At 48.3% G+C, this 144,179-nt stretch overlaps 2 protein-coding genes across 6 annotated transcripts in view; one reads left to right on the forward strand and one right to left on the reverse strand.

Annotated features, from left to right (window-relative positions):
* Positions 1–58,001: 58,001 nt before the first annotated feature.
* Positions 58,002–107,610, forward strand: gch1 (GTP cyclohydrolase 1). Its single transcript, XM_072489705.1, has 6 exons — positions 58,002–58,563; positions 91,028–91,137; positions 94,752–94,807; positions 97,175–97,206; positions 99,795–99,879; positions 104,070–107,610. Exons 1-6 carry the CDS (start codon positions 58,236–58,238, stop codon positions 104,194–104,196), a joined length of 738 nt encoding a protein of 245 aa, XP_072345806.1. The 5' UTR covers positions 58,002–58,235; the 3' UTR covers positions 104,197–107,610.
* A 14,128-nt stretch (positions 107,611–121,738) lies between these two features.
* samd4a (sterile alpha motif domain containing 4A) overlaps positions 121,739–144,179 on the reverse strand; it is a 273,565-nt gene continuing 251,124 nt past the window's right edge. For all 5 annotated transcript variants that reach the window (XM_072489709.1, XM_072489710.1, XM_072489706.1 and 2 more), the window contains one exon: positions 121,739–124,771. In XM_072489709.1, the coding sequence (XP_072345810.1) occupies positions 124,743–124,771 (29 nt within the window). In that variant the 3' untranslated portion in view covers positions 121,739–124,742. The remainder of the gene's footprint in view (positions 124,772–144,179) is intronic.

Below are 144,179 nucleotides of genomic sequence, written 5' to 3' on the forward strand. Positions count from 1 at the left end.
CAACATCTGACCCACCAGACAGCAAGCTAACGTCTTCCCCATTTGTTTCCCTGCAGGATAAGCTTGCTCACAACCGCTGAAAACAAAGATAGGCGGTGTGGTGCTGGAGTTGAAGATCACAATTCCATGTGAGGAGGGGGCCCTGGAGCTTGCGGAGCAGGAGCGGGAGCTTGCGGAGCAGGAGCGGGCCTGTACTGAGAGCAATGTGGGCCTGCATGAGAAACGTGAGGAGCCTCTGCACGTTCATCCCGATGACCAAACTCGAGTGAGATCCCAGATCTTTGCCCTTTCCATTCACTAATGCATGTCCCTTCCTTTGCAGGAACATCAACCAGTCAATTTGGCCCATCGACCAGCAGTGCCCATTTGACACGACCTCGGAAGGAGATGTCAGCGGAGGACACAGAAGAAGCGTCTGAGCTATCACCCGCACCAGCACAGAAACACACATCTCGGTGGGCGAACCTAGCAGGCAAACATCTTGGTCACTCTTTGGTGAGCAACACGCTGCTTCTGATGCACATCGGTTGAAGGCAGGAACGTCCCAGGGATCCTGACTGGTAGGTGTTGGGGATCCAGGAGAGAAGTAACCCCCTTGCCACTTGTTCCTGTGCCATGAAGCTGCGAGCCCTGACACCTGCGGCTGATTCCCAGCCTTGCTTCCCATAGTGATTTGTTTAATACTATGGAATTACACTTCAGTCACATTATGTTAAAGCTGCTCCTCACATCTGAGGCACTTTTGTCATTTATATTATTGTCTGTTTTGTATCGTAGGGCTGAAATTGTCACACTAAACATTTACAGCTTGAGTGGACTGGGTTTGTCTGACTGTTAGTGCTGTGTGGGGGTAAACACAAGTTCTGATGAAAGTTCACAGACCTGAAACGTTAACTCTGTTTCTCTCTCCAGAGATGCTGCCAGACCTCCTGGGTTTTCCCAGCATTTTCTGGGTAAATTATAGTTTATGGTAAAAATGCGATCCACTCTGTTCACAATAATCATTTTATTCTCATGTCCACTTTGTAGGTTACATTACCACGATCGTCCAAAGGCCGAGCTGGTTTCCCTGAGTGCTAACAGCAGTGGTAATGCAACATTATTTTACATATACAGTATATTCTGAACATGCGTTCTGTGGTATAAAGAGGATTTATGTCAAAGTTATATTGACTCCATTCTTCAGTACATGAGATGGGGATGAGTCTAAACTTAAGCTAAAGAAAGATCTTTGGAGTTATCACCTTGTTGTCTGATCCATTCTTGGGGTGTGGAGGTCACTGGCAAAGAAATGAAATGAAAATCGCTTATTGTCACAAGTAGGCTTCAATGAAGTTACTGTGAAAAGCCCCTAGTCGCCACATTCTAGCGCCTTTTCGGGGAGGCTGTTACGGGAATTGAACCGTGCTGCTGGCTTGCCTTGGCCTGCTTTCAAAGCCAGCGATTTAGCCCTGTGCTAAACAGCCCGCCTGCATTCATTGCCCATCCTGAGTTTCCCCCTTCAGAAGGAGAGGTTTGTTGACTTCTTGGAAGGCTGTGGTTTGTGAAAGTACTCTTGCCTACCTGATAGGAACGGAATTCCAGGATTTTAATCCGGTCAGGAATGAATGGCCCAGGATTGCTGGTACCCCTACACTTGGTTTCATTGGAATTCTCTTGAATTACTTGAATGAATAAAAATAAAATACAAGTCACTGCCATCCCTAATTGCCCCTGAAGAGCTGCGGCCGAGCTGCCTCTTTGAATGGCTGCCGTTTGTGTGGGGAAAGTACACCGATCATGCTGTTAAGCAGGGCATTTCAGGATTTCTATCCAGCGACGATGAAAGAACGATGATGTATTTCCAAGTCAGTATGGTGTGTGACTTGCAGGTGGTGGTGTTCCGTGAGCCTGCTGTCCGTGTTCTTCCAGGTGGTGCAGGTTGTGGGTTTGGAAGATGCCATTGAATGGGGCCTTGCCAAAGTGCATGCTGTAGCTGGTGTAAACTGCATCCACCTGTGGTGAAAGAAGTGAGTGTAGAAGGTGATGGATGAGGTGCCGATCACATGGGCTGCTTTGTCCTACAGAGAGTTGTCCTCACTGCATTCATCCAGGCAAGTGGAGAGTATCCATCACAATCCTGATGTGTGCCTTGGAAATCGTGGACAGGCTTTAGCAGTCGGGAAGTGAGTCACCCGCTGCATAATACACAGCCTCTGATCTGCGTTTCTAGCCACAGTGTTTATTTCGACCCCTCCAGATGAGGCAAATTCTGGATAACAAGTCTTCAGCACAACAGCTGGATTGTTGTCAGGGCCCAATGCCGTTTCTGCATCCACTGTGTCTTGGTAACGTAGAGTGAATGGAATTGGCTGAAAACTGGCTTCTGCGATGATGGAGATCTTGGGAGGAGGTAGAGATGAATCATCCACTCGGCTCTTCTGGCTGAAGATGGTTACAAATACCTTTTTTGCGCTCACTGGACTCTGCCATTGTTGAGGATGGGGTTGTTCATGGTGCCTTCTTCCCACTTTAGCTGTCTGTGCGGAGTCTGCACATTCTCCCCGTGTCTGCGTGGGTTTCCTCTGCGTGCTCCGGTTTCCTCCCACAAGTCCCGAAAGACGTGCTTGTTAGGTGAATTGGACATTCTGAAGTCTCCCTCTTACGTGCCCAAACAGGTGCCGGAATGTGGAGACTAAGGACTTTTTCACAGTAACTTCATTGCAGTGTTAATTTAAACCTACTTGTGGCAATAATAAAGATTATTATTATATTAGTTGTTGTCGTGTTGGGTGCTCTGCTACACAGACGAACCAACATGGTTGCAGATGGTACAACTCTGTTTTATTACTATCAATAATCATGACAGTTGTTTAATTGTCCATCAAGTGTTTCATTGTTGCTGTAATATTATCTTTGGGGCATGTGCATTTCCTGTTGTCACACTTCCTGCTGGTATAATTTTTGGCCTGCCAGTAACTCTTAGTAATGTAATATCCCTGCGATCAAAGCTAAACATCTTCTTAAATATCCAGGCTTTTACTCTAACTGTCCCAACATGAGGTGGCACTGACCTTGCTTTCACTGCAAGTACTGACTCCACCTGCTAACTCCAAGACCTTGCAAGTTAAAGGTATTCTTGACATTTAAGCTGAATTTTTGAAACTCGAGATTTTCTTCCATGCTGATTCTGATATGAAGTGAATAATAGGTGATTTGTTATTTCCCCATTGACTTTGATGTTGCAAATGGTTATTTTGGGCCCAGTGTGAAAGCTGACCCCAAACCACTCAGCAAAACAAAAAATACCCAATGGATTCCAACACCCCACCCCCTTCCCCCCCGCCCACTTTTGACACTGCGGTGGTATGTATTAGGGGTAGTACGGTACCTGTGAAGCCGAGAGGCTATTGGCTGACAGGTCCCGGGTCCTGGTTGGATCTGCCGCCTGCTGGCTCCGCCCTGAAGGCGGAGTATAAGAGCCCGAGTTCTCCCAGCAGCCGCATTCTGTAACTGAGCTGCTGGGGAACAAGTCTTGCTTAATAAAGCCTCGATTGACTTCATCACTTCTCGACTTGAGTGAGTAATTGTTGCGCTACAATCACAATGTAAAATAAATTAATAAATGCATTGCAGTCATTTCCTGCCATTGCTGGCAACATTTAAATACAGAAATCCACGCTGGCCCTTTTCACGGAAACGTCCTCAGTGTTCTCAATGCTTCCTTGTAGTCTCTGTGGCACCAGTACAGCTCATCGCTGTTGAAAAGGCATTTCTTACCTGCCATGTTTTAAAAAATGCAACGCTGATGGCTTGCCTGCTAAACATTTGCAGTTCCATCGTAAACGGCGCTACACATCCTCTTTGAGGAAGATCAGCAGCCAGTAAGGTTCAAAGTCTGTGCAAACCACAGGCAGCTCCAGATTGTCCCAGGATGCACTCTGTTTCTCCAGTAGATGGGAGCCTGGGATTAAATCATAGCATGGTGTGTTTCACTGGGCATCATCATGCTGCAAATGCTACAACAAGAAAATGAAGAACAAGACGGCCTCTCAGTGACCTGAACTGAACATGGTAAATGGTCATATTTATTTCACATTCAACTAACTTTAAAAAAAAAAAATTTTATTCAAATTTTCACAAAATATGAACAACAAAATACAGAAAGAAAAGATCAACCCCCCCCCCCCCCCCCATATACATAATTAATAAATTAACAGCCTTCATCAACACAAAGGCCAAAATACACACCCAATCAAGAAAAACGAAAAATGAACCAACCACCCCCCCCCGGGTTGCTGCTGACCATCTTCTAACGTTCTGCCAGGAAGTCTAGGAACGGTTGCCACCACCTGAAGAACCCTTGTACCGATCCCCTTAAGCCGAATTTCACCCTCTCCAATTTAATGAACCCCGCCATATCGTTGATCCAGGATTCCACGCTTGGGGGCCTTCCACTGAAGAAGAATCCTTCGCCGGGCTACCAGGGACGCAAAGGCCAGAATACCGGCCTCTTTCACCTCCTGCACTCCCGGCTCCCCTGCAAACCCAAAATATTGCGAGCCCCCAGCCCGGTTTGACCCTGGAACCTACCACCCTCGACACCGTCCTCGCTACGCCCTTCCAAAATTCCTTCAGCGCTGGGCAAGCCCAGAACATATGGGTGTGATTTGCTGAGCTCCCTGAGAACCTAACGCACCTGTCCTCGCACCCAAAGAACCGGCTTATCCTTGCCCCAGTCATGTGAGCCCTATGCAGCACCTTAAATTGTATGAGGCTGAGCCTCGCGCAAGAGGAGGAAGAGTTCACCCTCCCCAGGGCATCCGCCCACATCCCCTCGTCAATCTCCTCACCCAACCCCTCCTCCCACTTACCCTTTAGCTCCTCCACCGAGGCCTCCTCCTCCTCCTGCATCACCTGATACGTTGCTGAGATCCTTCCCTCTCCAACCCACACCCCCGACAGCACCCTGTCCTGGACCCCGCGCCGCAGCAGCCGTGGGAACTCCACCACCTGCCACCGAACAAACGCCCTTACCTGCATATATCTGAAGGTGTTCGCCGGGGGGAGCCCAAACTTCTCCTCCAGCTCACCCAGGCTCGCGAACTTCGCATCCACAAACAGGTCCCCCATCCTTCTAATACCTACCCTGTGCCAGCTCAGAAACCCTCCGTCCATCCTCCCCGGGACAAACCGGTGGTTCCCCTGAATCGGGGACCACACCAAGGCCCCCACCTCCCCCCTGTGACGTCTCCATTGCCCCCAAATTTTGAGGGTAGCCGCCACCACCGGGCTCGTGGTGTACCCTATTGGAGGAAGCGGCAGCGGCGCTGTCACCAGCGCCTCCAGGCTCATGCCCACACAGGACGCCATCTCCTGCTTCTTCCATGCTGCCTCATCCCCCTCCATCACCCACTTACGCACCATTGCCACGCTGGCGGCCCAATAATACCCACAGAGGTTAGGCAGCGCCAACCCCCCCCATCCCTGCACCGCTCCAGGAACACCCTTCTCACCCTATGGGTCTTCTGCGCCCACACAAACCCCATAACGCTCCTGTTAACCGGCCTGAAGAAGGCCCTAGGGATCAGGATGGGAGGCATTGGTACAGGAACAAAAACCTCGGGAGCACCATCATTTTAACTGACTGCACTCTACCCGCCAGGGAGAGTGTCAGCACGTCCCACCTCTTAAACCCCCCCTCCATCTGCTCCACCAGCCTCGTGAAGTTAAGCTTATGTAGGGCCCCCCAGCTCCTAGCCACCTGGACCCCCAGGTACCTGAAACTCCTCTCCACCCTTTTTAGCAGGAGCTCACCAATCCCCCTCTCCTGGTCCCCCGGGTGCACTACGAACAACTCGCTCTTCCCCATATTAAGCTTGTACCCGGACAAATCTCCAAACTCCCTAAGGATTCTCATCACCTCCGGCATTCCCCCCATTGGGTCCACCACATATAGCAGCAAATCATCCGCATAGAGCGACACCCGATGCTCCTCCCCACCCTGCACCAGCCCCCTCCAGTTCCTCGATTCCCTCAATGCCATGGCCAGGGGTTCAATCGCCAGCGCAAAGAGCAAGGGGGACAGGGGACACCCCTGCCTCGTCCCCCGGTGTAGCTGGAAATACTCTGACCTCCTTCTGTTCGTGGCCACACTCGCCACCTGGGCCTCATACAGCAGCCTCACCCACCTGACGAACCCCTCCCCGAACCTGAACCTTTTCAACACTTCCCACAGGTACCCCCACTCCACCCTATCAAAGGCCTTTTCCGCATCCATCACCGCCACTATCTCCGCCTCCCCTTCCATCGCCGGCATCATTATAACATTCAAGAGCCTCCGTACATTAGTATTCAACTGCCTCCCTTTCACAAACCCCGTCTGATCCTCGTGTATGACCTGCGGCACACAGTCCTCTATCTCATGGCCAAAATCTTTGCCAGCAACTTTGCATCTACATTTAAGAGTGAGATCGGCCTATATGACCAACACTGTCCCGCTTCAGGATCAGGGAAATCAGCGCTCTAGACATCGTCGGGGGCAGGGCACCCCCTTCCCTTGCCTCGTTGAAGGTCCTTACCAACAGCGGGCCCAGCAGGTCCGCATACGTCTTGTAAAATTCAACCGGGAATCCATCCGGCCCCGGTGCCTACCCGCCTGCATGTTCCCTATCCCTTTGCCCAACTCCTCCAACCCAACCGGCGCCCAACCCTGCCACCTGCCCCTCCTCCACCCTCGGAAACCCCAGCCGGTCCAGGAAGCGACCCATCCCTCCCTCTTCCAGTGGGGGCTCAGACCGGTACAGTTCCTCGTAGAAGTCCCTGAAGACCCCGTTGATACCCACCGCACTTCGGACCGTGCTCCCTCCTCCATCCCTAACTCCCCCGATCTCCCTAGCTGCCTCTCGCTTCCGAAGCTGGTGCGCCAGCATCCGGCTCACCTTTTCTCCGTATTCATATACCGCCCCCTGCGCCTTCCTCCACTGTGCCTCCGCCTTCTTGGTGGTCAACAAATCGAACTCAGCCTGGAGGCTACGCCGCTCCCTAAGCAATCCCTCCTCCAGGGCCTCCGCGTACCTCCTATCCACCCTCACTATCTCCCCCACCAACTTCTCTCCCTCTCTCCTCTCCCCCTCTCCTTGTGTGCCCTAATGGAGATCAGCTCTCCTCTGACCACCGCCTTCAGCGCCTCCCAGACCACCCCTACTTGCACCTCCCCATTGTCATTAGCCTCCAGATACCTCTCTATACACTTCCGGACCCGCCCGCTCACCTCCTCGTCCGCCAGCAACCCCACCTCTAGGCGCCACAGCGGGCGCTGGTCCCTCTCCTCCCCCAACTCGAGGTCCACCCAGTGCGGAGCATGATCAGAAATGGCTATCGCCGAGTACTCCGTATCCTCCACCCTCGGAATCAGCGCCCTGCTCATGACAAAAAAGTCAGTCCAGGAATCGGCCTTGTGGACATGGGCGAAGAATGAAAATTCCCTGGCCCCCGGCCTCGCAAACCTCCATGGATCCACCCCTCCCATCTGGTCCATGAATCCCCTCAGCACCTTGGCCGCCGCCGGCCTCCTGCCCGTCCTAGACCTAGAGCGATCCAATGCCGGGTCCAGCACCGTGTTGAAATCCCCCCCCCATTATCAGGCCCCCTGTCTCCAGGTCCAGAATCCAGCCCAGCATACGCCGTATGAACCCCGCATTGCCCAATTCGTGCCATATACATTGACCAACACAACCCGCTCCCCCTGCAGCTTGCCACTTACCATCATATGCCTACCGCCATTGTCTGCCACAATGCTCGACGCCTCGAACGACAGTCTCTTCCCCACCAAGATCGCCAACCCCCCGATTTTTTGCATCCAAACCCGAATGAAACACCTGCCCTACCCACCCCTTTCTCAACCTTACCTGATCCGCCACCCTCAGGTGCGTCTCCTGAAGCATGGCCACATCCGCCTTCAGCCCCTTCAGGTGTGCGAACACCCGGGCCCGCTTGACCGGCCCATTCAGCCCCCTTACATTCCAGGTTATCAGCTGGATCAGGGGGCTACTCACCCCCCTCCCCCGCCGACTAGCCATAGCCCTTCCTAGGCCAGCCACGTGCCCCCCCACACAACCGGTTCCCCACAGCGGCAGACCCCCGCCCCGACCTCCTCTACCAACTCCAGCTCCCCCTTGGCCATTCCAGCAGCAACCCGGTCCCCTCCCCCCCCCCCCCCCCCCCCCCACCCCAGCTAGGTCCCCCCCAGCTGCATTGCTCCCCCCATTGCACACCCGTAAGTCAGCTGACTCCTGCTGACCCCGGCCACTCCCGCCACTCCATCGACGCCCCCCCCCCCCCCCCCCCTAGTGTGGAACTTCCCCTCCCCCCCCCCCCCTGTCCACCAGCGGGATCTCATCCATTCCACTTCCAGCGCGGGAGAAAAAGCCCGCGCTTCCCAGCTCTGGCCCCAGCCCTAAACGCGGAGAAAAAAGCCCGCACTTTCCACTCGCCCGTCCCCGCCTCCCCAGGCGCAGCACCCTTTCCAGGCCCGGTCCCACTACCCCCAACTCTCCCCTACCGACCATCAACCCCCCAAACAGTTTACCTACCCCCCACCCCCCCCCCCCCCCCCCCCACGAGCCCGTCTGGCGGACCTAATTAAAACAATGCACAATCAACCCCCAAAACACAAAACATCGAGCCCCCCCTCGAAACACAACCCAACAATCCCCTACCATCCCTCCACCGCGACCCCTCAACCCCGACCCTTAGTCTGAGTCCAGTTTTTCGGCGTGAACAAAGGCCCACGCCTCCTCCGAGGACTCGAAATAATGGTGTCGGTCCTTATAGGTGACCCACAGACGCGCCGGCTGCAGCATACCGAACTTCACCCCCTTCCTGTGCAGCACTGCCTTCGCCCCGTTGTAACCGGCCCTCTTCTTCGCCACCTCCGCACTCCAATCCTGGTAGATCCGGACCTCCGCGTTTTTCCACCTGCTGCTCCTTCTTGGCCCACCTTAACACACATTCTCGATCAGCAAACCGGTGGAACTGCATCAGCACCGCCCGCGGCGGCTCGCTGGGCTTGGGCCTCCTCGCCAGCACTCGGTAGGCCCCCAGCAGCTCCACGGGCCCCTGAAAGGCCCCCGCTCCCATCAGCGAATTTAGGATGGTGACCACGTAGGCCCCCACGTCCGATCCCTTCAGCTCCTCTGCTAGACTCAGGATCCGCAGGTTTTTCCACCTCGACCGGTTCTCCATCTCCTCGAACCTCGCCTGCCATTTCTTGTGGAGCGCCTCGTGCGCCTCCATCTTCCACCGCCAGGCCGAGGATCTCGTCCTCGTTCTCCGAGACCTTCTGCCGGACCTCCCGGATCGCCGCCCCTTGGGCCGTCTGGGTCTCCAGCAGCTTATCAATTGAAGCCTTCATCGGCTCCAACAGCTCTGCTTTCAGTTCCTTAAAACAGCGCTGGAGAAGCTCCTGCTGCTCTTGCGCCCACGGCCTCCATGCTGCCTGGTCTCCCCCCGCCGCCATCTTGGTCCTCCTCCCTCGCACTTTTCTATGCTCCAATGCCACTTTTTTAATCGCCCCGCTCCTGGTCCACTCCATACACTATCGGGGGAATGTTGCTGTCCCCTTCCCACACCGGGAAACGTTGAACAAGTGCCGTTACGGGCCCTATAAAGAGCCCAAAAGTCCGTTTTTAGCGGGAGCTGCCGAACGTGCGACTTAGCTCCGTATAACCGCAACCGGAAGTCCCTCATTCAACTAACTTGACTGTTATTCACATCTGTTGGTAGGCTTTGGTGGTGCCTGTTTATGTTAAATCCATGAGGACTCTCGCCTCGTCCAATTTGGTCTATTGCATTCACTGCTCCCAATGTGGTCTCCTCTATATCGGAGAGACCAAACGCAGACTGGGTGATCGCTTTACTGACCTTCCCGTTGCTTGCCATTTTAACACAAGACCCTGCTCCCATGCCCACATGTCTGTCCTTGGTCTGCTACAATGTTCCAGTGAAGCTCAACGCAAACTGGAGAAACAACATCTCATCTTCCGGTTAGGCACGCTACGGCCTTCCGGTCTCAACATCAAATTCAACAACTTCAGATGATTAGCTCTACCCCACCTCGACCCATTTGTCTTCATCCCGTTTCATTTTAACTGTTCTTTACCATTTCGTTCTCTCTTGTCTTTCTTTATATATATATATTCAACCCCCCCCCCCATTTTATCCACCTTTCCTTACCCTTTCTCCTCTTTGCTTCCCCCTTCCCCTCCCCCACATCTACAGTTCACCCTCTGATGTTAAGTTTCTCTGCTGTTTGGCCTTTCACATCTTTTGTTCTCTGTGGGGACTGCCATTAGCATCTTTCCCCTTAGTTTCTGTGGCCATCAGCACCCGGTTTCCCTGGGTTTCTGTGGCTATGACTCATCTTTCATTCTCACTCCACAGTATAAATATTTCCCACTTTCTCTGTCTTTTAGCTTTGACAAAGAGCCATTGGACTCGAGACATTAGCTCTTTTCTCTCCCTACAGAAGCTGCCAGACCTGCTGAGATTTTCCAGCATTCGCAGTAATTTGCTTATATCCAATGTAAATAATGGGAAATGACGTCACCATTTTTGCAAAGTTCGTTGTGGAACTGAACATTGAACCATTCAGAAGTAATGATGACATTTGCTGCCACTCACTAATTAATAGCATAATGATGTCAGTGTCTTATATTTTTTCTTCAAAATTTCTTCGGGTATAGCTACTAAGCCACAGGAACATTACTGAGGAAGTATGAGAAAATTCATGGTATCTAGACTGAAGCTATGCCCTTGAAATGATGAAACAATTTCGGAATAAAAATGGGTCTTGGTGTATGGAATCCGATTCCAAGTTTTTGAAGAGGTCACTAAAATAGTTAACGGGGTATGTCTGTGGATGTCTGTGGATGATATTTATATAGATTGCCAGAAGCATTTGATTATATCTCTCATAAAAGGCTTTGCTGAAAATTAAGCTCATGGAACTGAACTATTCACTGTATTCATTGATGACTTGGATGATTGGAATGAAGCCACATATCTAAATCTGTGATACAACATTAAGATAAGCAACATTGTGACCAGTGATGGGAGCATTTTTTTTACACCAGTTAATTACACTCTCTGGGTTCAAATCTTGCACTTTACAAGTGTATGTACCCAAGTTATTTAAATTAACTGAGAAAAGTAGTAGCAAATTCTATCTGCACTGTTTTTCACAGAATCATAGAATTTACAGTGCAGGAGGAGGCCATTCGGCCCATCAAGTCTGCACCAGCCCTTGGAAAGAGCACCCTACCTAAGGCAACACCTCTACCCTATCCCATAACCCAGTAACACCACCTAACCTTTTTTTTTGGACACTAATGCAAATGGTACTTGATAATGGTAATGCATGGAAATTCCTGTAATGCACAGGATGGTTACTTCATACGTAGCCTTCTGAATTCACTTTAGAAAATTGGGTAATAATTTCTCCCTTGAATAAAGAGAAGGATTATTGTCAGTTGTGTGACTTTAGAGTTCCTCTTGTTGATGTAATATGTCCACCAGTCTGAAAAGAGGAAGCTAGAAAATTATGGCTGGATGAAATTTCGACATTGCGGCCTTGAGAGGAGTACTTTAAACCATGTGGTTTTTCAGAACGTTGGCTGCGACCTGTGGGTGAGTCATGTGTGGGTGTCAGGAGGGTAGCAGAGTGTTATATGCCAACTGGTTACGTGTGGAAAAACCCCACCGGAGATGGATAACTAAGGGTGGGTCCCTGGTGTCCTGCTGAGCACCATCACCAAGTCCATTGGGTGTTGTGATGCCCTCCCAAGACCTCATTGGCCGACGGCCAGAGAAGATCCTCAAAAGGTACAAAGAAAGGGGAATGAAGGTAGACTCAAAACAAATTGATGCGTATGGTTGGAGCCAATTATTTCCTGATGGATGATTGACAAGGCAGGCCCAACATGGCCTGGCAGTTTGTCTGTGCTTAAGTGTATTTGAGTTTTTGGACAAGTTCCAATTCCCATCAGCCTGCCTGGAGTTAACGGCAATTAATTTAAAATGTCCAAAATTGAGTGTCCAAATTTATCGTGCCTAAAATCCAGGTTATTCCAGATTACCATAGTCCCTCCTTTTGATCCAGTGAGTGTCAGCAAACCTGATCTCACAACCCTAACCAAGCCGAATCTTGGGCTAACAATCTTACCCCCGAACCAAACACACTTTTATTCCACAAAAGTCAAATACAAAATTCAGAAAAACAAAATAAATACATCAAACAAATACACCTAAAGTAAATACATCAGTGTCCTTGACACATTCCTTCTTAGACGATTCCTATATTTTCTGTCTCAAAGACTTCCACCCAACTTTGTCATTTAAGATTACGGGCAACCCGAACACCATCCCTAGTGCTGTCCCCGGGGTTCCTCTGCAACTATCGTTAGACCAAACCCTGGTCGGTTGTCGCAGTTGACAGTTAGGGCCAGTGGGGTGTCTTTTTCCCCAGTAAAGGTGCTTGATCGGCTCATCGCTGATCCAGGACGGAACCTTCCCCCTGCCGACCTGGTCGAGGTTCTCTCTCAACTGCTCGACCATCCATTTCCCATAGATGTTGCACCGGGTTCGGTTCTGTTGCCTGGGCATCATCTTCCACCCTCCCCCTGATGATCTGATTAATAGCTTGGCCGTGCCCTTCTAGCACAGCAACTACAAGGCTGCTGGCCCCAGCCAAATCTCCTTCGGTGTGCCGCCGAGTGTTGTCATTTAAACTGTCCGAGGTCTATTTCACTTATTGGGTTAGAACTCTGAGCTTGTTGTCCAAATCAAGTGTGTTAATGGTGGATACCCCTGCCCCATATGCAGTTGCCAAAATAGTTTAGGATTTCCCTCTTCTGGCCCATTTCCCGTACTAGCCTCCCCGAACAGGCGCCGGAATGTGGCGACTAGGGGCTTTTCACAGTAACTTCATTTGAAGCCTACTTGTGACAATAAGCAATTTTCATTTCATTTTCAGCCTGGGCGTATGTTCACCCTGGTTTGTCCCTGTCTTGCTGCCCTTTGGGTCAAGTGGAGTTATAATTTCCTGAGTGGAGAGGGGAACCAGTCTGGCAATTGTGTCCCGGCTCGATCCATCACTACTGGTACCAGTTTGTAGTGTGTATTGTCGAATACTACCTTCCCCGTATGTTTTAATACCAACCTGTTTTGGGGACCTGGGGTGGCTTCAGGGCAAGTGGGGAGGGCAAGCTAGCAGCTGGCCTTAACCCATTTCTAATTTCGTAATAAATGTATTCGTGGTCTGTGATCTTACTGGGGCATCTCTGCCTTAATTCTAGCCCTTTCTCCGGGCCATGGGCTAGACATGCTAGCTCCATGCACCCATGGTTACTGTATCTCCATCACTCACTGGTGAGGGTCATCCTTGGGGAGCAGTAATCAGAGCTCCCATTATTCTTCCTTTACACCATCCACTGGTTGTTGCACCCGTATGTCTCACACTTATTGGGGTGTACCCATAGGATACCATCTTCCACTCGCCTGCATCTGATGGGGTAAACCAGATGTACCCAGGATACACCATGCAATGTTCTTGTCGGGTGGCCTGATTTATATTACAAGAACACTTATAGCTAAAGCTATACATGATTTATTAACATTAACTGTGGGTTAACTATATACAAAACAACATATGAATAACAGTATAATCTATGATCATGCACAACCAACCTCTCTCCCAGCTCTCCAGTCAGTCTAAGGTCACCTGACTCTAACATTCACTTATATATTAACAAGACTCCTGGTGGTCAGTCGGTGGATTACAACACAACCATGATATCACTACACACCAGACCAATCCTTTCGTCTTCCATCGAGAATCCTTCTGTAGCTCGGGGCTCTTGCAACCATTCCGGGTTGAGGAGTCCCACATAGCATACGTTGAGTATGCAGTTCATTCCATAAAAGAAATCAAGGTACAACCTGTTATTATTCATCAATACCTGATTCCTTTATCCTTCCCACTAGATAGTAGCTCAAGTGCTTATTGATCCCCCCCCCCCCCCCCCCCCCCCAGGATCTGAGGTGGTCAGGTCCGTTTTTAATTTGTACCCTCTGGGGATATTGAGGGTTTTTGTGGCTAATACCACAAAAAAGATTGTTTATTAATCAGTGTTTCGTGGGTTGCTTTCCTGTAGTCGTTGAGTTGAGTGGTGGGAGTCACACAGCTAGAAGTGAGTTCACACAGGGCGAGTTCATGGGATCAATCACAACCAGAGGCTGTGTGGAGGATGAGGTGAATTCCAGGGCCTGTACTGCGCTGTATCGTTCTATGTTCTATGTTCTATAGGTATGTTGGTGGAGGACGAGATGAGTCACACAGCCAGGAGCCATAGGTGGGACGAGATGAATCACACAGCTGGGAGTTGCGAATATTATGGGATATATAGGTATGTTGGTGGAGGACGAGGTGAGTCACACAGCCAGGGTCCGTGTGGAGATCGAGATGAGTTTTCTATGATCGAGATGGATGCTAGTGATTGGGTGTCAGACAATGGTGTGAGTATGCAGAGTCACACAGCTGGAGGCTGTGTACATATGGGGATATCGTATACGTATGATGAAGATGGCATTGGTGTGAGAACTGGTGGTCTCAGGAACTTGACATTGGATCCCTCAAACATGCCTTGGGAATAGTGGAGGCCTTCTTCCATGAAATATCATCCAAATCTTTCTTTGTATTGATGCTTTGGTAACTAAAAGTGGCCAACTAAAACCTCATACAACAAGCTCTTCATTCCAGGGATCATTCTTGTGAACCTCCTCTGGACCCTTTCCAAGACCAGCGCATCCTTCCGGGGCCCAAAACTGCTCACAGTACTCCAAATGGGGTCAGGCCAGAGCTTTATATATCCTCAGAAGTACATCCCTGGTCTTGTATTCTAGCCCTCTCGATATGAATGCTAACATTGCATTTGCCTTCCTAATCGCCGATTGTACCTGCACGTTAGCCTTAAAAGAATCGTGAACAAGGACTCCCAAGTCCCTTTGTGCTTCTGATTTCCTAAGCATCTTCCCATTTAGAAAATAGTCTATGCCTCCATTTCTCCTTCCAAAGTGCATAACCTCACACTTTTCCACATTGTATTCCATCTGCCACTTCTTTGCCCACTCTCCTAGCCTGTCCAAGTCCTTCTGAAGCCTGCCTGCTCCCTCAATACTCCCTGGCCCTCTACAGATCTTTGTATCATTTGCAAACTTAGCAACAGTGCCTTCAGTTCCTTCTTCCAGAACATTAATGTATATTGTGAAAAGTTGCGGTCCCAGCCCCGACCCCTGAGGCACACCACTAATCACCGGCTGCCACCCTGAAAAAGACCCCGTTACCCCCATTCTCTGCCTTCTGCCAGTCAGCCAATCCTCTATCCATGCCAGGATCTTACCCTTAACACCATGAGCTCTTAATTTATTTAACAGTCTCCGATGCGGCACCTTGTCAAAGGCCTTCTGGAAATCTAAATAAATCACGCTCACCAGTTCTCCTTTGTCTAACTTCCTTGTTAATTCCTCAAAGAACTCTTTACAGTTTTGTCAGACATGACCTCCCTTTACAAAGCTGTGCTGACTCAGTCCTATTTTATCATGCACTTCCAAGTACTCCGCAATTTCATCTTTAATAATGGACTCTAAAATCTTACCAATGACAGAAGTCAGGCTTGATGTGGAGATGCCGGCATTGGACTGGGGTGAACACCAGGTTAAAGTCCAACAGGTTTGTTTCAAATCACTAGCTTTCGGAGCACTGCTCCTTCCTCAGGTGAATCTTCCTCAGTGCTTTCGGAGCACTGCTCCTTCCTCAGGTGAATCTTCCTCAGGTGAAAATCAGGCTAACCAGCCTATAATTTCCCGTCTTCTGCCTCCCTCCCTTCTTAAACACGGGTGTTACATTAGCCACTTTCCAGTCCTCCGGGACTCTTCCTGCATCCAGTGATTCCCGAAAGATCACCACTACTGCCTCCACAATCTCCTCAGCTATCTCTTTTAGAATCCTGGGGTAGTCCATCCGGTCCAGGTGATTTATGCACCTTCAGATCTTTCAGTTTCCCCAGAACCTTCTCTTTAGCGATGGTCACAGCACTCACCTCTGCCCCCTGATTCTTCTGGAGCTCTGGCATTCCACTGGTGTCTTCCACTGTGAAGACTGATGCAAAGAAACTATTCAATTCCTCTGCCACTTCTTTATTTCCTATCATTACTTCTCCAGCACATTTTCCAATGTCTATTTTTGACTTTTATATTTTGAAAAAAAACTCTTCCTATCTTTTTTTATATTGCTAGCTCATATTTCATCTTCTCTCCCCTTATTGCTTTTTTTAGTTGTCCTCTGCTCACTTTTAAAGACTCCCCAATCCTCTAGCTTCCCACTAATGCTCGCCACTTTGTATGCTTTTTCTTTTTTCCTGTCCTTGTCTTCCCTCGTCAGCCATGGATTCCTTGTCCTCCCCTTAGCATGTTCCCTCTGTTGCTAATGTTTGGTTGGCTCTTAATTTGTCTCTGTTTAATCACGTTTGCTCAAGAGTCGCCAGGTATCTTTCGACACCGCCACAAGGTTCAGAACCGAATACTGATCAATGACTCGATACACCAGTTAGTAAGTCAAAAGCAATGCTCACTTATTTACACACAGTCAAATCTACTCATGCATAAACTTTACAAATAAACTACCACTATTACTAAAGCCTATACTTAGCTTCGGGTGCCCACTCAGTCAGAGGAACAATGGCCATTGCTCGGTTCTGAGGCAGCTGGGTTGAGCTGTTTACAGGGTAGCAAGTAGGAGCGTCTATCTCGTAGTGTGCGTTGACTTGGGACTTACTTGGTCTGCTGCAGCTGCTAGGCAGGTCTCTCTCTTCGGTGAGAGCCAAAGCCAAAGGAGGAAGATTCTCCCTTGGGGAATATCTTTTATACTGAAAAGGGCTTTGCGCGCTTTTGGGCAGGCCTTGAACTTGGCCTCAACTAATTGGGTCTTTCTCAATCAGTCGTATCGACTTTCCTCCAATAGAGGGGTGGTTCCCTGATCGCTGGGCGTGTCCTGGTGACTGTTAGTCTGCTTTGTCTTAGCTTCTTCTGGCGCCGGGGAGTCTGCCTTAACATTGTGTATCTAAATGTTTCCCTTTTGTCCCCGGAGATGGCTCATTAGTATGTAGATTGCTTGGTAGTTTCTGTCCTGTCTGAGAGCTTAAGGTTCTAATCAATAGACAGAGCTTGCACCTGCTTGTTTCTTAGCATTGTCCAATTTTCCCTGCATTCTTTGCATTTTGTAACCGGGACGTGGCCATCCCAGATGGCTACACTTCCTCCTTGGGATGAATTTCTGTTGTGCCTCCCGAATAACCCCAAAAAACTCCTGCCATTACTGTTCCACTGTCTTCCGTGCTAGGGCCCTTTTCCAATCACCTCTTGCCAGCTCCTCCCTCATGTCTTTGTAGTTACCCTTATTTAATTATAATACCGTTATATCTGATTCCAGCTTTTCTCCCTCAAACTGCAGGGTAAATTCTATCATATTATGGCCATTGCTCCCTCAGGGATCTTTCACTTAAGTTCCTTGATCAAGTCTGCCTCACAGTTGAACGCGAATGTGCGGAGGCTTTTGAACGTTATCATGATGCCAGCGAGGGAGGGGGAGGCGGAGATAGTGGTGGCGATGGACGCTGAGAAAGCCTTCGATAGGGTAGAGTGGGGGTACCTGTGGGAGGTGCTGAAGAGGTTCGGGTTTGGGGAGGGGTTTGTCAGGTGGGTTAGGCTGTTGTATGAGGTCCCGATGGCGAGTGTGGCCACAAATAGGAGGAGGTCCGAGTACTTTCGGTTGCACCAAGGGACGAGACAGGGTTGTCCCCTGTCCCCCCTGCTCTTCGCACTGGCGATTGAACCCCTGGCTATGGCACTGAGGGAGTCGAGGAACTGGAGGGGGTTGGTGCGGGGTGGGGAGGAGCATAGGGTGTCGCTTTATGCGGACGACCTGCTGCTGTATGTGGCGGACCCGGTGGGAGGAATGCCAGAGGTAATGAGGATCCTTAGGGAATTCGGGGACTTTTCGGGGTACAAGCTCAATATGGGGAAGAGCGAGCTGTTCGTAGTTCAGCTAGGGGACCAGAAAAGGGGGATTGGCGAGCTCCCACTAAAAAGGGTGGAGAGGAGCTTCAGATATTTGGGGGTCCAGGTGGCCAGGAGCTGGGGGGCCCTGCATAGGCTTAACTTTACAAGACTGGTGGAGCAAATTGAGGAGGAGTTCAAGAGGTGGGACGCGTTGCCGCTGTCCTTGGCGGGTAGGGTGCAGTCAATCAAAATGACGGTGCTCTCAAGGTTTTTGTTCCTGTTCCAGTGCCTCCCCGTGTTTATCCCGAAGGCTTTTTTCAGGCTGGTTAACAGGAGTATAATGGGGTTTGTGTGGGCGCGAGGGACTCCGAGGGTGAGAAGGGTGTTCCTGGAGCGGAGTAGAGATAGGGGGGGGGGCTGGTGCTGCCCAACCTCTGTGGGTACTACTGGGCCGCCAATGCGACGATGGTGCGCAAGTGGGTGATGGAGGGGGAGGGCGCTGCATGGAAGAGGGTGGAGACGGCGTCCTGTGAGGGTCCTGGTGGCCGCCCTCAAAATTTGGGGGCAGTGGAGGCGGCATTGGGCGGGAAGTTGAGGCCTCGGCGTGGACCCCATTACGCGGGAACCACCGGTTCGCCCCAGGAAGAACAGGTGGAGGGTTTTCGGGGTGGCACAGGGCAGGGATACGAAAGTTGAGGGACCTGTTTGTTGACGGGAAGTTCACGAGCTTGGGTGAGCTGGAGGAGAAGTACGGGCTCCCCCCGGGGAACACCTTCAGGTACTTACAGGTAAGGGCGTTTGCCAGACGGCAGGTGGTGGAATTCCCGCGGCTACTGCCACACACAGTACAGGACAGGGTGTTCTCGGGGGGTGGGGGGGGGGGGGGGGGGGGGGGTGGGAGTGGGGAAGATCGCGGAAACTTACCAGGTGATGCAGGAAGAGGAGGCGGCCTCGGTGGTGAAGTTGAAAGGTAAGTGGGAGGAGGAGTTGGGAGAGGAGATCGAAGAGGGGACGTGGGCAGATGTCCTAGTGAGGGTGAATTCTTCCTCTTCGTGCATGAGGCTCAGCCTCATACAGTTTAAGGTGCTGCACAGGGCACACATGACCGGGACAAGGAGAGCCGGTTCTTTGGGGGTGAGGACAGGTGTGTTAGGTGCTCAGGGAGCTCAGCAAATCACACCCATATGTTCTGGGCATGCCCAGCGCTGAAGGAAGTTTGGAAGGGCGTAGCGAGGACGGTGTCGAGGGTGGTAGGATCCAGGGTCAGACCGGGCTGGGGGCTCGCAATATTTTGGGTGGCAGAGGAGCCAGGAGTGCAGCAGGCGAAAGAGGCCGGAATTCTGGCCTTTGTGTCCCTGGTAGCCCGGCGAAGGATTCTTCTTCAGTGGAAAGATGCGAGGCCCCCAAGCGTGGAATCCTGGATCAGCGATATGGCAGGGTTCATTAAATTGGAGAGGGTGAAATTCGCCTTGAGAGGGTCGGTACAAGGGTTCTTTAGGCGGTGGCAACCGTTCTTAGACTTTCTGGCAGAACGATAGACATTGGTCAATGGCAGCAGCAGCGAGGGGGGGGAGGGGGGGGGGGGTCACTTTATTTTTGTTTATGTTATTTACACTGGAGGGTCTGAGGGGGTGTATACACCTGTTGTGTTAAGTCGGGGTGTTCATGTTAATTTATTATTAATGTACAGGGGGGAGGGGTTTGGGGGGTTGCTTTTTTCGATTGTGTTTTGTACTTAAACCTGTTGGGTTCTTTTTTCCTTCTCATTTTGTTATTGATATTTTATGAAAACCTTTAATAAAAATTATTTAAAAAAAAAAAATCAAGTCTGCCTCATTACACATCACCAAATCCAGAATTGCCTGTTCCCTCGTAGGCTCTGTCAAAAGCTGCTCCAAAAAACATCTCTTAGACATTCTACAAATTCCTTTTCTTGGGATCCACTACCAACCTGATTTTCCCAGTCCACCTGCATATTGAAGTCCCCCATGATTATTGTAATATTGCGTATTTTACGAGCCTTTTCTATCTCCTGATTTATTTTCTGCCCCACATCCTGACTACTGCTAGGGGGCCGGTACATAACTCCCATCAGGGGTCTTTTTACCTTGGCGATTCCTCAACTCTACCCACAGAGATTCTATACCTTCTGATCATATATCACTCCTTGCTATCGATTTAACTTCATTCCTTCTTTTTTTAACAAACACTTTTATTGAAGTATTTTTGGCATAAAGAAAAAGTGACATTGTACAAGACAAAAAAAAGAAGTCAAGACACAAATTAAACAGTGCAGACCACGGCTCTGTTCACGCAAGGACCTGCCTCAATATCCCCCTGCAAAGAAGTCAATAATGGCTGCCACCTTTGGGAGAAACCTAATAGCGAACCTCTCAAGGCAAACTTTACTTTCTCTAGGCGAAGAAAGCCATACCTCAGCCCTCAGGGGCTTTGAGTCCCTCCATGCTAACAGTATTCGTCGCCGGGCTACCAGGGAAGCAAAGGCCAGAACGTCGGCCTCTCTCTCTTCCTGGACTCCCGGGTCCTCCGAAACCCCAAAGATTGCCACCTCAGGACTCATTACCACCCCAGTTTTCAATACCCGGGACATGACATCTGCGAATCCCTGCCAATACCCCCCGAGTTCAGGACACGACCAGAACATGTGTACATGGTTAGCCGGCCCTCTGGCGCATCTAGCACACTTGTCCTGCAGCCCGAAGAATCTGCTCATCCGGGCCACCGTCATGTGGGCCCGGTGCACGACCTTAAACTGGACCAGCCTGAGCCTAGCGCATGTTGCGGTCGTGTTAACTCTGCTCAGGGCTTCTGGCCAGATACCGTCCTCCATCTCCCCCCGCGCTCCTCTTCCCAATTAAGCTTCAGGTCCTTGGTCTGCGTATCCTCAGCTCCCATTAGCTCCTTGTAGACGTCTGAAACTCTACCCTCTTCAACCACTCCCCTAGAGCCTACCCTGTCCTGCCTCCCCTTCGGCGGGAAACGTGGGAAAGACGGCACCAGCCTGCGTACAAAATCCCGCATCTGCAAGTATCTAAATTCGTTCCCCCTCGCCAGCCCAATCTTCTCCTCCAGCGCCCTCATGCTCGGAAAGCTCCCTTCCAGGAACAGATACCCCATCCTCACAATCCCCGCCCTCCTCCACAGTCAATACCCACCGTCCATGTTCCCCAGGGTAAATCGGTGGTTGTCGCAGATTGGGGTCCACACCGATGCCTCCTCCACTGGCCCCAGATCCGAAGATCCGCCACCACTATCGGGCTGGTGGAATACCGTGCCGGCGGAAGCGGCAGAAGCACCGTGACCAGGGCTGCTAAGCTAGTGCCCCTGCACGAAGCAGCCTCCATCCGCTCCCAAACCGACCCCGCACCCACCATCCATTTCCTGATCATCGCTATGTTGGCCGCCCAGTAATAGTTGCTGAAGTTCAGCAACGCCAGTCCCCATTCTCCTCTGTTCCTTTCAAGCATCACCCTCTTGACCCGCGGGGACTTCCCTGCCCATACAAATCCCAGAACAATTTTATTCAGCCTCTTAAAGAAGGACCGCGGGATAAAGATGGGGAGACACTGAAAAACAAACAAGAACCGCGGGAGAATTGTCATCTTAACAGTCTGCACCCTCCCCGCCAATGACAGCGGGAGCGCATCCCACCTTCGGACCTCCTCCCTCACTCGTTCCACCAGTCGGGACAGGTTGAGCTTGTGCAACTTGCCCCAGTCCCGTGCCACCTGAATCCCCAAATATCGGAAACTCTCCCCCACCAGCCTGAACAGCAACCCCTTCAGCCTACTCTCCTGCTCCCTCACCCCCCCCCCCCCCCCCCCGGACCAGCTCATTCCAGCCCCTAGAAGCTCTCAGTGCAATTGCCAGCGGTTCTATGGCCAGCGCAAACAGCAGTGGGGAGAGAGGGCAGCCCTGTCTTGTCTCTCGGTGCAGTCTAAAGTAGTCCGATGCTGTCCTGTTCATCCTAACACTCGCCTCCGGGGCCTGATACAATAGCCTAACCCAGTCGATGAACCCTGCCCCGAGCCCGAACCGTCCTAGTACCTCCCATAGATAATCCCACTCGACCCGTTCAAAAGCCTTTTCAGCATCCATGGCTACCACTATCCCTACCTCCCCACATCCGTATACAAAACTCCCGAGATTATGCTAAATACCTCCCGCCAATATCGTTCCAGCTTCGAGCAGGCCCAAAACATGGGATTGTGGTTTGTGGAGCCCCTCCACATCGCTCACAGACATCCTCCACCCCCTCAAACAGTCGAATTATCTTTGATTTTGTGAGGTGTGCCCTCTGCACAACCTTCAACTGTATCAGCCCAGCCTCGCACATGAGGTAGAGGCATTTACCCTCCACAGCACCTCATACCATAGTCCCTCTTCCATCGCCACCCCCCCAGCTCTTCCTCCCACTTCACCTTAGTCCCCTCCAAAGACATCCAGTCCTCTTCCAAGATCCTCCCATAAATGGCCGATACAACTCCCCCACTGAAAGTACTGCCTCCATAACAAGAAGGTCAGGAAAACCTTCCTTGCAAAATCTCGCATCTGCAGTTATCAGGGCAGCACGGTAGCATTGTGGATAGCACAATTGCTTCACAGCTCCAGGGTCCCAGGTTCGATTCCGGCTTGGGTCACTGTCTGTGCGGAGTCTGCATATCCTCCCCGTGTGTGCGTGGGTTTCCTCCGGGGGCTCCGGTTTCCTCCCACAGTCCAAAGATGTGCAGGTTAGGTGGATTGGCCATGATAAATTGCCCTTAGTGTCCAAAATTGCTCTTAGTGTTGGGTGGGGTTGCTGGGTTGTGGGGATGGGGTGGAGGTGTTGACCTTGGGTAGGGTGCTCTTTCCAAGAGCCGGTGCAGACTCGATGGGCTGAATGGCCTCCTTCTGCACTGTAAATTCTATGAAATTCGATGATAATTTGAACTCTTCCCCCTGCGCCAACCCGTACTTCTTTCCCAGCAAAAGAATGATGATAAATTATTTGCCGCCCCAAAATATCAATTTTGTTTGGAATCAATGGAAATAAATTGTACTAATTAATCATTCTTAATTATTTGGAAATGTAAAACATTTTCTTTTAAAATTTTTTTTTTAAATTCTCCTTTTTCACATTTTCTCCCAAATTTACACCCACCAACAATAAACAATAATCCGTAACAAATATGTCAATCCCCATGTAAACATTAGCCCGCATGTTTACATAAACAAATTACAAAAAGGAATCTGGAATCACCCATAGTCACAGTCCCCCTCCCCCAACCCTCCCAACCACCCCCACAACTAATGTTCGATGTTATCCAGTTCTTGAAAATGCATAATGAATAATGCCCATGAATTGTAGAACCCCTCCATCCTTCCCCTCAGTTCAAACTTAACCTTCTCAAGAGTCAAAAATTCCAACAGGTCCCCCCGCCACGCCAGGGCACTGGGTGGAGAGGCTGCTCTCCATCCCAGCAGGATCCGCCTTCGGGCGATAAATAAGGCGAAGGCTACAACATCTGCCTCCGTGTCGTGTTGGGTGTTCTGATGCACAAATTATCCAACACGGCTGTAGATGGTACAACTCTGTTTTATTATCGAAACAATAGTAACAACTAACTGCTGGCTTGGGTACGTGCTTCACCAGCTAACCTGTGGACCCAGCCCTATCACTATCTTAGTGAGGCACTCAGCACATGGTCTATGTCTGAGTGGCACGCTGTGAGCTCTGTGCTCTGAGCTATCTCCTGGTAGAATGAGCGGGAACTGTGGTGTTCCCTGTTTTATAGTGCGTGTGCTCTCACTAGTAATTGGCTGCGATGTTATGTGTGTGCTGTTTGGTCCAACTGCCTGTCCATCAGTGTGTGTGTGATTGCACCATGATATGCTAATGTAGATATCATGACATCCCCCCCTTTCACAAAGGATATGTGCCTACATGCTAATAAATAGAAATGTGTACTGAGTGCATCTGAGTATGTGTGTGCAATATTTACAACATGTACACGAGGCTAAACTATATACAGAGGAAGGTGTCAGGTGCAACAGAACAACGAGGTTGTACCAATAACAGAACAAATGCAATCAACAATCGATGAGAGAAAACTTCTGGAACAATGAATGACAAGAAAAGAAACTCGTTAACAGTACTGTAAAACAATTCAGTGAGTCCAATGTGCTAACAGGCTCATAAGTCAAGTCTCTCAGTTGGGCGACAAATTCGGGTTGACCGTTAGGGTGGCACACCACTCATCGCCCGGATCAATGCTGTGCACTGGCAGCGGCTGGTGGTTCCGACTTGGGGACATCCGGTTCTTGTGGATTACCGCAACGCAGAAGGGCTCCCTGTCTTCGGTATCGCTGGTCTGCATACTATCTGGATATGACTCAGTGTAAGGGGGCTGAATCGCCCATACGTCCCTGCGAGGCTGGCGGAATTGTTGGGAGTTGGCAGGTTGAGCTGCTCGACAGCAGGCTGCATTGTGGCCCATCCTGCCACAGCGGAGGCATTGTCGCTCTTTGGCCGGACACTGCCGCTTTAAGTGGGCGAAGCCACAGGTGCCGCACGTCGTGATGTCATGGCGTTCGTTGTGTTCATTGCGCCACCGCGCATGCGCGGTGCGGTCCTGCGTAGAGCGCACCTGCGCATCACGTCCCTCTGCGTCAACGTCCCCTCTTTTGGCGCGTACCAGCGCGGGAGGCCTCGGAAAGCGCGCGAAATGGCCGCCCTCGTCCGGGCCGCGGGCCGGGAGGAACTCGATCGACTGGACTCGCTCTGCCTCGTAGGACCCGTGCCGGGCCATTTCGGCCGCCTGGATTTGGAAGTACCGGCTGGTCGCGTTCTCATGGAGGACGCAGGTCTCGATGGCAGTCGCTAGGGTGAGGCGCTTTATTTTAAGGAGCTGCTGGCGTAGGGTGTCCGAGATGACCCCAAAAACTATCTGATCCCTCATCATGGAATCGGAGGTGGCCTCATAGCCGCAGGACTGCGCGAGGATACGGAGGTGTGTTAAGTAAGATTGGAAAGGCTCATCCTTACCCTGCAGGCGCTGCTGGAAGAGGTACCTCTCGAAGCTCTCATTGACCTTCATGCTGAAGTGTCCCTCGAACTTTAGAAGCACCGTCTTATATTTTGTTTTGTCCTCGCCTTCCGCGAATGCCAGGGAGTTGTAGATGTGAATGGCGTGTTGCCCCACCGTGGAGAGGAGGAGGGCGATCTTCCTGGTGTCCGATGCAGTCTCCCTGTCTGTGGCTTCTAGGATGAGCTGGAAGCGCTGTTTAAACAGCTTCCAGTTTACGCCAAGATTTCCAGCGATTCAGAGTGGCTGCGGCGGGCTGATGTTTTCCATGGAGCAGGATGGCGGATTTCTGAAAGGGTGCAGGTAGGTCTCACAGTCGCTGGTTAGCGTCCACTACTGGTATCATGTCGTGTTGGGTGTTCTGATGCACAAGTGATCCAAACGGCTGTAGATGGCACAACTCTGTTTTATTGTCTAAACAATAGTAACAACTAACTGCTGGCTTGGGTACGTGCTTCACCAGCTAACCTGTGGACCCAGCCCTATTACTATCCTAGTGTGGCACTCAGCACATGGTGTATGTCTGAGTGGCACGCTGTGAGCTCTGTGCTCTGAGCTATCTCCTGGTAGAATGAGCGGGTACTGTGGTGTTCCCTGTTTTATAGTGCGTGTGCTCTCACTGGTGATTGGCTGCGATGTTATGTCTGTGCCCGTTGGTCCAACTGCCTGTCCATCAGTGTGTGTGTGATTGCACCATGATAAGCTGATGTGGATATCATGACACCTCCGCACCCTTTTCCAACCCCGGCTGGTCCAACACCCCAAATATGGGGCGGGATTCTCCACTCCATTCCACTACGGCTGCGCCGTCGTGAACGCTGTCGAGGTTCACGATGGCGCGAAACGGCCCCGATCCCGACCGATTCAGGCCCTGACAATGGGCTAGGATCGGGGCTGCGTCATCTACACGTGCCAGGCCTTGTCGCCGCCTAAAGGCGGCGCCGCATAGATGACGCGGCTGGCGCCACATTACTGGCGTCATCCGGCAATGCGCGGGCTGGCCGGCGCCAACCCGCGCATGCGTGGTTGCCATCCTCTCTAAGTCCGCCCCACAAGAAGATGGCAGACGGATCTTGCGGGTCTGCGGAAGAAAGGAGGTCCTCCTTCAGAGAGGACGGCCCGACGATCGGTGGACACCGATCGCGGGCCAACCCTCCCAGCGTTCACGCACCGTTCACGACGGTAGCGACCAGGTGTGGACGGCGCCGGGGGGAACCCGCCGTTTTGGCCTGGCCGCTCGGCCCATCCGTGCCTGAGAATAGCGGGGGTGCCGGTGAATCGCCATTTTGGGTGTCTCCGGCGATTCTCCGGCCTGCGGCCCGCGGAACTCAACTGGGGCGTTCCCGCCGCTTGGGAGAATCGCGGGAGGGCGTCGGACCGGCGTCCCGGGAAATTTTGGCTGCCCAGGCGATTCTGCCAACCGGCGCGGGAGTGGAGAATCGTGTCCATGGCCTCCCGTGGGCCTGGGTCCAATTTCACGTGCACCACTTTAGAGATTGACCTAAAAACCTCCTTCCAGTAATCCTCCAGCTTTGGACAGGACCAAAACATATGAACGTGATTTGCGGCACCCCGGCAACACTCACACACATCTACCCCTTCAAAGAATCGGCCCATCCTCGCCCTTGTGAGGTGCGCTCTGTATACCACCTTCAGCTGTATCTGCCCCAACCTCGCACTCGAGGTGGAGGCTTTCACTCTCCGGAGCACCTCACACCAGAACCCCTCCTCCATAACCTTGCCCAACTCTTCCTCCCACTTTGCTTTGATCCCTTCCAGTGGTGCCTTCTCCTCTTCCAAAATAGCTCCGTAAACCGCCGACACTACCCCCTACTCTAGTCCCCCTGTCGTCAGGACCTCCTTCAGCAAAGGGGAGGCCGGCTCCACTGGGAAGCTCTGTAACTCCTTTCTGGCAAAATCTCGAACCTGCATGTACCTAAACATTTCCCCCTGCTCCAGCCCATACTTCTCCACCTCGTGTTACAGACAGGGCTTATGGCCCAATTTACTGGTTAGGAGACCTGTACTCTCGTTCACTCACCGAAGACTTTCCGTCACGTGGGGCATTTGCCCTCTTAATTCGGGCTCAGGTGGAGTGTTGCAGAATACAAGGTTGGTGGTTTGACCTTGGAGCAACTAGGTTGCTTCTTATAGGGGTGCCAATGTTGTGTGTAAAACGTCAGACACTTCAACCAGTTTATTAACCTAAAGTTTTACCCAGATGTCTTTATTCGCGAGGCGAACAATGGACAACTGAAGTATCAAATTCAACCAAGTTTATTTAACACAGTAATAATAACCCTTTAATGATCCCAAAAATATTCACTAAAAGGTTCCAAGATTCATGATACTACCTGTGCCGATGGAGTCAGTTGTGCTGCGGGTGAAGTTCTCGGAGTCTCCCGTTCCTTAGGGGCTTCGTTGTTATGGTGGGTCTCGTTGGCTGCTTCCTTTCGTCGCTGGTCAGCCTTCCAAATCTTCGTGGTCACCTCCATGCCGAGTCTTTGTTAGGGTGTATTCACGGGGACTACCGATATTCCCCTCCCCTCGTGCCTTTCCAGGAACTTCTCTGGCCCTCAACTATTGAGGTCTCGGGTCACAATGCCCAATGGACCTGGTGATGACCACTTGACGGAACACCAGGGACATGCTGCTAGGCTCTGGCGCTGTGTTTGCACATATAAGGTAACGGTGGGAACTCTGGGTGCCTGGAAGTCTGGCTCGATCTGGCCAACCTAAAACAGAGTGATGCAAATGATTGGAACTGCTCATTCCCCAAAAGTTGATTGACAAGGCAGATCCAGGCATGTCCTGGCTATTTGTCTGTGCATTGTGTATTTTGAGTTTTTGGTTGAGTTTGAATTTCCATCAGCCTGCCTGGAGTTGACTGCAGTTTGATTTAAAATGTCCAATTCTTCAATTTATCGGGCCTAAAATCCAGTTCCAGATTAACACACCCTGGTAACCTTTCACCCTCTTGCATATCAATAATTTATCTGGTTCTCGTTAAAAATATTCAAAGACACTATTTTCACTTCCCTTTGAGGAAGAGCATGCCAAGTCTCATGACCCTCTGGGAGAAAATATTCCTCGTCAGCATTGCCTTAAATGCCCAAGACCGTGGGAAACGACAGGGAGTTGTGAACACAGCCCAGCCCATCACGATAACCTGCCTCCCATCCATGGTCTCTGTCAACACCTCCCGCTGCCTTGGGAAAGCGGGCAGCATAATCAAAGGCCCCTCCCACCCAGGTTATTCTCTCTTCCAACATCTTCCATCGGACAGGAGATACAAAAGTCTGAGAACACGCACTAACAGATTCAAAAACAGCTTCTTCCCCACGGTTACCAGACTCTTGAATGACCCTCTTATGGGCTGAACTGACCTCTTCACACATCTCTACTGAGTAGCACTGCACTCTGTATGCTTCACCCGATGCCTGTGCCTCTGTATTTACATTGTGTATTTATGTATGTCCTATATTGTTCCATGTATGAAATGATCTGTCTGGACTGTATGCAGAGCAATACTTTTCACTGTACCACGGTATACGTGACAAATACAAATACAAATAGGCGATGCTTTATTTTTTAACAGTGACCCCTCATTCTAGATTCCCCAACAAGAGGAGATATCCTCTCCACATTGTGTTTGTCCCCTTTATGAACGGTCTGCTGAGAATGTCACGTGACTTGGGTAACTGTTATAATCCGACCCAATGTCACGGGGTCTGCACCATCAGGTGCCCCATAGCCTCACCTAAGTATGATCTCCCCAGATGATGGGGAACCTTGGGACATTAATACCCTGGCCTGAGTGTGGGCCAGGCACAGGAGACCCTTTGGGGAATAGGAGGGTATTTGAATAGGTAAATAAATAGTGTGTTTTTCTAAATAGTTATTGCTTCCGAGTGGTCGCTCGTCTGGGATGTTACACTGGCGACGAGGATGAAGTGGAGATGCCATTTCCTCCTGACCAGCCCCACCTCAACCAGGCCTCGGCAGGCTCCTCACCTGGCTGAAGGTATGCCACTAATTGGAAGCATTTTACACCGAGACGGGCAATGGACCCAAGATATTAAGCGTATGCGGCATTTTCTTCTGCTTAACACCATTGGTGGTGACGACAGACAAACAGTGACCCTACTCAATGTCGGATATATAACATAATCAAATGTTTAACCTACCCAAATGCACCTGACACCCGCCGATTTGCAGAGTTGGTCTTGTTGGTGAGCAACCACTCTGATCCAAGCCGTCACTTGTTGACCGCTGCTTTCGGTTCTACACGGCCACTTAACACCCAGGGGAGTCAGTGGCCTCAGTCTCGGTAGTAAGCCAGCGCACATTGGACAACGCTTGCACAGGAATTCGCCATATGGCATTACGGGACACAGGTGCCAGACTGGCGACATACATGAGGGAACCCTTGGAGATCGCAGCACCTCGGAGGTCTTCGCGGAATACAAGGAACAGTCAGCAAACCTACCATTGGTGGTACTGCCAGGATTGGGCCCCAGCTTGCTTTGGTGGGATTGGCTGAAGCACCTCTGGCTGGACGGGCAGAAAGTGTGCTGCATGTACTCTGATGACCCAGACGTGGTGCTGCCGTGATTCCCAGTGTTTTTCGAGACGGGTTCGGGCCCATCTGGGGAGCATCCGCCAAGATCTTTGTGGGCCCGAGACCCAACCACAATATTTTTGAGCCCACCTCATTCCCTACGCTGTAAAGCCGAAGCTCGATGTGGCGTTGGACCATTTGGAATGGAGCGGTTGAGCATAATCACCTGGTGCAGTTTGCAGATTGGGCAGCACCGATAGTGCCTGTGATGAAGCCAGATGGCTCCGTCCCACTGTGAGAGACGACAAAGTTATTGTAAATTGTGCATCCCATTTGGACCATTACCCGGTGCCCAGAATTGAAGACCAATGCACCTGGCTCAGAGGCAGACATGCTTTCACCAAGCTCGATATGAGCCTGCTTATTTGCAGTTGGTCCTGGATCTGCCCTCGTCACTGTCAATACACACCGTGGTCTTTACGGATATACCATGTTGCCTTTCGGGGTGTCCTCCACCTGTGCCATATTCCAGAGGGTGATGGAAAACATACTTCCGGGGTTTCCACATATCGCGGTTTATCTTAATGACGTGTTGATCACTGGATCGTCCAATCGATAACATATAAAGAACCTAAAGAATGTGCTATGCAGCTTCGAAGCAGTAGGGGTGTAAGTTTTTCGGGCAACACCAACACCTATAAGGACTGTAAAATACACATTGGCTATTTTAAATGGTAGAAGTGGCCACGTTTGGCTGCAAAAACTGGCTGTTTCTCCAAGCAGGCTCAGCCCCCAGTCGAATTCACAAACGGTCAGAGCCCAGACGGGCTGCTGATTAGATTAACTGAAACACAAAGGGAGCAGATGACATCACCACACCAGACCCGCATCGAGATTGGAAGATCGATACCAACCACAATGGACCTGGAAAAGATACAATAGACACGATAATGGGGCTATCCAGCAGTAAGGAGAAACCCATCTCCATGATGGGAAAGCAATCTGTAAGCCCCGGTAAAGTGATTAGGAACATCGATGGGGCCCATTCATACTGGGCAGGGCAGTCTCAGCCGTTTGTAATTTCAATAGACTGTGCTATCACTGAGGCTGATAGCAATCCAGGACAATTGCCGGTGGGGGCGGAGCTCACGGGACTTTTTGAAATCTGAACTTTAGTAAGTGTGGCTTGGCAGCCATTTTGCTCTCTTTCTCTTCGGACCCGCATGGCAACTCTCTTTCTCTTCGGAACCGCATGGCAACTCTCTTTCTCTCCCGACCCGCATGGCAACTCTCTTTCTCTTCGGACCCGCATGGCAACTCCCTTTCTCTTCGGACCCGCATGGCGACTCTCTTTCTCTCCGGACCCGCATGGCAACTCTCTTTCTCTTCGGACCCGCATGGCAACTCCCTTTCTCTTCGGACCCGCGTGGCAACTCTCTTTCTCTTCGGACCCGCATGGCAACTCTCTTTCTCTTCGGACCCGCGTGGCAACTCTCTTTCTCTTCGGACCCGCATGGCAACTCTCTTTCTCTTCGGACCCGCGTGGCAGCTCTCTTTCTCTTCGGACCCGCATGGCAACTCTCTTTTCTCTTCGGACCCGCATGGCAACTCTCTTTCTCTCCGGACCCGCATGGCAACTCTCTTTCTCTTCGGACCCGCATGGCAACTCTCTTTCTCTTCGGACCCGCATGGCAACTCTCTTTCTCTCCGGACCCGCATGGCAACTCTCTTTCTCTTCGGACCCGCATGGCAACTCTCTTTCTCTTTGGACCCGAGCGGCAACTCTCTTTTCTCTTCGGACCCGCATGGCAACTCTCTTTCTCTTCGGACCCGCATGGCAACTCTCTTTCTCTTCGGACCCGCATGACAACTCCCTTTCTCTTCGGACCCGCGTGGCAACTCTCTTTCTCTTCGGACCCGCATGGCAACTCTCTTTCTCTTCGGACCCGCATGACAACTCCCTTTCTCTTCGGACCCGCGTGGCAACTCTCTTTTCTCTTCGGACCCGCATGGCAACTCTCTTTTCTCTTCGGACCGGCATGGCAACTCTCTTTCTCTCCGGACCCGCATGGCAACTCTCTTTCTCTTCGGACCCGCGTGGCAACTCTCTTTTCTCTTCGGACCCGCATGGCAACTCTCTTTCTCTTCGGACCCGCATGGCAACTCTCTTTTCTCTCCGGACCCGCGTGGCAACTCTCTTTCTCTCCGGACCCGCATGGCAACTCTCTTTCTCTTCGGACCCGCATGGCAACTCCCTTTCTCTTCGGACCCGCATGGCAACTCTCTTTTCTCTTCGGACCCGCATGGCAACTCTCTTTTCTCTTCGGACCCGCATGGCAACTCTCTTTCTCTCCGGACCCGCATGGCAACTCTCTTTCTCTTCGGACCCGCATGGCAACTCTCTTTTCTCTTCGGACCCGCATGGCAACTCTCTTTCTCTTCGGACCCGCGTGGCAACTCTCTTTCTCTTCGGACCCGCATGGCAACTCTCTTTCTCTTCGGACCCGCGTGGCAACTCTCTTTCTCTTCGGACCCGCATGGCAACTCACTTTCTCTTCGGACCTGCATGGCAACTCTCTTTCTCTTCGGACCAGCATGGCAACTCTCTTTCTCTCCGGTCCCGCATGGCAACTCTCTTTCTCTTCGAACCCGCATGGCAACTCTCTTTCTATTCGGACCCGCTTGGCAACTCTCTTTCTCTCCGGACCCGCATGGCAACTCTCTTTCTCTTCGGACCCGCGTGGCAACTCTCTTTCTCTCCGGACCCGCATGGCAACTCTCTTTCTCTTCGGACCCGCATGGCAACTCTCTTTCTCTTCGGACCCGCATGGCAACTCCCTTTCTCTCCGGACCCGCTTGGCAACTCTCTTTCTCTTCGGACCCGCATGGCAACTCCCTTTCTCTCCGGACCCGCATGGCAACTCTCTTTCTCTTCGGACCCGCATGGCAACTCTCTTTCTCTTCGGACCCGCGTGGCAACTCTCTTTCTCTTCGGACCCGCGTGGCAACTCTCTTTCTCTTCGGACCCGCATGGCAACTCTCTTTTCTCTTCGGACCCGCATGGCAACTCTCTTTTCTCTTCGGACCCGCGTGGCAACTCTCTTTTCTCTCCGGACCCGCATGGCAACTCTCTTTCTCTTCGGACCCGCATGGCAAATCTCTTTCTCTCCGGACCCGCATGGCAACTCTCTTTCTCTCCGGACCCGCATGGCAACTCTCTTTCTCTCCGGACCCGCATGGCAACTCTCTTTCTCTTCGGACCCGCATGGCAACTCTCTTTCTCTCCGGACCCGCATGGCAACTCTCTTTCTCTCCGGACCCGCATGGCAACTCTCTTTTCTCTTCGGACCTGCATGGCAACTCTCTTTCTCTTTGGACCCGCGTGGCAACTCTCTTTCTCTTCGGACCCGCGTGGCAACTCTCTTTCTCTTCGGACCCGCGTGGCAACTCTCTTTCTCTCTGGACCCGCATGGCAACTCTCTTTCTCTCCGGACCCGCATGGCAACTCTCTTTCTCTCTGGACCCGCATGGCAACTCTCTTTCTCTCCGGACCCGCATGGCAACTCTCTTTTCTCTCCAGACCCGCGTGGCAACTCTCTTTCTCTCCGGACCCGCATGGCAACTCTCTTTCTCTTCGAACCCGCATGGCAACTCTCTTTCTCTACGGACCCGCTTGGCAACTCTCTTTCTCTTCGGACCCGCGTGGCAACTCTCTCTCTCTCCGGACCCGCGTGGCAACTCCCTTTCTCTTCGGACCCGCGTGGCAACTCTCTTTCTCTTCGGACCCGCGTGGCAACTCTCTTTCTCTTCGGACCCGCATGGCAACTCTCTTTCTCTCCGGACCCGCATGGCAACTCTCTCTCTCTCCGGACCCGCGTGGCAACTCTCTTTCTCTTCGGACCCGCATGGCAACTCTCTTTCTCTTCGGACCCGCATGGCAACTCTCTTTCTCTTCGGACCCGCGTGGCAACTCTCTTTCTCTTCGGACCCGCATGGCAACTCTCTTTCTCTTCGGACCCGCATGGCAACTCTCTTTCTCTTCCGACCCGCATGGCAACTCTCTTTCTCTTCGGACCCGCATGGCAACTCCCTTTCTCTTCGGACCCGCGTGGCAACTCTCTTTCTCTTCGGACCCGCGTGGCAACTCTCTCTCTCTCCGGACCCGCGTGGCAACTCCCTTTCTCTTCGGACCCGCGTGGCAACTCTCTTTCTCTGCGGACCCGCATGGCAACTCTCTTTCTCTCCGGTCCCGCATGGCAACTCTCTTTCTCTTCGAACCCGCATGGCAACTCTCTTTTCTCTTCGGACCCGCGTGGCAACTCTCTTTTCTCTTCGGACCCGCGTGGCAACTCTCTTTTCTCTCCGGACCCGCATGGCAACTCTCTTTCTCTTCGGACCCGCATGGCAAATCTCTTTCTCTCCGGACCCGCATGGCAACTCTCTTTCTCTCCGGACCCGCATGGCAACTCTCTTTCTCTCCGGACCCGCATGGCAACTCTCTTTCTCTTCGGACCCGCATGGCAACTCTCTTTCTCTCCGGACCCGCATGGCAACTCTCTTTCTCTCCGGACCCGCATGGCAACTCTCTTTTCTCTTCGGACCTGCATGGCAACTCTCTTTCTCTTTGGACCCGCGTGGCAACTCTCTTTCTCTTCGGACCCGCGTGGCAACTCTCTTTCTCTTCGGACCCGCGTGGCAACTCTCTTTCTCTCTGGACCCGCATGGCAACTCTCTTTCTCTCCGGACCCGCATGGCAACTCTCTTTCTCTCTGGACCCGCATGGCAACTCTCTTTCTCTCCGGACCCGCATGGCAACTCTCTTTTCTCTCCGGACCCGCGTGGCAACTCTCTTTCTCTCCGGACCCGCATGGCAACTCTCTTTCTCTTCGAACCCGCATGGCAACTCTCTTTCTCTTCGGACCCGCTTGGCAACTCTCTTTCTCTTCGAACCCGCATGGCAACTCTCTTTCTCTTCGGACCCGCTTGGCAACTCTCTTTCTCTTCGGACCCGCGTGGCAACTCTCTTTCTCTCCGGACCCGCATGGCAACTCTCTTTCTCTTTGAACCCGCATGGCAACTCTCTTTCTCTACGGACCCGCTTGGCAACTCTCTTTCTCTTCGGACCCGCGTGGCAACTCTCTCTCTCTCCGGACCCGCGTGGCAACTCCCTTTCTCTTCGGACCCGCGTGGCAATTCTCTTTCTCTTCGGACCCGCGTGGCAACTCTCTTTCTCTTCGGACCCGCATGGCAACTCTCTTTCTCTCCGGACCCGCATGGCAACTCTCTCTCTCTCCGGACCCGCGTGGCAACTCTCTCTCTCTCTGGACCCGCGTGGCAACTCCCTTTCTCTTCGGACCCGCGTGGCAACTCTCTTTCTCTTTGGACCCGCGTGGCAACTCCCTTTCTCTTCGGACCCGCGTGGCAACTCCCTTTCTCTTCGGACCCGCGTGGCAACTCTCTTTCTCTTCGGACCCACATGGCAACTCTCTTTCTCTTCGGACCCGCATGGCAACTCTCTTTCTCTTCGGACCCGCGTGGCAACTCTCTTTCTCTTCGGACCCGCATGGCAACTCTCTTTCTCTTCGGACCCGCATGGCAACTCTCTTTCTCTTCCGACCCGCATGGCAACTCTCTTTCTCTTCGGACCCGCATGGCAACTCCCTTTCTCTTCGGACCCGCGTGGCAACTCTCTTTCTCTTCGGACCCGCGTGGCAACTCTCTCTCTCTCCGGACCCACGTGGCAACTCCCTTTCTCTTCGGACCCGCGTGGCAACTCTCTTTCTCTGCGGACCCGCATGGCAACTCTCTTTCTCTTCGGACCCGCATAGCAACTCTCTTTCTCTTCGGACACGCATGGCAACTCTCTTTCTCTCCGGACCCGCATGGCAACTCTCTTTTCTCTTCGGACCCGCATGGCAACTCTCTTTCTCTGCAGACACGCATGGCAAATCTCTTTATCTTCGGACCCGCGTGGCAACTCTCTTTTCTCTTCGGACCCGCGTGGCAAATCTCTTTCTCTCCGGACCCGCGTGGCAACTCTCTTTCTCTTCGGACCCGCATAGCAACTCTCTTTCTCTTCGGACCCGCATGGCAACTCTCTTTCTCTGCGGACCCGCATGGCAACTCTCTTTCTCTTCGGACCCGCATGGCAACTCTCTTTCTCTTCGGACCCGCATGGCAACTCTCTTTCTCTTCGGACCCGCATGGCAACTCCCTTTCTCTTCGGACCAGCATGGCAACTCTCTTATCTTCGGACCCGCATGGCAACTCTCTTTCTCTTCGGACCCGCGTGGCAACTCTCTTTCTCTTCGGACCCGCATGGCAACTCTCTTTCTCTTCGGACCCGCATGGCAACTCTCTTTCTCTTCGGACCCGCATGGCAACTCTCTTTCTCTCCGGACCCGCATGGCAACTCTCTTTCTCTTCGGACCCGCATGGCAACTCTCTTTCTCTTCGGACCTGCGTGGCAACTCTCTTTCTCTTCGGACCCGCGTGGCAACTCTCTTTCTCTTCGGTCCCGCGTGGCAACTCTCTTTCTCTTCGGACCCGCGTGGCAACTCTCTTTCTCTTCGGACCCGCGTGGCAACTCCCTTTCTCTGCGGACCCGCGTGGCAACTCTCTTTCTCTCCGGACCCGCATGGCAACTCTCTTTCTCTCCCGACCCGCGTGGCAACTCTCTTTCTCTTCGGACCCGCATGGCAACTCTCTTTCTCTCCCGACCCGCATGGCAACTCACTTTCTCTTCGGACCCGCATGGCAACTCTCTTTCTCTTCGGACACGCATGGCAACTCTCTTTCTCTCCGGACCCGCATGGCAGCTCTCTTTCTCTCCGGACCCGCGTGGCAACTCTCTTTCTCTCCGGACCCGCATGGCAACTCTCTTTCTCTTCGGACCCGCGTGGCAACTCTCTTTTCTCTTCGGACCCGCGTGGCAACTCTCTTTCTCTTCCGACCCGCATGGCAACTCTCTTTCTCTTCGGACCCGCATGGCAACTCTCTTTCTCTTCGGACCCGCGTGGCAACTCTCTTTCTCTTCGGACCCGCGTGGCAACTCTCTTTTCTCTTCGGACCCGCGTGGCAACTCTCTTTCTCTTCCGACCCGCATGGCAACTCTCTTTCTCTCCGGACCCGCATGGCAACTCTCTTTCTCTTCGGACCCGCGTGGCAACTCTCTTTCTCTTCGGACCCGCATGGCAACTCTCTTTCTCTTCGGACCCGCATGGCAACTCACTTTCTCTTCGGACCCGCATGGCAACTCTCTTTCTCTTCGGACACGCATGGCAACTCTCTTTCTCTCCGGACCCGCGTGGCAACTCTCTTTCTCTTCGGACCCGCGTGGCAACTCTCTTTCTCTTCGGACCCGCATGACAACTCTCTTTCTCTGCGGACCCGCATGGCAACTCTCTCTCTCGCCGGACCCGCATGGCAACTCTCTTTCTCTCCGGACCCGCATGGCAACTCTCTTTCTCTCCGGACCCGCATGGCAACTCTCTTTCTCTCCGGACCCGCATGGCAACTCTCTTTCTCTCCGGACCCGCGTGGCAACTCTCTTTCTCTTCGGACCCGCATGGCAACTCTCTTTCTCTTCGGACCCGCATGGCAACTCTCTTTCTCTTCGGACCCGCATGGCAACTCTCTTTCTCTCCGGACCCGCATGGCAACTCTCTTTCTCTTCGGACCCGCATGGCAACTCTCTTTCTCTTCGGACCTGCGTGGCAACTCTCTTTCTCTTCGGACCCGCGTGGCAACTCTCTTTCTCTTCGGTCCCGCGTGGCAACTCTCTTTCTCTTCGGACCCGCGTGGCAACTCTCTTTCTCTTCGGACCCGCGTGGCAACTCCCTTTCTCTGCGGACCCGCGTGGCAACTCTCTTTCTCTCCGGACCCGCATGGCAACTCTCTTTCTCTCCCGACCCGCGTGGCAACTCTCTTTCTCTTCGGACCCGCATGGCAACTCTCTTTCTCTCCCGACCCGCATGGCAACTCACTTTCTCTTCGGACCCGCATGGCAACTCTCTTTCTCTTCGGACACGAATGGCAACTCTCTTTCTCTCCGGACCCGCATGGCAGCTCTCTTTCTCTTCGGACCCGCATGGCAACTCTCTTTCTCTTCGGACCCGCGTGGCAACTCTCTTTTCTCTTCGGACCCGCGTGGCAACTCTCTTTCTCTTCCGACCCGCATGGCAACTCTCTTTCTCTTCGGACCCGCCTGGCAACTCTCTTTCTCTTCGGACCCGCGTGGCAACTCTCTTTCTCTTCGGACCCGCGTGGCAACTCTCTTTTCTCTTCGGAGCCGCGTGGCAACTCTCTTTCTCTTCCGACCCGCATGGCAACTCTCTTTCTCTCCGGACCCGCATGGCAACTCTCTTTCTCTTCGGACCCGCGTGGCAACTCTCTTTCTCTTCGGACCCGCATGGCAACTCTCTTTCTCTTCGGACCCGCATGGCAACTCACTTTCTCTTCGGACCCGCATGGCAACTCTCTTTCTCTTCGGACACGCATGGCAACTCTCTTTCTCTCCGGACCCGCGTGGCAACTCTCTTTCTCTTCGGACCCGCGTGGCAACTCTCTTTCTCTTCGGACCCGCATGACAACTCTCTTTCTCTGCGGACCCGCATGGCAACTCTCTCTCTCGCCGGACCCGCATGGCAACTCTCTTTCTCTCCGGACCCGCATGGCAACTCTCTTTCTCTCCGGACCCGCATGGCAACTCTCTTTCTCTCCGGACCCGCATGGCAACTCTCTTTCTCTTCGGACCCGCATGGCAACTCTCTTTCTCTCCGGACCCGCGTGGCAACTCTCTTTCTCTCCGGACCCGCGTGGCAACTCTCTTTTCTCTTCGGACCCGCATGGCAACTCTCTTTCTCCCCGGACCCGCATGGCAACTCTCTTTCTCTTCGGACCCGCATGGCAACTTTCTTTCTCTTCGGACCCGCGTGGCAACTCTCTTTCTCTTCGGACCCGCATGGCAACTCTCTTTCTCTTCGAACCCGCGTGGCAACTCTCTTTCTCTTCGGACCCGCGTGGCAACTCTCTTTCTCTTCGGACCCGCGTGGCAACTCTCTTTCTCTTCGGACCCGCGTGGCAACTCTCTTTCTCTTTGGACCCGCATGGCAACTCTCTTTCTCTTCCGACCCGCATGGCAACTCTCTTTCTCTTCCGACCCGGGTGGCAACTCTCTTTCTCTTCGGACCCGCGTGGCAACTCTCTTTCTCTTCGGACCCGCGTGGCAACTCTCTTTCTCTTTGGACCTGCATGGCAACTCTCTTTCTCTTCGGACCCGCGTGGCAACTCCCTTTCTCTCCGGACCTGCATGGCAACTCTCTTTCTCTTCGGACCCGCATGGCAACTCTCTTTCTCTTCGGTCCCGCATGGCAACTCTCTTTCTCTCCGGACCCGCATGGCAACTCTCTTTCTCTTCGGACCCGCATGGCAACTCTCTTTCTCTTCGGACCCGCATGGCAACTCCCTTTCTCTCCGGACCCGCATGGCAACTCTCTTTCTCTTCGGACTCTCCTGGACCGAGTTACAGACAGCAGTTTTTTTACAGCACGCAGCCAGCTCAGAAGGTCAAAGTCGACCCAACTGAGTAATTTATAATCCAGGATTGTGAGTATTTCCTAGTAATTCACGAAGTTCCCGAGGGTAACATAGCAGTTAAGGCTTTGTGGGAATGGTGGGTGCATGAACCTTTCATAGTGGAATACATTGCTAATACTGTTTACAGTTAGAATTTACGTTGTGTCCGTTTAGTTCTTATTCCCATAGTCATAGTTTATAGAGTATAAGATACCTACATGTTGTTTTCTGGTGTTGATGAGGTTTAATCTTGGTGGCTAATAAAAGATATATGATTTGAACTCGATTGGAGTCCATCTTGCTCTTTCATTTTCTCATCAGTTATCCCTGGTCGGGTCACAATTTAAATATCCCTTACCATAATTCCGGAGTGGAGAACCGAGGGCACTCTGGGCGATTCGAACCCGTCCACTCAGGAAAGGCTGCCAGGTAGTGGATAGGCGGATCACCGGATCGTCCAGTCGATAACATACTAAGAACCTAAAGAACGTGCTATGCAGCTTCGAGGCAGTAGGGGTCTGGCTGCACAGGGAGAAGTGTGTTTTCCATGCAAAAGAGGTGGTCTGCCTGGGCTCCAAGGTGGACCTGAATGGTTGACTATAAGGTGCGGGCAGGCCCCTGTGCCAAGGGACCCAATGGAGCTCCATTCTTTTTTGGGCCTGATTAACTATTATGGGAAGGCCATCCCCAATTTGCCACCCATTTTGTCCCTGTTGCACCACCTGCTGAAAAGGGATTAGTGGTGGTGATGGAATCCACTACAGTAGACGCCATTTGACAAGGTAAAACGGAAGCTTTCGTCCTCACAACTGTTAACACATTTCAACCTGTCCAACCCCTACTATTGAAATGAAAAAAATGAAATGAAAATCGCTTATTGTCACAAGTAGCTTCAAATGTGATGCAGCCTGATAGGGTGCTTCCTATGATGCACCTGTAAAAGTAGTTAGGAATCAATGTGGACATGCCGAATTTCCTTAGTTTCCTGAGAAAGTAGAAGCGCTGTTGTGCTTTCTTGGTCCTAGTGTCAACGTGGGTGGACCATGTGATGTGCACACCGAGGAATTTGAAGCTGTCAAGCATCTCCACCTCTGTCCCATTGATGCAGACAGGGGTGTGCACAAATTATACATGTTTTGCTGACATTGAAGGAGAGATTGTTGTCATTACACCACTCCACTAGGTTCTCTATCTCCCTCCTGTATTCTGACTCATCGTTGTTCGAGATCTGACCCACTACAGTTGTGTTGTGTAGGTATAGGGAGTATTGTAGGGGGCTAAGTACGCAGCCTTGCGGGGCCCTGGTATTGAGGACTATCATGGAGGAGGTGTTGTTGTTTATCCTTACTGATTGTGATCTGTGAGTCAGAAAGTCAAGGATCCAGTTGCAGAGTGAGGAGCCAAGTCCTAGGTTTTGAAGCTTTGATATGAACTTGGCTGGGGTAATGGTTTTGGAGGCGGAGCTGTAGTCAATAAATAGGAGCCTGATGTAGGAATCCTTGTTGTCGAGATGCTCCAGGGATGAGTGTAAGGCCGGAGAGAGATGGCGTCTGCTGTGGACCGGTTGTGGCAGTATGCGAAATGCAGTGGATCTAGGCATTCTGGGAGTATGGAGTTGATGTGCCTCATGACCAACCGCGCGTAGCACTTCATTATGATCGATGTCAAGGCCACCGGACAGTAGTCAGTGAGGCACGTTGCCGGGTCCTTCTTTGGCAGAAGCCGGTGGGGACCTCGGAACGGAGTAGAGAGGTTCAAGATGTCCGCGAATACATCTGCCAACTGGTCTGCGCAGGATCTGAGTGCATGACCAGGGACCCCGTCAAGACTCGTCCTTTCTGAGGGTTCAGCTTCAAGGGTGGCACGGTAGCACAGTGGTTAGTACTGTTGCTTCACAGCGCCAGGGTCTGAGGTTCGATTCCCGGCTTGGGTCACTGTCTGTGTGGAGTTTGCATGTTCTCCCTGTCTCTGCATGGGTTTCCTCCGGGTGCTCAGGTTTCCTCCCACAAGTCCCGAAAGATGTGCTGTTTTTTGGAAATTTGGGCATTCTGAATTCTCCCTCTGTGTACCCGAACAGGCGCCGTAGAGTGGCGACTAGGGGCTTTTCACAGTAACTTCATTGCAGTGTTAATGTAAGCCTACTTGTGACAATAAAGATTATTTTTATTATCTGAGTTTGGAAGCTGTGACGGTGGGTATAGGTGTATCCGGGGCAGTTGACAAGGGTTTGATGGTTTCCTGCTCGAACCAAGCATAGAATGCATTGCGTTCATCAGGGAGGGGTGCGCTGTTGCCGGAGATTCTGCTCGAATTCGCTTTTAGCCCGGTATGTTGTTTAGGCCTTGCCACAACTGCCGAGAGTCTGTAACGCTAGTCTGTGACTCTAGCTTGGTCTGATATTCTCTCTTGGCATCTCGGATGGCTTTGCAGAGAACATACCTGGATTTCTTGTATAGGTCTGGTTCGCCTGACTTGAACACCTCAGACCTGTCCTTCAGTAGGGAGTCAGTGTAAGAATCTCGGGCAACCCCTGGTCCCCTTGAACTGCGAAACCGGACTTTAAACTCAAACTGTAAAAAGGACACCTTTCTTGGCCAAATTTTTCCCAGCAAGCTTGGCTTGCAGGGCTGTCTGTGAGTGTGAAAGGAATGTTTGCAGCAAACCCCCCTGGACTTATAACTCATCAGTAGACAGTCAGCACTAATTGGATCAGCAAAGAGCACAATGGAAATGCTAATAGCCCTGAAACTCCCCCAGCCAAGAAACAATGTGTTGGTAAGAACTCCTTACATATGATAATGACCTTGTCTCCATCGGAGTTGAAAAACCCATCAGCATAATCAGGTCATAATGGCAGCAATCTCGAGCGAATGGCAGACTCGAAACTCCCATCTTTTTAACGAGGTGTGGAAGACTGCGATCTCCCAGGACAATGGAGCGGGCAGGAAGCAGTTTACCCTGGAGGGAAACTGCCCGGAGACTGGAGCTGGCTACCTGGACCTATCAGGAGAAGGGGCGGGACCTGCGGGAACTTTGAAATGCTAACTGACATGCTCACACAAAAGAAGCTGGACTGGAGCGAAAAAACTTGGATTTTGGACTATAAAAAGGGTGATCAAACGGCCATTCGCTCTCTTAGGATCTTCTGCTCGTGCTGAACTCTCTGCTCTTACAACATCAGCCTTGGATTGTAAGTATCCCACAGCAGCTTGCGAAGCTCCCGGGACTAGTATAGTGGTTGAGGCTTTGGGGAAAGGGGGTGCATGCTCCTATTTTGTCCTTTTAAAAGATTGCAAAAATTGTGTATGTAAGTTTTACGTTGTGCTGCGATAGTATTCCTTCCATAGTAATAGTCATTAAAGTATAAGATAATTGTGTGTTTTCTGTATTTGGTGGTGGTTGATCTTGGCAATTAATAAAATATATGTGTTTGGATTTTGGAATTGTCTCAATTCCTTCAATCCCTCACCAACGAGCTCTAGCCAAGTCACTCATTAAAATACTCCTTACCATAAATCCGGTGTCGAGAACTGAGGGAAATCCTTGGGCGATTCGAACCCGCTCACTCAGGAAAGGCTGCCAGGTACAGGTGGGCAGAGGTTTTCCTTTCCTCTCTCTCTTGGGGGCACGGCTCAGGTGAAGCAGGCGCAGGTGGTAGTGAATCCACCGGTGAGAGAGAGGATCACCCGGGCAGTGGTGGGGTTTGGACGACGGGGTGCCAAGCCTGGTAGAAGCCCACGGGGGTGGAGGTAAAAGGGGATCCCGCTACAATGGCGACCGCGGCAGGACATCGGTGGTTTGGGGTATGTGACTTGGCAGAGAGGGTGAGGGAACGAAGCAAAATGGAGGAGAGGATCTCCTCATATTTATGGAAAAAGATCAACCTCACCAAATCTTGGGTGTTGGAGCTAGTGAATGCAGAACAACCCGTGATGGCAGCGGCTGCATGGACAGAGGGTAAGGAACACACTAAGAGTGTAGAAAAGGCAGTATGGTTAGCCTGCTTGTCCCAGCAGGTAGCCAACATGGAGAGAAAGATAGCCGAGCTTGAGCAGGAGTTGGGAGAAGTCAGGGCCAGCGCAGGGACAGCTGAACAGCTGTACAGTGAGCTAGCAGAGGTGAGACAGGGCAGCCTACAGGACGGTGAGTCTCACCGGTACGAGAAGGAGCTTCTCCAGTGCCAGGCAGTTGAGGCAAAGGAGAGGGAGAAGGAGGCCCGGGAGCTTTTGGCCCAAGGCGCCCAGCAGTATAGGAAGCTGGAGGGGAAGTTCCGGGACATCCAGGCAGCGTACCGGGTGGCGCGCGAGGAGGTAGGGGCTGTTATCACGGGCTGTGCCAGGCACGGATAACGGAGTTGGAGGAGACCTTGTCCAAGGTCAGGGGACAGGTACACCTGGTAGGTCCAGGGGGGTTCCCTAGGGGCAAGGTGCTCCTCGCAGCGGATGATTCCCCAAAGGCCAAGGGGAATAGACCGCCTCCTGAGGCGCCGGTGATGGGGCCGGGTCAGCAGGTAGGGCTTGGACCGCCCGGTCAGGGGCAGGTCCAAGGGGGGTCAGCAGGGTACCCCCAGATGGCGGCGTGTCCGCCTGGTTCTGTGTATGGGTCCCCTGGGGAGGGGGGCCAGCCGCTGCCGGAGATGCTGGCAATGGGGCCGGATCGGCAGGTAGGGATCGGGACGTCCGGAGAGGGACGGGCCCAAGTGGGGTCAGGATTGTATCCCCAGATAGCGGTGTCTCCTATATGGGTAGTTAGCCCGGGAACAGGGAGGCTACCCAACGGGGCAGGAGAGCCGGACGCCGGGGAGGCGGCGGGGCAGGAGCCCCAGGTAGGGCAGATGTGCCCGGTAAGGCAGAGGAAGAACGGTCCCCCAGTGGGTGGGAACGCCAGGGGGCCAGTAGAGAGTGATATTATTGTTCCAAACGGGGTACAGGCACTTAGGGGAATGGTGTCCCACATCCCCAAGTTGACCCAGAAAGGAGACCCGTCACTTCATTTTATGGAGGTGCAACAGGCAGCCGAGATAAATGACTGCGACGAGGGGGAGCGGGTGAAGCTGCTCCTGATGACCCTAGATTCTTACCTATGTAGGGCAGTGACCTCCAGGGAGGGGGGAAAACCCGCCACATGGGCAGCGGCCCAGGCAGCGGTCCTGGGCGCCATGGGTCTGAATCAGGGTAGTCCCTTCACGAGGGTGGGGGAAACCAGACAGCAGGTCGGTGAGCCCCCAGAAACGTTTGCGGACAGGTTATGGGCCGTATATGAGGACGCGTGTGGGACCCCTCTGAATCGGCAAAATCTGGATGAAAGGACAGCCCACTGGCTAAAGACCTTGGTGGCTAACTGTCTCCCGAGGGTTAGGGCAAAGGCAGAGCACTGGTTCGACCCAATGGACCTGAACCTGAATGAGAGGGAGGTCCTCAGAAAGCTCACCCTAGCCTACCGTAACGGGGAGAGGGGGGAAGAGAAGCCCCCCAAGGGCAAGGTGCACGAAATCGCGCCAGCCCCCCTCCCAAGAAAGGAGTGGAAGCATGAGGGCGCCCGAGCCCCAGAGAGGAGACCAACGTGCTACGGGTGTGGGAAGCCCGGGCACTATAGGAGGGAGTGCAACAACCCAACCAGGGAAGAGAGGGCTCCCCCAGGAAAGAATCAGACCCCGGCGGCAGAAGCGACTGCCCCGGAGACCATTAATGTTAAAGATTTCCTGGCTTACCTGCAGACCAAAACAGCAGGGTCCGGGCAGGTGGCGATGGCAACAGGTCAGGGCCAGCCCGTACCCGTACCCGTACACATACCCACAACCCCCTCATGACTAGCAGCAAAACAGCCCACTTTCCTGTGCCCAGTGGAGTACGGCCCATGCGGCAGACCCTGGGTCAAGATGGAGGTCCAGGAGGTGGTCGGGAGCTACCTGCTGGACACAGGAGCTTCCAGTACCATTGTCCACACGGACAACCCCCGAACCTCCCCTCTATCTAGCGGGGAACCCTACAGTCTTGTTGGCTTCACAGGGAACGAGAAGACTGGCTTTTTCTCTGTTCCCTTGTCCATCAGGTTAGGGGCACTCCAGGCGCAATGGAAGTGTGTCCTGATGAAGTGGGAGCAGGAGGGAAGGGGGATCCTAGGTGCCGACTTTATAGTGGCTCACCAGATCCTTGTGGACCTGAGGAACCACTGCTTGTGGGGCATAGCTGAGGAAGGGGCCGAGAGGGAAGTCATGGTGATAGACAGAGCACAGGAGAAAGGGGCCCTGTGTGTGGTAAAACCAAAAGAAGGGTATGATTTAGAAACCCTGGTAAGGAACAGCCCGGAGGAATTTAGGGGGTATGTCCAGAAAGATTTGGCTGCATTTGCCACACATTTGCACAATTGTGGGAGGGTTACCGGTACTGAGGTCCGTATAGATGGGGACCCCATGTCCCGACCCCAGAAACAGTATAGCTTCCCCAGAGAAGCCGAGGCAGATTTGGAGGTGGCCCTAAATTCACTGGTCAGGCAAGGCGTTTTGAGGCCAATTGCTACCCATGTGAACTCACCGCTCTGGCCGGTGAGGAAGCCGGACAACTCCCGGAGGGCCACCGTGGACTACAGAGTCCTGAATAAGAAGATCCCCGCCTGCGCCCCAACGGTGGCGGCCGTGGCAGACTTGCTAGGGGAAATTCCAGCATCTGCATCTGTATTTACAGTGCTGGACATTTCCAATGGGTTTTGGTCCGTCCCCGTCAGGCAGGAAGACCAGCATAAGTTTGCCTTCACTTTTAAGGGCCAACAATACACTTGGACATGTCTCCCACAAGGGTTCCATAACAGCCCGAGCATTTTTCACCAGTGCATGGCTGATTGTTTAAAAGAATTTAGTGAGCCACACAGGCTAGTGCAGTATGTGGATGATATTTTACTGTTCACAGATAGTAATGAAGAACATGGGCCCCTGGTAGACGAATTATTGGGGCTGCTCTGGACTGGGCTGACTGCCTGCGACTGGGCTGACTGCCTGCCTGCGACTGGGCTGACTGCCTGCGACTGGGCTGACTGCCTGCGACTGGGCTGACTGCCTGCGACTGGGCTGACTGCCTGCCTGCGACTGGGCTGACTGCCTGCGACTGGGCTGACTGCCTGCGACTGGGCTGACTGCCTGCGACTGGGCTGACTGCCTGCGACTGGGCTGACTGCCTGCCTGCGACTGGGCTGACTGCCTGCGACTGGGCTGACTGCCTGCGACTGGGCTGACTGCCTGCGACTGGGCTGACTGCCTGCGACTGGGCTGCCTGCCTGCGACTGGGCTGACTGCCTGCGACTGGGCTGACTGCCTGCGACTGGGCTGCCTGCCTGCGACTGGGCTGACTGCCTGCGACTGGGCTGACTGCCTGCGACTGGGCTGACTGCCTGCCTGCGACTGGGCTGGCTGCCTGCGACTGGGCTGACTGCCTGCGACTGGGCTGACTGCCTGCGACTGGGCTGACTGCCTGCGACTGGGCTGACTGCCTGCCTGCGACTGGGCTGACTGCCTGCGACTGGGCTGACTGCCTGCGACTGGGCTGACTGCCTGCGACTGGGCTGCCTGCCTGCGACTGGGCTGACTGCCTGCGACTGGGCTGACTGCCTGCGACTGGGCTGACTGCCTGCGACTGGGCTGACTGCCTGCGACTGGGCTGACTGCCTGCGACTGGGCTGCCTGCCTGCGACTGGGCTGACTGCCTGCGACTGGGCTGACTGCCTGCGACTGGGCTGACTGCCTGCGACTGGGCTGACTGCCTGCGACTGGGCTGACTGCCTGCGACTGGGCTGCCTGCCTGCGACTGGGCTGACTGCCTGCGACTGGGCTGACTGCCTGCGACTGGGCTGCCTGCCTGCGACTGGGCTGACTGCCTGCGACTGGGCTGACTGCCTGCGACTGGGCTGACTGCCTGCGACTGGGCTGACTGCCTGCGACTGGGCTGACTGCCTGCCTGCGACTGGGCTGACTGCCTGCCTGCGACTGGGCTGACTGCCTGCGACTGGGCTGACTGCCTGCGACTGGGCTGACTGCCTGCGACTGGGCTGACTGCCTGCGACTGGGCTGACTGCCTGCCTGCGACTGGGCTGACTGCCTGCGACTGGGCTGACTGCCTGCGACTGGGCTGCCTGCCTGCGACTGGGCTGACTGCCTGCGACTGGGCTGACTGCCTGCGACTGGGCTGACTGCCTGCGACTGGGCTGACTGCCTGCGACTGGGCTGACTGCCTGCGACTGGGCTGACTGCCTGCCTGCGACTGGGCTGACTGCCTGCGACTGGGCTGACTGCCTGCGACTGGGCTGACTGCCTGCGACTGGGCTGACTGCCTGCGACTGGGCTGACTGCCTGCGACTGGGCTGACTGCCTGCCTGCGACTGGGCTGACTGCCTGCGACTGGGCTGACTGCCTGCGACTGGGCTGACTGCCTGCGACTGGGCTGACTGCCTGCGACTGGGCTGACTGCCTGCGACTGGGCTGACTGCCTGCGACTGGGCTGACTGCCTGCGACTGGGCTGCCTGCCTGCGACTGGGCTGACTGCCTGCCTGCGACTGGGCTGCCTGCCTGCGACTGGGCTGACTGCCTGCGACTGGGCTGACTGCCTGCGACTGGGCTGACTGCCTGCGACTGGGCTGACTGCCTGCGACTGGGCTGCCTGCCTGCGACTGGGCTGACTGCCTGCGACTGGGCTGCCTGCCTGCGACTGGGCTGACTGCCTGCCTGCGACTGGGCTGCCTGCCTGCGACTGGGCTGACTGCCTGCGACTGGGCTGACTGCCTGCGACTGGGCTGACTGCCTGCGACTGGGCTGACTGCCTGCGACTGGGCTGACTGCCTGCGACTGGGCTGACTGCCTGCGACTGGGCTGCCTGCCTGCGACTGGGCTGACTGCCTGCGACTGGGCTGACTGCCTGCGACTGGGCTGCCTGCCTGCGACTGGGCTGACTGCCTGCGACTGGGCTGACTGCCTGCCTGCGACTGGGCTGACTGCCTGCGACTGGGCTGCCTGCCTGCGACTGGGCTGACTGCCTGCGACTGGGCTGACTGCCTGCGACTGGGCTGCCTGCCTGCGACTGGGCTGACTGCCTGCGACTGGGCTGACTGCCTGCGACTGGGCTGACTGCCTGCCTGCGACTGGGCTGACTGCCTGCGACTGGGCTGACTGCCTGCGACTGGGCTGACTGCCTGCGACTGGGCTGACTGCCTGCGACTGGGCTGACTGCCTGCCTGCGACTGGGCTGACTGCCTGCGACTGGGCTGACTGCCTGCGACTGGGCTGACTGCCTGCGACTGGGCTGACTGCCTGCGACTGGGCTGACTGCCTGCGACTGGGCTGACTGCCTGCGACTGGGCTGACTGCCTGCCTGCGACTGGGCTGACTGCCTGCGACTGGGCTGACTGCCTGCCTGCGACTGGGCTGACTGCCTGCGACTGGGCTGACTGCCTGCGACTGGGCTGACTGCCTGCGACTGGGCTGACTGCCTGCGACTGGGCTGACTGCCTGCGACTGGGCTGACTGCCTGCCTGCGACTGGGCTGACTGCCTGCGACTGGGCTGACTGCCTGCGACTGGGCTGACTGCCTGCCTGCGACTGGGCTGACTGCCTGCGACTGGGCTGACTGCCTGCGACTGGGCTGACTGCCTGCGACTGGGCTGACTGCCTGCGACTGGGCTGACTGCCTGCGACTGGGCTGCCTGCCTGCGACTGGGCTGACTGCCTGCGACTGGGCTGACTGCCTGCGACTGGGCTGCCTGCCTGCGACTGGGCTGACTGCCTGCGACTGGGCTGACTGCCTGCGACTGGGCTGACTGCCTGCCTGCGACTGGGCTGACTGCCTGCGACTGGGCTGACTGCCTGCGACTGGGCTGACTGCCTGCGACTGGGCTGACTGCCTGCGACTGGGCTGACTGCCTGCCTGCGACTGGGCTGACTGCCTGCGACTGGGCTGACTGCCTGCGACTGGGCTGACTGCCTGCGACTGGGCTGACTGCCTGCGACTGGGCTGACTGCCTGCGACTGGGCTGACTGCCTGCGACTGGGCTGACTGCCTGCGACTGGGCTGACTGCCTGCGACTGGGCTGACTGCCTGCGACTGGGCTGACTGCCTGCCTGCGACTGGGCTGACTGCCTGCGACTGGGCTGACTGCCTGCGACTGGGCTGACTGCCTGCGACTGGGCTGACTGCCTGCGACTGGGCTGACTGCCTGCGACTGGGCTGACTGCCTGCGACTGGGCTGACTGCCTGCGACTGGGCTGACTGCCTGCCTGCGACTGGGCTGACTGCCTGCGACTGGGCTGACTGCCTGCGACTGGGCTGACTGCCTGCGACTGGGCTGACTGCCTGCGACTGGGCTGACTGCCTGCCTGCGACTGGGCTGACTGCCTGCGACTGGGCTGACTGCCTGCGACTGGGCTGACTGCCTGCGACTGGGCTGACTGCCTGCGACTGGGCTGACTGCCTGCGACTGGGCTGCCTGCCTGCGACTGGGCTGACTGCCTGCGACTGGGCTGACTGCCTGCGACTGGGCTGCCTGCCTGCGACTGGGCTGACTGCCTGCGACTGGGCTGACTGCCTGCGACTGGGCTGCCTGCCTGCGACTGGGCTGACTGCCTGCGACTGGGCTGCCTGCCTGCGACTGGGCTGACTGCCTGCCTGAACTGGGCTGCCTGCCTGCGACTGGGCTGACTGCCTGCGACTGGGCTGACTGCCTGCGACTGGGCTGACTGCCTGCGACTGGGCTGACTGCCTGCGACTGGGCTGCCTGCCTGCGACTGGGCTGACTGCCTGCGACTGGGCTGCCTGCCTGCGACTGGGCTGACTGCCTGCGACTGGGCTGACTGCCTGCGACTGGGCTGACTGCCTGCGACTGGGCTGACTGCCTGCGACTGGGCTGACTGCCTGCGACTGGGCTGACTGCCTGCGACTGGGCTGACTGCCTGCCTGCGACTGGGCTGACTGCCTGCGACTGGGCTGCCTGCCTGCGACTGGGCTGACTGCCTGCGACTGGGCTGACTGCCTGCGACTGGGCTGACTGCCTGCGACTGGGCTGACTGCCTGCCTGCGACTGGGCTGACTGCCTGCGACTGGGCTGACTGCCTGCGACTGGGCTGACTGCCTGCGACTGGGCTGACTGCCTGCCTGCGACTGGGCTGACTGCCTGCGACTGGGCTGACTGCCTGCGACTGGGCTGACTGCCTGCCTGCGACTGGGCTGACTGCCTGCCTGCGACTGGGCTGACTGCCTGCGACTGGGCTGACTGCCTGCGACTGGGCTGACTGCCTGCGACTGGGCTGACTGCCTGCGACTGGGCTGACTGCCTGCGACTGGGCTGACTGCCTGCCTGCGACTGGGCTGACTGCCTGCGACTGGGCTGACTGCCTGCGACTGGGCTGCCTGCCTGCGACTGGGCTGACTGCCTGCCTGCGACTGGGCTGCCTGCCTGCGACTGGGCTGACTGCCTGCGACTGGGCTGACTGCCTGCGACTGGGCTGACTGCCTGCCTGCGACTGGGCTGACTGCCTGCGACTGGGCTGACTGCCTGCGACTGGGCTGACTGCCTGCGACTGGGCTGACTGCCTGCGACTGGGCTGACTGCCTGCGACTGGGCAGACTGCCTGCGACTGGGCTGACTGCCTGCGACTGGGCTGACTGCCTGCCTGCGACTGGGCTGACTGCCTGCCTGCGACTGGGCTGACTGCCTGCGACTGGGCTGACTGCCTGCGACTGGGCTGCCTGCCTGCGACTGGGCTGACTGCCTGCGACTGGGCTGACTGCCTGCGACTGGGCTGACTGCCTGCGACTGGGCTGACTGCCTGCGACTGGGCTGACTGCCTGCGACTGGGCTGACTGCCTGCGACTGGGCTGACTGCCTGCGACTGGGCTGACTGCCTGCGACTGGGCTGACTGCCTGCGACTGGGCTATCTCTGGTGGCTGACTCTGTAAATGGGCTAGATGTGAGTCGTCTAACTGTGACTGGCTGTAGCTGGACTCATTGTGACTGCAAATCGGCAAACTGTGACTGGGTTGACCGTCGTTGGCTGACTGTGTAAATGGGCTAACTGTGACTAGGCTGTCTGTAAATGGGCTAACTGAGTGGGCTGTTTGTGCCTGGGCTGCCTGTGCCTGGGCTGTCTGTCCCTGGGCTGTCTGTGCCTGGGCTGTCTGTGGTCTGGGCTGTCAGTGGTCTGGGCTGTCAGTGGTCTGGGCTGTCTGTGGTATGGGCTGACTGTGTCTGGGCTGTCTGTGCCTGGGCTGTCTGTGCCTGGGCTGTCTGTCCCTGGGCTGTCTGTGCCTGGGCTGTCTGTGGTCTGGGCTGTCAGTGGTCTGGGCTGTCTGTGGTCTGGGCTGTCTGTGGTATGGGCTGTCTGTGTCTGGGCTGTCTGTGTCTGGGCTGTCTGTGTCTGGACTGTAAATGGGCTGTCTGTGTCTGGGCTGTCTGTGCCTGGGCTGTCAGTGGTCTGGGCTGTCTGTGGTCTGGGCTGTCTGTGGTCTGGGCTGTCAGTGGTCTGGGCTGTCTGTGGTCTGGGCTGTCTGTGGTATGGGCTGTCTGTGTCTGGGCTGTCTGTGTCTGGGCTGTCTGTGTCTGGACTGTAAATGGGCTGTCTGTGACTGGCTCTAAATGGGTTGACCGTGACTGACTGTAAATGGGTTGACTGTGACTGACTGTAAATGGGTAGACCGTGACTGACTGTAAATGGGTTGACTGTGACTGACTGTAAATGGGTTGACCGTGACTGACTGTAAATGGGTTGACCGTGACTGACTGTAAATGGGTTGACCATGACTGACTGTAAATGGGTTGATTGTGACTGACTGTAAATGGGTTGACTGTGACTGACTGTAAATGGGTTGACCGTGACTGACTGTAAATGGGTTGACCGTGACTGACTGTAAATGGGTTGACCGTGACTGACTGTAAATGGGTTGACTGTGACTGACTGTAAATGGGTTGACCGTGACTGACTGTAAATGGGTTGACCGTGACTGACTGTAAATGGGTTGACCGTGACTGACTGTAAATGGGTTGACCGTGACTGACTGTAAATGGGTTGACCGTGACTGACTGTAAATGGGTTGACCGTGACTGACTGTAAATGGGTTGACCGTGACTGATTGTAAATGGGTTGACCGTGACTGACTGTAAATGGGTTCACCGTGACTGACTGTAAATGGGTTGACCGTGACTGACTGTAAATGGGTTCACCGTGACTGACTGTAAATGGGTTGACCGTGACTGACTGTAAATGGGTTGACCGTGACTGACTGTAAATGGGTTGATGTGTTGGGTGCTCTAGATCCGTGGAACACATACAGGCCACCAACACTTAAAGACCTGTGCCTGTCCTAACCAGTCTATGCACTCAGCACATGGTGAGGGTCTGTGCTGTAAGCTGTAAGCTCTGTCCTTGTAGGAGGCTGCATCCCAAATGAGCGGGAACTCTGATGCCCCCTGTCTTTATAGTGCGTGTGCTCTAACTGGTGATTGGCTGCGGTGTTGTGTGTGTTGATTGGTCTTGCTGTGTGTCCATCAGTGTGTGTGTCTGCACCATGATATACTGGTGTATATTATGACATCCCCACTTTTATCAAAAAATATATATGTGTGTGGCAATAAATAATGTGTGGTGAGAATGTACCTAACTACGTGTGGGGTGCGAAGACATATTTACAGGACTACGTACATGAGAACTAAGCTATTTACATGGGAAGGTGCCTGGTGCAGAGAAGCAGTAAGCAGAATGCAACAAGAGTAACGAGATCAACACTATATACAAACCAGGGAAACGATCAAACAAAGCAACGAAACAATTCAGAGAGTCCATAAGTCCGCAAAGTTCATAAATTAAGTCTCTGAGGTGGGCAACGAATTCTGGTTGACCGCCTCAAGGGTGGGTCGAGAGCCGCCGGTTTAGGAGTGGGCTGGACTGCGTCAAAGTCAGGGGGAGGCAGAGTGACAGGGAGCTCTGCATAGTCTGTGGCAGGGTCAGCAGGAGGGCGAGGCGACACTGGAGGATCACGTGGTGAGCGTGGAACGAGACAAAGGGCGCGTCGATTGCGGCGCAGAATAGAGCCATCCGGTAGACGAACCAGGAACGAGGGGGGGGCACCTGCCGAAGGACAACAGCGGTTGCAGACCAACCACCATCCGGAAGATGGATGCGGACGTTGTCATCTGGAGCCAGAGCAGGGAGATCAGCTGCACGGGAGTCATGAGCCGCCTTGTGCTGTGCACGAGACAGCTGCATCCGGCGAAGGACCGGAACGTGGTCGAGGTCTGGGACATGGATGGACGGCACCGTCGTCCTCAGGGTACGACCCATGAGTAACTGGGCTGGCGACAGGCCAGTGGACAGTGGGGCTGAGCGATAAGCCAGCAAGGCAAGGTGGAAATCGGACCCAGCATCGGCATCCTTGCATAGGATCCGTTTGACTATATGTACTCCCGTCTCCGCTTTGCCGTTGGATTGGGGGTACAGGGGACTGGATGTCACATGGGCAAAATTGTACCGCCTGGCAAAGTTGGACCATTCCTGGCTGGCGAAGCAGGGGCCATTATCCAACATAACCGTGAGCGGGATGCCGTGTCGAGCAAATGTTTCTTTACATGTACGAATGACGGTAGACGAGGTGATGTCGTGCAACCGTATCACCTCCGGATAATTCGAAAAGTAGTCCACGATCAGGACATAGTCTCTACCCAGCACGTGGAACAGGTCGATGCCCACCTTGGTCCATGGTGACGTGACCAACTCATGGGGCTGCAGGGTCTCACGTGGTTGGGCCGGCTGGAAGCGCTGACAAGTGGGGCAGTTGAGCATTGTGTTGGCTATGTTCTCATTAATGCCGGGCCAGTACACTGCCTCTCGGGCCCGTCGGCGGCACTTTTCCATGCCAAGGTGGCCCTCGTGTAGTTGTTCCAGGACAAGTTGGCGCATGCTATGCGGGATGACAATGCGGTCCAGTTTTAGAAGAACCCCGTCTACTACCGCCAGATCATCTCTGACATTATAGAACTGAGGGCATTGGCCCTTGAGCCACCCGTCTGTTAGGTGGCGCATGACACGCAAGGGGTCAGCTGCCGTCTCGCGGCGAATTTGGACGAGGCGTTCATCCGTGGCAGGTAGATTGGAGGCCGCGAATGCCACATGGGCGTCAACCTGGCAGACAAATCCCGCTGGGTCACACGGAGTGCTGACTGCCCTGGAGAGAGCATCAGCAATAATGAGGTCTTTGCCTGGGGTGTATACCAGCTAGAAGTCATATCGCCGGAGCTTGAGAAGAATACGCTGGAGGCGAGGTGTCATATCGTTCAAGTCTTTCTGTATTATATTGACCAGCGGGCGATGGTCGGTCTCGACGGTGAATTGAGGAAGTCCGTAGACATAATCGTGAAACTTAACCACACCGGTCGGAAGGCCCAGGCACTCCTTTGCTATCTGCGCGTAGCGCTGCTCCGTGGGGGGTCATCACACGTGACGCATATGCAACGGGGGCCCATGATGTGGCCTCATCACGTTGAAGGAGCACTGCCCCAATGCCGTATTGACTGGCATCGGTCGAAATTTTGGTCTCCTTTGCTGGATCAAAGAAAGCTAAGACCGGGGCCGTGGTCAGTTTTGCTTTGAAGTCTCTCCATTCGCGCTCGTGGGCAGGGAGCCATTGGAAGTATGTCGTCTTCCTGACCAGGTTCCTGAGAGCCGTGGTATGATAGGTGAGGTTAGGGATACATTTCCCTAAAAAATTGACCATGCCCAGAAATCGGAGGGCCGCCTTCTTGTCCTCTGGTGTTTTCATTGCTGTGATGGCAGCAACCTTGTCCGATCCGGCTGCACACCCAACTGGGAGATGTGGTCCCCGAGGAACTTGAGTTCCGTCTGACCAAAAGAGCATTTGGCCCTGTTGAGGCGGAGGCCAGGCTCATGTATACGGCTGAATACGCGCTGGAGGCGACTAACATGCTCCTGCGGGGTGGTGGACCAAATGATTATGTCATCGACATAGACGCGAACACCTTCAATGCCTTCCATCATTTGTTCCATAATCCTATGGAACACTTCTGATGCAGATGTGATCCCGAACGGCATCCTGTTGTAACAATATCTGCCAAAGGGGCTGTTAAATGTGCAAAGTTTCCTGCTGGATTTATCGAGCTGGATTTGCCAGAATCCTTTTGAGGTGTCGAGTTTGGTGAAGAGCTTGGTGTGAGCCATCTCGCATGTGATCTCTTCGCGCTTGGGAATTGGATAGTGCTCTCTCATGATATTGTGATTTAGAGCCTTGGGATCAATGCAAATTCTCAATTCGCCGGAAGGCTTTTTTACACATACCATGGAACTGACCCAGTCGGTTGGTTCCGTGACTCTGGAAATCATTCCTTGGTTCTGGAGGTCCTGCAGCTGCTGCTTGAGGCGGTCCTTAAGGGGTGATGGGACCCTGCGAGGTGCGTGCACCACAGGCGTGGCATTCGGTTTTAATAAAATCTTGTAGGTGTACGGAACGTGCCCATGCTCTCGAAGACGTTGTGGTACTGGTTGATAATGGTGTTGAGCTGCGCCCGGAAGTCGGTGTCCTGAAAGGCAGATGCGCAGCAGGAGAGAGTGAACTCTCTAAACTAGGTTCAACAGCTTGCATGCCTGCGCGCCAAGCAGGGAGGCTTTCGAGGAACCCACGATTTCAAAGGGAAGGGTGGCTTTGCGTGACCTGTGCGTCACTTCAAGTTGGCACGAGCCGCTGGCAGCAATGGCATTGCCATTATAATCTAATAGCTGGCAGGCTGATGGGAGGATGGCTGGTTTGACACGAAGGCTTTGGAGGTCACTGGCGGAGGCACCAGTGTCCAGGCGGAATCGTATTTGGGACTGGTTGACCGTAAGGGTGGCACACCACTCATCGTCCGGATCGATGCTGTATACCGTGGATTCTATGCTTCGGGGACACCCTGTTTTTTGTAACGATACCGATTCGAAAAGGTGCCTTCGGGTCCTCGGTGTCAATATCGGGTAGTCGGTCCGCATCGGACTCGGTGACTGTGGGCTGAATGGCCTGGACTTTCCTGCGAGGCTGGCTGGAGCCATATGAGTTGGCAGGCCGAGCTGATCTGCATAAAGCAGCATAGTGGCCAAGTTTGCCACATCTCAAGCATTGTCGGGATTTGGCAGGGCATTGCCGCTTTAAGTGGTTGACTGTAATATGGGTTGACTGTGACTGACTGTAAATGGGTTGACCGTGACTGACTGTAAATGGGTTGACCGTGACTGAATGTAAATGGGTTGACCGTGACTGACTGTAAATGGGTTGACTGTGACTGACTGTAAATGGGTTGACTGTGACTGACTGTAAATGGGTTGACCGTGACTGACTGTAAATGGGTTGACCGTGACTGACTGTAAATGGGTTGACCGTGACTGACTGTAAATGGGTTGACTGTGACTGACTGTAAATGGGTTGACCGTGACTGACTGTAAATGGGTTGACCGTGACTGACTGTAAATGGGTTGACCGTGACTGACTGTAAATGGTTGACTGTGACTGACTGTAAATGGGCTGATTGTGTATGGGCTGACTGTGTCTGGGCTGTGACTGAGCTAATGTGAATGTGCTGACTGTATCTGGGCTGTTTCTGGGCTAATGTGAATGGGCTGGCTGTTTCTGGGCTAATGTGAATGTGCTGTCTGTGTCTGGGCTGTTTCTGGGCTAATGTGAATGGGATGACTGTGTCTGGGCTGTTTCTGGGCTAATGTGAATGGGCTGACTGTGTCTGGGCTGTTTCTGGGCTAATGTGAATGGGCTGACTGTGTCTGGGCTGTTTCTGGGCTAATGTGAATGGGCTGACTGTGTCTGGGCTGACCTTGACTGGCTGTCAATGGGCTGATTGTGTCTGGGCTGTAAATGGGCCGACTGTATCTGGGTTGTAAATGGGCCAACTGTGTTTGAGCTAACTGAATGTGAATCTGCTGTTTGTGTCTGGGCTGTGTCTGAGCTAATGTGAATGTGCTGACTGTGTCTGGGCTGTGTCTGGCCTAATGTGAATGGGCTGACTGTGTCTGGGCTGTGTCTGGCCTAATGTGAATGGGCTGACTGTGTCTGTGCTGTGTCTGGGCTAACTGGATGTGAATTTGCTGTTTGTGTCCGGGCTGTGTCTGAGCTAATGTGAATGTGCTGACTGTGTCTGGGCTGTGTCTGGCCTAATGTGAATGGGCTGACTGTGTCTGTGCTGTGTCTGGGCTAACTGGATGTGAATTTGCTGTTTGTGTCCGGGCTGTGTCTGAGCTAATGTGAATGTGCTGACTGTGTCCGGGCTGTGTCTGAGCTAATGTGAATGTGCTGACTGTGTCTGGGCTGTGTCTGGGCTAACTGGATGTGAATGGGCTGACTGTGTCTGGATCGTGTCTGAGCTAATGTGAATGGGTGAGTGTGTCTGGACCGTGTCTGAGCTAATGTGAATGGGTTTGAGATAACGTGAATGTGCTGATTGTATCTGGATTGTGTTTGAGCTAATGTGAATGGGCAGACTGTGGCTGAGCTAATGTGAATGGGGCTGACTATGTCTGGGGCTAGCTGAATGTTCTGTTTTTGGACACTTGAGGCTGATCTCCAACAATTCTCAATGAATGTGAATGACGCAGCCATTGCGCGGAGATCCCCACAGCCAATGGCATGGAGCCAGTGCCTACACCCCTCTATTAAAGGAGCCGGAAACATGATTGTGTTTGAATGAGCGGCCACCTGTCTTCCAGCATACACACCACACACAGACACTGGTTACAGGGATACACCATACCACACACAGACGCTGGCTACAGAGACACACACCCTGACTACACACACACCCTGACTACAGACACACACACTGAGCACCTCTGTCTCCCGCCCAGTCACTGCAGCCGCGGCTTCTGACCTGCCCTCCCCCCCCCACACACACACACTCATGGATCGCGGGACGCCGCTAGTTAATGGGGGCAAGGCCGAGGGGCTGAGCGGCGGCGGCACGACTTCGGGCAAAGTGCCGGTGGCTGGCGCGGGCGGCTGGCTGAATGGGCACTCGGAGCCGCAGAGAGCGGCCGCCCAGTGGCAGGAGGAGCGGACCCGCAGCCTGGAGGACAACCAGCTGAGTCTGCCGAGCCTGGAATCCGCCTACTCGGCTATCCTGAGGGGGCTGGGGGAGGACCCTGAGCGGCAGGGGCTTCTCAAGACGCCCTGGAGAGCCGCCACTGCCATGCAGTTCTTCACCAAAGGTTACCAGGAGAAGATTTCAGGTAGAGTTGGGCTGACGACAAAGTGAAGGGAGTCGCCCTTCCCGTCTCCTACCTTTAAAAATAACTTCCTTTTCACTCTCTGATTGACAACTTAAAATGTTTCCGAAGTGTCCTGATCGATGTTTCAATGTAAATATTTGAAAGATTAGTAACTTTTTAAAGTTATTTTTATTTTGATGTTGCGATAGTTGTTTTGAGGTGGATTTCTCTGCTTGTTTTGAAACATTCTAACTCGTGGAAAATAGGACATCCCCAATTGTCTTGGTATCTCTCTTATTGAAGCTTATTTCCCACAAAAAAGACTGGTTAGTGGCGATACAGCAAAATGTGTTCTTTTTGACAAGTTGTATAAGCATATTTTGTGTTGACTCTCTCTTCCTCCAAGAGGGCAAGGAACGGTGGCTTTAACCAAAAGTTTTGGTTAAAGGCAGTCTGTGTTATCAGTGTAAACATGTTCAGCTCTGTATTCTACAGTCCCCTACTCGCCATCCTGGTTCATGGCAAATAGACTGAAAAATTACTTCTTCAAAAAACTTGGCGTATGAGAATGTACCAGCCTTTCCATGTTTCTAATAGCACACCGATTATTGCCAAGCCTCTTGACTAAAGCTGTATTAAGATACCCGATCCTCTGTTTAGTTTGTTGTCCGTTGTTTGAGAATCGGAGAATGCGAAATGAGTAACAACAAATCAGCTCATTTTCATGACTCGATACATTCCTTTCTCCTGGAGGGGAGAGAAGAAACGAGGCTTAGTGGAAAATGCGTATGCTTTTGTGATCCTTTGTAGCTGTAAGTGTAAGCAGCTTTGGCACTTCGCTGTCGAGATGCGCTGCTTTTCAGTAATGGCAGACATACACATCTGCCTGCTTCGGTAACATTTGACACCGTTTAGCGGATATAAGTTTTTGAAATACAATGCGATCTAATTTATAATTCAATTAGTTCATGTGTCACCGTTCCATTAAAGACAGGCTTTCTTAACTGGCTTGAACATTAATAAAAGTTGGTTTCTAATTGCAAGCAACCCCTGAATTTCACCTTTACCCAATGTAATTGTGCTTGCATACCTAGGATGACTCATCAGAACTAACCTTTTATGTTGAAATACATTAATAACACCTGTAACTTCAAATCCCCATCGATTTGTTCTTGCTTGCAATTATTTCCCAGTGCTGTAATACTGCTTCAGAAGGGGAAATGACATTTATTTCCGGAATTATACTGGCTTATTGATCACTTTCCAGGACCCACCAGACGTTTACTAACACCTAAACAAGCTGACCTGAATGCGATGTTTTAATCAGAGCTGGTTAGATATTAATGCCATTTCCTCTTGTAATTTGTGAATCAGATTGAGAGCAAATGTTTCACTGTTTTTAAAAAAAAGATGTTCACTTTGTACTTCTAATCTTCAGATGAGCTGATAAGAATGCAGGACTTGTTTATTTGCTTTTAATTTGCCTGGGGTTGCCTGGGGTGTATGTGATGTGCTGAGTAGAAATTAGAACTTGTAACTTTACCAGACCACTATGTTTGGTTCCAGGATAGAACATGTCTCAAGTCTGACTCTCAAAAGTCTTGAGCCACTTAGCAGGGAAAAAAAGCAGCTGAGGTAATTTCTGTTGACACAGATTTTGCCTTCTAGACCTGCTTCTAGGAGTGTGGAGGTGTTGAGTAGGCAGTGGGTTGAACCTCACCAATTTCGAGGCACCCCTGGCATCACGCTGCAGGCTGGGAAGTCCTAAAGAGAACTCTTTTTCACAGCAGTTGATGAGACAAAGCAGGAGTGGCTCGAAATTTGCAGCTGGACACAGTGCTAAAAGAGGTTCAGTGGCCTCCGGCAATGATCATTGAAGTGCTTGACTTTCGCAGCATTCTGCTGCTAAGCTCTTCTCCGACCAACACCCCTCATTCCTCTCTTTGGGCACATCCTCACCTGAATTGCCAACACTGACAATAACCCTCCATCCCACCTCAACCATCCTTTACAGACCCTTCCACAAATGCTGTCAATCGATTTCTCTCACTCACTCAACCCACTGGTTTTTCTCCTTGCAGGAGAAGACAGCTCAGAACACCAGGGAGAGACAAAGAACGTGGTGGGTGGGTTGGGGAGATGGTTTGACTTTCCAGTAGTTGCCACCCTCACTGCCATCACAGTAGAGGCAGGAAATTGCAGAGTTGAGGAGTGTCTGGAGATTAGCAATGGAAAACTGGGATCTCCCAGCTACCTGGTGACAGAATTGGGTATCACGCTGCTATATGGCACAGGACTATCAGGTGTGTTGATTTGCTGTTGCCACTAACTAAATAATGCATAATGATGGCTTTGAACCCTTACCCCTTGTCAAGGGTCATCTTTATTGTTGCTTCTTGCCTATGAAATAACCATCAACCTAGAGGGGAATGGTATGACCAGAGAACAGAAACACATAATAAGAAATAGGAGTAGACCTTTCATCTCCTTGAGCCCTCTCCATCATTCACTACAATCGTGGGTGATCATTGGATTCAGCTTGATTCCCTGAGACACCTGCATCTATCCATCTCGGCCTTAAGTCAATGATACGGCACCCACCAGTCTTTAGGGCAGACCATTCCAGAGATTCACAGCTCCTTGAGTGAAAAGGTTTCTCGTAACCTCTATCCTAAATGATCGACCTCGTTCCTTTTATAATTTTTCCAGTTAAGGGGCAATTTAGTGTGGTCAATCCAACTACCCAGCACATTTTTGGGTTGTGGGGTGAGACCCATGCAGACACGGGGAGAATGTGCAAACTTCACACTGACCCAGGGCCGGGATCGAACCCAAGTCCTCGGCTAACCACTGTACCACCATGTCGCCCCGATCAACCCCTTTCCTGGGACTGTGCCCATATATTCTTGTTTCCCCAGCCAGGGGAAAATAACCTATTGTGTCAAGCCCCTTCAGAATCCATTAGATCTCTCCTCATTCATCTACACGCCAGAGAGCATAAGCCTATTTTATTCCGTCTCTCATCATAGGACAACCCTTTCATTCTAGTGAACGTTGCTATACTGCCTTGAATACAAGTATATCCTTCCTTAAAGGGGGATGGCTTGTTCGTGATGTGCTGCAATGCCAACAGTGCAGATTCAGTTCTCGTATCGGCTGAGGTTATTCATGAAGGCCCCCCTTAGCCATGCCACTTGCCTGAGGGGTGGTGACCCTTGGGTTAAATCACACCCAGTCAGCTCTCAAAAGGCAGGAGAAACCTGTATTCCTCTGGGACTGTGGCAACATTTACAAATAGCTGAAGCCCATTAGTTATAACCTGCCAACTTGAAAATGCCCCAAGTAATCTGTGCTTATTACAAATGTGGTCAACTTTAATACTTTGCCATTGTGTCAAAGGATCCATTTCTTTTGGCATTGTCCGATACGTCACTTCTTCTGTGAGATAGTTGTGCCCAAGTCAGAACAAAGTTCATATTCTTCTGAAGTTGATCCTGTAACTCTAAGCAACTTCTATGAGTCATTCAGTGAATAATAATTGCATCAGATTTCACAATCACTTGGATTCAAGAAGAACAGGAAGTGATTCTTTCATTTATGGGAAATGTTATTGCAATGTAGCAACCTCTGAACTTTTACATTGGAATTATTAGACTGAGAAAACCCCAGTCCATTTGTTCACCTTTATGCATCCAGATAATCTCATGATGCAATGATATTGGAGTTGCCTGAAGATTCCTTTTACATTTTAAATGTTGGTCTAGAAGTTGATCTTGAAGCATCAAGATGTCGGCTTATACACAGTATAAACGTAAACCACTGCATGGGTGTAGGTGATTGCCTTCTTTGTCATTGACCACATAGGGTATGAACTGCGTGGGTCTGGTCTGTGTGGGTATGTACTAAACTCCTGTGCATCCTTGTAACACTACCCGCTTTGATACCTTGTGGATATGAGGTGAGCACAACGTGCATTTGTGTGATGAAACATTAGACTGATTAGTATCAGTGTAACATGCCTTAGCTGAAAAGGTGGATTAATATATACATTGAGTAAAGGGCAGCACGGTGGTGCAATGGTTAGCACTGCTGCCTTACGCCGCCGAGGGCTCTGGTTCAATCCCGGACCCTGGTCACTGTCTGTGTGGAGTTTGCACATTCTCCCCGTGTTTGCATGGGTCTCGCCCCACAATTCAAAGATGTGCAGGGTAAGTGGTTGGCCATGCTAAATTGCCACTTAATTGGGGGAGAAAAAAATTGAGTACTCTATATTTTTTTAAAAATTATTTTTATATAAAACATATACACGGAGTAAATGCAACAACATGAGTTTTTGGGCCAAAAGCAAGGGGTCATGTCGATGCATTGTATCTCCCAAATATACTCATGTAATAGACAACCCCATGATATCTGGCCTCAAAATCATAAACATCACAGTGACATCATGTGTTCCTTTCCATCACTGTGTGGGCGGTGGTACACTCTCTCCCCCATTAACCAGATATGTGCCATACCCTTATGCTACACAATAATCCTCACTGTCACAAGTAGGCTGACATTAACACTGCAATGAAGTTACTGTGAAAAGCCCCTAGTTGCCACATTTCAGCGCCTGTTCGGGTACACGGAGGGAGAATTCAGAATGTCCAAATTACCTAACAGCACGTCTTTCGGGACTTGTGGGAGGAAACCGGAGCACCTGGACATGTATTAAAATTTCCTACATTCATCGTACACCTGAAACAAAGCACTGAGCCACAAACAGAAAATGCTGCAGTCAGCAGGTCAGGCAGATGTGCATCCACTGCTGGGCAGGGACAGAGCGGCAAGGCCCCAGCACCTGACCATTCAGGGTAACGGGAATCTCTCCATTGCGAGGAAATGAGTTGACTAACTTAACAAACCAATTCAAACACTGGCACTGGAGGTTTGGGAAATCTTGTGATGACATGGCAATGAAGTGCTTACCCAGAATGCCCGTGAAGTTGGTCTGTTGGACGTCCTCATTTTGGACCTCCTACCAAATCTATCCAATGTACCTAGTGCTTGCATTGTTATTGCTACATTATCATAGTATTACCCCTTCAAGTACTTGAATTCAAAGGCTCAGATGGCATGAAGGCCTTGTAACTCTTCCATATCCTGTTCACACTCCTGTCGGAGGAGCGGTTCTCGCTGTTAGCTTGGAGATTGAGCTGTCACCTGGATACCTTTTCATTCTTCTGTTCCTTTGTGTATTTCTTTGGTCGGTTTGGTTGTTACATTGATCGGTGATTGCTACTCTAACTCGTTTCTTGTGGAGTGGACAAACAATGTGCTCATCTCCTTGTTGCCAGTCACCATGTGGATCATCTTCCTCTGGCTGAGGAAGTGCATTTGTATGATGCCAATGGGGTTTGGTGATATGCCACCTCCTGAGTTAAGCTGTTTGCAGTGGCTGAGTGCTCTCTGGTTGAAGCACATTTTTAGGCTTTGGCATGCTGGCTGGGAGTTGGAGATTATTCTTCATGGTTACAGTGGTGACTTGCTGTACTGCCATCGGAGCCAGAGGTTGACACTCATTTGACTGGTGATCGGATCCATGGGTTGTTGGCCTGTCTGACCATGGAGGGTTTTGCAGTACCTGTAAAGAGAATTGACCAACCTGCTCTGCAAAAAGTGCTGAAGTCTCAGTCTGGACGCTCATTAGGAACGTGCAGTTCTGTTTGGTTAACAGCAACGGTCGTCTTGACATCATTTGCCATTTTGAGGATATCCAAATGCACACGGGCATCTCAGCTCGAGGGAGAGAAAGACTGTTTACAGGTGGAAGATTTGCCACCATTCCTCATTGATTCCAGGATTGTACCAATGATGGGAAATCAGATTTCTCCAGGCCCATACAGCTCCGTGTCCATTGTTCAAAGCCAGAGGTCTTTTAGTCACGGTTCTTTGTCCAACAGGACTGTTATACTGGCTATTATATGTTAAAAAAAATTTTTTTAGAGTCCCCAATTTTTTTCCAATTAAGGGCCAATTTAGCATGGCCAATCCACCTAACCTGCACATCTTTGGGTTGTGGGGGTGAAATCCATGCAGAAACAGGGAGAATGTGCAAACTCCACACGGACATTGAACCCGGGTCCTCAGTGCCGAAGGCAGCAGTGCTAACTACTTCATCACCATGCCACCCCTGGCTGTTGCATCTAATTTAAAATTTGCTAAATGGCCATTGATAAAAATGTCCGTGTTTTGAAATGAGAAACCAAGATCTTTGACCTCAGGCAAAATGCATGGCTGCATGTCCTCCGGGCTGGCACTTAAACAATAATTTATGGGCATCATAGGGTAGGCCAGCATTTATTGCCCATCAAAAGGTGGTAGCTTGAACCACTGCAGTGCTAGGTGTAGTTACACCCACTACTATTGGGGAGGGAGCTCCAAGATTTTGACCCAGCGCCAAATTCTTTCCAAGCGATATCTTTCCAAGTCAAGATGGTGAGTGACTTAGAGGGGAACCTCCAGGTGGTGGGGTTCCCAGGTATCTGCTGCTCATGTTTTCCAGATGGTGGTGGTCATGGGTTTGGAAGGTGCTGACTAAGCAACCTTGATGCGTTCCTGCAATGCATCTTGTAGATGGTACACATGGCTGCTACTGTGTGTCAGTGGTGGAGGGTTTGAATGCGGAAGGGGTAGCAATCAAGCGGACTGCTTTGTTCTGGATGGGGTCAAACATCTTGTGTTGTTGGAGCTGCACTCATCCAGACAATGGACAGTAATCTATTGCGCTCCTCACTTGTGCCTTGAAGATGGTGGACAGGTTTTGGGGAGTCAGGAGGTGAGTTACTCACCACAGAAATTCCAGACCCTGACCTGTTCTTGTAACAACAGTTATTTATATTGCTAATTCAGTGCAGTTTCTGGTCAATGGTAACCCCAAGGATGTTGAGAAAGGGGGGATTCCGAGATGGTAATGCCATTGAATATTAAGGGGTGATGGTTAGATTTTCTCTTGTTGGAGATGGTCATTGCCTGGCACTTGTGTGGCACGATTGTTACTTATTAGTCCAAGCCTGGATTGTCCAGGGCTTGTTGCATTTGGACATGGACTGCTTCATTACCTGAAGAGTCGCGAATGGTGCCGAACATTGTGCAATCATAGAATCTACAGTGCAGAAGGAAGCCATTCGGCCCATCAAGTCTGCACCGTCCTTTGGAAAGAGCACCCTACTTAAGCCCACACCTCATCCTATCCCCATAACCCAGTAACCCCATCTAACCTGCAGATCTTTCGACTGGGAGGAAACTGGAGTACCCGGAGGAAACCCACGCAGACACGGGAGAAAGCGCAAACTCCACACAGTCACCTGAGGCTGGAGTTAAACCAGGACCCTGGAGCTGTGAGGCAGCAGTGCTAACCACTGTGCCACCGTACCGGCAACGACGACGATCCCTGCTTTTGACCTTGTGATGGAAGGAAAGCCATTGAAGACGCAGCTGGAGATGGTTTGGCTCTGAGGAACTCGTGCAGCGATGTCCTGGAGCCGAGATGATTGACCACCACAACCATCTTCCTTTATGCCAGGTATGACTCCAACCAGTGGAGGATTTTCCCCTTGATTCCCAATGACTCCAGTTTTGCTAAGGCTATTGTACCACACTGACAAATGCTTCCTTGATGTCAAGGGCAGTCACTCTCACCTTACCTCGGGAGATCAGCTCTTTTGTCCATGTTTGAACCAAGGCTGTAATGAGATCAGGAGCTGAGTGACTCTGGCGAAACCCAAACTGAACGTCCGTGAGAGGGTTATTGCTGAGTAAGTACTGCTTGATAGTGCTGTTGATGACTCCTATCATTTTACTGATGATGGAGAGTAGACTGTTGGGGGGTGGGGGGGTAATTGTCTGAGTTGGATTTGTCCTGTTTCTTGTGTACAGGACACACCTGGGCAATTTTCCACATTGCTGGGTAGATGTCAGTATTGTAGCTGTACTGGAACAGCTTGGTTAGGGGTGCGGCAAGTTCTGGAGCACAAGCCTTCAGTACTATTGCTGGAATGTTATCAGGGCCCATAGCCTTGGCAGCATCCAGTGCCTTCAGCCGTTTCTTGATATCACGAGAAGTGAATTGAATTGGCTGATGACTGACATCTGTGACACTGGAGACCTGTGCAGGAGGCCAAGGTGGATCGTCCACTCGGCACTTCTGACTGAAGGTTTCTGTGACAGCTTCAGCTTGATCTTTTGCACTGATGTGCTGGTCTCATCCACGTTGAGGATGGGGATGTAAAATGTGCACAAGACAACTTTTTAACTCCACATGTGGTAGGTCTAACAAGGGATGGTGCAGTGCTGGACCTAATTCTGGGGAATAAAGCCAGACAGGTGGTTGATGTGATGGTGGGGGAGCATTTTGGTGATGGCGGCCACAATATGGTGACATTTAAGTTTGTTATGGACAAGGAAATAGACAAGTTGCAGACAAAGGTCTTGGATTGGGGGAGTGCAGACTTTAGTAAAATAAGGCAGGATCTGGCCAAGGTAGATTGGAACAAGTTACTGGTGGGGGGGATCTACAGAAGAGCAGTGGGGGGTGTTCAAAGAGGAAATGGGGAGGGTACAGGCCCAACATGTTATGTTCCCTCTAGGTTAATAGGAAGGAGTAACAAGCCGAGAGACCTATGGATGCCCACAGATATTAAGGATACAATGAGAAGGAAGAGAGAGACTTTAAATAAGTACAAGGGGAGCAAATCAACAGAAGCATTAGTGGAGTACAGAAGGCGCAGAATGGAACTTAAGAAAGCAGTTAGGAGAGGGAAGAGGGAATATGAGAAATCTAGCTGGTAAAAGTAGGGAAAAACACAAGACATTCTATAAGCATATCAATGGGAATAGGATAACTAGAGAAAAAGTCGGGACCAAGGGGGAATCTGTGGGTGGAACCAGAGGACATTGGTAGGGTGATAAATTAATATTTAACATCTGTCTTCACCCAATAGAATGAGGAGGCCGATATGGAACTCGGGAGGGAGGGAGGACTGTGAGGTTCTTGAACAAGTTGTTATAAGGAGGGACAAGGTATTGGAGGTGTTGGCAGGCTTAAAAATGGAGAAATCTCCAGGTCCGGACGAATTGTGTCCCAGGTTGCTGTAAGAGGTGAGGGAGGAGATTGCAGGGGCTTTGATCCAAATTTTTAATTCTTCTCTGGCCACGGGAGAGGTGCCAGAGGATTGGAGAACCGCAAATGTGGTCCCAGAAGGAAGGCTGTGGGGATAAGCCAGGGAAGTTGCAGGCCAGTGAGTCTCATGCCAGTGGTGGGGAAACTAATGGAGAAAATTCTGAAGCAGAGAATCGGTCTCCACTTGGAAAGGCAAGGTTTGGTCAGGAATAGTCAGCATGGTAGCACCGTGGTTAGCACTGTGGCTTCACGCACCAGGGTCCCAGGTTCGATTCCCCACTGGGTCATTCTCTGTGTGGAGTCTGCACATTCTCCCAGTATCTGCGTGGGTTTCCTCCGGGTGCTCCGGTTTCCTCCCACAGTCCAAAGACGTGCGGGTTAGGTGGATTGGCCATGCTAAATTTCCCTTAGTGTCCAAAAAGATTAGGAAGGTTATTGGGTTACGGGGATAGGGTGCAAGTGAGGGCTTAAATGGGTCGGTGCAGACTAGATGGGCCGAATGGTATCCTTCTGCACTCTATGTTCTATGTCAGAGGGATGTTGTGCCGAACAAATTTGATTGCATTTTTTGAGCACGTGACTAAGTGTGTAGATGAGGGTAGTGCTGTTGATGTAGTTTACATGGATTTCAGCAAAGCATTTGACAAGGTCCCACATCGGAGACTTATAAAGAAGGTAAATGCACTTGGAATACAGGGAACTTGATGAGGTGGATTCGAAGCTGGCTGAGCTGAAGGAAACAGAGGGTGATGATAGACGGCGGCTAGTGACTGGAAGCCTGTGTCCAATGGTGTACCACTGGGATCTCTGCTGGGTCCCTTGTTATTCGGCATTTATATAAATTACTTGGGTGACTTTGTGGGGAGTAGGATTTGTAAGTTTGTGGATGACACAAAGATTGGCTGGGAGTCCTGGGTTACATGAAGATATAAACGGGATGGTCAAATGGGCAGAAAAGTGGCAGATTGAACTTGATCCTGAAAAGTGTGAAGCGTTACACTTTGAAAGGAGCAATTCGGCAAGGAAATGTTCGATGAATGACACCACAATGGGAAGTCCTGAGGAACAGAGACACCTTCGCATCTTTGTAAATAGATCTCTGAAGGTAGAAGGGCAGGTTAATAGGCTGGTGAAAAAGGCACATGGTACACTTGCCTTTATCAATCATGGCATGGATTACAAAAACAAGAAAGTCATGTTGGAATTATATAGAACATTGGTGAGACCACAGCTGGAGTACTGTGTACAGTTCTGGTTGCCACATTATAGGAAGGATGTGATTGCACTGGAGCAGGTGCAGAGGCATTTCATTAGGATGTAATAAAAGTCATCTTTATTATTGTCACAAGAGGCTTACATTAACACTGCAATGAAGCTACTGTGAGAATCCCCTAGTCGCCACACTCCAGCGCCTGTTCGGGTACACGGAGGGAGAATTCAGAATGCCCAATTCACCTAACCTGCATGTCTTTGGACTGTGGGAGGAAACCGGAGCACCCGGAGGAAACCCACGCCGACACTGGGAGAATGTGCTGTCTCCGCACAGACAGTGACCCAAGCAGGAATCGAACCCGGGACCCTGCCGCTGCAACGCAACATTGCTAACCACTGTGCTACATGCCACCCAGGATGTTGCTGGGATGGAACATTTTAGTTGTGAAGAAAGGTTGGATACGCTTGGGTTGTTTTCGCTGGAGCAGAGAAGACTGAGGGCAACCTGATCAATTGTACAAGCTTATGAAGGGCATTGGCAGGGTGGATATGGAACAGCTGTTCCCCTTAGTTGAAGGGTCTGTTACAAGTTCAAGGTGAGGGGCAGGAGGTTCAGGGGGAGTTGAGGGAAAACCTTTTTACCCAGAGGGTGTTGATGGTATGGAAAGCACTGCCTGGGAGGGTGGTAGAGGCAGGTTGCCTCGCATCTTTTTAAAATGTACCTGGATGAGCACTTGGCACATCTTAACATTCAACGCTATGAGCCAAGTGCTGGCTGATGGGATTAGGATTGGCAGATCGGATGCGTTTCATGCGGCAGTGCAGACTCGATGAGCTGAAGGGCCTTTCCTGCACTGTGTTTGTGTATCGTCCTCCTCTAGTGAGTTGTTTAATTGTCCACCACCATACACGGCTGGATGTGGCAGGGCTGGTGGAGCTTAGATCTGTTCCTTTGGTTGTGGGATTGCATAGCTCTGTCTATTACGTACATACCCATCAGAATAAAGAGCAAGTAGACCTGTTTTGTAGCTTCGCCAGCTTGGCGCCTCTTTTTTTTATTAAAGGCCTGGCTGGTATTGCCCTCCCTCCATTGAGCCAGGTTCGATCCCCTGACTTGGTAATGGTAGAGTGGGGGATATGCCTGGTCCTGAGGTTACAGATTGTAGTTGCAGCTGCTGGCCCACAGTCCCTCATGGGTGACCAGTTTTGAATTGCTAGATCTGTTCGAAGTCTATCCCATTTAGCACCGTGGTAGTGCCACACAACACGATGGAGGGTATCCTCAATGTGAAGACGGGGGTTAGTCTCCAAAGACTCTGGTGATCACTCCTAGCGATACTGTCATGGATAGATGCATCTGCGGCAGGCAGGTTGGTGAGGATGAGATCGTGTTTTTCCCTCTTGTTGGTTCCCTCACCACCTGCTGCAGACCCAGCCTAGCAGCTATGTCCTTTAGGACAATTTTGTAGACCTCTATCAGGTCGCCCCTCAACCTCCTTCGTTCCAGTGAGAACAAACCGAGTTTATTCAACTGCTCCTCATAGCTAATGCCCTCCATACCAGGCAACATTCTGGTAAATCTCTTCTGCACCCTCTCTAAAGCCGGTTGGGTGCATCAATCCTGGCTGTGAGCGCCTTGGTCCCGGTGGTGATGCAGGCGCCGACTTGGTCGCCTGTGACTCCGGGAGCGTGTTGTCGTCATCTTCATTCCCGGGTGGAACCAATAGGAGGACGGATCATCCTGGGGCGGGGGCTGTAGTGAGGTGCGCTGGGAGGAGGGTGAGTGGCGCCGGGGCAATCGGGGGGGGGGGTCGGCCGTGGGTGGGAATCCAGCTGGTGCCAGGTCCCTGAGGGAGACTGTGTCCTGGCGGCCGTTGGGGTACACCACGTAGGCATACTGCGGGTTTGCATGGAGTAGTTGTACCCTTTCGACCAACGGGTCTGCCTTGTGGATCCGCACGTTTTGCGGAGGAGAATGGGTCCTGGAGTTGTCAGCCACGTTGGGAGTAAAACCCCGGAGGTGGACCTCCTAGGGAAGGCAACGAGACGTTCATGGGGGGTTTCGTTAGTCACAGTGCAGAGTAGCGATCGAATGGAGTGGAGCGCGTCGGGTGGACCTCCTGCCAGCGGGAGTCCGGGAGATTTTTAGACCGCAGGGCCAGCAGGACAGCTTTCCAGACCGTCCCATTCTCCCTCTCCACCTGCCCATTTCCCCGGGGGTTGTAGCTGGTTGCCCTGCTCGAGGCAATGACTTTGCCGAGCAGGAATTGATGCAGCTCATCACTCATAAAGGAGGATCCCCGGTCGCTGTGGACGTAAGCGGGGAAACCGAACAGGGCGAAGATGCTGTTGAGTGCTTTAATGACGGTGGCAAACGTCATATCGGAGCATGGGATGGCGATGGGGAATCTGGAGTATTCATCGTGCAGAAAGTACATGTTTCGGTCGGTGGAGGGGAGGGGCCCTTTGAAGTCCACACTGAGGCGTTCAAAGGGGCGGGGGAGGCCTTCACCAGGTGCGCTCGGTCTGGTTGGTAGAAGTTCGGTTTGCACTCCACGCAGACCTGGAGTCTCTGGTGACAGCCCTGACCACCTCGATGGAGTAGGGCAGGTTGCGGGCCTTTATGAAGTGAAAGAAACAGATGACGCCCGGGTGACCGACACCATCGTGTAGGGCCCTGAATCGGTCCACTTGTGCGCTGGCACGTGTACCTCGGGGTAGGGCAATGGGGGGGCTCGTTGAGCTTCCCGGGGCGATACAAAATCTCATAATTGTAGGTGGAGAGCTCGATCCTCCACCTCAAGATGTTATCATTTTTGATCTTGCCCCGCTGTGTATTATTAAATATGAAGGCAACCGACCGTTGGTCAGTGAGGAGAGTGAATCTCCTGCCGGCCAGGTAATGCCTCCAATGCTGCTCAGCTTCCACAATGGCTTGGGCCTCCTTTTTGACAGAGGAGTGACGAATTTCAGAGACATGGAGGGTGCGGGAAAAGAAGGCCACGGGTCTGCTGGCAAGGTTGAGAGTGGCGGCCAGAGCGACGTCCGATGCATCGCTCTCCACCTGAAAAGGGAGGGTCTCGTCGACCGCGTGCACCGTGGCCTTGGCGATGTCTGCCTTGATGCGGTTAAAGGCCTGGCGGGCCTCAGCCGTCAGGGGATAAACTGTGGAGTGGATGAGTGGACGGGCCTTATCCGCATAGTTGGAGACCCACTGGGCATAATAGGAGAAAAACCCCAGGCATCGTTTCAGGGCCTTGGGGCAGTGGGGGAGGGGGAGTTCCATGAGGGGGTGGATGCGGTCGGGTTCGGGCCCTAGGACTCCATTTTCCACAACATAGTCAAGGATGGCTAAGCGGTTGGTGCGGAACACGCACTTCTCCTTTTTATTGTACGTGAGGTTAAGGAGTTTAGCGGTGTGGAGAAATTTGAAGAGGTTAGCGTCGTGGTCCTGCTGGTCGTGGCCGCAGATGGTGACGTTATCTAGGTACGGGAAGGTGGCCCGCAGCCCGTACCGGTCAACCATTCGGTCCATCTTCCGTTGGAAGACCGAGACCCCGTTAGTGACACCGAAAGGAACCCTAAGGAAGTGGTAAAGGTGGGGACGTAGAGCCGGAAGTTGCTGAACGCTATGCCCTGGAGGGTGAGGGTGGCGGTGCAGTATCCCCGGATTTCCACAGAATGGGATCCGGAGGCCAGGGGGATTCTCTGGGTAACGGGGTGTACCGTGAGGGAGCAGCGCCTTACCATAGCGGGATGGATGAAGCTTTCCATGCTCCCGGAATCGAGAAGGCAAGATGTCTTGAGCCCATTGACTTTCACGGTCGTCGTCGCGGTTGCGAGGTTGTGCGGCCAGGACTGGTCGAGCGTGATGGAGGCGAGCTGTGGCTGGTGTTGGTAGGCCCCAGGCTGGTCGGCGGCAGTGGCAGCGATGAACGGCCAGATGAAGTGCCCGATGAGCAGGGGTCTTGAGGCGCTGTCCACAATGGCGGCGAAGTTGGCGTCGCCCATGGGGCGCACATGGCGGGCGGCGTTAAAGATGGCGGCACCCATGGGCCACACGTGGTCTGCTGGGAGGAAGATGGCGGTGCCCACGGGCCGCATGTGGTCTGCGGGGACGAAAATGGCGGCGCCCATGGGGACGCACGTGGGGGTTGCAGGAACACTGGGCCTAGATAAAGCAGCGATTGACCGGGCCTGGCACACAGCAGCAAAATGTCCCTTCGACCTTCAGGTCTTGCAGATTGCACTCTGCGCCGGGCAGCGCTGCCGGGGGTGCTTTGCTTGTGCGCAGAAATAGCATTGGGCCCCCCCGGGGTTGGCTGGCTGCCGTGCGACGCAGGCTTGGGGTTGGCTGAGGGCAGCCGCTGGTGGGGCCCACTATGTCCATGAGGGTGCCGTGTGGTCGGGGGCGTATGACTGTATGTTTCGGGCGGCTACCGTTGGCGAGCTCGTGAGCTTCCTGGTCGGCGCGAGGTCGAGCGTGCCCCCTTCTAATAGGCGCTGGCGGATGTACGCCGACCCCATGCCCGTAACAAAAGCGTCCCTGATTAAGAGTTCTGTATGTTCAGTGGCCGAAACTGCCTGGCAATCGCAATTCCTCGCCAGGATATGCAGGGCATGCCAGAAATCGTCTAATGACTCACCGGGGAGTTACTGCCACGTAGAGTTTGTTGATCGGCCGGATATAGTGTCCTTTTAGAAGCTCCATAGCTTCAGGGTAAGTGGGCGCATCCCGGATAAGGGAAAAAAAATCGCGGAGCTCACCCATGAGTACAGGATCTGGAGCTTCTATGCGTCCAAGGGTTGTTTAATTGCTGATCCGAGGTAACCTGCGAAGGAAGCTAGCCAGTGGGCGAAGGCTGACGTGGCGTTGGCTGCTTGTGGGTGCAGCTGTAGACGATCTGGCTTGACGCGTAGTTCCATCGCTGTAATATCTCTGCTTAATAAATTGATGCACTATCAATTACGACGAGGCGAGAGTAGAGAGTAATCGAGGCTTTATTAAGCAGAGATGTGTGGCCTCCTGCAGCTGCTACCAGAATGGGAGCAGCTTGGTGTGCACACACATTTATACTCCGCCTACTGGGCGGAGCCAGCAGGCAGGGATCTACCCCAGTACCTGTAGTACAGGAGCCTTACCGTATTACCTCTAATAACAATTATTATACAATCCGTGGTGGCTACCACACTGCCTTCTCCATACGAACTAATACTGGAATGTTCAAAATCATGCTGACTCACCCAGCAGTCAATGTCCTGTACAAATTTTCAGACTGAAATTTTAATTTTTCTCTGCTGTCACTTACAGTGGCTGGCTCTCTCTCTGAGCTATCAAAATCCACAGGATTTCAGTTCCTGACACTTTGTTTCGTATGGTGGGTAAAAATGTTTTCTCCCCAAAACCTTTGAATGACCCAAGCAATCACATGAATAAGATAAGACAGTATGCCAGGGCAGAAGTGCACAAAGGTACATTTCCAAAGTGTACACACAATAATATGCATCCATTAAGAAAATACTTGAACATCTCACAATTGAGGAAGTATAAAGTAGAAGTTATAAAGCAGAAAATGCTTGAAAAACGTAAGACTGGCAGTATCTGAGTATGAAACAAATTTAACGTTCAAAGCTTGTTTGACTTCAAAGCTAAAGTAGAAGTTTGTGTTTTGGAGTGAAGCTGTTGTGCAGCTGTTGAGAAGATGGAAGATGTGTACCATTTTGTTTTCACCAGTGCTACACAATGACGTATTTTGTTTAATATCCTTCATTCAGTTTTTCCTCACTTCACAATAGTGTTGATAAGCTATTTCTGTTGCTTTGTTATATTAGTTTTTTCTATCACCGGGGCACACAGGGAGATGTTTGCAGTAAACCAGACAGTTGCCATATCAACACATTGTCTTTTCGTGATGCAGTTCCTGAAAAAAAACCTGGTAAAGTCAAATTTAATCTCAATTTTTTGTAAGGTGTGCTGTCATCATGTTTGTTGTTTCATATCCACTGATTGAAATTCTACTCATAAAAAGCATATGTTGCCAAAATTGTCACATTATTAATTTCCTAACAGCATCTGTAATTGTTTTGTTGGTTATTGTTAAAGATGAGCTGTTGTGACATGATGTGTCCTTTCCCTAGCTGTTGAGCGATAAAAGGTAACATTTTAGACAATGTATTTGGTCATCTAACTAGTAACTGAAGACTGGGCAAGAAATATGTTCCTTTTAATTACAACTAATTAGATTTGTAAAGAATCAAACCATTCTATATAATTAGCTCTGCCAGTCAAGGTAGGTGGAGGTAACATTTTTTGCCCTATTTGTTTGTCTGTAAACAATCTATCACAAACTAATGAGTAGATTTCAACAAAATTTTAAGAACAGAGTAGGCCCAAGGAAGACTGATTTGTTTTTGGTGAAGTTACAGATCCGAATTATGGAATTTTTAAAAGAATCCGTTAACATTGGGCGATGGGGCAAATTGAATCTTAAGAATGTTGTTTTAGTTAATGTTGTTATCTCAACTGCTATGGTGGAATTTTAGCTGAGCAGAGTTTTAGAGCAGGTTGTTGGATGAGGATTGGCCCAAAACATGCAGGGTCATATTATAGCGGAATTGAATAGAAATGTTCCTTTTCTCAGCTATGTATTTACAGAGCATGAACCAGGCAGGGATGGCCACATAAAACTGTAATAATCTGAGATAACACAGCTTAAACCAACTCAATTCATTCCATATGATATCAAGAAACAGCTGAATGTACAGAATACTGTGAAGGTTATGGGCCCTGACAACATTCCAGCAGTAGTACTGAAACCATGCTCCAAAACTAGCCCCTCCTTAGCCAAACTGTCCCTGTACAGTTACAACCTGGTGTCTATCTGACAATGGAAAATTGTCCACAAAATGCAGGACAAATCCAACCCAATCAATAACTGCCCCTTCAATCTACTTGCGAACTACAGTAAAGTGATGGAAGGGGTCATCAACAGTGCTATCAAGGGGACCTGCACAGCTATCACATGCTCACTTTCACTTAGTTTCGGTTTTGTCAGGGCCATTCAGCTCCTGACTTCACTACAGGCTTGGTATGAACATGGACAAAAGAGCTGAACTCCAGAGGTGAGGTAAAAGTCCTAGCAAAACTGGTGTCAATGGAAATCAGGGGGGGGGGGGGGGGGGGCGCACAATCGCGCTACTGGTTGGAGTCCTATCAGGCACAGAGGAACATCAGTTGTGTTTGTTGGAGATTAATAACCTCAGTCCCAGGACATTACTGCAGGAGTTCCTCAGGGTACTGTCCTGGGCCCAACCATCTAAAGCTGCTTCATCAATGATCTTCCTCCATCACCATCATAAGATCAGAATTGGGTATTTTTGCCGATGATTGCACATCGTTCAGCATAATTCACGACTCCGATACTGCAGCAGTCTGTGTCCATATGCAGCAAGACCTGGACAATACGCAGGTTTGAGCTTGTAAGCAGTATATAACATGTGTGCTACACATGTCCCAATGATCATCTCCAACAATAATCTAACCAGCTCCCCTTGACATTCAGTGGCACTGCCTGAATTTCTCACCACCAACATCCCAGGGATTATCATTGAACAGAAACTGAACTGCATTAGTCATTTAACTATTGTGGCTGCAAGAACATGTTGGAGTCTGGGAATTCTGCGTTGAATAACTCTCCTGACTCCCACCAAAGCCTGTCCACCATCAACAAGACACAAGTCAGATTTGTGATGGAATACTCTAGGCGTTGCCTGGATGAATACAGCTCTGACAACAGTGAAGAAGCTCGACACCCTCCAGGTCAAAGCGGCTCACTTCATTGGCACCCCATCCACCATCTTAAAACATTCACTCCCTCAACCATCGACGCACAGTGGCAGCAGTGTGTACCAACTACAAGAGGCATTGCAGCAGCTCACCAAGGCATCATCGACAGCACCTTCCAAGCCCGTGACCATTGGCAACTAGAAGGACAAGGACAGCAAATACCTGGGAGCACCACCATCTGCAAGTTCCCTTCCAAACCACGCAGCATCCTACCCTGGAACTATATTGTTGTGCCTTCATTGCCGCTCTGTCAGTGTACCTACACCATATGACTGCAGGGGTTCAAGAAGTGTGGGTGGGAGTGGGGGGGGGGGGGGTCTCACCACTTTCTTATCAAGAGCACTTGGGGATGGGCAACAAATGCTGGTTTTGTCAACCCACCTACATCCCTTGAAAGAATAATTTAAAAAAAAAAATTGTCATCAGGGTGGGTATTCTATAGAACGCAGGCAAAGATTGCAGCTACAATTGAAAACCAGAACGTGGATGGGAATAAATAAAAATAACAGTGTTAAGCAAGCACGCTTCGGCCATGCTCTAATAATACTGTCAGTAAAATATTTTCAAACATTGTGATTCTAGCTACAAACCTGTGTGCTCTTTTTGAAATGCAACCTATAAAGCCCACAAATGAAGTGCAGGCGTTTTGTTTGAAGTCTGTTCTTAACAACAAAGAGATGTGCACCTTGGATTCTGTGATTATAGCCATAGATCATGGATTGCGGACAGGAAATTAACATCCTACTGCAATGCTTTGATGATCTGAGCAACAAATGGTTATGCATTAGTTTTTGCAGAATGGAGGGGGCGAGTAATTCTAATATTACTTTGTTGGTGAAAAGACATCCAAATATATTAAACACGAATTGTCTGAAAACATTGATAATTGCAAGATCAGATAATTGAATATTGCAGAATTTAACCATTCGTTTGTAACCTTTTTATAAAGAAAATGATCCCGCTGCTGGTCTCAATTTTCCGCCCTCAAAGGTTTTCTGGGCTGCAGGAAACGGCCTTTTGGTTTAATACAGGAGTTTCAATTTAACGATTGGTATAGTTTTAAAAATATCAGGGCGTTTAAAGCAGTCCTTTGAAACTGTAAATAAAATAAATACATTAAGATCCGATGAACTTGTAGGTTTTGTGTCTTTCCTACCGCTATTCTTTCTCTCCTGTTATTTTGTCCCTCTTTAGATTCTATGTACGATATGCCACTGTCTGACTAAAGGGACAGGCAACTGGATATTGTGCTTTTTTTTGGGAGGGGGGGGGGGGAAATGTTCTGACAAATATCTTGATTGAAACAAAATTTTGAAATGTTCTCAATTTATCATTAGATGCCTCCTTGTTTTTTGGAGCTGATTTGAGTTGATCTCCATTTGGTTGTGAATCTACCAGTTTCTTGTGCATTATATTTTTTGACTTCAACATTATGGAACTAATAAGAAGAAATCTAGGACAGGACGTCTTGAGGGTAGGGTCCTTGCCTCTGAGCCAGCAACTCCGGGTTCTAGTCCTACCTCAGGACTTGATGGCCAAGGGAGGTGCGCTCATCATGTGGCCAAATACGTTGAGTATCAACCTGCAAAATTCCTCCAACATGCCAGAGGCAGGCGGTAAAAGTGGGCGAGACTCCCCGTCAGCCATGCTTGATGCGGAGTGGCGCCTCTCCAGCTATAAGCCTCTGGTGACTGGCTAGCAACCTGCTTCAGGGAAAACTTCGCTATGGAATCAGATGAAAGTCTGCCTTGTGCACCATTAGGTGCTGGAAAAGAAACAACGACAAAAGGAAATCTTGTTGCTTATAGATAGGAGAACTATAAAGATTCTTGCTGTAAAGGTCATTTTCACGGAGAGGCCTGATAATGGGTGACATGGTGGTTAACACTGTGCCAGGGACCCAGGTTCACTTCCGGCCTTGGGTGCCTGTCAGTGTGGAGTCTGCACGTTCTCCCCATGTCTGCCCCAGATGCCCCAGTTTCCTCCCACAGGCTAAAGATGAGCAGGTTAGGTGGATTGGTCATGTGTAAGGTTATGGGGAGTGGGCCAAGTAGGGTGCTCTTTCCAAGGTCGGTGCAGACCTGATGAACCAAATGGCCTCCTGCACTGTAGGGATTCTATGCATAGGTACTGTCTTCATGATGGCTCCTTCCAGACTCCTCTCCACACAGTCTACTATTGTGTGACTCTCAACATCGCTGTGTGGGTAGCACTGTTCTCTTTTCCAACATTCCTTCTGCTGAACATACTTATTCTACAATTCCCATTGAAATTATTGAGAGAAAACCAAGTTAACATTCCAGGTTGTTCTTTTGTCAAAACTGGAAAATATTATAGATGGAATGGCTTTACTTAAGTACAGTTGAGGGGAAAGCAGTTGGGGAAAGGGGAGGAGGGGAAAGCAGAGTGGAAAAGGGTAAGGGGAGGAAAGAAGAAAAGGGGAACATTTCTGATGGACTAGAAGACTGAAGTGCTTAATGACTGGCAATAATAATGCAAAGCAAAAGTGGGTGCCAATGGAACATATAAAGAAGAAAAATGTAGGTCTAGAGGAGCTGTAAATGGCAACAGCAGGAAGATTACCAACATCTGCTGTCAAAGAAAGTGGGAATAGTGTTTCTGATCTGAAATTGCTGAACTCATTGGGTCTGGAAGGTTTTCGAATGCCTAATGAGAAGTTGAGGTGCTGTTCCTTGGGCAGAGTTCAGAGTGGCACTAGGGTGGCAATTAAAATGGCAAGCAACAAGAAGCTCAGGGTCACGCTTGCGGTCTGAATGGAGACATTTAGCAAAGTGATCACCCAATCTGCATTTGATCATCGCAATGTAGAGGGGACTATACGGCGAGCAATGACCACGTTATGCTACATTGAAAGAAATACAAGTAGAGATTATGGATTCCTCTCTGCACTGGTAACTCTATGGATGCTACCTGACCTGAGTATTTTCTGTTTATTTTAAATTTCCAGCTTCTCGGGTGCTTTGCTTTAGAAACCAGTGAGATGGGCTGAAATGTGACAACTCCTCACACCCAGTGTCTAGAATCTATTTCAAAACCGACAACCAACAAGGTGAAAAAGAGCAGAGCTGTTGCGGCCTTAAAGCTACTTGTGTCCAAAACCACTCGAATCTGTGTTTGTTTCAAGTAAATGCCAACTAATTATTGTGCACAAGCCAAACTAGTGAAATGTTCTGGTATAATAATTGCTGTGTCACTAGCACCCAACAATAGGTCTATTCAGGAAGGCAGGTCTCTGATGATGATCCTCGATAGTTAGAAGAAGATAAATTCAAAGAGCAAATCCAGCTTCTATGGCGGACTAATTTTCAATTGTCATGGCCATGTGACCCTACGTGTACAATGGGCCATCTTACCACGAGCTCCTTGCGTTGCCAACAAAGAAGTGCTTTATATATTGCCTACTTTAAAGAAAAAGGATAAATGGCAAAAGCTACTCGATATTCATTTAGAACGAGTAATGACATGTTCCACTCTGACAACAAATTATGTTTCTCCAGTAAGATCTTCAGATCTCTATCAGCCAACTGATCATGATTCTTTTTGTGGACCCAGCTCTGACTGAAATAGTAATTGAATATCTGTCTATTGTTGTAACAAATTGGATAGCTCACTTCACAGCAAGAAATGCAAGTGAGGAAAAAATACACGGGCTTGAATTTTTCGGATGGAAGGGTCTCACCACCTACTATTCGAAGAGTTAGCGGTGGACATCCCACCCCCCCACCTCCAGCTAACTCATTCTGCCTTACAGCCAATTTATGCCCCAATGAGTGTTGATTGGCTGCAGGCAGGACTTGCACCCCTCACTCAGGAGGAGGCCCTGCCTTGGAGAGCTACCGGCCAAACTGATTGTTTGGCAGCTGTCCAGTTCTGCAGCGACAGCGCTGCGGTGGACAGAAGAGGAACTACATCAACCTGCCAGAGGACAAGTCGGGATCCTAGAGAGGGGGCTGGTAGGGACGGCATGTGGGGTTGCAAGTGGGGCAATCGGCATCTCAATCGGGAAGTGGTGGTCAGGAGTTCACCAGGCCTTGTGTCCCAAGTCAGAAGCGGGCTTCTAATGGAGGCACACCCTCTTTCCTGCCCAATTTCTAACTTTTGATTCCTCCGGCCTTCCCCCAGAGGTTCAATGTTTCGACCAGCTTAAAAATGGAGGGTGGGTGAGAAATGGCTCTTCAAGTGGTCATTAATCAGCCACTTAAGGGCCTCAACTGGGGCAAGGGCAGGGTCCCATCTGAGGTCTTACCCACCCTAGCACTAAATCGCTGTGTGATTGGGCGGGACGGGAACCTCTCCCTCAACACATTCACCCATGAGATACTGTACTGAATCACACAGGCAAATTTTCAGTACCTTAATTGAAACGATTTTGAAAAGTTTCACAGTCTCTGTGCAAACCTCGGAAGCCCAACTGCAAGTTTACTTAGGCCAGTTTGGAAATAATGATTGAGAAATTCTCAACCTGTTGATTTTGCATCAGGGGAAAAGGCTACAGCACAGAACTGAAACTGGATTGAAGATTAACTTGCGCCAAAGTACAAAACACAGGCTGACTAGTATTGTCTGGAGTCGACACAAGTGGTATTTTGATTGTGCTACTTCCAATTCGATCAGAAGTGGTGAAAATATCTAGAACTGTGAACTGGGTACAGCTGTACCAAAATGAGCTTAAACAGAGAAGCCAAGAAAGATCTTTGGATTTGCTATTTGCAAACACCCAGTTCATAGTATGATATGTTCTGGTTTTATGATTTTAAACATGACTTCAAATTTGATGTCTCTAACCAGGCCTTGGGAGTCTTGAGAAATTTTCTGATCATGTCATTCAGTAATTGATACATCAATCAATTATACACATTTACATCATGTGACTAACATCATACAAATGTAATTACCGGAGTAGAACTTCACATTATTAAACATCAACGTCTTTACTTTTGCTAGTTTTTTAAAAAAAAAGATAAAATCGCATTTCCCAGTTGGACATTTGGAAAAGCGATGCAGAAACCAGAAAGACATTTAGGAAGAACAAAAGCTTGGTTGAAGAGGTGGGTTTTTCTTTTGGAGTTTGTGAGGGGAGGACCAGACGAGCTTTGTAAAGGGCAGGAAGCTGTCGTCTAATGTGAGACGGCGACTTAATGTGGTTCTTGCACCAGCGGTGGGGCCAGAGCCAGAGATAATTGTCTCATTGGACACCGAAGAGGCCTTCGATAAGGTTGAATGGGGATACTTGTTGACGGCTCTGGGAAAGTTTGGGTTCGGGCCTGGCTTTGTGTCATGGGTTCGGCTGTTGAATGCGGCACCAATGGTTAGTGTGCAAACTAATACCATGAGTTTGGGGCCCTTTAGGTTGTATAGGGGGATGAGGCATGGTTGTATAGGGGGTGGGGTTGAAGGTGGTCCCCTATCTGTGGGATTCATTTGTTTCAGCCGGGGAAACTTGATGCCACTTTTGGGGGTTGGGAAGATAAGAGCCTGGAGCAGGTAAAGGATTTATTTTAGGAAGGTCGGTTTGTTGTTGGGAGGAGCTGAGGGAGAGGGTAGGCCTTGGTGGGGTGGATATGTTCAGGTACTTACAGCTGTATGATTGGTCCGGCGAGCTTTTTTGACATTCCCAGTGGTGCTGCCGTCCACTTTGGAAAGGATTGTTTCCTGTGCGGGGTGGGAGGAGGGCAGCATGTCCGGGATATATGGACGGATCATGTGGGAGGGGCAGGTGTCAGTGGAAGAGGTGAAAGGCCAGGTGGGAGGAGGAGCTGATCCCATTTTGGAGGAGGAGGTGTGGAGTGAGTCTCTGCAGGGTGAATGCTATGTCCTCCTACACGAGGTTAAGTTTGGTGCAACTCCAAGTTAGCTGTTTGGTGGGGTTATAGTTATTTGATTTTGGTTGGTATGGTTTATGAGGTTGTTTTATGCTTTACTGTTTGACTGTTACCCGTGGATAAAATGTTTAAAAACTCAATATTTTCAAAAAGGTGTTTTTTTTTTTTTAGAAAATTATATTTTCCCACGGTAGCATTGTGGATAGCACAAATGCTTCACAGCTCCAGGGTCCCAGGTTCGAGGCAGCATGGTAGCATTGTGGATAGCACAAATGCTTCACAGCTCCAGGGTCCCAGGTTCGATTCCGGCTTGGGTCACTGTCTGTGCGGAGTCTGCACATCCTCCCCGTGTGTGCGTGGGTTTCCTCCGGGTGCTCCGGTTTCCTCCCACAGTCCAAAGATGTGCGGGTTAGGTGGATTGGCCATGCTAAATTGCCCATAGTGTCCAAAATTGTTGGGTGGGGTTACTGGGTTATGGGGATAGGGTGGAGGTGTGGACCTTGGGTAGGGTGCTCTTTCCAAGAGCCGGTGCAGACTCGATGGGCCGAATGGCCTCCTTCTGCACTGTAAATTCTGTGATTCTATGATTGAGGTTTTACATTTTGGAAAATAGCTCAACAAAAGTAAAAAATAATATCATTATATAAGAAGAAACTTCAATCCAGTTTCCGTTCTGTTCCATAGTCTTTCTCCCAGAATGAAAAAGCAACAAGTTGAGAAATTCCCAATTGGCTTAACATACATGAGTACAGAATGGAACAGGAGAACAACATCACAACTGGCTCAATATAATCATTAGACAAAACTAGATACTCCAAAGACTAAGGGAGGAGCAGGATAAAGTCATAAAGACATGGTAAAATAGTACACACCTTCCCAAGCCCCGCACGTCCATCATCACTGTATCTATTTTGAATATATTGTATCTATTTTGAATATATTCAAGAGGCGGTTAGATATAGCACTTGAGGAGAATGGGATCAAAGGCTATGGGGAGAAAGCAGGATTAGGTTATTGAGTTGGGAGGTGATGAATGGCGGAGCAGGCTCGAAGGGCCAAAAGGCCTCCTCCTGCTCCTATCTTCCATGTATGTATCACAAAATCGGGATAGATTTCCTGCGCTGTGAGTGGGAATGCACAAACGTACAACTCCCTCAACATCAGCAGTGCCAAAGGCATCAATGTCCCATCGCAGCCTCCTATCCTCTGATATTAAACCCATCTGCACCCATGCAGGAGCCAAGAACGAATTCCTCATACCCATCCTTATGAAAAACAAAAGGTGGGAAAACCCCAGTTCTAAGGGGAGTTACATGCATGCCACACAAGATCGCTTAACCCCACTCCAAGCCCAGAGCCGAGGGTGAGGATTTTAGATTGTGTGGAGGAACCATCGATCAAAATAACCGAAAATACTGAACCACTCTCCAATGAACAAGTTACCAACAAGGTTCCACTTTTTGTAGCTTTTACTTGAACACACATCAGAATCAATGTAAATTTAAACATGATTTAACAGGCAAATTACAGTTGGTATGAACTATAAATTACACGGGCAGCATGGTGGGTTAGCCTTGTGCCTCACGGCGCCGAGGTCCCAGGTTCGATCCCGGCTCTGGGTCACTGTCCATGTGGAGTTTGCACATTCTCCCCGTGTTTGTGTGGGTTTCGCCCCCACAACCCAAAGATATGCAGGGTAGGTGGATTGGCCACGCTAAATTACCCTTTAATTGGAAAAAATTAATAAATTACGCATGTAATTGCAGATGCAACGAAGACTATCTTAGAGTCAGCAAGCATTTGTTTGTATCACTGCCCTGTGGAACACCACAATCTTTCCAACTTGGTCTCCGCAACATAGGATCTCTCTTTTTTCTCACTTGATGGATCTGGTCCTCGTGCCACCTGCAACAGTCACTCCAATCCATCTGAGTCCCCTGGAGGAAGTCCTCACCCAAACAGCACATTCCCACAGAACAGCCTCACAGAACAGCCTCAGCTCGGCTTATGACGGTTTTGATGGTGCAGATTCCCCAGATACACTTTTACTTAACTCCTTTAATAAATCTGGTTAAACGGTCCAGTTGCCACTAGCAAAACTGAAGCATAGTCGTAGAATTGTCCCATTTGTGATCTCTGCTCTAACCCTGCCTTCAGCTTTCTGTCCTGTTTGACTGCATTGAACACACACACATGGGTCCTCGGGAATGTGCCTTCTCTCCTGTCCCCTCTGCTGTATCTATCCTTTGTTCTTTACAGCAGTTGCCTTTGTGTCTTGTTTGTCTTCTCAAATTGTAAGAAACGTTTGTCTTCTCAAATGGCTGCAGTGATGTCATTGTGTGGGCGGAGCTGGGTTGCGATTCTGTCTTTTACTTTCGTTTTGAGCTGGAACCTGCTTTGTGGCTCTGAGTTGTTTTTGGTTTCGTTTTCAGTTGGGGAGCTGCATTCAAACCAAGAAGGTGTATTTTGGTGTCTCTGTATGCTAAAGAATGTCTCCAGACCACGTGATAACTTCACAGTAATACCTGTTTCTGTAAGGATTGCAAACCTATTGTTTTGTAGGAAAAAAGGGTGTTTGACTGATGGATGTTGTTAGGAAAGTTACTAAGGGTTAGAGTACTGTATCTTGGGAGGGGTGGGGTATCAGTGTTGGTAGTTGATAAGACTTTTACTGTGTGTTTATAAAATGTTAACTGGATTCATAGAATTAACATTGTTTTGTTTAAAAATACTTTAGGTCTCTGTTGCATCACACCTGGTAAGTGAGCTCTTGTGCTCCTCATATCCAAAATCTATTAAAAGTTGTGGGTCAGGTGAACTCCATGATATACTTTAGTATTCTCTACACCCTGGCCCATAATAGTCTGCCACACAACCTTCTTGTGACCGAACCTCCTCCTGGATGGGACTTCCAGCTGAGCTGTCACCACCCTAGCCAGTTGTCAACGGGTGACATGGGGCGAAATTCTCCCCCAACGGCGTGATGTCCGCCGACTGGCGCCATAATCGGCGCCAATCAGACGGGCATCGCGCCGGCCCAAAGGTGCGGAATGCTCCGCATCTTTGGGGGCCGAGCCCCAACATTGAGGGGCTAGGCCGACGCCGGAGGGATTTCCGCCCCGCCAGCTGGCGGAAATGCGGCGCATGCGCGGGAGCATCAGCAGCCGCCGACAGTTTCCTGCGCATGCACAGTGGGGAGAGTCTCTTCCGCCTCCGCCATGGTGGAGGCCGTGGCGGAGGCGGAAGGGAAAGAGTGCCCCCATGGCACGGGCCCGCCCGCGGATCAGTGGGCCCCGATCACGGGCCAGGCCACCGTGGGGGCACCCCCGGGGTCAGATCGCCCCGCGCCCCCCCCGGAGCCCGCCCACGCCGCCTGGTCCCGCCGGTAAATACCAGCTTTGATTTACGCCGGCGGGACAGGCAATTTCTGGGCGGGACTTCGGCCCATCCGGGCTGGAGAATTGAGCGGGGGGGTCCCGCCAACCGGCGCGGCCCGATTCCCGCCCCCGCCGAAATCTCCGGTACCGGAGACTTCGGCGGGGGAGGGGGCGGGATCACGGCGGCCAACGGCCATTCTCCGACCCGGCGGGGGGTCGGAGAATGACGCCCATGAAGTCCACTTCATCCACTAAGATTAGCACGATACCAGCTGCATTGGCAATTATGAGCAGCTGAACTGGTCCAGGTCGGGAATTCTGATGGATCTATCGCTGGCTTGACTTGGTCCCACTCAAAAGGGAACCTACACCTGGATGTCAATCAGTGATAATGTTTGATATATTTGTAAGGGAGGAAATTGAATTGCCACTCCATTGTATTACTTTAGTTACAATATTAATCATCGGCGACAACATGGTGAAAAATATCAGTTCATTTATATATACACAAACACATTGTTTTGTTCCAGAAAGAGAGGTGCTGTAAGTGTGACTTTTGAAGCAGAATTTGAGGTTACAGATTTTCCATTTGTCTGAGCAAAGCATTCTTGAGAATAAAAGTTTGAGGGAATATGCACAATTTTACTGTGAAAAGAAATAATGGACAAAAACATACGCACTTCACTGTACAGGTGCAACTACAAATTTACACCCGGAATTGAGATTGGAATTCCAGCTTTTTATTTAAATCCTGGACCTTCCTTATTAAATAATTGTCGAGCCAAGCAACCTCGTAACCCCTTTGTGCAGAGGTGATGAATGAAACATGTTGCAAAAATAGTTGCAAAAAAGTAAAGCAATGACCTATTGAAACCTTCATGATTAGTAGAAAAGGTACATCCATGGCACAGATTTAGAAAATGTTCGATCAGAAACGTGGAACGTCTGCCAGGAAAAGTGAAGGCAATTTCAAATTTTAAAAGTAATTGTAAGTTTTTACCTTTTGACAGCACTCAGCTTCCTCAGCGAGAACCAGGTTTTTACCTTGGGAGATGTACCACGGGTCTTTATGAACAGGAAGCACACACTCTTCTATAGATGGAGCTTTCACTGGTGCTCCGAAATCTCGATTCCTCACCTGGAAGGAAAATCAGGGACATATCAATATCCTGCTTATAAGATTGGGAAATAATACAGATCCTATATGAATACAGATCATATCATGGTTCAGACGCCCTGAATGACTTGACAAAAGGCACGTTTATCATTCCAGTCAGCACCTGTCAAATGATTCGTCCCTTTTAAAGCTCCTCTTGCATTAACTGACAATGGTTTTCATATATTTGGAAAATTGTGAGAATCAATACCTTCCTATTTAGAGTGGACACTTGCCTCCCCAACCATGACAATCATTGTGGAGGCTTCTCACTGTGTAAGCTTGGGCCGTATTGTTGCGCCAAGAGATTGTAATCCTGGGCTGCGTTTTCACTTCGAGAGGTAGTTGTCTTGTGCAAAAAGCAAAATCATTCTTAAAATGTCTATCATTCTTGAATCAGAGGTTTGGAGAACATTTGCACAACCCAATGGTTCTATCATCTTTTTCCAACCAGAGTCCGCACTGGAAGAGATGTGCACGCAGCATAAAAATTGAGGTTGTTGGTACTGCTTCCAGGTTATGGGTCGCCAAGCCGCATGGACCTGCATTTCTCATTATCCAATACAAATGTCATTGTTTTCTTTTATGGGATGTGGGTGATGCTGGCTAGGCCAGCATTTATTGCCCATCCATAATTGCCCATGAGACCGACAACGTGACAACAATTGATGCAAACTCTTTAAAAAGTCCCTTTTCATACATTCTTAAAAACAATGACTGGTTCCCTTACCTTTTAACAGAATTACAAATTTTCCTTGTACTGCTTACAAAGGCTGTCACAATCCGAAATGTTGGTGAGTAAGTCAACAAGGGCGGGAAAATGATAGTGTGGCAGTAAGGCGATAATTTGCACCATGGTGGTCAGTTCTGTAAGCATCCTCTGGTGTGACTCAGGAGCCCCACTCTGGCATATCAGTCTCTGTTGCATTTACTGCACAGGAAGATGGTGGACTGCGAAGGTTCATGATTCATTGGCCTCTGTTTTCTCTTGATCAGCTGAGCTTATTGTTCCTGCTCATCTCTTACAATGCCCTTCCAATGAGTCAGCCTCCAGAGGTCATAGCCATCAGCTACTGTCTCTGCCATCTTTATATCTCACTCGCAGGTGTCCTTATTACGGAGATATGGGTGTCCGGCGGTTGTGACCTGGTGGCCAGTTCACTACTGAACATCTTTGGGTATACTGCCATTGTCGATCTGATGGACATGGCCAAACCAACACCGATGTCAGCTTGGTAATAAGTGTATGCTGAAGGAAATAACATGCTCCAGGATGTCTAATTTGGTGACAATTACTGCCAAGAGATGCTGAGGATACATCCGAGACCGTGAAGGTGGAAACTGTTAAACCTCTTATCCTGCCTGTCATAGTTGTCCAGGCCTCAACACTGTAGAGGATTGTGTTTAGACGCAGTCTTGGTAGAATCACAGTTTTGTGTTCTCTTGTCAGGTTGCTGCTGTTCCACAACCGCTTACTGAGCTTAGAATCATAGAATCCCTACAGTGCAGAAGGAGGCCATTCTGCCCATCAAGTCTGCATCAACCCTCTGAAAGTGCGCAGTACCTAGGTCCCCTCCCTCCCCCATCCCAGTAATCTTATAACCCCAACTAACCTACACATCCTACACTAAGGGGCAATTTAGCTTAGTCAATCCCCCTAACTTGCACATCTTTGCGTTGTGGGAGGAACCCGGAGTAAGCCCACACAGACATGGAGAATGTCCAAACTCCACACAGTCACTTGGACGTAACAACTGCAGTTTTTGTGGTCTGTATGTATTGATTTTAGCATCAAGTGACAAATTGCTGATGATTGTGGAGCCTAGATATGTGAAGCTATTGACAACCTCTGGCCTCACATTGTTAATGTGTGGTGGTATAGCAACATCCTGAACCATGACATTTGTCTTCCCAATGCTGACGGTCAAACCAAATTCTTTACAGATAGCGAGTCAATATATGGCAACTCCTCTGATGAGGACTTGGTGTATCTTTTGTCTTGGTCTCAGGTGAGCAAGGTTAAGTAGCTCTCTTATCAGTTAAGGTGTGTAAGTAGATGATCTGAAGACCCATGATAGCAGAAAAGAGAAGAGTATGCTATTAAGGGTCGCTGCCAACACATGATCTCCTCTGGATATCAAAGGTTTCCCAATCATAACTGACCATACCCATCATGTTGTCAAGGAAAGAAGTCACATTGGGCAGCTTCGGGTGCAATCATTTTTTTCTAGCAACTAGGCCACCTCTGCTCACATGGTTGAACATCTTAGTGAGATTGATGAAGGTGATATATTGTGGTCTCCCCTTTGTTCATGGCATTTCTCTTGCAGCTGCCAGACTGAAGATCATGATTAAAGGAATAGAGATTTGGATATTGGGAGTTTATAGAGAGTGACACAAGAGACTTGCTGATGAACTGATGAGGAGATTAGGCTAAAATAGGAGCGGAGGTGAGCAATGTTGTCCAGGTTGAGTAAGCATGTCCTACTGAGCAGGTGTGGGGCCTGAAGCCTAGCTTAACTTTTAATGGAGTGAACGGAACCAAGGATGCAAACAGTGTGACAGTGGTGGGTGGGTGTGGGCGGGGGTGGGGGGTGGGGGGGGGGGGGGGGGTGAGATCAGAGTCAAGAAAGTACAGTTTGCAGCGGAATCCTGAAACGATGCCTTCAATCTTCCCAAAGTGAATCTGGGGAAAGTTGGGACTTATTCAAGATTGGTTGTTGTTGAAATATTAAGGGAATGCTGCATGCACGGAGGTGCAATCTTTTGGATAAGATACTAGAACAAATACCTTCTCGGGTGGACGGGAATGATCTCATGGCACTGTTCAAAAAAGAGCAGACGTTTTCTGTTCTAACCAAAACACCACAACAGAATAGATTGTCTGATCATTTGTCTCATCTACAGTTCTTGGGACCATGTAAAGTGCAAATTGGCTACCGTGGTTACCAACATCAGAATGGTGACTACACTTAAATTCGCATTTCATTTGTTGTGAAGTCCATTATAAAGTTTTTTGAGGAGATGAAATGCATCATTTATATTCATGTTTGTTCTTTTGTTCATACAATCTGACAACACAAACATAGATGATGTGGTGGACACGGTGCGTATGACTCGGACGACAATGAGTGGGTTCTTTCAGAGGATAGCAGATGAGTGTGAGAGGTGTGGTCGGGGTGGGGGGCAGCGAATCACACGCATATGTTTTGGGATTGCGAAAAATTGGGAAGATTGCCTGGATAGGACGGCATACAATTTAAGGAGGGATATACTTGCATTGGAAGTAGTTCAGAAAAGTTCATTCCTGGAATTGAAGAGTGCCGAATAGGAAAGGTTGAGCAGGTTGGGACCAATACTCTGCAGTCGAACGAGAAGTGTTCTTATTGAAAAGTGGAATTTTGAGGGAGCTTGATGGGGTAGATAATGGGAGGATGTTTCTCCCTGCAGACTATCTGGAGCTGGGTGGGGGGGTGAGGTGGGTGAGGGAGCCACACAGTTCCAGAATAAGAGCTCTTCCTTTAAGTGTGAGCTGCGGAGGAATATCTTCTGAGGGTTATTAACCCTTGGAATTGACTATTCCAGAGTGTTTTGGAGGAAGAGGAATTGACTATCTCATTCGACTACAGGGGGAGTCGAGGATTATGGGAAACATGAAGAGGAAAGTGGAGCTGAGACCAAGATGCGAGCCACCATGATCTTATTGAATAGTGGAGCAGACCCCAGGAGCCATGTGGCCAATTCCATCTTTTCTCATGTTCTTAATTAGCAACTACACCCCTTCTCTCCCCAGCCCCCCCAGCTCAAACTTCAATCTGCACTGGGTGGCTAGCAGCAAAAAACTGTAATCAATCTTGCTTTTTAATATGTGACATGTCCTTTCATTTCCAGATATTTTAAATGATGCTATATTTGACGAAGACCATGATGAAATGGTAATAGTGAAGGATATTGACATGTTTTCAATGTGTGAACACCACTTAGTTCCATTTATTGGAAAGGTAAGTGAACCATAAGCTGTTTGTTCAGTATCTACATCCATTGTGACCTGTGAACCACATCGTGAAAGGCAATGTTTTGTGACGTGAACCACAGTTTCTAAATCTGACTTGTGACGTTTTTTGGAACAAATGCAAATATTAATTTTAGTCAAGAGAAATGGGATCACTTACCCCTCGGCATCTTGACTACGGGAAAAGCTCTTGACATTTATTCCAAAACACTTTGTAGATTAAAGAAATGCTCCAGGGCAGATGTCACTGAATTAAACTAGATCACCATAGACAGAACCTTGTCTAAGCTGAAAATTTCAGCAGTAAAACTGCAAGGACAGATTACATGTTCCTTCTATATTTAACCCATTGAACTCTGGAAGGGGATGTTTGTTTATAGGCTAGAACACCTGAGGAAATATCAATTACAAATAGAAACATGAGCAGCATGGTGGCACAGTGGTCAACAGTGCTGCCTTGGCGACAGGGCCCAAGTTCAATACCAGCGTTGGGTGACTGTGTGGATTTTGCACGTTCTTCCTGCGTCTGCGTGGATTTCTTCCGGGTGTTCCGGTTTCTTCCCACAATCCAAAAATGTGCAGGTTAGGTGGATTGGCTTGGTAGAGTGCTCTTTTGGAGGGTCTGTGTAGATTTAATGGGCCGAATGGCCTCATTCTGTACTGTTGGGATTCTATGGAAATTATCGCTTCACTCCATGGTCAAAATATGTTTTAATGTTGTGTTATCTTTTATAATCCTACTCTCCATGGTTGGCTAAATGATTATGTTTTGCATTATTTTCGCTCAAATGCCATTGCCTTTATTAATAGAGGTCTATTTCCTGGAAATAACTGCAACAAGAACATATAACCCTGGGATTGAATCGGTGCTTAGCTGTGTACACAATTGAAGCAGTGAATCTTTCTGACCAATGATTAATGTATTTATACAAAGATGTGTTGCATTGACGTTAAACTAACGCGCAATATTCATCCATAGACATAAGTCAGTTTGACATGTGTCCATCGCACTTCAGATATCCCGCAGGCAAATAAAGTCCTGAGTTACGCTTGGTGGGCTGAATTTACAGAGAAACTTCCTCACCAACAGTAAATTCAATCTATTTGACTTCAGGAGTTGCACGTTTCAAAAAGAGTGCCAATCTGACCTCTTGCAGACCTGGGGATCTGTAAAATTGACACCGGAAGATACTCAATTAATCGTGAAGCCTTAATGGGACACATTATGTCGCGCCTAGCTGTATTTTAGTAGCAGAACAATACAGCATTTGTTACATGGTATAAAATTCCAATCTGTTTTTTAAAAAAACAATCTGTCTGACCTACTGTCAGCAGCAACATGGCAGATCATGTTTGACTGCAGTCATTACATGGTATAGGCTATAAGTGAAAGGAATTGGGAAAGATTTTGATTTTTAGGTATTGAATGCTCCTCTCTCTGGATAATATCTTGTACTGGAACATATCTGAGGACAGATCTTTGTTTTGATGGGTTTAGGCGTGTTCTCTCAAACTTAATTTGGGTAAAATTGGCCAGTTGGCTGCAATGTTCCTAACGTTTTTAAATCCAGAATTATATGACCGGATTATTCATAAAATATGTGATTTCCTTGGATTTAAAAGAAAAGTTAGACAGAAGCATTAATATCCTTGCCACACCTACTCCCAACAGGAATTTCAGGTTGGTATAGTAAATTTAAAGGGTTTAACTTGTCTCAATCTTTAACTGCTTTATGCTTGATTTACCATCCCAAGCAATAGATTGGTTTATGCTTGATTTACCATCCCAAAAAATAGACAAGCAATTATATTGTTGAAGTGGAAGAATAGTTTAAATTTAAACCGAACGGATTGTCGTGTTTCATCCCATCACAATTTTCTTAGTGCTTCTCACCTCAATTATTCAGAATACCTTGTTAAAAGTATTCAGAATAATAATCTTTATTGCCACAAGTAGGCTTACATTAACACTGCAATGAAGTTACTATGAAAAGCCACTCGTCGCCACATTTTGGCGCCTGTTCGGGTACACAGAGGGAGAATTCAGAATGTCCAAATTGCCTAACAGCACGTCTTTCGGGACTTGTGGGAGGAAACCGGAGCACCCGGAGGAAACCCACGTAAACACGGAGAATGTACAGCTTCCGCACAGACAGTGACCCAAGTCGGGAATCGAACCTGGGACCCTGGCGCTGTGAGGCAACCGTGTTAACCACTGTGCTACCTTGCCACCCATTCCTCATTCTTTCTCATTCCTCTGCTTTTTTTGGCCTCTGTGTTGACTTGCTCTTAGGTCACTGGAGTTGCCAGGGCGCGCTTTATAAATAGTTATAAATAAATTGTGCACTGGAGGGTTGTTGTTCATCTCCGATGCTCCTGTGCAAAGTTGCTGTAACTTTCTGAAGCTGAATTGTTGGTCGAATCTGGGCTCCAGGCTGTGGGCAATGTCTTATCTCAGCATGACAGTGTTATTTGTTCAGATCTTTCAATGTCTGCAGCTACCACCGAGTCAAAGTTGAAGAAATCTGCCTTTAAATATAGTTGCCTTAAGCTGTACCCTGTTCTTATGTCACTTAATTTTACTGGAAATGATAGAAAATGGAGGATTTGGAATAAGCAATTAAATGGGTTGAGTTTACGCCTTTTAAAAAAAAAAAAAAAAAAAAACGTATTAAGCTCCCTTGGACAAAGAGCAATCATGCTGAAGTGCAAATAAATTTATTTGTCCTTTTCCTCAATTATGTATATCATGTTCACAATCCATAGTTACTAATTTCACCTGTTAAACATAAAACTCTTTGACTTTGAAATTGTCTCCTTTTTTTCAGGTTTCAATTGGTTATTTACCAAACAGAAAAGTTATAGGAGTGAGCAAGTTAGCCAGGTAACTAGGTTCACGTGCCTGTGACAGAGACAGATACAACAGATGGGGGCTGATAGATACTGTCGTTTCAGTTGAGTGCCCACTATTCCAGACTGGACTGGAGATTGCACCCAATGAAACAAAAGGCTGCATTTCTCATACTGTTGTTATCTGTAGCAATACCCTAAGTCTTTGGTTAGACGAAAGATAGAAAACTAACACTGAAGCTACTGCAATACAGTGCATGTGTGTCTGTCAATTTTCTTTCTAAATCAAATTTGATCTTATTTTGGTCATTTCTCATGGTGAATATTATGACACAATGGTGTGCTCAAAATGTACCCATATGACCATGTGTCACTGCCCTGGATGCACAAAACAATTGTATTACTGGGATCTTTTTGCAATGACTGTTTTGCCAAAGACTTGAGATTACACAGCACTGGCTGCTGCTAACTTTAGAAAATCAGACTCTGTAGTTTAGTTCATTGGCTTGTTGTTGAATGAGCAGTTTTCCCTGAAGCCGTGTTACTCACAGCTTGCTATTTATTCCAAAAGGCTGCTTCCGATTGCATGGTCATCCCATTGCACACATTTGGCCTCATACTGATTCGGGACCCATCAGAAAATGTCAGCATCTCTCTTGTCGACAGATACTTCAATTTTGACCTGGCTGAGAATGTTCTCGGTCCCTTCTGTGTGTGGTCAGGTGTAGTCAATGTTTTCTTTCCATCCTGTAGGTACATATAGGTTATCTACCTGAAAAACGACTCCTTGGTCTCAGCAAGTTCGCCAGGTAAGTTCTGATTGGCTATGGCTGAGGGTCAATTAGGGTGTAGCTACTCCAAATCAACAGCTTATCATTTTGCTTTTCTTCTCATTTTAAATCTTAAATTGCTATATTTAAATTTAACTGAAAAAACTGGAGGAAAATGCATGTTACAAATGCCTGCAAGAAAGTTATTAATCTTTACATAATGATCAAAGAGCATACTCCTCATGAATTATACTTTTTAAAAACCTATTTAGGCAGATAACTTTAAGCTGCATTTAGGTACATCTTGCATCTTTCTTTGATCAGTTTTATTCTGAATAAGTCATTTCTAGTCCGATTCCTCTGTGGTATATTTAGCTTTACAAAGGGAGTTACAAAAATCTAAAACAAGCTGATGTTCTATTAGTAATCATAAATCAATTATTAATGCAGTTGTGTATTTCTAGATTCGCCATTTGAACTTGTTCACCTTGCGAGGCGAGAAAGACTGCATATTTATCAGATTTGTGACTTGCTAGTTTAGTGACATTTTTGAGCAGATAATTGCATGGCCTTTACAATTCATTTTCTGGGTATGGAACAAAATGACTAAGCGGTTTAAATTGCAACATCTATTATTATGCCGGACTCACTTTTCATGGCTTTTCTGTGACCCCCACAGGTTTGTATACCTTTCACAAATACATGGCCTATTTACTAGGTGCTACCTTAGTTGCGACTAGACTATTTGTGTGCCGCACACATGTACACTATTACTGGTCAAGGAAGGCAGGAGGTATTTAATGGCAGGCAGCTTTAAAATCGAAATATTCGTCATGTTGCAACTCAGTTTGATCCCGAATAAGCTTCCTTGCCGATGTATGTACATTTTACAGTGGATTCCAAACATGACTCTGGATTGACCCGTGCTAAGTAAACATAAGCTGATTATTTAAATGTGATTACATCTGACAACTGTGACAAATAACGTACACCCGCAGCTCTTAACTAATCAAACATAATTTTACTTAATCACAGTAAAACAATGTTGTTCTTCCCTGGCTTGGAAAAAAAACATTAATCTGATTGTTTAGTAGATAAAATGTCCAAGTTTGTTGGATTGCTATTTTGGATTTTTTTTTTTTAAAGTTATGTAGTTCCTTAATTTACTTGCTCAAATATAAGACTGAAATATTTTTTATGATCCGTATATATTTGAAGGATATTAATTAGATTAGTTTATGGAGGAAATACTCTACCACAGGTGGAGGGTATTGCGCCTGCAGAAAGATTGTTTTGTAAAAAAATGAAACTATCTCCACATTTTAATTTCTTCTCTTGCTGCTGAGCATCCATGTAACACTGACCTTTTATATTACCTTTAGGACAGAGACATGTGCGCTTCCATGAACATGGAAATTCACCTAGCGGATCAAATAGGAGAATGAAAATGCTCTTGACACCATTACTGCACAAAGTCGATCTGTTGCTGCAACATTTCTGTTCTTTGTCCACACAATGGAAACATGTTGTAGGATAATATGAGCCTTGGAAATTAGGAGCAGGAGTAGACCACTCGGCCCCTCGAGCCTGCTCTGCTATTCAGTAATTCGTGGCTGATTTGATTGTAATCTCAACCCCACATTCCTGCCTACCCCCGATAACCTTTCACCCCCTTGTTTATTAAGTATCTATCTACCTCTGCTTTAAACATGTTCAATAACACTGCTTCCACCGATTTGTAAGGAAGGGTATGCCAAAGGCACTCTATTCTCAGAATTTTTCCCCCTCATCTGTCTTAAATCGGTTTAACACACATTATTAAACAGTGACTCTTAGTTTTAGATTCTCCCACAAGGAGAAACATAGGTTCCGTGTACACCGTGTCACGACCCATCAGGAGCTCCTATGTTTCAATCAAGTCGCTCTTACTCTTCTAAACTCCAGCAGATACAGGCCTGGCCAATCCAACCTTTCCTCGTATGACAACATGTCCATTGCAGGTATTAGTCTAATAAACCTTCTCTGAACTGCTTCCAACGCATTTACATTATTCCTTAAAGAAGGTGATCAGTACAACACACACTGTACAAGAGTATTTAAGCAAACCATTTTCTTAAATGCTTCGCCACCTGGCATTTTAGCCACTTAAGCTCTGAAAGATATTTCTGATTTCAAAATATGCTTGCTTAAATCTTTACATGTGGATTGCAATGCCAGTTTATCTCAAACGATGGGCATTATGGAGAAATAATCAGAACCTTAACATAACCGCAGCAACTGAATCAATATTGATGCTGAACGTTTAGGAATAATTGGGTAAAAGAAGAAGTTTTGCTTGTCAGATAATATTGAGATATTTCCCCAGCTTCATACACGTTTGAATAAAGCACTGACCTTTTTTTCCAGGATTGTTGAAATCTACAGTCGGAGACTCCAAGGTAAGTATTAAATATTATTTATTTGCATTCTTAAATCATTCTAGTCCTATTTTAAGTGTGATCTTTTGTCTAATACCGAATGCATGACAGTTCTGATTTAAAAAAAAAAAAAAAAATTAGAGTACCCTATTCTTTTTTCCAATTAAGGGGCAATTTAGCGTGGCCAATTCACCTCCCCTGCACATCTGTTTGTGTTGTGGGGGTGAAACCCATGCAGATACGGGGAGAATGTGCAAACTCCACACAGACAGTGACCCAGGGTCGGGATTGAACCTGGGACCTCGGTGCCGTGAGGCAGCAGTGCTAACCACTCTGCCACCATACCGCCCTGACAACAGCTCTGATGACCCCCCACCATGGAACTATCATTCGAAGTAGATAAATGTGGCAGAAACCAGCTAATTCCTTCAAAAATGCGTCCGTTATAGCCATTTGGTTTATTAAGTTGCTGTTTTGATTTATAAGTATTGTTACTGTCCTACATGATTTGGGGCATAGGATTAAAAGAAACCAACGCTGGTCTTCATGCTCAAATCCACGATATTCTATCAGTCCAGTAGAAACAAAAATTAGATGAACCTATTCCACCGGGTAGGAGCTGTGCTTTTTCGGAGTGCTGCATTTCAGCTTTGCATAGAAGCCATTTAATTCTTTATGCTATCACCCAGCTTGCATATTTGTTGACTCAAAAAAATGACCATCCCGCTTCCAATGTGCCACCATCTACTTTATGAATTAGAAACGCAGAAAAGCATGGAGAAACCTCTGGTGAGATGGTCACTCTCGATGGCCCAACTTGTATGGCTCCTGGTGGTGCAAAATAATCTGGGGCAGTAATTTTTATTAAAATACATGTGTAGTTGGTCTCCATAGGAGGTGAAAGGAAAATGCATGACGGACATAAATAAAAAATACAAGGAAAAGATGCAGAGAAATGTTAAGGGCAAAGAGTGCGGGAAACGTAGGGAAAAAAGATGAGACATTCCAAAACAAAGCCGAATCGAGCAGATGAGAGCAAATCAAACAAACCAGGGATAAAAAGGAGAGGGACCGAGACCAGTGCCCAGATATTTAAAATCTTTAAAAGGTCTTTAAAATGTCATGTTTCCTACTCCCATTTCCATTAATTTTGGCTGGCACGGGTATCCTGGATGCAGCACCCCCACACTTACAGGCTCCATTGCAGCAGTGGATAACTCAAACCCCACCCCCACAATGTTGATGTCGCAGCCATGTTCTGTTGGTGCACATGGTTCATGGCCTCTCAGAAGAGTCGTGAACCACATGGTTCTTCTAGTCCCAAGTCGACAACCAAAAAGAAATACAGCCATTTAACATTCCTTTTGAAATACATCACCCCTCTTAGTTTCTCATAAAGCTGTTAATCAGAGTCATTCATAGTATCAATTTTGAAGAGCTTTTATCTGCTTCAGATCTTAATCTTCTGTAAACAAACACCGAGGCGTTGAAAAGTCAATCAAACAAAGCTTGTACTCCTTTTAAACTGTGTAAGCCTTGCCTACTGACCTAATTGGATTAGTCATTCTTTGAGCTTAGCCAGGCATTTATAATGTATCCATCTGGCAACTGTATCAACAGAAGCAAACATCTGTTTTTTTCCCCACATGGCTTCACTATGAATGTTTGGCTGAACTCCAATAATGACTAATTCGATGAGCTCAGCAGTTAATGTTTACACAACTTGAAGGGGAGTTCATAAGAGGTTGCCAGCTGAGCAGTTTTTCTTCAAAGGAGATTATCAAAACTTCTGCTTATGTTGTCAGTTTCAGAATTTGACCTGCCAGACTTCACGATGGTTCATTGGTTCTGTACATGGTAGATGTGGGAGAGTGGGTAAAGAGGTTGCATGGGGGCTGTGGAGGGGGCATAGGAGATATCAGATGGAATGGGGTTGGGTGAAGGGGAGTCATGGCTTGAGGGCCTGACAGTCATGATTACAACAGGGCTGATGTTCCAGTAAATGGTGGCAGGTTTTCCGACCTGCCAGCCTTGTCATCCATCTGCCTACATTGCCACCTCAGGCCTGTCTCTAAATACAGTGGGCCCGATTCCATCCTGCCACATCCCTCTGACACAAAATTGGGAGGGCAGATGCCTCCTTAATGGTGATGAGTTTGTAGGGTCAGGAAAGATACAAGTCTGATGAGTGAAGCAGTGAGAATATAGAGCGAGTATGGAAAATGAACGAGAATATAGAGCGAGTATGGAAAAATGAACGGAGAGATGGTGATCTCACTCTACCTAGGTTCACCCTACCAACAGTCATAGATTTATTGTCACTGGGCAGCACGGTGGCGCAATGGTTAGCGCTGCTGACTCACGTCTTTGAGGACCCGGGTTCGATCCCAGCCCCGGGTCCCTGTCTGTGTGGAGTTTGCGCATTCTCCCCGTGTTTGCCTGGGTTTCACCCTCACAACCCAAAGATGTGCAGGCTAGGTGGATTGGCCACGCTAATTTGCTCCTTAATTTATTTTTATTGATATAGTATTGAAAACACAATTAAACGGTGTAGTAATTTCCCATCTTGACTCCGCCATTAATTATGATCTCTTTTATGCTGTCAACAGTACAAGAGCGTCTCACCAAGCAAATTGCTAAAGCGATCACTGAAGCCTTACAGCCTGCCGGGGTGGGAGTTGTTATTGAAGCCACGTGAGTTTTGAAACCAAATTAACTTTGCAAAACTAACCCAATGTTTTGTTCTTTCGAATAATTTTTAGTTTGGTGCAATTTTAAAATATTAACACCTTTTTAACTTGGTCATTATCAAAGATAGAAAAGTATATAAAAATATATATTTTTTATAAATAGAAAAGTATGAATAGTTTACAAGGTTTGCTAGTTTATTTTGCTGTTTTAATGTAACAAATAACAAATTGAGGGTATATAGTTGGGAGCAGTGCTGGGAATAATAGTGACGGCCTATATTTATGTGGCGCCTTTAACATAAACAGTCCCAAGGTGCTTCATAGGCCCAATATAGGAGTCTGTGACTATGAAGTATGGCACCAAGCCACATAAGGAAACATTAGGTCAGATTGCCAAAAGCTTGGTCAAAGAGTTTGGTTTTGAGGAGCATCTTAAATGAGGAAAGTGAAGGTGAAAGGAGAATATTCCAGATTTTGAGACATAGACAGGTATAGACTCAGCAACCAATAATGGGACATTTACATTTTTTAGCACAGGGCTAAATCGCTGGTTTTGAAAGCAGACCAAGGCAGGCCAGCAGCACGGTTCAATTCCCGTACCAGCCTCCCTGAACAGGTGCCGGAATGTGGCGACTAGGGGCTTTTCACAGTAACTTCCTTTGAAGCCTACTTGTGACAAGTGATTTTCATTTCATTTCAAATTGGGGAAGCACAAGAGGCCAAAATTAGGGAAGTGCTGATTTCTCAGAGGGTTGTGGTCAGGAGCAGATTACACAGATGAGGAGGGGGTGAGGCCATGGAATACAGGAAATGGGAGCAGAGTAAGCCATTAGGCCCCTTGAGCCTGCTCTGCCATTTGACTAGATCATGGCTGATCTGCTACCTCAACTGCATTATCCCGATATCCCTGGATGTCTTTACTATGTAAAAATCTATTGATCTCTGTCTTGAACACACTCAGTAGTTGAGCTTCCACAGCTTCTCTGGAGTAGAGAATTCCAAAGATTCATCACTCTCTGAATGAATAAATTTTTCCTTATCTCAATCCTAAATGGCCTATCTCTGATTCTGAGATTGTGTCCCCTAATTCTAGATTCCCTCCAGCCTGGGGAAACACCCTCCCTGCCTCTACCTTGTCAAGAGATCACCTCTCGATCTTCTAAACTTGAGCGAATGCATGCCCAGTCTCCTCAACCTCTCCTCATAGGACAATCCAATCATCCCAGGAATCAGTTAAGTGAACTTTTGATGGCCAATATGTCCTCCCTTACGTAAGAGGAGCAAACTGCACAATGCAGGTGCGGTCTCACCAAGATCCATGCAATTGCAGCAAGACATCTTTACTCCTATACTCCAGTCCTCTTGCAATAAAGGCCAACATGCCATTTGCTGCACGTACATGTTAGCTTTCAGTGACTCATGAACCAGGAGGCCCAGGTCTCTTTGGACAGCAATACTTCTCTCGTAATTGATGAAATAATCTGCATTTTAAAAAAAAAGAAAAATAATAATTTTTTATTCTCCTCCTTTTTCACATTTTCTCCCAAATTTACACCCAACAATAAAAAATAATCAGTAACGAATGTAATGTCAATCCCCATATCAATAACATCGATCCCACCAAACCCTCCAAACATTAGCCCGCATGTTAACATAAACAAATGACAGAGGAATCAGGAATCACTCATAGACCCCATTAACACATACAGTCCCCCTCCCCCCAACCCTCCCAGCCCCAACCCCCCTAATGTTCGATGTGATCCAATTCTCGAAAGTGCATAATAATGCCCATGAATTGTAGAACCCCTCCATCCTTCCCCTCGGTTCAAATTTGATCTTTTCAAGCATCAAGAATTCCAGCAGGTCCCCCTGCCACGCCAGGGCACAGTGTGGAGAGATTAATCCCTAACAGGATCCGCCTTCGGGTGATCAACGAGGCGAAGGCTACAACATCTGCCTCGGCGCCCGTTTCCAACTCCGGCTGGTCCGACACCCCGAATATGGCCTCCTGAACGCCCGGGTCCAGTTTCACATGCACCACTTTAGAGATTACCCTAAACACCTCCTTCCAGTAATCCTCCAGCTTTGGACAGGACCAAAACATATAAACGTGATTTGCGCCCCCCCCCCGCAACGTTCACATACATCTTCTACCCCCTCAAAGATCCGACTCATCCTCGCCCTTGTAAGGTGCGCTCTATACACCACCTTCAGCTGTATCAGCCCCAACCTCGCACACGAGAAATAATCTGCATTTTTGTTTTCCCTTCACATTTTCTACATTGTATTCCACCTGCTGTGCTTTTGCTCCTTCATTTAGCCCATCCAGATCCCCCTCCAAGCCTCTTTGCATTCTACTCACGACTCACATTGCCACTTAATTTTGTCATCGGCAAACTTGGAAATATTACATGAGGCCACTGATAGAAACTGTAGTAACTGGGGTCCAAGCACTGACCCTTGTGGCACCCCACCAGTCATAGCTTGTCAAACTGAGAATAACTAATTTATTTCTACTCTCTGTTTTATGTGTTAACCAGTTCTCAATCCATGCTAGTATGTTACCCCAAATCCCACGTGCTCTAATTCTCTTGACTAACCTCCTGCATGGGACCTTATCAAAAGCCATTTGAAAATCCAAATACAGCACATCTACTGGCCCTCCCTTATCTATTCTGCTTCTAGCCTCCTCAAAAATCTCCCAACAGGTTTTTCAAACATTATTCCCATTTGATAAATCCATATAGACTTTACACAATCCTGTCATAAATTTCTAACTGACCGGCTATCACACCTGTTATAATATTCTAGCCGTTTCCCTAGCACTGATGGTTTTGAAACCAAGGTTGAGAATTTTAAATCAAGACGGTGCTTGACTTGGAGCCAATTGGCGAGAATAGGGGTGATAGGGGAATGGGGTCTTTTGTGATTTAAGACGCAGGGAACAGGGTTTTGGAAGACATTCTGCAGAGGGTAGAATGTGAGAGACCAGCCAGGAGTGTGTTGCAATAGTCGAGCCTAGAGGTAATGAACGCATTAATGAATGTCAAGATGAAACTGAAATCCAATCCCCGATGTAATCTTATAACCATGTGAATGTGGTGTGGGTGCACTCTTGTTACCAAATATAGACACTGCTGGCAAGGCCACATATATTGGCTGGCTTAATATTCCTGAGAAGGCATTGATGGGCCTTCTCTTTTCTACTATCTTGCGGCATTGGTAGGTAATTCCAAGATATTTATCCAACAGCAGAGAAGAAATGGATGTGTCTTGGAGGAGGATTTGGCATCAATGGTGCTTCAGTAATTCTCAGTGGTATTTAGTGGTAGAGGTTACAAGACCGGGGGAAGCTGAATTTTTGCAGTGCGTTCTTTAGCTTGCACGTCCTGCAGTCATAACGTGTGAGTGGTGGAGGAAGTGGGTGATGAGGCTGGGACATTGCTGTGCCCTGCAGGATGCTGAGCTCTTTATGTTGCAGCTTCATCCGTCTGGGTCAGAATATTCCATCACACATCTGACGTAAACCTTGGCGATGGAAAGGTTGCAGCACACAGGGAAGCCATTTGAGCCCTCTGGACTGTAGCTGCCCCCTGCAAGAACTCACCTGGAGGATAATTGAATTGAACCACATGGAAGACGAGGAGGAAGCAGATGAATGGTAGAAATGTGAGGAAGGAGATGGAGAAGACGGGATGGAGAAAGAATGGGGCACGGGGGTGGGGGTGGGGGGGGAATTGGAAGAGAGCAGTGAGGAGGGAAGAAGAGATGGGGGGGGGGGGAGGTGGGAGAGGAGAAATTGGGAAGAGAGGGAGAGAATCCAGGGAAGTTGATGTGGCTGGGTAACTTTGAAGGAGGGAGAGTGAGGTGAGGAAAAGACAATGGGAATGGGGAGAGCAGAGGTGTAGAACAATGGCAAAACAGCTCCACGGTTGGATGGCTGCGCTCAGTCTTGGGCTGGGGATTTGGAGGTTAGAAAAACACTGGCTTGGTTTCGGAAGACTGTGCTCGTGAGAAGTTTGGAGTTAAATATAAACTGAAGGCTGATTGAAAATAGATGTTTGTAATTGTGAATGGGGTGCAAAATGAAGTTGCTCCAAACCCAGAAAGCAGCAGACCATTCTGAAATGTCTGAAAAAAATGAGGTAGAGAATACCGTCACCAAACTTGTTTCTATCATCTTTTATGTTGCAGACACATGTGCATGGTGATGAGGGGAGTGCAGAAGATGAACAGTAAAACTGTAACCAGCACTATGCTCGGTGTTTTCCGGGAAGACCCAAAGACCCGTGAAGAGTTTCTGACTCTTATTAGAAACTGAAAACCGTGCTCTGGCCTGAACAGGCTGCTTTTAGATGTGCAGTACATGTTTTAATTGTTTTTACCAGTTTGTATTCTGTCATATGTGTAGATTCAGGATTCAGACTGATGGAAAAATATCAAATTGTTAATAGGAATGTACGTTGGGCTACGCCAATATACTTGTAACAAACAGTCTCTGTCCTTAAAGTGTTTAATATGTGGCTGTAATGAATTTCTCAGAACGATACCATATTGTAGTTTCACAGCTTTTATGCCTTGTAACCAATAGGTTGGTATTTGATGCACTTAAAGCAAATGGCGGCTTTCTCAGAACATTTAGACAAACCTACGGACTTATAGTGATTAACTAACAACTAAAATACTTTCTTCTTCACATCTAACAGATAGTGGAACCGGGAAAAATTCCAAGTGGTTCTGAATTTTCGCTAAATGCTTCATTCATCTCACATTGTGCACACTTGCATGGTTGAGATTTAATTTATTTTTCTTATCAGCATCGAACAGTGCTTCTGATGATTTTTGAGTTGATAACTGCAGAATTTGAAGTGGTGACTGTGAAAGTGCTGCTAGTGTGTGGAGCTGGTGAATTCTTTATGTATGGAGTTCTGACTCCACTCCGTTGGTAAATTCATTTCAGCAGATCAAGCCAGACCCTTGCAATACTGTCGTTTCTTCAGAGTGGGTAAACAAATCTGTACAGAAAGGCGGTACCTTAGCTTGATCAAATCGAGATTTCTTTATTTATCAAAAGATAATTAGGAATGCAGGAGGTCAATCTGCCATCTGACTTTATCCATCCAGAATGTCTCTAAAATTAGGGTGGCCAATTGGTCCTTAATGATGCTAGGATTTTTGACTCCACTGTTTGGTCTAAGAGACCATTCCATGTATTGGACAGCATGGCTCTTCTGTCACCTTTCTGCGTCCATGACCAAGAATTGGCACAGGGCTAAAGATGTAGCCTGACAAGAGAATTGTATAACTACGTCGTCCATTAACTTCTGTAATACTGATTGGCAACATAGTTCAACATTCCATTGGCTAAATTATAAACTGGAAATGGTTCGACTGGTTTGTGTTCATGTTTATGCTGAGTCATAATCCTACATCTGCCCCATTCACCTATAAATCACCTGCCTCACGCATTGTTAAATGTTAACGTGGTCCCTGATTCATTCCATAGCCTCCCAAACCTCTGTGAAATAAAAACACAATTATTTACCTGCTATCACAGAAGGAGGAGAAGATAAAATCATGGGGCAAGTTGGGTTAAAGTTGACATGCATAGGTCAAGGAATGCTGAAAAGAATCTGGAAATACATGTGCCTGGCAGTTTTCTGTTAATATTGACTAATTTACAAGTGATGGATGGAGAATTTAACTGAAAAAAAATTACTTATTTTGCAGCAAAAATATGAATTACCAAATTTAGGTAATTTTCTCTTTTTTTTTTTTGCTTAGGCAAATTTCACTGTCTTTCACACAACTTGAATTACTGGATCTGATGCTTTGTACCATGCAGATATTTAATTTACCTGGTGGCAAGGCAATTTAATGAAATATTTAATTATCAGTGTTTAAATGTGTCATTGTTAACTAAAGATCTAGCAGAATCTGAGTGTAAGTAGGACTTTGAGATTGCGTGCTGTGAATATTAACATGCTTAACACATTTGAATGGAATTCGTTCGTTGCCTGCTTTTTAATGGAGGTGTTAAACCTTTTAAACATGACCAAGTTAATGCCCGTGTTAAAATAGCAGGCAAAGAAATTTGGAGGAACCCAACAGGCAGTTGTACACTAATATTTGCACAGAATTATTTCAAGGTCTGTAGACATGATGCATACTAAATGCTTAACTATTCCGCAGAAATAATTTTCCTCCCAAGTTTATTTGCAAGTATTAAAATTAACTATTTAGTCGTTTGATAGTACAGATCTTGAGCATCGCAGTGAAAATGCTTTTATTGTCGAAGCTTTTTGTCTTGCACTTGTCAGAACATTCACAAGAATGCAATGCAAGGGAAATCAACAAAAATACTGTAAGAGAGAGTGCTGATTGGTTGGCATGTGGTCTCTGCTGGAGGTGTTTCCATGGAGAATGCACCAGTTTACAGAATCACAGAATTGTTTAGCACAGGAGACTATTTGGCTCGTTAAAAATATTTTGTTAAGGTACAGAATCATAGAACTATAAAATCCATACAGTGCAGAAGGAGGCCGTTGGGCCCATCGAGTCTGCACCGACCCTCTGAAAGAGCACCCTGCCTAGGTCCACTCCCCTGCCCTATCTCCGTAACCAGTCTAACCTGCACATCTTTCGACACTAAGGAGTAATTTAGCATGGCTGATCAACCTAATCTGTACATCTTTGGACTGTAGGAGGAAACCCACACAGACATGGGGAGAAAGTGCAAACTCCACACAGACAGATAACTATCTTTAAGCATCGAATACTGTCCTGTGTTTTCTAAGGATTCAGAATGCAATGTGTATCTGTGGTGGTGTTGATTGAAGATTAGTTTTTTCTTCAAGAAAGCAATTTCTTCTTGTCTACTTTTTAAAAATAGCTCCCAACAGATTACTCAACAAAAATGTCAACTTAGGACCCAACTAATATAAGTAGTTTATTGCAACAAGGAAAATCTGAAATTTTTCTCTCTAATTGATTCATGCTTTGAGCCAGCAAGGGTTTGGTACAGGCACTGACTACTAGCACATCGGAAAGTGATGACGTTCAGAGTGAAGGATTAAGCATTATACACTGATTACTGTAAGATTATTTCTTGATAAGTTGCAGCTGAATGCCACAAAAGTTTTATGATCGATGTATGATCCTCCATGTAACATGTATGATCCTCCATGTAACATTTAAGTGTATGTCTCTTTATTAATGTGTATTTACTTAAATGTGTACTCTATTGTGCAGTGATAATCCTTTATTTTAAAAGTAAATTATATTTTCATGTACTGACTGTGTGACATTATAGCACCCTGCAGTGCCCAAGTGAATACTACTGTATTCTGCATTGCTCAATGTTGATGTGCAATTTTGTGTAGGGAAAACTGGATGTTTTTAATTGATCTATTTAACTAGATAGCAGACCTGATTTGTATACAAATTTGCTCTAAACAAGTTCCTTCTGTTTGAGGTAGGGAAAAACATGTAATTCAGGTATGTGGAATTCCACACTCCGTGGAAGTTGTCCTGAGCAACCCTGGTGTCGTGTATTAACCTGGAGTTTGTTAGCATTAAAACGTGGCCTTGGACTTTGTTGTATCTTCTGAGGCTATGTTTGTTTTAATCACGCATTTTGTAATTGTTCTGTCGTTTTTGAAATGCATTTCATTTTAGTGCGCATAAGGGACTGTACTGAATAAAGTCACAAATAAAGATTACAATGTATATATAATATGCCTTGTTTATACAAAGTATCATTGATACTACCAATTTAATCTACTATAACCTAAAAATTTCAATGAGTTGACCATCCTAAAGTTTATTTCTTTGTGGAAATTTAACTGTTTTATTTTAAACTATGACATTGTGAAATGTTCTTCCCTTGATATTTTTGGATTATTTAATGCTTTTGATCTGATTTAATGTGAAGATGGTGGCTGTCTCACTCTGGTTCATGAGGCAGGGATGGGGGAGGTCAGCTTTGCACAAAACCTGTTGGGTGTTGTGATCTGCTAGTGAATCAGCAGTTTACAAGCAAATCTGATTAAAGCATTAATTAGGTATGTAAAGCCCAGATAAAAGTGTGAAACATTTGCTTCTCTACAACAACTTGGATTTATATTGTGGCAGTAATATAGAATAATGTCCCATCGTGGTTCACAGTAGGGTAACAAGACAAAAATCAATACTAAAGGAACAGATATTAGGATTGGTGCCTGCTCAAAGAGGTGAGTATTAAAATGAGTTATAAAGAGGACTTTATAGAAGCAGGGAGATTTAAAGAGGTAATTGCTAATGGAAGAGTAATGGTGAGAGGGAGTGGAGGGTTACAAAAGAGGCCTGAGTTGGGTTAATGGGATATGGGTGTCACTGAATGTAGGCCAGACCAGGTAAGGATGGAAGATTAAAGGATATTAATGAACCAGATAGATTTTTACGACAATCGTGGTTTCATCAAAATGTTACAAATTGAGGTGAGACCATGAATGGTGTTAACATAATGGTTGCAAAATTCAGCTCCATAGGGCCATAGATATAGCGCAAATAGTGCAGCTGTGGTACCAGAATGGTGTCCACGCCTCCTTTATAACTCATTGGATGCCGTTTTGGTGAGGGAGTTAGTACAGGTGTTGGAGAGTGTCAGAAGTATGCAGAGTTTGGGTCAGTCAGTGTGTAATGCTGATTCGGTGCCAATGCTTCCATTTTCATCATCTCAGCTTTTGCCTTCTCTTAGATGGCGAAAAAGGCATATGGGGCACTTGCTTTTATCAATCGAGGAATAGATTACAAAAGCAGGGAGGTTGTGTTGGCGTTGTATAGAACTTTAGTGAGACCACAGCTGGAGTGTGTGCAATTCTCGTCGCCACATTATAGGAAGGATATGATTGCACTAGAAGGGGTGCAGAGGAGATTCACCAGGATGCTGCCTGGGATGGAACATTTAAGTTCTGAAGCGAGGTTGGATAGGCTTGGGTTGGTTTTGTTGTAGCAGAGCAGATTGAGGGGTGACCTGATCGAGGTGGACAAGCTTATGAGGGGCATTAGCAGGGTGGGTTGGGGGCAGATAAGAGTTCAAGGTGGGGCAGGAGGTTTAGGGGCGATTTGAGGAAAAACATGTTTACTCCGAGAGTGTTAACAGTCTGGAATGCACTTTCTGGGAGGGTGGTAGAGGCAGGTTGCCTCACATCCTTTTAAAAAGTACCTGTATGAGCACTTGGCACATCTTAACATTCAAGGCACTGGGCCATGTTGGCAAATGGGATTAGGTAGGCAGGTCAGGTGTTTTTCATGCATTGGTACAGACTCGATGGGCTGAAGGGTCTCTTCTGTGCAGGCAAGCTCCGTTCAGTGTCTTTTTTTTTTCATTCTCTAAATATAACTATTATAGTAAATTTATAGTCTTTTTAATAAATTTAGCGTGGCCAATTCGCCTACCCTGCACCGGTTTAGCACACTGGGCTAAACCGCTGGCTTTTAAAGCAGACCAAGGCAGGCCAGCAGCACGGTTCAATTCCTGTAGCGGCCTCCCCGAACAGGTGCCGGAATGTGGCGACTAGGGGCTTTTCACAGTAACTTCATTGAAGCCTACTCGTGACAACAGGAGATTTTCATTTTTCATTTCATCTTTGGGTTGTGGGGGCGAAACCCACGTAAACACGGGGAGAATGTGACCCAGAGCCGGGATCGAACCTGGGACCTCGGTGCCGTGAGGCAGTAGTTCTATCCAAATTTATAGTTTACTGATCTGTTAAATGTACAAATATCTTATAAAGTGTACGCCATAACCCTGTATTTCCCTACACTATTGATAGCTTCCCCTCCATAACCCATCCTTTTGCTACACAAAGAGGCTGACAATTCACTCGCTGTTCTTCCCCTTGTTGTGGAACATGCAGCTGTAACTGCTCAGAATCATCGTCAAAATCACTTGGTCTCACTGGGGTCATCTGGACCAAAACGCAAGCTCCTCTTCCCAACCAGTAGAGGGTCCTGCTGCCTCCTCAGTCTGGTCTGAAAGTACTCCAGCTGTAACTACAGGTTCTCCGACTGCTCATCCAATGAACTCTGCAGCTCCTGGCCTGGTAGTGAGCTTCATCCAGCTCATCGTCTGCCTGGGCCAGCTCTATTTTTAACTCTCCCACTCGCAGACTAAGTTTCTTCACCGTGGTTTCATGCTGCTCAACTCTGCTGTTTGCATAAGCAGCCATCTTTTCTCTGCTGTTTCTTTAGCTTGTCCTGGATATGTCGGAGACATCCTAACCCTTTATTCTTCTCAAACAACTCAGTCTGAAGAGTCTTCAGGTCAGTGTTTTTAATGAATTTTTATTCCATCCTTAAAGTTACAAAGCCAATGCGCAAAGTGGACAGAACAAACCCTTAATCCATCTCATTGCTTGCTCCAAAAAAACAATTAAATTTAAAATTGAAGCCAATTCATGGCCCCCACAAGAGAGACATACAAGATCCAAGCTGACAAGAAAAGGCTTTGCACTTCATCTGAATCTGGGACTTTGCAAGCTAGCAGCAAAAGAACAAAAACTTCAATGATTCTAATTGTGCCAACATAGAGCCTCATGGCTCAGTGAATAAATGAGTATTTATTTATTTGACTTTACTGATTGGTCTACTGCCATGCCCTGCTGAAGACTGGTAGACACAGAGAGCTGGTTTGTAGTGCAGAACAAGGCCAGCAGCATGGGTTCAATTCCGGTAACAGCCTCCCCGAACAGGCGCCGGAATGTGGCGACTAGGGGCTTTTCACAGTAACTTAATTGAAGCCTACTCGTGACAACAGGAGATTTTCATTTTTCATTTCATCTTTGGGTTGTGGGGGCGAAACCCACGTAAACACTGGGAGAATGTGACCCAGAGCTGGGATCGAACCTGGGACCTCGGTGCCTTGAGGCAGTAGTTCTATCCAAATTTATAGTTTACTGATCTGTTAAATGTACAAATATCTTATAAAGTGTACGCCATTTGCTAGTGACAGCTGTTTGAAGTGAATCATATTCTAACCCTGTATTTCCCTACACTATTGATAGCTTCCCCTCCATAACCCATCCTTTTGCTACACAAAGAGGCTGACAATTCACTCGCTGTTCTTCCCCTTGTTGTGGAACATGCAGCTGTAACTGCTCAGAATCATCGTCAAAATCACTTGGTCTCACTGGGGTCATCTGGACCAAAACGCAAGCTCCTCTTCCCAACCAGTAGAGGGTCCTGCTGCCTCCTCAGTCTGGTCTGAAAGTACTCCAGCTGTAACTACAGGTTCTCCGACTGCTCATCCAATGAACTCTGCAGCTCCTGGCCTGGTAGTGAGCTTCATCCAGCTCATCGTCTGCCTGGGCCAGCTCTATTTTTAACTCTCCCACTCGCAGACTAAGTTTCTTCACCGTGGTTTCATGCTGCTCAACTCTGCTGTTTGCATAAGCAGCCATCTTTTCTCTGCTGTTTCTTTAGCTTGTCCTGGATATGTCGGAGACATCCTAACCCTTTATTCTTCTCAAACAACTCAGTCTGAAGAGTCTTCAGGTCAGTGTTTTTAATGAATTTTTATTCCATCCTTAAAGTTACAAAGCCAATGCGCAAAGTGGACAGAACAAACCCTTAATCCATCTCATTGCTTGCTCCAAAAAAACAATTAAATTTAAAATTGAAGCCAATTCATGGCCCCCACAAGAGAGACATACAAGATCCAAGCTGACAAGAAAAGGCTTTGCACTTCATCTGAATCTGGGACTTTGCAAGCTAGCAGCAAAAGAACAAAAACTTCAATGATTCTAATTGTGCCAACATAGAGCCTCATGGCTCAGTGAATAAATGAGTATTTATTTATTTGACTTTACTGATTGGTCTACTGCCATGCCCTGCTGAAGACTGGTAGACACAGAGAGCTGGTTTGTAGTGCAGAACAAGGCCAGCAGCATGGGTTCAATTCCGGTAACAGCCTCCCCGAACAGGCGCTGGAATGTGGTGTCTAGGGACTTTTCATAGTAACTTCATTGAAGCCTACTTGTGACAATAAGTAATTATTATTATAGTGCAGAACAAGGTCAAGGGGGTTCAATTCCTGTACCAGCTGAGAATTCTGAATTCTCGATGTACCCGAACAGGCGCTGGAATGTGGCGACTAGGGGCTTTTCACAGTAACTCATTGCAATATTAATATAAGCCTACTTGTGACAATAAAAGATTATTATATTATATGGTTTTGAAGGATGAAACACAAGGATGTGTTTGCCTTCATTTCCACCTATGCTCATACAGTATTTTGAGGATCTTCATAGACCGTGTGATTTGGGCATCATCCAGCCAACTTTTCAAACATGGATATAGTTCCGCAGATTTGCCTGAGCTCCATAACTGTAAGCATGAGATGGTGAGAATCTTGCTTCAGCCATCTGTATTTCAGCCCAGCTTTTGCAACCCAACTATTTCTAGTTGTTTCATCAATAAACAGCCATTATTACATAATCATGATTGAAGCTGTACCTGTGGAGGGAGAAAATGAAAGTTTCTCTAGATCTTCCCTCCTCCTTGTGAGGTAATAGACTAATCGTCTGCAGTGTTTTGATTATCCATAATAGTTTGAAGTATCAGTGATTAAGAATATTTTTGGTGCGCATTACTGGAAAAAGTCAGTTAGAATTTAGGGTGCTGTGAACACTAGTAGAATCATAGAATCCCTACACTGCAGGAGGCCATTCGGCCCATTGAGTCACCACTGACCCTTTCAAAGAGCACTCTTTCCATGTCCATTCACGCATCCATCCAGCCCTATCCCCGTAACCCCATAACCTAACCTGCACATCCCTGGACACTAAGGGGAAATTTAGCAAAGCCAATCCAACCACCCTTTACGGGACTGTGGGAGAAAACCGGAGCCCCCGGAGGAAACCCACACTGCACGGGGAGAAAGTGCAAACTCCAAAGTCATCCAAGGATGGAATCGGTCCCTGGGGCAGCGAGGTAACAGTGCTAACTGTACCACCATGCCACCCAACCTTTTTTTTAAAAAAAACAATATTTTGATTCAGGTACACCATAATATAGTAAGAGAATGAGAATCTTACTTTTTAAAAACATAACTTGAATGATATTCAATATGATCAATTGGATTTCTGCCCCCTAGTGGAGTCATCTAATATTCTAAAATGAAATTTCTCTTCGGCAAATCTTCATATTTTCCTCCTCGAGAAGGAAGCTTACCCAATCCTGTGTAATAAATTATATACTACAAGAAAAGAATTGCAAAAAAACAATTAATGGTCCAAATTTTGCGGTCAAAGAAGAAACAACTCCTCTTTGCCCACCCCCCTCCCAAAACTATCCAATAAAAATGCCATGGAATTTAAAATCTGGTGCCAATTGAGGGGAACGCCTGGGATGCAGCAACAGTGATCTTAAGAAGGAGGCTAACGGAAGCATTCTCACAAACACAGATCAAGAAGTAAAAACATTATAATCTTTTACTTTGAAAATAAATATTTGAATGACAAAGTAGATGATTATGATGAGCTTAAGATAGCTAAATATAGAAATAAAAAGTAAAATTTCTTATCACAATGGAGAAATCGAACGTTCAATAAATACAACATGGCTCTTTCAGGGCCACAGAGTATTTAACAATAATTAGGAGGTCAGGACACCATTAAAAAAACTAGTTATACCAAATCAAAACAAAAGGTGTAATTATTTCAAGGGCTTTTACAGCAAGACTAAAAAAAGTCTCCAATTCAATTGATTTTCTTTTATTGCAGTCGAAGGAGCCCTCAATAGTGCACTATCTAACAACGTGTAGAGTCACTGTCAACTACCTTTGGATTTCCTTTCAGTTTCAGCAGAATAATGGGAGAAAACGATGACAGCTTCACTGTCATTACCACTGCCAAATCTGGGCCAGATGATGCTGTAATATCAATATATCGCAATTCGTTCAGTTTTTCTGTGCAGCTTTATTTTTTGTCCCCTTTTCCTTTCCTCAAGGCCCTGGGCTCCTTATTGGGATAATAAGACGATAATAGGAGCAGTAGGTCTATGCCCTCTCCAGCCTGCCAAGATATTCAATAAGATCATGGCTGACCTTGATATCAACTCTGCTTGCCCTCCCAACCCCTATATGTCGTGATTGCCTGAAAGTCCATAAATCTTATTGATTTCAGCCTTGTACATACTCAAAGATGGAGCATCCACAACCCTTTAGGATAGGGAATGCCAAAGATTCAAACCTTGAGTGAAGAATGACGCCCTCATCTCAGTTCACAGGATAAAGGGTTGATCATTTAAAACTGTGCCCCTAGTGCTGGACTCTCCAACCAGGGAGACACATAGTATCTCAACATTTCCCCTATCAAGCACCCACTGGAGAGTTTATAAATTTGAACGGAATCAGCTTTCATTCTTCTAAACTTCAAAGATTATGGGCTCAATCTCTTCTCAATTAATTTAAAAAGTCATTTGACAACTCTCTTCCCAGGAATCAATTTAGTGATTAAAAAGGAGACCAAAACTGTGGCCAATGCTCCAGGTGTGCTTTCACCAAAGCACTGTACAATTACAGCTTACCTTCTTATTCTTGTACTTCAGCCACCTTGCAATAGAGAACGACATGCCATTTGCCTCCCTAATTGCTTGCTGTACCTTTTAGATTAACCTTTCATGTTTCTGGTACAAGAACTGCCAAATATCACTTAACAAAATGTTTTTAAAAATCATCATTTAAAAACCAATCTGCTTTTCTATTTTACTTGCTAAGGTGAATATCCTCACATAATGCTCCACCTTCCTGCCCACTAACAACCTCGCTGTGGCCCGTTGCAACATCTTTATGTCCTCCTCACAGACTATGGTCTCATCTAGCCTGTATCATCAGCAAACATGGATGCATATACTTTTGGTAACTTCATGCAAATCATTAATATAGATTGTAAATAGCTGAGGCCTCAACACTGTGGCATTCCACCAGTTACAGCCTGCAAACTTGAATATGCCATTTATTCCTACTCTCTAACCATTAACCAATCCTCTATCTATTAGCCTGAACTTATGAATTCTTGTTTAATAACTTTTTAAGTGGTACCTTGTCAAATGCCTTTTGGAAATCCAAATAAACTAAATTTACTGGTTCCGCTTTATCTACCCCGTTAGCCATAGAATCAATTTGACACAGAAGACCATTAACCTTATTGTAGATCAATCTCAATAGTCCCATTTCCCCACTCTATCCCGGTAGCTGAAAGTTCTCTCCCTCCCCTCATTCATCAGCAGCAAATGTGAAGCAGAACGACCTATGATTGGCGTGCAGGCCCTTGCGGAAATCTTCAATTTAATTTACCTGTCTTACTAGCGTTTTGAACAATGGCTTTGTGGGCCACCATTTTCTTTGTCTCCCTTAGCAAAACTCATCAAAATCTTGTAAACTTCCATCAAATCTTCTCTCAATGTTCTTTTCCCCGAAGCGAACAACCCCAGATTCTCCAACCTAACCTTTGGGCATCCCTGGAACCATTCTGGTAAATCTGCTATCTCAAGGACTCTCCTATCTTTCCTGAAGTGTGGGATGAAACCATAGAACTCCTACAGTGCAGAAGGCCATTCGGCCCATCGCGTCTGCACGACTCTCTGAAAGAGTACCCCAACTAGGTCCACTTCCCTGCCCTATCCCCGGAACCCCATCTAACTTGCACATTAGGGTCCAATTTAGAATCGCCAATCCACGTAACCTGCACTTCTTTGGACTGTGGAGGAAACGGGAGGAAACTCACACAGGCACGGGGAGAGTGCAATCTCCACAGTCACCCAAGGCCGGAATTGAACCCGGGTCCCTGGAGCTGTGAGGCAGCAGTGCTAACCGCTGAGCCACTGTGCCACTCTGGATGACAGTACTATAATTATGGCCTTTATAAATGTTTCGCACAAGTTCTCCATTTTTGCACTCCATGCCTTTATTTATGAAGCCCAGCGTCCTAAATGCTTTGCTAACACACATGTCCAGCCACCTTCAAGGACATATGCGATCCCGACCCCGGGTCACTGTCTGTGTGGAGTTTGCACATTCTCCCCGTGACTGCATGGGTTTCACCCCCACACCCCAAAGATGTGCAGGTTAGATGAATTAACCAGACTAAATTGCCCCTTAATTGTAAAAAAAATAATTGGGTAATCTAAAAAAAAATTTAAAAGCACTAAGAAGGCTGATGAACACCCTCCATGACAAAGCAGCCCGTTTAATGGGGACATCATCACCATATTAAACATTCACTCCCTTCACCACCAACACATAGCGGCAGCAGTATGTACCATCTACAAAATGCACTGCAGCAACTCATCAAGTCCCCTTCAAAATTTGTGACCGCTACCACCTCGAAGGGCAAGGGCAGAAGGTACCTGGAAATATTACCACCTGCAAGTTCCCGCCAAACCACAGAGCATCCTGACTTGGAACTATATTTCTGTTTCTTCAGTCACTGGGTCAAAATCTTGGAACTCTTTTCCCAACAGCGCTCTCCACATATACTGCAGCAGTTCAAGAGAGCAGCTTATCATAATCACCTCAAGGATAATAAATACTGGCATAGCCAGTGACACCCACATCCTGTGAATAAATAAATTACAATTGTATGAAGACCATGTTGACTGGGTAAATGGGTTAAAAGGTAGAATATTAGATAACACTGGTAAATATTTAGAGATATTTCATATGTAAAGAATTGGCCCAAGGACAGAAAAAAGTGAGCTGCGATAGATGGCTATTTTTCAGACAGCAGGATGCAACTGTGACGACTGCAACATTTTTCAAAATATTGGATTCTAAGTATTGGGCAATTAAGTGTTAAAAGCCTGGGTTTATACTGTGTTTGACTGCAGTGGTCATGTTTTTCTTAAAAATAATACTTTTGCAGTGCCTGGGAGCTTTCAGGAACCACAAGGTGAAATTAACCACCGAATGTTTTTCAGTCTGGGTTAATAAGCTGTGGTTTGACTGAGAATGGTCCTTGGGGAGTTATTTTGTGTACCCAATTCATTTTTTTTCCAATTAAGGGGCCAATCCACCTAGCCTGCACATTTTTTGGATGTGGGGGCGAAACCCACGCAATCACGGGGAGAATGTGCAAACTCCACACAGACAGTGACCCAGAGCCGGGATCGAACCTAGGACCTCGGTGCCGTGAGGCTGCAAGGCTAATCCACTGCGCCACCGTGCTGCCCAATCCTTGTGGAGTTAATGTGCTTTCAGTCCAAGCCTTGGGAGATTGTCATTGCTGGGTGGGCTTGGGAGAGATAATGTCATTGCTGGGTGGAGTTCTAAGAGAATCAGAGAGATTTTGAGAAAGCATTTGGAGAGCGTAAAGGCAGTTTCCTTTCCCAGTAGAATAGTTTTTTTAAAAAAGAATAATATTTTAAAGCAGAGAAGTCTTGTCAGAAGGCAAAGAAGAGGCTGAATCAACCCAGTTGAAGCAGCGATTTAAAGACATTCAGCCAGAGTCTGAAGGGATTCTAACATGAGCCAAAATCTGTTCCTGGGAAACAAGTATTATTCTGCTGATAAAAATGGATTGAGAGCTTATGTTTCTTTTCTTGATGATTAATGGGGAATTGAGTAGGATTGTTTCAGGGGTAATTGTAAGCTGTTACTTTTGGGGGTGAAGTTTAAAATATTTTAAAAATAAATTTAGAGTACCCAAATTTTTTTTCCAATTAAGGGGTAATTTAGCGTGGCCAATCCACCAACCTGCACATCTTTGGGTTGTGGGGGTGAAACCCACGCAAACACTGGGAGAATGTGCAAACTCCGACGTTATACACCAGATACATCGATGACATTTTTTTTCTTTGGACCCACGGCGAAGAATCACTGAAACGACTACACAATGACATCAATAAGTTCCATCCAACCATCAGACTCACCATGGACTACTCTCCAAAATCAGTTGCATTCTTGGACACACTCGTCTCCATCAAGGACGGTCACCTCAGCACTTCGCTTTACTGCAAGCCCACATGATGCTCCACTTCTCCAGTTTCCACCCTAAACACATTAAAGAAGCCATCCCCTATGGACAAGCCTTCCGTATACACAGGATCTGCTCAGACAAGGAGGAGCGCAACAGCCATCTACAAACGTTGAAAGATGCCCTCATACGAACGGGATATGGCACTCGACTCATTGATTTGACAGTTCCAATGCGCCACAGCAAAAAAAAACGCACCGATCTCCTCAGAAGTCAAACACGGGACACAACCGACAGAGTACCCTTCGTCGTCCAGTACTTCCCCGGAGCGGAGAAACTACGACATCTTCTTTGCAGCCTTCAAAACGTCATCGATGAAGACGAATATCTTGCCAAGGTCATCCCCACTATTTCCTTCAAAATGCGCAACCTCAAACAAACCATTGTTTGCAGCAAACTAACCAGCCTTCAGAACAGCGACCACGACACCACACAACCCTGCCATGGCAATCTCTGCAAGACATGCCAGGTATGTGGTACATACGCTTGGCCAAAGTTGTCTACCTCATACGCTGCAGGAAAGGATGTCCCGAAGTGTGGTACATTGGTGAGACCTTGCAGACGCTGCGACAACGGATGAACGGACATTGTGCGACAATCAGCAGGCAGGAATGTTCCCTTCCAGTCGGGGAACACTTCAGCAGTCAAGGGCATTCAGCCTCTGACCTTCGGGTAAGTGTTCTCAAAGGCGGCCTTCAGGATGCGCGACAATCGCAGAATCGTCGAGCAGAAACGTACAGCCAAGTTTAGCACACGAGTACGGCCTCAACTGGGACCTTGGATTCATGTCGCATTACATTCGCCCCCCCACCATCTGGCCTGGGCTTGCAAAATCCTACCACCTGTCCTGGCTTGAGACAATTCACACCTCTTTAACCTGTCCCTCTCTCCAGTTGCCCCGTCTGGACCTGTAGACTTAATTACCTGCAAAGACACACATTCAAAGTATCGTATTGCATCTTTGACTTTGTCTATATATGTTTCTGGAACCCACCTCTTCATTCACCGGAGGAAGCAGTGTTCCAAAAGCTAGTAATTCGAAACAAACCTGCTGGCCTTTAACTTGGTGTTGTAAGACTTTTTACTGTGCTCACCCCAATCCAACGCCAGCATCTCCACATTAGATCTTTTGAGCCAAGGTCGATGCTCATTAATCTCTTCCAATATCAACAGAGTCACCTCTCTTCCTACCCTTCTGGAATGTTAAATACCCTTGAATATTCAGTTCATAACCATAGTCACTTTGCAACCATGTCTCTGTAATGGCTCATATCATACCCATTTATTTGTTTGTGCTATCAATTCCATTTCATCAAAAATACAGGCAGCATCCAGATAAAGAGCCTTTAGTGTATTTCTATAATTTGGAGCAACTATGACCCTACTTGCTACTGCATTCTCTAGTCCTTCCTGTCACACTCTCGTCATTCCTCACATCACTACCCTCTTCCTGAATACTTTTCAGAACTTCCTCCTCACTCCATCAAAATGTCTCCAAATATCACCACTCTGGATTCTGTCCTTACCTCTTTCTTTCTTTCCAACATTATCATCTCAGATTCGTAGTCACTGCACCTTCCTTTTGTATGTTTACCGAACACATGAATATTAAGTGTTCAATAAGTGACATTTTAAGCCCTGTTTCCATTATAGTCACATCACATTTCCACATTTATGTTTTTAGCTCTTCAACGTTATTCCAATTTTGTGCCTACTTACATGCCTTCTAAATCTATTGTTATATTTCTTGCTACTCTTTTTAATATGTTTCTATCTAATAGGGTACAACTTCCTTCTCTGGTACCACGCTATTGGAAGCTCAGGCCTCATCATCTGGCTCGTAACTGCTTCTCTTGAAAGCTGGAGCCTCCTGCGGCACTGGACCTCGGTCATCTCCCCGTACACCTTGGGACCTCGGTACTGGAGTCTTCCTCCCCTCCCTAATGGCCCTGGCCATCCTCTCCATGGACCTCTGCCTGAGGGCAGGGGAAGGGAGGGGGGCGGACCAGAGGCTGAAGCTACCATGCCTCCTCAATCTTTGATCCCCCTCCTCCACCTCAGGAGGTGTTCCCCGCCAGTACACAATACCCATGGGCAGATCAGCTAATGGGGCTCACCCATGCACAATGGGTGCCAGCTAACATTAAACTCCTTAGAGCTCAATATTCTGATGAACCCAACATGCAAAATACACCTTCCACACGACAGAACACCATGTCACTCCGTACAAGCACCTAACTCCTCAGTCACTGCAGGCAGCAGGCACCTTTTCTCCTGTTCTGGGAATTAAAACCATCAGTTATGGTTGGGCCACCCACCCATGTTGCATGTGCGTCGAGCTTAATATCGCATTGGTAACGTTGACTGGGGTTTTAACCGTCCTCTAATTATCACCAGGCAGCGCCCGTTCCACCGAGTGAAATATGGCACGAATGCACGGAGGGCAGGATGCACTCTCAACACCACTGAAGGCGCGCCTGTGAGATGTAAAATTCTATCCATGAAGTGCCATAAGAATTGCAAGAAACATGTCTCAGGTTAAAAAGTATTTAATCTTTTAAAATTCAGTTAGTATCTTGTTTAAACTACTAATTGTAATGAATGTTTCCAACCTGCTTTTGCTAATACTCAGCATTAACTCATTGTGACAGCCACTGGTAACAGATGACCACCTCAGACAGCAGGCCTTCTAGGTTTCAGATGTTCAACACCTAGCATAACAGCCTGAACCACTTGTGTTCAAACAGGTCAAGGAAATATATTTTCTACTTGTCGTCCACTTTTTGGTTTATTTAAAAACTGTTTATTACTTTATCAGAGTTACAAAGCCAGAGCTCAGAGTGTGGACAGGGGCAACCCCCTAATCCAGCTCCTTGCCTGATCCAAAAACCAATTCAAATTGAATCCAATTCATGGTCCCCACTACACATACCAGATCCAGGCACTACATCTGACCTCATGCTTATCTTAGCCAAAAAAGCTTCCCCAACACGCATTCTCTCTCCTCCCTCCCTCCCTCCCTCCCTCCCCCCCCCCCCCCCCCCCCCCAAACTCCCGCCAGCTGTACAAGTACCGTTGCTCATCAATCCTCATCTCAGGTCCAATCTAAGTCAACATAAATCAGCACACATCCTGATGTAATACGGAAAGCCTCCAAAGTGTAGACAGTAACACTGCAGCAAATGCAGTGAACAAATCCTTTCCCTGCTAGATATAAGAGAAGCGGAGTGCTGAAAATTTAATTGGCACTAACTTGCTGCTGTTTATTCATCCTCGTTTCACCAGGAAACCTGGAAAACCCATTGATCCGATGCAAAGTGAGAATTATCACTCAGGTGATTAGCATTTGGAAATCAAACATGCCTTCATAGGATTTAACATACCCTTCCACCCAAGTTGTTATCTAACAAGCTCAGTCAAAAAGGAATATTTCACTTTACCATTAATTGAATGGTGAATTCAGTCTTGTAGGCATATTTGCAAATTCGAAGAATACCATCATCCAACTTATTCTCAATGACATGGAGGCTTATTTGCAGTCTTAAACATTGTAAATGTTCTCCAAAGGATACACAGAATGAAACATAAGCACGTAAGAAAACATAGAAAGAAAGAATAAGCAAAATTAAGAAATGATTTGATGACCAAGTCAACCTGGGTTGTTCTAGCTTATCTGCTTATAGATGACATAAGAGGAAAGTAGTTTTTCCTGCTGTCTGCTTGATGAAAAAGTGATGTTGGACATGGAAAGAGAACAAGGGGTGAAAAATACATATGTTGTCCTTATGCTTTCTATCCATTTTTTCTTTCAACTGCTTGACAGATTCATAATACATTGAAGATAAAAGCTTTATGCAATGGTCAAACTAGGTGTGTGTATTTTATTTTTGCAGTTAAAAAAGACACATACACCAGTGTTACAAAAACTTGTATTAATCATCTCCCTTCACTTTCAATATAATGCTGATATGAAATAACCATCATTTTAGTTAAGTGACAGAAATGGGAGTAATAAATACATTGCAGCAAATTTGCTGTTTAAGTCACAAGAGTAATTCATTGGTAACTTTAAACAAGAACATTTGAAAACTATACACTTGCAAAGAACAGCAAGTAAAACATATTAGTGTTTGTCATAAAGCTTTAACATGTAACAAACGTGCTTTTTCCATAAGGTGACAAACTGTAAAAATATGCATTTATGTGCAGCAGTAACTATGCAAGAAACATACTTCTTGTACACTACCTTCTTTACAGAGGGCAACAGGAACATAAGCATGCATGCATTTACAATGAGGGGTTGCCTCTGCCTCACATGCAACAAAGGAAAAAAAGCAATAAGGGACTGTGTATTTTAAAGAGGAGAAGTTCTACATTGAACTCTTCAACAAAACTGCTCATAAATATATAGGGTATAATATAATAAAAAAGGGAGGAAGTATCCAGGTCATTACTGTTAGCGTTGCTGTTGCTTCCTATTCCTCCCAGAGGAATAAACATTCACTATTTTCTGAATCAAGATAAAGAAATACAAAAAATAAAAGCCACCATAGCAAATTTTGGTGACTTGTACAAAACAATTAAAATTTTTTATTTAGTGTTTTATACATAGTGCACACACATCTATTGCAAGACCTGCCTTTGAAAATATACAGAACTTTTAAAATATCTTCACTATTTTATGTCTTGCATTCCAGCCACAATCTCTTAAAGGCACCACAGCAACCTGGCAGAAATCACAGAAAACCTCAATTTCTGGCACAGCTAACTACAGTAGAATAAATGTTGTGTGTGGCTCTTCAACCTTGTTTTTTCATGTCCAGAAGTTGTTAAGCACTTCCAACATATTCAAAACAGTTACTAGGCCAGACTTTGTGCTGGGTTTGCAGAGATATCCTGTGTGCACAAAAATTTAACAAAACAAAAACAAAGACTATAAATATCAAGAATATGTCTTATCACCTTTGTTTTTGTATTGGTAGTGCTACCTTGCACTGTATAAAACAGTTAACACTTGGGGTAGGTGGAAGATACAAAAGGAAAGGCACTGCCGCTTTATTTCTAGATATTTGACTTCACAGCCTTATATGCATGCAATCATCATTTCATAAATAATTCATTTTACATAGGATAGTATTAATCAAGCTCTATACCTGCAGTCAATACAGGACTCAACAGAAGAACAGAGAATGGTGTCAGTGTTCTCAAGACAGAAGCCACATGTTAAAATTAATTCACTAGACAGCACTTCTTAGCAAAACAAATGTTTGTTGCTATGTAAATATTTAACCTATACCTTGTCAATAGTAATAAGCAATATTAAAAAATTAACTAAATGGATGTTAATATTTTGAGACATACTCATGGTTACCAGCCATAGCAAGTTAATACATAACATATCTAAAATAATACATCTAATTAATAGATAACCTCTGCATCTATAAATCAGTGGAGAAATAAATATCAATTCTGATTTGTAAATACTTTTAGGACTCTAGTTAAACAGCATGTGTTAATGTGAATGCAGTTGCATTACCTTTTCTGAAGCTGCATTCACCGTTTAAACATAAATGCATTATGTATAACACTTTCACCAAATTAAATTATAATACTGCATTTCCAACTCCCTTTCTGACAATACTATATCCATTTGTATTCACTTTCATCTCATTCCTTCCAATATTTCTCAGCACTTGCCTTTTCTTTTCCTTATATATTGTTCTAATCATCAAATTAGACTGTCTCTCACTCAGATGCTGAAGCTCTAGATTGCAGATATTTGAACTTACTTTGGGTATGTAGTTTACGGAAGGGGCAGGAAAAACATGCAGTATCTGGCAACTTGCATACTGCATCAATTTTGCTTTAACTGTAGATATAAGGCTTTTTGGATGGGGGGGGGAGGGGCAAAAATCTAAAGCAAAACAAGAGCAAGCAGCATACCTGCCGACAGTTAAACAAACTGCAAGGCCGATTAAGTTTCCTCTTACCATATTACTCAAGTCTCCAGCATTCAACAACATTCCAAATCCTCTTCTCACTTCATCATTTTTAAACATTTGTACCTATTTAGGACTAGCACTTACATTTACAATTTCTTTTAAAATGACCAAGTATCGCCTAGAAGTATGGTCTTGCTGCTAATCAGAAAAGCAAACCTGCTGCTATTGCAGAAGGAAAGAAAAATGCTTTAACAATACAAATTACAATGGCATACCTGAAAACGTTTATGTACCCTTTATGTTTATGTAAACAATATGTAAATTTATTTTAGTTACACTTAAATCACTCATTTCAAATCCCCTTTCATGACAATAGTACTTCAACTCTGGAAAGAGTTTAATAACCCCAATTAGATGCAATGAATACGAAAGACAACTTACATGTCATCTGTTTTGTTTTTGGTCACACATTTGTCCAAGTTTATAGATTTAAAAAAAATAATAACTTTTCAAAATACAGAAATGTAACCAACTGCTGTTGTGTTGCTTCAAGTTTAATCTTCCCTCATCACTACAAAAGGTCTCCCCATTCATTTGCCATACCTACACTAACTGCTCTGCTTACATACATTATGCCTCTATAGTATTAGGCATCTAGGAGTGCTGCACTGCAAAACCTTTTTCATGGACAGAATTATTTTTGTTTGACCTGATAATATTTCAGGTTTTGGTGATACAGGAACAATCCAGACTCTTGCACAAAAAATATGTTCATTACAGCTTGCAGAAACATAACACAAGGCATCAGTTGACCCTGTCTAGGGCATGGGACTGGAACTTGTGAACTGTGGTCTGAACCTGCAGCTACATTTTGTGGTTCAGAGCCAGCAGCAATGGTGTAGTTCAACCTTCTAGATGGTAGAGGTTCTGTCAACGCCATCTGAAAGTTAAAAGCAAAGTCAGTACTCAAGTTTTATTGCTAACAGATTACATACAGCAATAAGTCACTGTGCAATCTAATATTTTTATTTAAAGTTATTAAAAGTTACACAATACCATTGCTTTTTAGGAATCATGACAAACATTCAGGGTTTTCCAATAGTGCAAACAAAACAATAAAAGTACAACTTACTCATGGAAACATTGGGCTGGATTTTATGTGGTGACTGGAAAAGTCAGTCTTAATTCTGGTGACTTAGGATCCGGCTGCCGGCTTGGAACAACCTTAATTGATTCAGAGTGGGTCATCGTTCCCCCATCTGGGAGGAGGCCTGTCCTAGAGAGCTGCCAGCCAATCTGATTGTCTGTCAGCTCTGCAGATCCTTGGGGGGGGGGGGACACCAGATATTAGAGGCCATGGGGGGGGGGTTTGGTTAAAGACCATTTTTGATCAGTGGTGGCCACAAATAGTGCCTCTGATGGCCCCTTGCGCACCCCCCTCCCCCGCCCCTCAAGTGCCTTACCCCTCTAAGGATTTTGGTGCATAGAACTTTCCAGATCTCCGTTTCATACACCTTGAAAAGTTTGCCCTCATCTGGGCAAAAAATGCATCACCAAACACGTAGTTCTAGACGTTCCCCTGCAGACTATAGCAATTCAGGCCATGGGCCACCACTTTACTGGCGTACCTCTTTCCCGTGTGACCCATCCAGCACTCTGCCCGAGTCAGGGTGAATACAGGTGTGTCGAATGTATGTGCTGGAACGGTCTGATTAGGAACTATCCTGATGTCTCACAGCCCAACTGGTTGATGTCATGCCAAAATCCTAAATTTGGGCATGACAATGTCCAGGCAATGTCTCTGTTATTTACTCAAGGGGAATGCACCATGATTGTAGGTTAAATTAAAGTTTTGGAACGTTTGCTACTTTAAAGGATCTAGAATTATCCTAGAGTGTTTTTGGGAAGTATTTAGGCGAATTCCTGCATTTGCAAGAGAATGTTGCAACATCTTCTCAGGGATGAGAGCAGCAGTTGACTTGCTTACACCAAAGCTGCAGTAATGGCGGTTATCATCTCAGTAGACGAGCACCTTTTAAAAATAAACCTGAACTCCCGGTTATTTACTGAATCATGCCACAAGATTCACATATCAAACAAAACCTTTACTGTACAAGAGTTAAACAAAACAAGTACTTCAAACTTAACACTATACTTCGTAAACACCTACTATTAAACACAAATTTCAATAGAACACTCTCTAACACTAATAAGCTATTTCCACACAAGAGTTCTCCTACATTTTACAGGATCATGTAGATTACTTCACTTCTCCCGGGACTAAATCAAGGTGTGCCACAGCTGTCAGGAATTCACTTTGATTCTCACTATTCCCCAATATATAGGATTTCTTGCGTTCCTTTCACTAAGAATCTACTTGGCTGCTCCCTTCAACTCAATTGTGGACTCCCTAGCTCAAGCATGGGCCTCACTGCCCTCTTGCTTAGTCACTCCGAAATCAGAAACACCCTGGTTCTTCATAGCCGTCTGCTCATGGTCCACACCTTCAGGCAGACTCTCTCTGCTTCGTCCGAGCTGCTCTGGACCCAGTCTTCAACTGAATACTTAAGAAATCACACAGGTAAAACCAAAAATGTCTCCCTGAATCTTCTATGGCAAAGTGACATGCCTGGGTTGTCCCAGATAAGTGATTTAAATGAATTACTTCCAATTCTCTTTGCTCTGGGAAACAATATGAATAATTAAAACTTCTTATTGAATCAACTGTAGATGTCATGTACCCATAAAGAAGCTCAATGTTTAGTTTCCAATACTTCCCACTATGATCTTATTAAACAAACATAGGCCACCCTTTAATTTGCAAGTACTGTTAGGTCTGTTTACAAGATTGTCAAACCAGGTGTATCATTTACCCTACATTTAAAATTAATTCCCCAATTAGAAGTCATACACTCAGAAAATATGAATACAAACTTAGATATTCGTAACAGTGCCTCAACACATGGAGCAGGCTGCAGAGTGGGCAAGCTCTACCATCCCCTCTGCCAAGATGGAGCCAGGCTCCTCCATGCGCCCTCATAGTTACAAGATGTTGTGTGACATGCCCTCCAATCTTGATATGCACACTCATTCATCCCCCATCATAAACCCATTCCATCTCTGTACCTGCATCACTAATGCCTCCAGACCTGCATCCACAGTGTGCCCCCCCCCCCCCCACCCCAACTGCCTTGGTGTTCACTTTGCAATAATTTACATTGTATCGATATTTTTTTATACAACTCCCCTATAAGATGCAGCTTGCCTTTAAGAACAGCAGGCTGGCTATACCACGTGGTCTGCAAACAAAGCTGTAGTGCCCTCAGGCTGCAGGGAACACTCGAGCAGACTGCAGTGCCAGAGCTATTCAGGTCAATACCACAACCATTCACATGAGATGGGCACACAAAGTTTGTGGGTTGCCCACTTTAATTTTAATGGGCATAGGCAGGTTGCAAATCATGACCCCAGCGCCCAAAAAGTGAGGTTGACCAATTTCTAGTCCCAAAGATTTAAATATTTGAAGAATAATTCCTTAGAAGATGAAGAAGTTGATACGGCATGCAAGGAAGATAGACTTAATTTCATATTCAACCTGCAAGATTGTATGAAGGAGAAAGAAAGGGAGGTTTAATTGTTCAGGAACAGAGGATGAGAGAGGATGAAAAATACAAAGGTTATTAACTTTCTCTCCAGCAGCCAAAGCTCCTGACACCAATGGCTTCACAGCACTTTGTAAGTAAGAAACCTGCTCCAATACTTCTCTACTATACTAAGGATATCCAGACTAATGCTCCATAATAAGCTTAAGGTAGCCACATTGCTATATCTCAAAGGGAATGGGCAATTAATTGTTCCCCTCGCTAATTTTAACTGCAAAATTCTTACCAAGATCCTGGTATCTCATTTGGAAGCCATTCTTATCTATCTGACATACAAAGGTCAAGGAGGATCGTCAAAAATAAATATATTCTGACTTCCGGTGACGGTGGGCGGGAGGCAGCCGCGCGTTGGAGGGCTCCCGTTCGGGAACGGCATTGTCGGGGAGTAACGCCCGGTCCTAGGGCCAGCGACGGCATTAAAAGTCGGGAGACAGCGCACAGAAAAGGATGTCAAAAAACAGCAAAAAAACGGGCGTGAAAAAAGCGGCTGAAAGTCCATTGGGGAGTGGAAAGGTCACCGCGGGGTCAGCAAAGAAAATGGAGGCTGGAGCACCAGGGGAGGCCGCAGTGCTTACGGCTGAAGAAATAACTAAGGTGATGGCTGCGGAATTCGAAAAGCAGTTGGCGCAGATTGCGAAATGCATGGAGACGGTGAGGAAGGAGATGAGGGAGGTTTTAAGTGCGCTGGTGGAGGAGGCGGTTTCCCCGGTGATGACGGCGGTGGCGAGCGCAGTGGCGGAGGTGCGAGAGCAAGGAGAGGCGCTGAAGGAAATGGAGGAGACGTTATTGCAGCACGGTGATCATTAGCAAGGTGCAGTGCGGCATTGTATATCCAGCGAAGCTGAGGGTGACTTATAAGCTCAGGGACTTTTATTTTGGAACAGCGGAAGAGTTTGCGAAGGCAGAAGGACTGTGGCAGAACTGACAAATTGAGGAATGGCCATGTGCCGATGTAACCTCATGACTGTATTTTCTTCTTTTTTGCATCACTGCGCGTGGGTGTAGAGGCTAAAGGAGCCAATGTTGTATATATTTGGACAAGGGAAGGGACAGGACTTTCACTCAAAATGAGGGCTCTTTGGGGTGTAGGTGGATATGCGGGGTTTGTGTGCTAAAAGGGGATCTTTGGGCTTTCCTAGGGCCGGGCAAGGGGGAAAAGGGACCCAGGCGGGGGCCTCCACGCTGGCCGGTTTAAGCCGGCCAGTGAACGGGAGTGAGGTGGGGGGAGGGGCTGAGGCCATCGGAGCCTGGCAGAACAGTGTCCGAGTGGTCTAGCCGGGGTGGAAAGTTGGGGGAAGGAACATAGGTTGGGAGGAGGAGTTTTACAAGAGGCAGTGGGCGGGAGGAGCTGGAGACTTGGGGGGGGGGGGGGGGGGGGGGGGGGTACAACTCTGGGATATCATGTACGGTACTCTGTCAGAGGCTGGACGGCGTTGGTTGGGGGGGGGGGGGGGGGGGGAGCTGTGTAGATTAAGGGTGACTACGGGTAATCCCCGATTCCTTTTTGTCATTTGTTTATGTAAACATGTGGGCTGATGTTTGGGGGTTGGTGGGCGGATGGGATTGTTGTTATTATGGGGATTGACATATCTTACTGATTATTGTTTATTGTTGATGGGTGTAAATATGGGAGAAAATGTGAAAAAGGAGGACAATAAAAAAAATTAAAAATAACATTTTAAAAAAAATCTATTCTGTTCAACTCTGACAACTTCTTGGTTGGTTCAAGAGACAATTTGTATCAACCGTTCAAACAGTTGTGGTTTCACTTGATGCTATAACTACTCTTAGCTCAGAGGAGGGGTAACATAGGCAGCTCCCACTATGCAGAACCTCAAGCTGTGATATATTTGGCTTTCACAATTAACAATAAAAATCCAATACAAGAAATAACATGCCAATACAAGAAAGTAAAAATAGCCTCAATTGCCGAGTCTTATTCTTCACGGGAGAAAACTAGAAGGGTATTTCAAAATATCCAGGTTTCTCCCCACCTCAATTTTAAATCTTCAACTTTCCTCAGCCTTGGACAAAAATCTTCATTCTACCACAGAGTGCTGTCATTCACCAATACACCATCTCCCATTCATCATTTAAAGCACATGAAGCACTGAATAGGGTTTTTAGTGCTTTCAATTGGCAAAATATTTTAATCTGGAGATGCGTTAACTTTTTTCTTTTATAAATCTGTTTATTCTCTTCATTTTCAACATTTTCTTCAATAAACAACTGATGCACGATCAATGACCACTCAAGCGAGGTTGTAGTCCAAGTGTAGGCTTTAATAAGCTAGATGTTTCCCCCAGCAGCTCAACAGAATGAAGGTGGCTGGGGCGGCACGGGCTCTTATACCCCGCCTAGCAGGGCGGAGCTACCATACACCTTGACCAATAGGAAGCATACAGTTTCCATCAATGGTGTTCCAGCATTACCAGGTACCGTAATACCTCTACTACCACATTCACCCCCTGTTAAAAAAAGAGAGTCCGGCGGGGGTGGTGGCCTGATACTACAAACATGGCAACGTGGCAAAATTAGTTATGGAGGTACCATAATACCTCCGTACAGCGTTTTGTAACTATTTACAATTCTATTAACTATTTACAATTTATGGTTTAAATTTACAGTTTACAATTTAAAATGAAGCAATCAGTCGATCGGGGGCCCTGGTCGTCCTCTGTGATCGTCGGAGCTTCGGTGGTGACTCCGGTGGAGGCTCGGGCATCTGTGACTCCGGGAGCGTGGCTTCAATCTCCGTGGCAGCTTAGACACCCCTAGACGGCGTTGGTGGGGAAAACGGTTGACCAGGGAAGGGAGCGCCTGCGGGGTGCGTCGGTGGGTGGGGCGGCCTCGACGGGGCCGGCAGAAGGACCGATCCTCCTGTAAGGTGCCCGGGTGGAGGGGAGGGTGGGACTGGTGGCTGAGGTGTGCGTGGGGCTCCGGCGGGCGCCAGGTCTCGTAGGGAGACCGTAGCTTGTCGGCCGTCGGAGTACGCCACAAAGGCGTACTGGGGGTTAGCGTGGAGAAGATAGACCCTCTCGACCAACGGGTCCGATTTGTGAGCCCGCACGGGTTTTCGGAGCAGGATGGGTCCGGATGTTGCCAACCAGGTCGGGTGCGAGGTCCCAGAGGAGGACTTCCTGGGGAAGACAAGGAGATGTTAGTGAGGTGTCTGGTTGGTGGTGGTACAAAGCAGTGACCGGATGGAGTGGAGGGCATCCGGGAGGACTTCCTGCCAGCGGGAGACTGGGAGATTCCTGGACCGTAGGGTCAGTAGGACGGTCTTCCAGGCCGTTCCGTTCTCCCTCTCTACCTGTCCATTACCCCGGGGGTTGTAACTGGTCGTCCTGCTCGAGGCGATGCCCTTGCTGAGCAGGAATTGACGCAGTTCGTCGCTCATAAAGGAGGACCCCCTATCACTATGTATGTAAGCGGGGAACCCGAACAGTGCAAAGATGCTACGGAAGGCCTTGACGACGGTGGTTGCGGTCATGTCGGGGCAGGGGATGGCGAATGGGAACCGGGAGTACTCGTCAATCACGTTCAGGAAGTAAATGTTGCGGTCGGTGGAGGGGAGGGGGCCTTTGAAGTCCATGCTGAGGCGTTCAAAGGGACAGGAAGCCTTTATCTGGTGCACTTTCTCTGGCCGGTAGAAGTGCGGTTTGCACTCTGCGCAGATGTGGCAGTCCCTGGTGGCTGTCCTGACCTCCTCGATGGAGTAGGGCAGGTTGCGGGTCTTGATAAAATGGAAAAAGTGAGTGACCCCCGGGTGGTAGAGGTCCTCGTGGAGGGTTCGGAGGCGGTCCACTTGTGCGGTGGCACATGTGCCGCGGGATAGGGCGTCAGGAGGCTCGTTTAGCTTCCCGGGACGATACAAGATCTCGTAGTAGTAGGTGGAGAGTTCGATCCTCCACCGCAAGATCTTATCGTTTTTTATCTTGCCCCGCTGTGCATTATCGAACATGAAAGCAACCGACCATTGGTCAGTGAGGAGAGTGAATCTTCTGCCGGCCAGGTAATGCCTCCAATGTCGCACAGCTTCGACTCTGGCCTGGGCTTCCTTTTCGACTAAGGAGTGGCGGATTTTGGAAGCATGGAGGGTACGTGAGAAGGCCTGCCCACTTGGTTGAGGGTGGCCACCAGAGCTACGTCAGACGCGTTGCTCTCGACCTGAAAGGAGAGGGACTCGTCGATGGCGTGCATCGTGGCCTTTGCAATGTCTGCTTTGATGCAGCTGAAGGCCTGACGGGCCTCTATCGACAGGGCAAAAGCTGTGGATTGGATCAGGGGAGGGGCCTTGTCCGCATAGTTGGGGACCCACTGGGCGTAGTAACGGAAAAACTCTAGGCAGCGCTTCAGGGCCTTGGGGCAGTGAGTGAGGGGGAACGCCATAAGGGGGCGCATGCGTTCAGGGTCGGGGCCTATAACTCCATTTTGCACTACGTAGCCGAGGATGGCTAGGCGGTCGGTGCTAAACACGTATTTATCCTTGTTGTATGCAAGGTTAAGGATCTTTGCGGTCTGGAGGAATTTTCGGAGGTTGGTGTCGTGGTCCTGCTGGCCGTGGCTGCAGATGGTGACATTATCGAGATACGGGAATGTTGCCCGTAAACCGTACCGGTCAACCATTCGGTCCATCTCGTGCTGAAAGACCGAGACCCCGTTGGTGACACCGAAGGGAACCCTTAAGAAGTGGTAGAGCCGCCCATCTGCCTCGAAGGCAGTGTATTTGCGGTCACTAGTGCGGATGGGGAGCTGGTGGTAGGCGGACTTAAGGTCTATTGTGGAGAAGACCTTTTAATGCGCGATCCTGTTGATCAGGTTGGATATGCGGGGCAGAGGGTATGCGTCCAGCTGTGTAAACCTGTTGATAGTCTGACTGTAGTCGATGACCATCCTTTGCTTCTCCCCGGTCTTTACCACCACTACTTGAGCTCTCCAGGGACTGTCGCTAGCTTCAATGACTCCTTCCCTCAGTAGCCTTTGGACCTCTGACCTAATAAAGATCCGATCCTGGGCACTGTACCGTCTGCTCCTGGTGGCGACGGGTTTGCAATCCGGGGTGAGGTTCGCAAACAGGGAAGGCGGGTCGATCTTAAGGGTCGCGAGGCCGCAGACAGTGAGGGGGGTATAGGGTTGCCGAATTTGAAGGTTAGACTTTGGAGGTTACACTGGAAGTCTAAACCTAGGAGTGTGGCCGCGCAGAGGTGGGGAAGGACGTAGAGACGGAAAATTTTGAACTCCCTTCCCTGGACTGTGAGGTTTGCTACACAAAACCCCTTTATCTCTACTGAGTGGGAACCGGAGGCCAGGGAGATATTTTGATTAACGGGGTGGACGGGGAGGGAACAGCGCCTTACCATGTCAGGGTGTATGAAGCTCTCCGTGCTCCCAGAGTCGATTAGGCAGGACGTCTCGTGCCCGTTGATAAATACAGTCGTTGTAGCAGTTGAGAGTGTTCGAGGCCGGGACTGATCCAGAGTCACCGAGGTTAATCGTAGCAGTTGAGTGTTCTCTTCGGACAGTGTGTGGTCAGCCAAGCTGGGGTCCTGGGGGTTCATCAAAGATGGCAGCTCCCATTGGTCGCACATGGCTGGGGGTGTACAAAATGGCGGCGCCATCCCGTTAACGTGGCGTCCGTGGGACAAGATGGTGGCGCCTGGGGGCCTCACGTGGCCTCGGAGTAGGAAGATGGCGGGGCCCGCTGGCCGCACGGGGACCATGGAGAGGTTTGTGGTGGTGGTCCGCATTCGCCGCCGGAGACCGCGGCAACTGCACTGGCCTGGCATACCACCACGAAATGGCCCTTTTTACCGCATCCGTTGCAGGTGGATGCACGGGCCGGGCAGCGCTGGCGGGGGTGCTTGGCCTGCCTGCAAAAGTAGCAGCTGGGCCCCCCGGGGTTGCCAGGCCGCCTTGCAGAACAAGCTTGTGGGGGGGATGGGGGATATCGCGGGGTCGGCCGCGGAGGGGTTCCATGCTGCCCATGGATCTGCCGCGCGGTCGGGAACGTAAGCGCGGGCGTTTCTGGAGGCCACATCCAGGGAGCCTGCAAGGGCCTGTGCCTCCTTGAGACCTAGAGTATCTTTTTCTAGCAGTTGCTGGCGGATTTGTGAGGATAGCATACCTGCCATGAAAGCGTCCCAGACCAAGAGTTCAGTGTGTTTGCTCGCCAAAACTTGTGGGCAGCTGCAGTTTCTCCCCAACACCAGGAGTGCACAGTAGAATTCTTCCAGCAATTCCCCAGGGGTTTGTCGCCTCGTTGCTAGCAGATGCCGGGCGGAAACTTTGTTTACCAGGTGAATATAATGTCCTTTTAGCAGCTCTATTGCTGCATCGAAGTCTTCCGCTTCCTCGATGAGGGTGTAAATCTCCGGGCTCACCCTTGAGTGCAGGTCTCGCATTTTCTGTTCTCCTGTGGGTGCGTTTTCGGCCGTCCCAAGAGATCCTTTAAAGCACGCCAGCTAGTGCTTGAAGATTGCTGCTGAGTTCGCCGTGTGGGTGCTGAGTTGCACTCACTCTGGCTTGATTCGGATCTCCATCCATTTAAAAAAAAAAACTAGCTTATTATATCGATGCACAATCAATGACCACTAAAGCGAGGTTGTAGTCCAACTGAAGGCATTAATAAGCTAGACGTTTCCCCCAGCAGCTCAGGTACAGAATGAAGGCTGCTGGGGCGGCACGGGCTCTTATACCCCGCCTAGCAGGGCGGAGCTACTATACATCTTGACCAATAGGAAGCATACAGTTTCCACCAATGGTGCTCCAGCATTACCAGGTACTGTAATACCTCTACTACCACAACAACCAAAGAAAAAAACAAAAACAAATACAATAACAATCCCCCACATACAAACCACATCCCGTTCGATATACAGACCAAAACATCCACCGTACATTTCAGGTAAAAAAACAAAAATTAACAATCAATCCATAAACAGTGTAACCAAAGACAACATGTCGCCGACCCTCCCCTTGTACCCCCCTAATGTTCAATGGCAACCAATTCTCAGAAGTGCATAATAAACAGCCCCCATGAATTGTGAAACCCTTCCTCCATCCCCTTCAGCTGAGACTTCACCTTCCCGAGAGTCAAAGAAATTCAAGTAGGTCCCCCTGCCGAGCCGTGTCACAGGATGGAGAAGCTAACCTCTACCCCAACTGGACCCACCTCCGGGCAATCAAAGAGGCAAAGGCTGTTGCCAACACCCTCAGACCCAACTCCTGCACAGACTCTTCTCCATTCTAACCCACTGGGACTCTCTCTCTCTCTTCTCTCTTCTCCCCCCACACCCCCTCCCCACTTTGACCCAACTCTTCACCTTTTCAGCATTCACCACCCAGTAATGATACAGTAGATTCGGGAGGCCCAACCCTCCTGCCAGCCGTTCTCTCTGCAGAAGTACCTTCTCAAACCTAGCCACCTCTTTAAAAAACGCCTTTGGTAAAAAACTCGGCAGGCACTGAAATATAAACAAAAACCGCAGCAACACATTCATTTTAATCACCTGCAACCGACCTGCCAGCGACAGAGGAAGACCATCCCACCTTGTCAAGTCCGCCTTCACCCTCCCCATTAAACTAGTAAGATTGTACCTACCCCCGTCCTATGCCACCTGTGCACACCACTGTTATACAATGCCATCTTCACGCAGCCAAAGACCGCCCACCTCCTTGCCAACTCCACGGTAGTCTTGGTATATACATATACCAGCTCCAGCCCACTGCACTTCCTGCTTCTGCATTGCCCAACTTAGGACTTTCTCCTGCACGCAGTACCTATGGAAACAAATAATCGTCGTCTTGGCAGCTGATTCGCCTTTGGTTTAGGCCTCCACACCTTATGAGCCCGATCCAGTTTATACCTGGGGGGAACTAACCCCTCCCCCAAGAGCTCCGCCAACATCTTGGCAAAATACTCCTTCAGCCTCTGGCTCTCCACCCCCTTGGGCAAGCCCACGATCCTCAGATTTTGCCACCTCGCTCTGTTTTCCAGGTCCTCAACGTTTGCTCGCAGACCCTTGTTGGCCTCCACCACCCTCTGCACATTCTCACCCATCAAGGTGAGCCAATCGCTGAATTGCGGTAAGGCCTCCTCACTCCCTTCAGTTTCTCTCCCTGCTCCCGCACCTCGGCTGATGTCCTCGACACCGCTGCCTTCACCGGGGCAATCGCCTTCTTGACCAGCACCTTCAATGCTGTCATCATCTCCTTCCTCATCATCTTCATGTGCTTTGCGAACTGTTTTTCAAGTTCCAAAACCATCACCTCGGTCATCTTTTCTGACGTGAACAGCAAGGCCGCACCCATCGACCCAGCCTCCGCCATCCTTCCAGTTCCGAGCAGACCCTTCCACTCGACAGCGAACCTTCACTTGTCCACTTCTTCACGGTGGTTTTCCTTGGACATCTTCCTTCCTTATGTCTTCCTGCATTTATTTAATGAAAAATTGACCCTGGGACAATTAAATTCTAAAAGAAATTAAGCCTCGTGTGACTTCCTCCCACGTGCCGCCACTGGAAGTCCTCTGGAGATGCATTAACACACAATGAACTTAATTCTATTGGGTAAATTAAAGCACGATTTCAGAACTTTTATACACTGAACATTACATTTGCTTTTTAATGAAAATTGTTAACATTTGGACTTGGGATGAGATGGTTAACTGCAAAACGCAAGTATTTTAAAATTATATTGGCAGTAACACTGCCTCTATACTGGGTGTTACCTTCTAACAAACACAGAAAAATAGTGAATTACTCCTGTAGTTGCTACAATATTTGAGAGGACTTTTGTTTAAAATAGGAAGTTGAAGATATCATTTGAAGAACTAGATGAATTCAATTACTAAATATTTTAAAATTAATTTTAAGTAGTTTACATAAAAGTTCTATACAACATGCCTCTAAAAATGTTGAAAGTTATATCATTCAGATATCAAGTAACTTGAACTCAGAAAAGGATTAAATAGTTTTTTTTTGTTGGAACAAACACAGACTGATTTTATTTCAGCAAAAACAAAAATGTTAACTTTTACCTACCGAGAATAGAAAACTTACTGTTCAGTTGATGACAGGCTGGAGAGGCTTTCACTGTACTGAATTAAAACTAGCTGACTGCAAATAAAACTTTACCATAAGTCAACTCAACACTGTACTTTGCTAGGAAAGTGATGTTTAAGGAAATGCCTCACGGTTTGCTATACTAATAAGCTATTTAAGAGACATGCAAAGCAGATGGCACATGGACACAGCTCACTTTGTTAGAACTCTGGGGCTTAACATATGGACAGCAGTACTGCATACCAAACCACACCACATTATTGGCTGAGCTTTCCCCAAAATATTACTAATAAATGGTTTTAACAGAGACTCCGTTGTGGATCTACAGCTTAATTATAAGTAGTACATTCAGTTTCCATTTTAATAATGAAATCATATATAAATCTGCCAAGTTAGAAGTTGTATGTCAATAATCAGAGAATGCTTATTAGAAAATAACTTGGACACGGGATGTACTGTTTTGACCAGATCAATCCTATGAATTCTGGATTAACATTCATTTTGAATCAATGCACCTGTATACCAGAGATACACACATATTGTTTAATTGCTCCAAAAATCAAATAAGGTTTGATATTTATTTAAGCACTATTAAAGATATTTTCTCCCATGTAATGTTTATATTGCAGTACACAGGACTATGCTGCAGATCTTGTGCATGTAGAAATCATCGTGCAGCACTCAAAACAGCTTGTGAAAAGATGCAAAAAATGGTGCACTTTAATTATGTACATTAGAAAATGTGTTGATTGGTTACCATTAATTTAAATCAACCATTGTTGTTAAATTAAAGTAATAAATTGCTAAAGCCTGACGTCAACAAGGGATCAGATGTTCCAAATGACACTCTCTGCCTTTTCAGCCCCCAAGTTCGATTTTAGAAGGAGCTTATAAATTTGAAATGAAATTAATCATGCATCTGTTTCACTTAAGTGGGGATTCAGGAATGCATGCGTCATCAATGACAGCCAAGTTAAGTTTTTGAAGCCAAATTCCATTGAACAAATTTACTAGTTTTTAAATGATTAACTGAATAAATGAAAACATTATTTAACCTGCACAAAGGTGTGTGGGCCTAGATAGAGTGCTCTTTCGGAGGTAGGTGCTATGGGCCGAGTGGCCTCCTTCTGCACCGTCGGGATTCTATAGAATGCAGTAGATGTATTAATGGATTTTTCAGAAGATATTACTTGGATTGAAGGAGGGTTGAAGTGGTGTACTTCAAAGGTCAGTCCTGGCATACAATCTTAATTTCAGAGCACAATCTTAATTTTCTGATTATATACGATAGAAGCTTTGAAAAATAGTTAGGTAGAGCACAAAAGACATCAGGGAGACAAAGACTGATTAATCGAATGGGTAGACAAGTAGAGGATGGAATTTAATGCAGAAAGCTGCAAGATAATACACTTTGGGATGAAAACAAGAAGTGAGAGGATACACTCAATGGGAAGACACTGCAGGATGAATCGAGACCATCGAGACAATAAATATCCAACTCTTTGAAAAGCAAGTAGATCAAGTCAAAGAAAAGGTGAACTGTATTTTTAGATTTTAAAAACACAAGCACAGAGCCATGATAAGTTTAAATAAATGATTGTACCCTGCGCTCGCTGACCTACATTGGCTCCAGTCCAGCAACATGGCTTTACAATTCTCATCCTGGTTTTCAAATCCTTCCACATCTTTGCCCCTCCATATCCCTGTAATCTCCTCCAGCCCACAACCCTCCCAGATATCTGCGCTCCTCCAATTTTGGCATCTTGCGCATTCCCAATTATAATTGCTTCACATTTAGTGGCTGTGCCTTCAGTTGCCTAGGCCTCATGCTGTGGAATACCCTCCCTACACCTCTCAACCTTGCTTTTCCCTTTTAAGATACTTTTTAAACCTACCTTTCTGATCATGCTTTTGGTCATCTGACGTAATACTTATCTGGGCAGCATGGTGGCACAGTGGTTAGCACTGTTGCTTCACAGTGCCAGGGACCCATGTTCGATTACCGGCTTGGGTCACTGTCTGTGCGGAGTCTGCACGTTCTCCCCGTGTCTGTGTGGGTTTCCTCCGGGTGCTCCGGTTTCCTCCCACAAGACGTGCTTGTTAGGTGAATTGGACATTCTGAATTCTCCCTCTGTGTACCCGAACAGGCGCCTGAGTGTGGCAACTCGGGATTTTCACAGTAACTCCATTGCAGCGTTATCAGCCTACTTGTAACACTAATGAAGATTATTATTATTATAATATCGCCTTCTGTGGTTTGGGCTCATTGTTATATAATGTTCCTGTGAAGCATTTTGAGATGTTTCATTGTGTTAAAGGCACAATATAGAGACAATATTGGTTAGGCCATAGTTACTGTATTGTACACAGTTTTGGATACTCCATTACAGAAAGGATATTAAATCCAGAGAGGCAGCATATATTCACCGGCATTGATGCCAGGGATAATAAACTATAGTCACGAGGAGAGGCTTCCTGCAGCTGGCATATGATATATTCACTAAAATCTGACTTAGTCACTGCAAGTTTAAAGTGCACAATGATTATGAAAATAAAATCAAGAAGATATAAATTTCAGATTCTTGTTTTCGATTAATTTACCCGAGTGAAAAGAAAACTTTACGGATTGCCAATCTATGCCCCTTCTAAAGGCTTCTTTTACCATAAATGTGGATGAGACCAGTTAAAAGGATATTCTTCTTTTTCACATAAAACTATCCCGAATATTCTAATTATACAGATGCCTCATTTGGTTTTTGGGCATGCTTGCATGACATTCCGTTTTCACTTACCACCCAGGGCATGTTCAGTCATACTGAGACACAATGATTCCAGTCTGTTGTTTATATCAGGTTCTGTCACTGGCACTTGGAACTCTGAAAAGCAAAATGTGAACCCATCAGGAGTGAAACTGAATTCATAAGTGCCACACCAAGTTATTTCTGCTTCTGAAAATTGTACAAGTAATTTTCAAAAAGACAAGTCAGAGTCAAATTTTCCTCTCCTTGAATGGCCAATATGGCTTCTTAGTAAAATTAAATTCAGGTAGTTGGAAAGGGCAAGAGTTATGGAATGAAAAATGACACTGATATTTGGGCCCATTTACAGGTTGGGACAAATTATTTGCATAATCAGTAATCTGGCTTTACATGTGACTTGGGGACTATAGAGTCGTCAGTGGACATTAAAGTTCCAAGAGCAGCCACCTCTCATTCCAGTAAACATATACAGTAGAATAAACATGCTTCACTGTGTTACTGTGAGAGGTAGACCTACAATCTGGCCTTGCACAAGGACATACATTTTTTCCTCCCAGAGGAGGTGATCAAGATGAATGTCTGTGAGTATAAGGAGCATGGGGTATATTCTCTCTCATCGCAAATAGAATGGAAACATTTGAATTGTAACCAAGGATCAGATGGCCTTTGCTAGTTCCATGACAAAGAATTAAACTGGCTCAAAATTTAACTCTCGATAGAAAAAAAGCTATCAAAACTGAAACATTTTAACAAGACAATTCATTGTAATCTGGTACTTTAAAACCACTGGCATTTTCATAGTGCTATGTAATGCAGCCACTGACAAAGCACCATAATATACAAAGAGGGATATGACATCATTGTGGAATATTGATGCACTATTCCAATCTGAAATAACGAATGGTTGAAGCTCAGAATGAGGGGGGGGCTTGAACCTCCTCAAGAGTGGCAATTGGCATTGGAATACCACTCTGTGCCCAATTTCTTACCTGATTTTTTTATTCCAAGCCTGTCCGACTCAAACTGGGTATGGGGAGGCGCAAAGGCGGGAGGGCATGGAGGGGCACGGCAGAGGTTTTGATTGCCACTCTGAGCCCAGTTTCTTACACCAGTCGGCCTCAGACTGTATAATAGCTACCCAGAAGTTACAAGTGCTTTTAATTCTTCAAGTGCTTTGTAGGTAACTTTTGGTGCAAGCAAGTTGGAACCATCTGAAGTTTGCCATTTAAATCAGATTTTTGGATTGTTCCCAGGACATGGTAATTGCTCAGAGGATGTTTGTACTTCTGGGCAATTGCTGTGCAAATTTTACCTGGGAGCATCCAAAGGGCATTCCCAAATGCATCTTCAGGGTACTCCCTAATACGATGCTGGGAAGCTTGGAAGTTATGGACCAATATCCAAATGAAAAAAACAACAACATGAATTATGACGTACAAAGAGAAATTATTCACATTTACATTTTTTTTCTGGTCAGTTAACTTCCCTAATTAAAACTTTATTTTAATCCATTCCTCAATGCATAACAAATTATTTTGTACAATTTTACTATTTGAGAGTTGTTACGGTATTACAATAGACTAACAGATGATCTGTTATGGTGTTCAGTAAGCTAAAGGTTCCAATTGTGCAGGAGTGTTATGCCTTGTGGCATTACCTGACACACATATTGGGAAAGAAGCGTGGGGTACATCAGAACTGGGAGATGTCAGGGCCTAGCAATACTTGGCACATTCAGTGCTAGAGTGAGGTTCAAGGAAGATGGGTGAACGGTCCTGTATACACAGAATGATATCCTGAGATTTGAGAGGATTTGAAAGAGAATTATGATCTTGGTATTTCTGAGCAGAGGCCAGTTCACTGGCCAGGTTGAAGGGTTCCAGTAGTATTGGAGACTTTTCAGGTCTGCAGTATAGCAGGTAGTAAGGTTTAACAGACTTGGGGTGGAAGGCCACGCGAGAAGCACAGGACCCAATGACTGGAATACTTTAGAAACAACAATTCCATCACCTTCAGCTCATCTGTCAAGACCTCTTTCCTGTTCTTATGTAACCTTCCTGTTCTTATGTAACCTCAAGTAATGTCCGCGTTGTTCACTTCTTTTTTTAAAAAAATATATTTTATTAAAGTTTTTCGATCAAAAAGAATTTTCCATTTTTACAACTTTGTAACAAAATGTACATTGACCGTTACTTAAACAATATATTAACTAACAACAAGTGCAGAAAAAGAAATAGTAACATTGAAAAAATAAATATAATTATAAACAACTAGCATGGAAAAAAAAACCCAAGGACCCACATGTACCCCCCCCCCCCCCCCCCCCCCGGGTTGCTGCTGCTGTCTTTCCCGTTTTCCCTTATCGCTCTGCAAGATAGTCAAGGAACGGTTGCCACCGCCTGGTGAACCCCTGAGCCGAACCTCTTAGTGCGTACTTTATTCGCTCCAATTTTATAAACCCTGCCTTGTCGTTTATCCAGGCCTCCACACCCGGGGGTTTAGCTTCTTTCCACATAGGTAGAATCCTTCGCCGGGCTACTAGGGACGCAAAGGCCAAAACATAAGCCTCTCTCGCCTCCTGCACTCCCGGCTCTTCTGCAACCCCAAATATAGCCAACCCCCAGCTTGGTTCGACACGGACCCCCACCACCTTTGAGATCACTCTTGCAACACCCACCCAGAACCCATGCAATACCGGACATGACCAAAACATGTGGGTGGGGTTCGCCGGGCTTCCCACGCACCTCCCGCACCTATCCTCCACTCCAAAAAATCTACTCAGCCTTGCTCCAGTCATATGCGCCCTGTGTAGAACCTTGAATTGGATCAGGCTGAGCCTGGCACACGCGGACGAGGAATTTACCCTTCTTATGGCATCTGCCCACAGCCCCTCCTCAATCTCTTCCCCCAACTCCTCCTCCCATTTACCCTTTAGCTCCTCTACCATCGTCTCCCCCTCGTCTCTCATTTCCCTGTATATAATCGGACACTTTACCATCATCGACCCATGCCCCCGAGATCACTCTGTCCTGGATCCCCTGCGCCGGGAGCTGCGGAAATTCCCTCACCTGTTGCCTTGCAAATGCCCTCACTTGCATATATCGGAAGGCATTCCCAGGTGGCAACTCGTATTTTTCTACCAGTGCTCCCAGACTCGCTAACGTCCCGTCCAAGAAAAAGTCCTTCAATTTCACAATTCCTGCTCGTTGCCAAGATTGGAATCCCCCATCTATCCTTCCCGGGACGAACCTGTGGTTGTTCCTTATCGGGGACCACACCGAGGCACCCGTCACCCCCCTATGTCGTCTCCACGGCCCCCAAATCTTTAAAGTCGCCACCACCACTGGGTTTGTGGTGTATTTTTTCGGGGAAAACGGTAATGGCACCGTCGCTAGTGCTTTTAAACTTGTTCCCCTACAGGACGCCATCTCCAGCCTTTTCCACGCCGCTCCTTCTTCTTCCCTCATCCACTTACATATCATAGACACGTTGGCGGCCCAATAGTAATCACTCAGGCTCGGCAGTGCCAGTCCCCCTCTGTCCCTCCTACGCTGCAGGAACCCCCTCTTTACCCTTGGGGTCTTTCCAGCCCACACAAAGCTCATAATACTCCTATCCACTTTCTTGAAGAAGGCCTTTGTAATCAGTATGGGGAGGCACTGAAACCTCGGGAGGACCACCATTTTGACCGCCTGTACTCTACCCGCCAATGACAGGGGCACCATGTCCCACCTTTTAAAGTCCTCCTCCATCTGCTCTACCTGTCGTGTCAAGTTAAATTTATGCAAGGTTCCCCAGTTCCTAGCCACCTGGATCCCTAGATATCGAAAGTCCCTTGCTACTCTCCTCAGCGGCAGATCATCTATTCCCCTGCCCTGTTCCCCGGGGTGCATCACAAATAGTTCACTCTTTCCCATGTTCAATTTGTATCCGATGAACTCTCCAAACTCCCTGAGTGTCTGCATTATCTCAGGCATCCCCTCCACTGGGTCCGCCACATATAGCAGCAGATCATCCGCATATAATGACACCCGATGTTCCTCTCCTCCTCTAAGCACCCCTCTCCACTTCTTAGAGCCCCTCAGCGCTATGGCCAATGGCTCGATTGCCAACGCGAACAGTAACGGGGACAAGGGATACCCCTGTCTTGTGCCCCTACGTAATCGGAAATAGTCGGATCGTTGCCTGTTTGTAACCACGCTTGCCACCGGGGGCCCCGTACAGGAGCTGAACCCATCTGATGAACCCCTCTCCAAATCCAAATCTCTTCAGTACCTCCCACAGTTAGTCCCACTCCACTCTATCGAATGCCTTCTCTGCATCTCCATCGCCACCACTATCTCCGCCTCCCCCTCCGGTGGGGGCATCATCATTACCCCCAGCAACCTTCGTATGTTGCATTCAATTGCCTCCCTTTAACAAACCCTGTCTGGTCGTCATGTACCACCCCTGGGACACAGTCCTCTATCCTAGTCGCCATCACCTTGGCCAGTAACTTGGCGTCTACATTTAGGAGGGAGATGGGCCTGTATGACCCGCACTGCAGCGGGTCTTTGTCTCGTTTCAGGATCAACGATATCGTCGCCTCCGACGTCGTCGGGGGTAGTGTCCCCCTTTCCTTAGCCTCATTGAAGGTTCTCGCCAGGAGTGGGGCCAGTAGGTCCACATATTTCCTGTAAAATTCCACCGGGAACCCATCTGGTCCCGGGGCCTTTCCTGCCTGCATGTTCCCGATTCCTTTTACCACCTCCTCCACCTCAATCTGCACTCCCAGACCTGTCACCTCCTGCTCCTCAACCCTCGGGAACTCCAACTGGTCCAAGAAGTGCATCATTCCCTCTTTCCCCTCCGGGGGTTGGGAC

The sequence above is a fragment of the Scyliorhinus torazame genome, chromosome 2 (assembly GCF_047496885.1).
Source record: "Scyliorhinus torazame isolate Kashiwa2021f chromosome 2, sScyTor2.1, whole genome shotgun sequence".
Classification (NCBI taxonomy): domain Eukaryota; kingdom Metazoa; phylum Chordata; class Chondrichthyes; order Carcharhiniformes; family Scyliorhinidae; genus Scyliorhinus; species Scyliorhinus torazame.

What these genes read in the sequence shown, in the direction of transcription:
- gch1 (XM_072489705.1), top strand. Translation starts at nt 58,236, where the DNA reads ATGGATCGCGGGACGCCGCTAGTTAATGGGGGCAAGGCCGAGGGGCTG. An exon ending in TTACCAGGAGAAGATTTCAG is followed by an intron (nt 58,564 to 91,027) that starts GTAGAGTTGGGC and finishes TTTCATTTCCAG; the next exon opens with ATATTTTAAATGATGCTATA. An exon ending in GGAGTTGTTATTGAAGCCAC is followed by an intron (nt 99,880 to 104,069) that starts GTGAGTTTTGAA and finishes TTTATGTTGCAG; the next exon opens with ACACATGTGCATGGTGATGA.